Genomic DNA, 144,179 nt, shown 5'->3' on the forward strand with positions numbered 1-144,179 from the left:
TTTATCAAGGTAATGGCCGAAATGTTGATACTCCTTCAAAAAAAGGGAGTTGTAATTATCCCGTACTTGGACAATCTCGTTATAAGGGCGAGGTCCAAGGAGCAGTTGGTAGTCGGGGTAGCACTATTTTGGAAAGTGCTACAACAGCATGGTTGGATTCTAAACAGTCCAAAGTCACAGCTGGTTCCTATGACACGTCTACTGTTCCTGGGGATGGTTCTGGACATAAACCAGAAATAGTGTTTCTCCCGGAGGAGAAAGCCAAGGAGTTGTCATCTCTAGTCAGAGACCTCCTGAAGCCAAAATAGGTAGCGGTGCATCATTGCACGCGAGTCCTGGGAAAAATGGTAGCTTCCTACGAAGCAATCCCATTAGGCAGGTTCCATACAAGAACTTTTCAGAGGGACCTGTTGGACAAGTGGTCCGGATCGCATCTTCCGATGCATAGGCTGATAACCCTGTCTCCAAGGACCAGGGTATCTCTACTGTGGTGGCTGCAGAGTGCCCATCTTCAAGGTTCGGCATACAGGACTAGGTCCTAGTGACCATGGATTCCAGCCTTCGAGGCTGGGAGGCAGTCACACAGGGAAGAAATTTCCAGGGACTTTGGTCAAGTCAGGTTATTTCCCTACACATAAATATTCTGGACCTGAGGGCCATTTACAATGCCCTGAGGCCGGCAAGGCCTCTGCTTCAAAACCAGCCGGTACTGATCCAATCAGACAACATCACGGCAGTCGCCCATGTAAACCAACAGGGCGGCACAAGAAGCAGGATGGCGATGGCAGAAGCCACAAGGATTCTCCGATAGGCGGAAAATCATGTGTTAGCACTGTCAGCAGTGTTCATTCCCGGAGTGGACAACTGGGAAGCAGATCTTCTCAACAGACACGACCTCCACCCGGGAGAATGGGGACTTCCTCCAGAAGTCTTCCAATAGGATTGTACACCATTGGGAAAGGCCACTGGTGGACATGATGGCGTCCCGCCTCAACAAAAAGCTATAAAAGATATTGCACCGGGTCAAGGGACCCTCAGGCGATAGCTATGGACGCTCTGGTAACACCGTGGGTGTACCAGTCAGTTTATGTGTTCTCCCCTCTGCCTCTCATACCAAAGGTACTGAGAATAATAAGAAGGCGAGGAGTAAGAACGATACTCGTGGATGGCCAAGAAGAGCTTGGTACCCAGAACTTCAAGAATTTATATCAGAGGACCCATGGCCTCTGCCACTCAGACAGGACCTGCGGCAGCAGGGGCCCTGTCTGTTCCAAGACTTACCGCGGCTGCGTTTGTCGGCATGGCGGTTGAACGCCGGATCCTGAAGGAAAAGGGCATTCCGGAGGAAGTCATTCCTACGCTTACTAAAGCCAGGAAAGAGGTTACAGCAACTCATTATCACCGCATATGGCGAAAATATGTTGCATGGTGTGAGGCCGAAAGGGCCCCAACAGAGGAATTTCAACTAGGTCGATTTCTGCATTTCCTGCAAGCAGGAGTGACTATGGGCCTTAAATTGGGTTCCATTAAGGTACAGATCTTGGCTCTGTCGATTTTCTTTCAAAAAGAACTAGCTTCAGTACCTGAAGTTCAGACATTTAAAAAAGGAGTGCTGCAGAGTCAGCCCCCGTTTGTGCCTCCTGTGGCACCTTGGGATCTCAACGTGGTGTTGAGTTTCTTAAAATCACATTGGTTTGAACCACTAAAAACCGTGGATCTGAAATATCTCACGTGGAAGGTGGTTATGTTATTGGCCTTGGCTTCTGCCAGGCGAGTATCAAAGTTGGCGGCTTTGTCTTGTAAAAGCCCTTATTTGATTTTCCATATGGATAGGGCAGAATTGAGGACTCGTCCCCAGTTTCTCCCAAAGGTGGTGTCAGCGTTTCACCTGAACTAGCCTATTGTGGTGCCTAGGCTACTAGTGACTTGGAGGACTCCAAGTTGCTAGACGTTGTCAGGGCACTGAAAATATATGTTTCCAGAACGGCTAGAGTCAGAAAATCTGACTCGCTGTTTATCCTATATGCACCTAACAAGCTGGGTGCTCCTGCTTCTAAGCAGACTATTGCTCGTTGGATTTGTAGTACAATTCAGCTTGCACATACTGTGGCAGGCCTGCCACAGCCAAAATCTGTCAATGCCCATTCCACAAGGAAGGTGGGCTCATCTTGGGCGGCTGCCCGAGAGGTCTCGGCTTTACAACTTTGCCGAGCAGCTACTTGGTCAGGGGCAAACATGTTTGCAAAATTCTACAAATTTGATACCCTGGCTGAGGAGGACCTGGAGTTCTCTCATTCAGTGCTGCAGAGTCATCCGCACTCTCCCGCCCGTTTGGGAGCTTTGGTATAATCCCCATGGTCCTTACGGAGTTCCCAGCATCCACTAGGACGTTAGAGAAAATAAGAATTTACTCACCGGTAATTCTATTTCTCGTAGTCCGTAGTGGATGCTGGGCGCCCATCCCAAGTGCGGTTTATCTGCAATACTTGTACATAGTTATTGTTAACTAAATCGGGTTATTGTTGAGCCATCTGTTGAGAGGTTCTATTGTTTCATACTGTTAACTGTGTTTCATATCACGAGTTGTACGGTGTGATTGGTGTGGCTGGTATGAGTCTTACCCGGGATTCAAAATCCTTCCTTATTGTGTACGCTCGTCCGGGCACAGTACCTAACTGAGGCTTGGAGGAGGGTCATAGTGGGAGGAGCCAGTGCACACCAGGTAGTCTAAGATCTTTCTAGAGTGCCCAGCCTCCTTCGGAGCCCGCTATTCCCCATGGTCCTTACGGAGTTCCCAGCATCCACTACGGACTACGAGAAATAGAATTACCGGTGAGTAAATTCTTATTTTTCCCGAACAGAATTAAGAACAATTCTGTCTGAATTTCCTGATCCCAGGAAAGACTTAGTTGCTTGTCAAAGATACATTAGAGTGCTAGGACATACTGCAGAGCCAAATAACAAAGATTGGAGGACAGTTTTGAGGGCATGTTTACCCCCCGATGTTGATTCATTGAAATTTATCGCTGATTGTAAGCTAGATGAGGAAGTGCCACTAACAAACGAGTATAACCAAGATAATGTAAAAAGAATCAATCTACAGTTGAAAGAATATTTTCCCACAGTAGTAAAATGGAATAAAATCTTTACAATAAAACAAAAAGGTGAATCCGCATCAGAGTATTTTCACCGGGCTCTGCAGGATATAGCTAGGTACACGGGTATAGATGACATTGACACTAACGTACACCACAGAGAGGTAGCTGTGTCTGTATTAATGGACAGCTTAAAAGACACACTAAAAATCAGGGTACAAACCTCCATACCTCACTGGAGAGGCATCTCGGTGGCTGCATTAAGAGAGTCCGCTATCGAGCATGACCGCAATATCCAAAGAACCAGGGAAGCGCAGGGAGAACGGTTGATGGCGATGAACATCCGAGCGTTTGAGGAGGCATCAAATCAACCAAGACCTCAGGTCATTGACACTTGGAGGAAACCAAGGATTTGTTATAATTGTAGAAGAGAAGGGCATTATGCCAGCAACTGTAATAACCCACATAAAGTCAGACCCCCTAGACCAAGAAATGAGCAAAATTATAACACACACCATTATAATCAGAGATCAGACAGGAAGAATTTTGGCCCACACCCATGAGATATAGTCAGGAAAGGTGATTATTAGGACTGATGGTAAGCCTGAGGTTATAGTTAATAAATTGGGAGGTCATTCCCTGAAAACACAGGAATGACCGGGTGAAACGTTGTAAATGTATCTGTGAAATGTTTCGTTTTCTCTCTCCCCATCTCTGACGATTATTGGTAGGATTCAAACATTGCATACATACTTGGTCTTTGCAGAGGTCTACCAAACCCCAGCATGACCTATCCGCACCAATGTATTCTGGCCAGATACAGACAATGGAATATGGAAGTGCTGGGGGGAGGGACTGCGCAAGGAAACCATTGGACATGTAGATATGACAGCCTGATGATCTGACAGTGTTTTGAAATGTTTGAAAAATGTTTTTTTTTTTTCTCTTTTCCTATTGATGGTTATTGTCGAGTTATGTAAAATATATATGCATATGAATTGTTCTCTATCTCTTTTGTTTTTTTTTTTTTCGTTTTCTCTCTCTTCTCACTCATGTTTTCATGGTTTAAAGATGGTATGTCACCCCTCAGTTGGACCAATGGTAATGCCAGATTTTTGCTCCTTACAGAAAGATCGCTGGTTTGGAGGGAATATTGCATCACCAGAATGTTCGTTTGGAAGACTGAGAGACAGCACCTTTGAGAAGACAGCAGAACAAGAAGAACAACAAGACGAGAGAACTAATTATCGTAACAAGTTTCTCTCCCCCTCAAACTGATTTTCTGTACCCCCATTACAAATTTCTTCTTTTCTCCTCCTGTAAGATGGACTTGCCCCAAGAGACTGTGATATGGATTTTCATGTTGACCCTGATGTTGACCAGAGCAGTCTGTTTCGGTGAGAGTACCAGTGAGGTCGAGAAAGGATCCAGAAAGGTTCTGATGACTGAGACGGAGGTGTAAATTTCCAATAGCAACCCAATCACCAAGCAAAGGCGAGTACCGGAAACGATCCAGCAGCCATGTTATCTGTAAACATTTTTCTTTTAAGGATTGTTGGCTGAAGAAAACTGTATCTGTAGGCTCTGTAACAATGTCATTGAGGATGGGTGCATTAAGAAATGCCAATCCAGTTTTAATATCCATATGGACCGGCATCCATTGAGTGACTATCACTCCTTAGTGGGTAATGTGTTAAACAAAACAGATTGTTGGGTATGCTCTCAAGTACCTCAGGGTCATAGCAAATCAGGGCTAGTACCATTTCCTTTAACGATAGAGGAGGTACTTGAGTTAAATGGTGGGAGACCGGTGGACCGGAGGTTTAATATCTCCAGTCCTCCTAGTTTAAAGCTCCACCAATACCACGTGGATAGGTCCCTATTATGTTTCAACATCTCCAATCCCCGAAAACCGGGAAATTGGGAAGTGTCATGGAGTAATCACACCATGACCTTTTCGCATAGAGCAGATAGAATGCCTACAGATACAGAACTTGTACGCCACATAGCCAGTAGAGGAAAATCTTTCCGGTATAGGTATACCTTAGGAAATAGGATTACTAAAGTTGGAGAGGTATCACCAGGATACTGTGCACATATCATACAACCTGATACGTGTACTAAGCAGATGGAAGAATTAGGGTTAGGAGATTTCACATGGAAGGTGTGTAATATGGTTATGTCCTACTCCGTCCCATATGTTCTCCCCGATGATGCATATTTCATATGCGGGAGAAAGGCGTACAAGTGGCTTGCCCCAAACTCTGAAGGATTGTGTTATATTGGAAAAGTATTGCCTGAAGTAATGACTGTGTCACATGACAAAATGAAAGACATACACCGTGGTGCCCAAGCTCCTTATACTCACACCCATTACGAGCACGTTGTTAAAAGGCACCTGATAGAGAAGACAGAGCATCCGGCCTCTGATCTGATAAGTGAATCCACCGGGATTCAATTCTTAATCGCGTTAGATTTCACCCGCACCGCTAGAGGAGTGCTGAATTATAAATACATATCGGCGCTCGCAAATTTGTTAGATAATATCACTGAAATGTATGATGACACGTTTAGATATACTGGAAGGGAACTTCAAGCTTATAAAACAGAACTGGTGCAGCATAGAATGGTTCTTAATTACCTCACAGCAGTGACAGGTGGATATTGTGTTACATTGGCAACACAGTACGGCGTGAAGTGTTGCACGTATATCACGAATAACACAGAGGATCCGGTCGAGGTCATAGACCAAAAGATGGACGATATTCTCCAATTGAAGTGGGAAGTTCGCAGGAGACACAATCTCACTCTTGCTGCTGTAGGTAATGAGCTGACTGGTTGGGTGTCATGGTTGAACCCGCGAAATTGGTTTTCTGGTTTAGGAGAATGGGCTCAAGGAGTCATAATGGATGTTGGGAAGTTTCTCCTATGTATCTTAGGTGTTGTCATATCGATTGGATTGATATTTAAATGCGGTCAGGCTTTAACGAAGTGCAAACACCGTACAAGGGTAATGAGTTTAAGGAGTGAGGAAACTGTAATTAACCTGGACTTGATTTATGACCCAAATGTAGAAACAATGATGTGATGAAAATGCGATTTCTACGGTCCGTTTCTTTCACCTGTTTTTCCGTTTTCTCCAAGGTAACAAGACCCACTTGGACAAGGAAGTTGACGAGACGCTATACAGACAACGGATTGACCAAAGAAGAAGTTTTGACCACTGTAGATACGGACATTTGATGAACTTTGCCATGGATCCCCAGTTTCCCTAGAATTCTTAAACTTACGCTAGCCCAACATTTTTTTTGTAAATCTAATGGCATTGACAAAGCTTTTTGCTCGCACCTAATGGGCAAAACAGCGCAAAGAAGACGACTTTCAACAGACACCAAACAAGACCTCAATCGACGACTGTACATTTACCTGACATAGAATACCACCGCATTTACCGTAATTATGTCTTTTCTTCATTTCTACAACCCTCAGGTAATGACACACATAGTCGATAGGGAATACAGGCACAGATATCAGCAATCACATATCTCCCCCATTCATGTATCATCAACTAAAATGTGCTCCCCCATTTTGTTACAACCAAAGCCGAAAAGAGCTCGGTAAAGTTTGACAGCCCATCCACAGACCCGTACCACGGGATAAGAAGGAATTCACATGTATACTTCGCAATACCTCGAAGCTTGATTTAAAACACGTACGGCACGATGATACATGACCCCCAAGCACGGATTCATACACACATGCTTCTGCTATCTCACTAGGTCATACCCTTTTCCTACCATCTCCTCTCCTCCCTTACCCAACCATGGAAATGAATTAACCCCTGACATATATTTTTCTCCTTTTGAAATGTTTTAGAAGGTGGCAGTTATTATTGACTGCCAAAGGGTGGACTGTCAAAGTCAGAAAAATATCTCTACACACACTGCCATATTTGCACCTCATACTGGTCCATGCTGCGCATGCGTACGCTCTCCCGTACGTGCGCATACTCACAGTCGCGGGCACCCGCAGGCGCATGGTATGCGTATTTACGGTAGAGTTTATGCGATCGTAGCGTGCGACTCAATCATTACATATTTTCACTAATAATGTATTTTGTAGATCATGGTCCCTTTGATAGATTCTGAAAGTTTGGTTAATATAGAATGTTCATGAACAGAGAAATCCCTCTTTGTTTGATACGAAGGGTCAGACAGGAGTAATACAGTGGTGTTTAGTATCCATCGGAAGAATATTTAATTAGAAATATTCCGGTGTTGGTTTGAAGCAGATCAATCGCTCGTGCGAATAGTTATGGACATAAGAAGTTTATGAACATTTACTTTATTTGCACTTTATTACCCATGCGGCGGGAAACCCAGTTTCCCTCCCACCTGAGCAGTTGGAAATAGTCACAGCCCACCTGTATGAATCAACCTATGACCTTTTGTTATAATGCGAAGCCGAATTCCTGTGTCCAATGAACAATGAGATTGTAGGGACCATTGAATTGTATTGTGTGTGGGGCATAAATAGGCAGGCCGACCATATCCAGTTCACTCTCTTCAACGGTTCTCATTGCTGATAATCGGGAGCTGGATATCGAGGCGCATGCGATCGTTTCCCCTTGTGCGTAAGTTTTCTCCGCAGTCATATTGTCTTGATGTTATTATGAGCCATCTCTCTCTCCTCTCTTTTTCCCTTATTTTCCCTTGATTGTATTGTATTGTATTGTATGGTATTTCCTGTGTAATTATCTGGTTAGTTAGTCTATGTTATATTGTAGTGTATGCTTTGTACTGTGATTCTTTTGCAAGTATAATAGTCATAATACATAGAATAGGTTTTGGACCCTAAGCCCAGGTATCTGTGTATTTCTTATAGTGTTAAGTATTCCCTGAGCGTCGGTGACGCCCAAGCAGCTTTGTAGTTAATCAGGTTACACCAGGTTGCATTTACACTCTATCACCACACTAAGGTTTACTGTATATTTCGTTGTTAATGGTATAGATATAAAGGTTTAACGTCGTAAGCGTCTGCACCGCTGGAGATCTCCTCGTGGTCCCAAGCGTCCGCTACGCTATAGCGAATCATTACGTTAGTCGGCAGCCAATAGCGTGCCTGCCTGTGATCTCTGGGCCGTAAGCGAACGTGACGCTTGAGCGTCTCGACTACGGTTGAGCGATCGTTACGCAACTGGCGTACCCTTACGGTATTTCTTACGTAGATAGCGTACAGTGTTCTTAGACCTCTTAAAGTGTTTTATATACGATAAATATTTAGCTTTATCATTAGGAATGGGAGAGAGCAGCATGCAGCAAGGTCCCAGAGTGCAGGGACAGTTCACAGGGCAAATGAGAATCCCAACAGGTAGCTTTACATATGTCCAGGCGCGGGCAGCAGCCTATATAAGCAGCTTCTAAGATGGCCGCCGTGCCCCTTCCCCTTCCCCAGGAGTACCTGTATCTTCTCCGGCTACCAGGGCCCCAGATCACAGCCCGACAGGCAGAGGAGATGTTATCCCCTGTTTCCAGTCTCTCCGTGGCATCCGGCGGCAGCAGCAACCCGCCGTTCGAGCTCCGGGCGACTCGCGGTCGGGGTCGCCGAAATCGAGGCCGGGGATCCGGAGGAGGTGCAGGCCGCAGGGCCGGAAGTCGGGAAATGCCGCTCCACGAGTCCCGGAGAGTGCGTGATAAGGTGCCCGCCGGTGCCCACAGCCTGTGGTGAAGATTCCGGCCGGGCAGAGACACCAGAGGGGGTCAGGATTAATTGCAGGAGTTTGGTGGCCGGGGAGCTCCCGAGCTCTGCTGCTTACTCCTCAGCCGTCGTAGCCACGCCCCGCCACCAATGTTGTATTTGATAGTATCGGAGCCTCTCAGAGTCAGGTAAGGCAAAGCGTTCTTGAATGTCAGAAAAAGAGCTAAGCACGGACCCATTAAACAGATCTCCCAGGAGACCAATCCCTCTAGAACGCCAACTTGCCAGACTAAGGAACTAGGGTGGCTACAGTGCGTAAGGAGATTCGAGACAGATTATGAAAGGAGGGGGATAATCCCATGGCCAGTCTGTCCCAGACCTGTAGCGTGGCTCGGGTTGAAGGGAGAAGGCGTAGGTCCGATGGTCGCATAGATTTAGGTAGCCAAAAGATATCCCTCAAGGGAAACCTGGGGCAGGCTAGTCCCTCCAGACACGTCCACCCCGGTTGTATATCACTACAGAGAGATTTAATTTGGGCTAAGAGGCAGGCTTCTTGGTATAGGGAAAGATTAGGCATGTCCAGGCCACCAACTCTCCTGGGTAATGACATCCTCGCGCGGACCAATTTAGGCGGACGTGAAGACCAGATATAATTGGTGAGAATAATAGTAGCCTTATCTAAATACTTCTTGGGGAAAACAAAGGGAATTGTACGAAACAGAAACATTAATTTGGGAAGCAACGACATTTCAAAAGCGGCCAGACGCCCCAGCCAAGATATCTCATAGATAAGCCACGATTTGGTGAACAAAATCAAGGAGGGAGATTAACTTCAAATACAGAAGAGGAAGATGGGGGGATAGAGATACCCAAATACCGTATTGAGGTCGTTTGCCAATTGTAGGGATATTTAGCACATAGAGGGGCCACGGAGTGGATGAGATTAATAGGCAGGGCATCAGTTTTAGTTGCGTTTAATTTGTAATAGGATGCTGCAGAGTACCCATCTAAAATATTGTGTAAATGAGGGAGTGTGGTGGAAGGGTCGGTTACAAATAAAAGAACATCGTCCGCGAAAAGACAGAGTTTATGGGGGGTGTCACCGAAGTGGAGTCCTGGGAACTGTGGGTCCGCTCGAATCTTAGCTGCTAAAGGCTCGATTGCCAGGACAAAAATGAGAGGGGAGAGAGGACAGCCCTGACGGGTGCCATTGTAAATTGGGAAGGGAGAAAATAGAAAACCATTACTAAAGACCCGGGCCGAGGGAGAGCTATACAAGGCTAGTATGGACGACAGGATTTGGTCGCGGAAGCCAAATTTCAATAAAACTTCCCGTATGTAAGTCCAGTTTATGTGGTCAAAAGCCTTCTCCGCATCTAGAGATAACAGAAGAAGACCTTGATCACGGGCTAAGGAGTCTACTAGATTAAATACCCTACGGGTATTGTCAGATGCTTGCCTTCCAGGGATAAATCCGACCTGGTCAGGGTGTATGAGGGAGGGGAGAAGGGTATTCAATTGGTAAGCTATTAATTTGGCATATATTTTAATGTCCCCGTTTAATAGCGCAATGGGGCGGTAGTTTTGGCAAGAAGTCAAGTCCTTACCTGGTTTGGGGATCGTAACAATGCGAGCCTCCAGCATCTCCCTCGGGAGAGTGCCCTGAGAGGTGATTTCATTATACACTACTACTAGAGAGGGAGCCAGAAGGTCCTGGAGTGAGGCATAAAAATCATTAATAAAACCATCAGGGCCTGGTGCTTTATCTTTAGGGAGGGACTTAATCACCCTTAGGGTTTCCGTGGTGGACATGGGAGCATTCAGCATCTCTAATTGATCGTCGGCAATGGAAGGGAGTCTCAAATCAGTGAGGAAGGAGTTAATAGAGGAAAGAGTAGGCTGCGGAGTAGAAGGGTCAGCCGAAAGATTATAAAGTTGGGAATAGAAGTCAGCAAACTGATTCGATATCTCCACAGGGTTAGATATTTTGGCACCCGATGGGGACACAATAAGCTTGATTTTATTCCTAGCCTGTTGCGCTCTAAGCTTACGGGCAAGCAATTTCCCCGGACTATTCCCCGCCAGGTAAAATTTCTGACGCATCCTGTTTAATGATGTCTGGGTGCGGCACGCATAAGCAATGTCTGGAGTTGGGACCTAGTGTCAGCTAACTCTTTCTGGAGGGATCTCGAGGGTTGAGCTTGATTTCTTTCCTCCAATTCCTTTAGTCTATGCTCCAAATCATTCAGACATTGTTGATGGAGTTTTTTAAGCTGTGCTCCTGCCTGTATTGCCGCCCCTCTAGCAACAGCTTTCAGTGCGCACCAGAAATTCAGGGTGGACGTGTCCGAAGGGGAATTAAATTCCAAATAAGACGTGATACTGTCTACTATAATTTTTTTAGATACGGGGTTGGCCAATAAGTAAGGAGAGAGTCTCCAAGGTCGGGGCGGGGCATGTTGACTAGTAATATCCCATTTAAGAATCAGCGGGGCATGGTCTGAGCAGGTTATTGGAAGAATATCTACGGATCTGGCAAACTGAAGGGTCCATTTATCTGAAAACAAAAAATCAATACGAGAATAGGAGTTGTGGACAGGAGAATAGTAGGTGTACTCACGTCCAGTAGGTGTTATGAGCCACGGCTGTGGCTCATTTCCATTTTGGTTATGTATTTTATGTTATACTTCTGTTCATGTTCCCCGTGGGTGTCATGGGGTGCTCGGAGCTCACCCTTAAGGAGGGGATACTGTTATGAACCACAGGTAGTGGTTCATTCCTATTTTATGTTTATAAAGTTGTCTTGCATGCCAGGATTTCCTGTTGCTCTGTTTTAGAATACTCTTGTCTGCTGCCGCTGGTGAGTCTGTGTAATTGCAGCTTGTTCCCATGTGTTCAGCCTCACCTGGCTGCTAATTGCATCTTGTCAGTTTGGAGTCATGCAACAGGGCAGCTGCATGAGATTATTAATTAGGCCTCTCTGTTATATGCTGGCTGACTGCAATTCACAGACGCTGGTGATATTTCTGGGTATCCAGTCTGCTTGAGTTCTGAGCTTGGTTCCTGCTAGTTCCTGTGTCGATTCCTGTGTCAGTCCCTGTGTCGATTCCTATGTCTGATCCCGTGTCCTGCCGTGAGGCGTTCCTGTCCTGAGGTCCAGTGCTTTTGCCTGTGCCTGGTCAAGTTTCTGGCTTCTTGGTGTCCACCGGTCTTTCGTTTGGGATTCTGCCTATCCTCCAGTTCTTAGAGTCTGTGTCAGCAGCATTGGGAATTCCTGTCCGTTTGCCAGTATTCGTACCGGTTCCATGAGTAGCGGCTCTGCCGCGTCCGTCGGCCTAGGCCGCTGTATTCCATTATTATTTCTGTCACTGGTGTTTTGCAGAGGGTTCTGCTTATGCTGTCACCGCCGGTACACAAAAGTATTGTGTGGGCGTGTGGTCAGCATTTCCTTTGTTGTTCTTTTCCTTTGGCGGCAAACCGCACATACATTTAGTTTTAGGCTAGTTAGTAGCCCCTGGCTTTTGGTTGTTTCAGTAAGAGGGCCCCTTGTTATCACCCTGTCTCGGTACACTCTTTGTCTCTCATTAAGACCTGAGGGGGCATCGAAGTTGGGCAGACGTAATCCGCCCTTCAAACGTGGCTGCCATGGGCTCAAGCAACCATAGTCTCGCAAGAGTGTACTGACAGCACGGGCGAGACAACGGAGATAGGGCGCCAGGGGCTATTCCCTTTCCATTCCCCTTTCCCAGCATTACGTTCCAGTGCTCCGGTCCTTGCAATAAGATCTCCTCAGACCAGAGTGCTGGAATCATAACAGTAGGGTTTTGCACTCACCAAATATCATACTGGTCAAATTCAACCAAGAGATTACGGAAGGCAAGGCATGGGGCATTAGAGGAAGCTAAAGAGGAGGAAGAGGGTCTGGGAGATCTGTCCAACCTTGGATCAAGGACCAAATTAAAGTCCCCCGTGAGGAGAAGCGAGCCTGTACGGATCTTCTGGATAGCCAAACAGAGTTTACATAAAAAAGCTACTTGGTTTGAGTTAGGGGCATAAGCTGAGACCAGGGTAACCGGTTTGTCGTTTAAAAGGCCACTCAGGATAAGATAGCAGCCATTTTTATCAGCAACCTGGGAATGTAAAGTGAAGGAGATGGAGTTCTTAAACAATATAGCCACACCGTTCCTCTTAAAAGGGCCGTTTGCAAAATACCCCAAAGGGAACCTACGATCCTTAAACATAGGGGGCGCTAAAGATGAAAAGTGTGTCTCCTGCAGTGTAACAATATCTGCCTTGTGCCTAGCAAAATAGCCCAATGCCAACCTTCGCTTATTAGGGGAGTTTAACCACTTAACGTTCATAGACAGAACCTGAAGCATCGAAGCAGCCTTGAGTGGAAAGATATTTTGATATACATATATGAAATTTTTTTGTCTCACACAGTTAGTTACAGTGTTGTGAGGGGGGGGGGGGAGGGGGAGGGAGGGAATAATGGGAGAAAAAAGGGAAAGAACAAGCCAAAACGACCCAGTATATCGGTTCGGTATAACTACTGCAAGGAATGCAAAAAAATGCAGTAGTACATTAACACGGGGGAACATGTGGCCTAACGCCACCACCATCCATGAACCTAGATATAGAAAAAGAGAGACATGGACAAATATGCTTACCAACCATGTAAAGAAAACAGAAAACATATACGTATGAACTAAACCATAAACACAGAGTCGGGACTCCTGCAACATAACTACTAACAGGATAACTCACGTGACCACATCAGAGAGAATAACTGAGTCCCAACTGTGATAACGGTACAGAATAAAGTCCATATTCAAAGCCCGAACCCAAAAAGTCGACTTCAGGCGATGTACCAGTCCGAACGGAGAGTTGACTGTTTCTTGGATCCAGGAGGCATCGTGACAGAGATATCCCACTCCGAGAGCAACTTGACTCCAGCTTCCAGTGAAGCAACTGTATAAGGCTTATTTTCATATGAGATGATGAGCTTTACCGGGAAGCCCCACCGGTAGGGGATTTCTTGATCACGGAGTGCCAGAGTAACAGGGATAAACGATCGTCTTCTAGCCAAAGTCACAGCGGAGAAATCCGGAAAAAGCTGTAATCCGCCAAGCACATCAGAATCAGAATCTCTGGCCGCTTTCAGGATGCGTTCTTTCGTCGTGAAGAAATGCACTCTCATGAGCGTGTCTCGTGGGAGCGAGGGGGCAATCAAACGCGGTTTAGGGAGTCTATGAATCCTGTCTATGAGCAGCTCCCTGGGGTCAGCTCTGGGCAAAAGCTTCCTGAATAACGCGTAATCTTCCAACTCAGAATTCTGCACGGAATCGGGAATGCCTCCAATTTTGATATTATTACGCCGAGATCGGTCCTCGATATCTACGATCTTGTTTTTAAACACCTCAAGGTCACTTTGCTGTTGATCGTGGGCCGTGATAAGGTCATTATGAGATGAGACCAATTCCTCTACTTTCCGTTCCAGATGGTCTGTGCGTTTTCCAACAGCGAGCAATTTCGTCTTAACCTCTTGAACAGCCACTGTGAGATCTTGAGTCAACTCTGTTTTAAACGCTGAGAGGGCCTGATACAGAGTTTTGACCGTGAGAGGAGCATCGGAGTCAGGGTCAAACCCCAGCACAGAAGCAGGGCTGCAGGGAGTGTCTTGGGCAGAAGTGGCTGCAGGGGACTTCCGTACAGAAGAGGAGGTGGGAGACGCTTTTCTAGGAGGCAACACCTCTTTAACCTTTTTTGGAGGCATTCTGAAGAAGTGTGATTCCGTAGGCGAGGCGGCAATGCTGGAGGCCAAGGATCCCGCAGAATGTACAGCGGAGAGTTAGGTAAGCATAAAGGTCAAGGGTGGTGGCGCGTAAACGAACCGGACTACATCAGGAGGTCGGTGTCACATAAGGCCCGGTAGTCGACTATCACTTGCTTGCAGTGCCGAGCGAGCAGGCTCCCAGTAGGCAGAGAGGAGGGAGAAGTCAGAGACTCAGCCAGCAGCACAGCGTCACCGGGGTCAGATAGACAGTGCCCCACCGGGTGACCACACTCCCCACCAAATACTCTCCCGCAGCATCGTGCAGGGGCCAACCGGTGTGAGAGGAGCACAGAGGGGAGTCAGGCCTTCCACAATAGCAGGTGCAGTGAGAGAGACTGTTTGCAGGCCTCCGCGCTGACAGAGCTCTCCTGGAGGGGCCTCACAGCTAATTTAGACCGCAGTCCCTGGTACTGAGGTAGGCCTCAACTTGCAAAGGCACTAAGGGAGGCAGCGGACCCCACTATTCCACCGGGGGGTCTATTTTGACAGGAGGGCTTAGGGGGGGTATCTGGCGCTCGTGTGAGCAGTACGGTGCGGCTGACAGGCAGGCCGGATGCAGCAAGATGGCCGCCGCCGGAGAAGCAGGGGCTGGGAGGCCGCAGCCGCGGCTCCTCAGGGCAGAGCACGGGAGCACAATCCCCGCCGCCACTCCCGATGGTCCGGAGCAGGCAAGGAGCAGCAAGAGAGCTGTCCCAGAGGCAGATGGGAGCTGCCAGGAGTCCCGGTGCGGCCACGTTCCGGTCCCGGAGCCCGCGTCCGGGCAGGCCCCAAACTCGAGGTCCCGGCTGCGGACCGGAGTGAAGGCCTCAGTGCTGAATAAACGGCCGGGGGCCCCTCTCCAGCCTCCGTGGGTCCCGGAGGTGGTGCACAGTCGATGGGAGGCACAATCAGGGAGGTAAGCTGGGGTATTATATAATAAATGTAGGGCCAGCAGGAGCACCCAGAAAAGACGTCCAGACAGCTAGCTGGTTAGGCCACGCCCCTCGATTTATTATATTTTTAACTGCAAATGAGTTTCTTTTCCCAATATAAGGATGTCCTAAAAATCAAAACTAAAGCGTCAGCTGGGAATTCTTATGCCCTGAACTCGGTTTCCAAGTTAAGCGATACTAACATGAATATAATCACAGATGTACAGTATGCAGGGCCTTGCAATAGGGTTCAGACCCCTGTGAAGTTGTCAGATGTTGCTTCATACCAAATAGCATATTCTGACCAGGCGTGAGGCATGGCTTCTTCTCCGTTACCCTGGGAGAATTCCTGGAACTTTCTCATGTGCAAAGGCAATAATTAGTGACTTTATAATTATTTGCAAGTTGTGTGTATATTCTCAGTGCAGTTGAAGATTAAAGCCCACAGCATCTCTGTAGATGTAAACAGATTTTATTTAGCACTGCCTATAATTATCCCTATCCATACGCTTTTTTTCCCGTGGGCGTAAGATGAAGACCTGAATTTGACTTTAGTAAAAAAAAAATGCCTTTAGATGTTTTTTTTTTTATTCTTTAAGGTGAATTAAGGAGCTTGTTTAGGCATTTTTGATATGCCAAAACATTTTGCATAATGTATAGTGCAAGTACAGCAACTGCTCAGTTTGTTTCTGCCCATACAATAATTATTGGGCTCCCTCTTGTGGAGATACATGGGATAAGCATGTTGGAAACAGTTGCTGGAACACTAGGCGTGATTAGCCCTCATTTTGTAAACTGTACCAAAACGCTTGATTTGAATGAAGGGTCTCAAACTGAATAAAAGGAAGTACATATTGCAGCTCATTTATTCAAAGTGTTTCCAGGAATTTTGGGACCATACACATACAGCCTGAAACTGACACAGTTTTAAAATGCTCCTGTTAACATTATGGGTGTATATATGATGTATCAATCTTTGGAGAAATAAAAAGTACTTAACAGTCAGTTTCTGGCATGTTACAGGCTGTTCTTTAAATATGACAGGAGCTGATTGGTTGGTACTTTATCTCTCTCCAAACTTTGATAATTCTGCCCCAAATAATTTGTTAAAACTTTGTCTCTCTATACGTTATCTCTCCTTGAGGCTTGATACAGGTCACTGTGTATACTCTGCAATATTAAAAAACAAAACACATGTTCAAGTTATTAAGCAGCGTGAATGCAATCAATGTTAATTTGTTAACAAAGTATCTGTTGGTTTCTAATGTAATTAAAAAGACTTCTAGACTGGTATTTGTATCCCCTCTGTTAATTAAGTTAACACAGAATCAGTAAGATTATTATAGAACAGGGGTCAGGGAACCTTTTTACCTTTTACCGCAAAATATATTTAGATATGCCCACGTTACCCCCTGGATTTGAAAGGAAGGAAATCATATATTATTCTGCATATATACAGGTTATCACTGTTTATGTGGCATTTCTGAGATACTCTGTGTGTGTGTGTGTGTGTGTGTGTGTGTGTATATATATATATATGTGTGTGTGTGTGTGTGTATATATGTATGTGTGTGTGTGTGTGTGTGTGTGTGTGTGTGTAATTATTTCTTTTAATTTATTTTTTATTATTTTTGCCAATTATTTTTTGCCAATGAATGGGTTAATTAACACTTTCTCCCCAAAACACCAGAATGAATGTAAGAAAGATGGCTGAGGGGGGGGACAGATGGTCACATCCTCACCTCAGTAATGTCAGTGGGAATTTCCCACTGTTATGTGGGTCACTGTCTGATCCTGCGGAACTCCGTCAGCTGTCAGCCACAGAACACTTCAAGTTCTGTGTGTGGGTTGGCGGGAGGACAGCGCAGGACAGGCGGGCGCAAAGGAGTGCGGTGTGATGTCAGCACGTCACACCGTGGCCAGGAACACAGCACAGGGCGGCCAGGAGCACAGCGCAGGGTGGGCAGGAGGGAGGGCGGTGTGACATCAGCACGTCACATCGCAAGCTGGATGGGGCCGTGTCTCGGCAGCGCGACCGTCCATGGGCCCTCATTCCGAGTTGATTGCTCGCTAGCTATTTTTTGCAGAGCAGCGATCAGATAGTTGCCGCCCACGGAGGAGTGTATTTTCGCTTTGAAAGTGTGCGAACGCATGTGCAGCCAAGCGGGACAAAAACGTTTTTTGCAGTTTCTGAGTAGCTCTGGACTTACGTAGCCCTTGCCATCACTTCAGCCTGTCCGGTCCCAGAATTGACGTGACACCCCCCCTGCAAACGCCTGGACACGCCTGCATTTTCCCTACTACTCCCAGAACACAGTCAGTCGACACCCATAAACGCCCTCTTCCTGTCAATCTCCTTGCGATCGGCTGTGCGAATGGATTCGTCACTAGAAGCATTACACAGCAACAATGCTGTTTGTACCCGTACGACACGTGTGCGCATTGCGGTGCATGCGCAGTAGTAACCTGATCGCTGCACCGCAAAAAACGGCAGCGAGTGATCAACTCGGAATGGGGGCTATTACCCCCAGGAATTTCATTTTTACCCCATTTGGGGTAATTTACCCGTTCCCTGACCACTGTTATAGAACATGAAAACATTCTCTGCAGAAGTAATGGAATAGTTCAACATCCTATTTTGCAAACAAATGAGACCCTTGTTCAAACCTTTTTGGCAGCATCTACGATAGGTACTTTCCAGTCTCATTTCCATAAAGTAAGTAAGGTTAGAGTGAGTGTTTCAATGAGTGTTTGGGAAAAAGGCCAGGCTATGTTTTTTGTTTTTATTCTGTTGTTTTTGCAAACTGGATTGGTTCGGGGTTGGAATTAGAACATAGGCATAACCAAAACTTTGTGGGCCTCATATCAACATTCTCCAGCTCGGTCCTCAGGTCCCCAAACAGTTCATGTTTGCCAGGTCACCATTTTAATGAATTAGCATCCTCATCTCTCTTTATCATACATCTCCTCATATCACCATCATCTTATTCCATCATGGTTATTACCCCATAGTATAATATCCAACAACCATTTGAGGATATTAATCACAGTAGAGCCCCAGTCCATAGTAAGACCCATAGCAGTGCCATATTCTGTTGTATGCACTCTGAGGCCCCCGGCTGCTGCCTGTTTGTTTTAGCCTCCCTTATGGTGTCTCATCCATGGTGCTGATATACTTACATCAGTGGAGACACACAAAAAGTTTGCCACATGAGCTTTTGCCATGGATGACAGAGAGGTTCTGCGATGGTACACAGGATGGCACCTATTTTTCTTCACCCTCAGCATATAGGAGTACAGAGCTTTGCTGCGCTCCCTAATGTGTCCCACATAGCCCTGCCTCCTTCCTCGATTGGCCTGCACTGTGGGCGATTGTCATTGATGGTCCAAACCATCTATGTTTCACCGTCAATGGTTTCCTGCCATAAAAGCAAGACACCTATGATACCAGGGATGTTAGACCCTTCAATGGCTGACCCTACAGCAAATGTGATTCTAGGTCACACCCATTGCAGACTGGGAGCATATCTCTCAGCAGCATTGCCACAGTACTTATTTTGGCACAGGTGCCAAGTGTGACTTGAGTGAAGCTGGGCCTCAGAGCAATGGTAGCCCCTGCCTCTACTGTAGTTATACCAGAGTTTGAGTAAAGTTTTGGTTAGATTAGGTATAAATATTATTAGGCAAAGCATATAAGGAGGGGGGAAAAAAAAAAAAGAGACCAAGGGTTTAAAGAATTGAAGCTTTTTATATAAACTTCTTAGTAATATATACTGTTTCATTCATCTACAGAATATACATGTCATCAGGTGTTGTCATCTGTGCTTCCTGTAGGGCTTATGGTCATGAAGTAAAACAATTATATTGAATTCCTTGTTAAATTAGGGGTTTACCAAGCAGAGCTCAACATCACAGGACACTGTGTATATAACGCAATATAACATTGACAATGCCAAGCTTTGCGAAAATAAATATTAAATAAACATTCTTGTTCTGCATTCCAAGATAAATGATCTAAAGGAAAGGCACCAGACTTAGGGGGAGATGTATCAATTCTTCTAATAAACACAAGTAGAGAAATAGCCTATAGCTACGAAAACCAATCCGGACGTCCCAGAAATACCTGTGATTATAATCATTAAATCCCAGGTATTGGGGAATTCAGAACACACTGTGGATTGGGCCGGGGGGAGTGGGATAATACTTACCTTCTTGATTCCGAATACGTTATCCGGTCCTCTAAGACTCTGGGGGTTATCTTTGTAAAATTTAAGATTTTTCAAATTCTGGAATCCAGGTTTACAAAAATGGGGTGGGATTGGCTTCCCTACCTCTAGCAACCAATCAGATTCTAGCTATCAAAAGAATAGCTACAATCCTATTGGCTATTATGGGCAGCGCCTCCACTTTTTCTCTTTAGAAAGTTTTAATAGATCTGCCCCAGTGAGCAAGTTGCCTGCTGCCATTTTCTATATTCCCCAGGAAGTCCAAAAGGAAAGCCTTGCTCGCACATCATCTAGAGCAGGGCTGGCCAAACCGGTCCTCGAGATCTACCAACAGTTCGCATTTTCCAGACCACCTAGATGGTGCACAGGTGTAGTCATTACTAATTAAGATGTGATGCATTCATTCCAAACTGACAATTCTACAGATCTCCAGGAGACCTGGAAAACATGAACTGTTGGTAGATCTCGAGGACTAGTTTGTCCAGCCGTGATCTAGAAGGTTGGGTGTGCATGACCGGCGGTCACCATACAGACACCGGAATCCTGGCTTGCAGATCCCTGGGGGGGAGGGCGAGCAGGGCGAAGGGCACCCACAAGTGGGAATAGTCCCTGTTAATCGACTGTTGGGACTGTAAGGGGGCGGGATTCTGGCATCGATATTGTGACCGGAGGTCAGAACGTAACTGCCTCCCGCTCTAGATATGTTACATTGCAGTTTGCATTTTCAACAGCTAAAACTACATTTCTTTTACTACAAACTCGTTACTTTTCGCACTCTATATAAACATACTGTACGAAAACATCGGGAAAGATTTTTATTTAAATGTCAAAAAGATATAACACAAGATATATCAGTCTGTATACAAAGAAAAAATATTAATGTAAGGTACAATAATATTAATCAATAGCTACATTTTCTAAAGTCCAAACTGTGAAAACATCATGCAATTTTTTTGCATTTTTACAACTAAAATGTAAGCTGTATACAGCTGCACATGGTAATTCCACAAAGTTTTTATTTTTATTTTCCCCATGGACCAGTAATTCCAAAATAGGCAGTGCATACAATTCACCCCTTACATATTCTAGCCACTTCCATTCGCTGTTCACTCTGAACAAAAAAAAAAAAAATACTGTTAAAAGTTCTCAGGAGCTATCTATGCTGCAGAGTTGCACTGAACAGCAAGACGAGATACTCCTAAAAGGGGGGGGTGGGGGGGGGTGTTGCACTCAACTGTTCCACACGCCAGCTGCCACTTTTGACAGAGGTTAGTCCTGAGAGGATTGGAAGACGCTTGTTGCATTGGAGGATGGATTGTGTACGACTCACGGCCAATCATACGCTGCCTTCCAGAGCATAGAATGCTTCATCCTCTTTTCATACATATACCAGCTACATTTTGCCATTAGTAGTGGTCAGTATTTACAGGACACCTCCTTACACCCATTATAGCTTTCATATCTAGCCGATTTGATTTACAGGGATCATTCATGTGAGCGTGGCCCTTTTCCCCTCACTCACTTACTGAATGCAGTAACCTGTACAGAATACGTTAATATTATACAAATCATTAAACATCAATTACTTCAAAACAATTGAAAGTTAAGTGATAAAATGAACAAATCATTTTGTACTACGTTGGAAGGTAAATGATGATGTAGAGTATTGAAATTGGCTATATTTAAAGAGCAGTCCAGAGTTATACTCCATTAGGCACATTTACATGTAGTTTTAAAAGTTTTATATTACTTTTTATAGTAAAGTAACAGACGGATATAAGAGAGATTCAAAATGTTTACACAGACACATAACAATCGGTATCCGGTTGATAGATCTACAGTAAAACAATAAGACAGTCAAATAGGTTGACACTATGTGGTCTATAGGTTCAAAAGGTCGACACGATCAAAAAAGTGTACATGTAAAAGGTTGGCAGGTTAAAATGGTCGACACAAGATTTTTTTTGTCATACTTTACCATCCATGTGGACGACGATTGGGAGTAGTAACCTGTGCAAAGCGCAGTAGTAACAGAGTGAGTCATGCAAGGAGCAACGATAGACTAATTGGGGGTCACATGTAATTAAACATACACGACACCCAAAAATGCAGAAAAACACGTGTCTATCTTTTGACCTTGTCAACATTTTCACTGTCGACCATTTAGGGTCGAACTATTGACTGACTGAGTCTACTGTAGATCTAATTAATCGAACCCTAGCAATAAAAGTATTTTCAAGCAAAAGATCAGAGTTACAATGTCAGAGAGGGCATGAAATTACAATTACTAACACCTAAAGCAGAACATTTAAAAAACCCGATGCCATACTTTTAAAATGTACATACATTAAAACTATAGGGGGGAATTCAATTGTTTGAAAAGTCAGTTGGGTTTCTGTTTTTTCCTATTAGATAGGAAAAAACAGACACCCAACTGACTTTTCAAACAATTGAATACCACCCCAGGTATACATATTTTAGAGCAAGTTCTGGATCTAAACTATTTCCAATATGAGCCCCTAATAGTGCTGCTGACACAACTCCTAACATGTGACCTAGCTCCCATCACCAAGGTCATATTTGCCTCCACTTTGAACTAAGTGGCAGGTGCAGGGGGTGGCATAGCGTGTTTTCCCTCACCAGACACGCCAAGTGCTGTGCAGAGCTGTGAATCACATCCTTGTCTAATTCAACGACTGAGCCTACTTCGCAAGAAAGACATCCAGGATCACGGAGAGGGGGAGGCCTACGCCCTCCGCGGTCTGTAAGTACTCCCTGAAATTTGGTTGTCCCAGATATTCCAGGAGAGTAAGTGAATAAGTCTAACAGTTGAGGTGGTTATTTTAGGGCCTGAACGAACGTCTAACTCAGTGGTTCTCAAACTGGGTGCCTTGGGACACTTGCAGGGGTGCCTTGGATTGGTGGTCCAGGACCAATTCATAGTATTTATGGTCAAAGTAATAGGCAAAACTAGTGCTGGTGGATGTCAATCATAAAATATGTGGACAAACAGACTCAAATTGTCCCTCATCAAACAAACAATTGAACCTAAGGATAAACACAATTTACTTAATTTAATATTTATTTCTAAATTTCTCAATAATGAACCTTTGCCTAGGGGTGCCATGAAAGAAATTCTGATACTCTAGGGCGCCATGATTCAAAAAAGTTTGGGAACCACTAACTCATTTCAGAAATCCAGGCCAGCGAGCTGCTAGGATAAGGTAGGAATATCTACCAAGTGCAGATTGCTGGCTTTGAACAGACTGGAATGTGCAATCTGCACAATAATAAACCTTGATAAAAATCAGATTACTTTAATGGATTTAAATATTTTATACCTACAGTGGCTCTTTTTTAAAGGGACCCAAAACAAATACAGTCTTACATAAGGGAACTACAAATAACATATACATAAAAACTTCAAAAGATAATCAGAACTGTTTTATCAGCCTTCCCACATTTCCACACAATGCTTACTTACCGGACATTAGCCGGGTAGCAGCCTCACATGTTATAGGATCCATAGAAGTCTTTACTAGTCAACAAATTTCAACTTGTCTTGTGTTCATGGACTATTACAGTCAGTAATCATAGAAGTATCGGTTCTTACTACAATATCAAATTCGTCAGCAGTACTATTTTGATATGATGCCACCAGCACTTTAATACACTGGTTTTGTATTGTGATCATGAGCTACTTTTAGTAAAATATCAATATCACTGTTAATGTGCAATGATCATGTTGTAGTCTTAACTACCCATAGTTGTGTATGTATGTATGTATACAAACACATGAATGTTATTTTATATAAAGAAACATAAGTTAGCCAAACAAAAGCTCATCCTGCCACTCACTGCTCATGTAAAGCTGTGGGATCATGGTCGGCTTACATTGCGACTTTTCAAGCTTGAGATAAGCGCACACATAGGCCGACAGAAGGATCACTGGAGGGGGAGCGCTAACAGGCCTGATAATTATCTAAGCAGGATGGATCAGGTTATTTTCATGCATCGTGTGCATTTTGGGACCACGCATAGAGACGTTGGGAATACCCAATGGAGGTATTGCAGAGCCATAGAGTTAAATAGTCAGCTTAACTTTGTCATGCACTGTACATTTAAACGGCATCTTATATGATGGCTAGCTGGGCACACCGGTGGCTGGCTCTTCCATCACTGTAAGAAGTGTGAATTCCTCGGGAACGCTCTTTATTACACCAGATCATTAATACAGTTTTAACATAGAAATAATAAACAAAAGGAAAGAAAACAAAAACAAGTCATAATACTTTAAACACTTCTGGCCATTAATTAGACCAAAGGACAAAGATATAAAATGGCGAAAGGTTGAAATGGTAAGGAAAACAAACTCAAGTCATCATTCATATGGAACCATTGTAATTTCATTTGATGAAAGAACCAAGACCCTCGCCTTCATTGGCAGGTCAAGACAATGAATCTCTTTGCGCTGAGTGGCTACTACTCTGCTCGTACATAAGATATCAGCGGCAAATAGTAGCTATAAGGCCTTCCTTCAACTTCACGCTAGAAAGTGTCCAGGTCCATCCTTTCCAACGTCCCTTAGGGTGGTGCAAGAACCTTTCCATACGCCATCTGGGAATACGCAGTTAGTCCCTAGGAATGAGGATGGGGCGATGAAGAGTGATTCAGTCTAGACGAGCAGCACCCACAAATGGCGCTGCGGTTAAAAGGAACAACAGCTGATTGGACAAGCTGGCTTAGCCTTCGTCTTAATGGACTAATTCAGGCTGATTCTCCACAAATGGCAGCACCCCACTGACATAGTATGCTATGCCTAGAGAAAGCAGAGCAATAACGATAAGGAGGAGGAGGACCCGCCAAAACCCTAGATCCTCCACAAATTCCTGCCAAGTGGTGCGGAAGCTGGAGAGGACCCCTTCCCCCTGCTGTAGGTTTGGATTCAGGAGAGAATGACTTTCCATAGCACTGCAAGACAAAGAAATGCGTCAATACACTCAGAGCAGACGAGCATCACCTATCCACTGTGCATCCTGAGATTTGTGTTAAGGCTACACTGGTATGAAGCCAATCAGGTCAGATGTGTACTCCTGCCTCAAAGATTGAATTCTCCAGTTAAACTACGTTTTAAGAGATGTGAGCAGACTAATTCTCCACCATGTACTATATTGCATAAGGGTATTTCTTTAATGGCAATGCTCTACCTATACTTACAACAAGGACATAATTAGCAATTAGCCATGGCTTACTAAGCCCTAAAAACTTTTATAAATCTAAAGTCACAATAAAAAAAATAGAAATAAAAAAAATATAAAATCGAATTTTCTATTTTTGCCATTCAGCTGTAAATTTGCTGGCTTGTTTAGAAACATTGTCCCGTTGCATGATCCAGCTTTGGCCAAGCTTCAGTTGTTGGACAGATGCCCTCACAATTCCCTTTTGACTCAATGATTGTGAGACGGCCAGGTCCTGTGGCTGTAAAACAACCCCAAACCATCTACCCTCCACCACTGTCCCTGACTAATCGTATTTGGTACTGGAGGTGACATGTTGATTTCACGAAAAGAAGCACTGCATAATGTCCAAACAAATATAAATTGGTCTTGCATGTTGAGCGGACACTGCTCCATAAATCTTGCATTTCCATCACAATTATTTTACAGATCTATGCTCCTGTGCTAGGTGATTTTTTGGACTGAGGGGTAGATCTCATAGCTAATCAGTCGTGAAAATGATACTTGTACAACCTCTTTCCGATTATGGCGTCATGGGTTTTAACATTCGCTATGTTGCCAGATACCTGGAGGTAGCCATTTAGAATGGTTTCTCACTTTGGGCATGGACTATCCTGACTGAAGGGGAGTAACTATGGCTTCTCTGAGATCATAGCAGATGCCTTTTCTCCTTGGCTTGGCATTAATGCAATCTGAATGCTTCAGACTGAAAGGCCAAAGGTCCTGCTTTTACACAGCTGCAGTATTACTTCCTGCGCTCAGATAGGTCTATTTAATTAGCACATGGCTCAAATGAGCTTATTATATGGGAGCAGCTAAGATCTACTTACTTATTACATTTCAACTGAATAAATAATGAGAAAAGTAAAAACCTGTTAAGAAGATATTTACCGAATGAAATTACATTTATCACTGTAGGACTAGAGCCTTATATCCCATGTACAAACACAAATCTGAAAGCAAGATTGACCCCCCTCCCCAAATAGGGCTGTAAATAATCAACAATACAAGAAAACAGAGATAGAACCCTGTACATTTGAGGAGCGCTAAACATTCTGTGACAATTGTCAAGATAAAACATTTGCATATAATTGTTTTCCATTAAGTCAACATCCAGCCATCTGTGAAAACAAATATCTGCAAATATGGCATCCGGGAAATAGAAGATCTCATTTTGCATCACATTAAATGCAAGTGTGAGGCTGATTCATGAAGTTATACTCTTTTTCCTACAAACTTTTAACCTGGGTTATTGTCGGGGCAAGGTCACATCAAAATAATCTGGGTTGTGTTACCTGGGAAACCGACCGTAGAAGCTACCAGGTTTGAACCAGGCACCGACCTGGGTAACAGTGTAACTGGTTGACTGGGGGTTGGGAGATGTCATCTTCAAAAGCTGGCAAAGTGAAGACCTGGCAATAACGCAGGTTCAGCCTGCGGTGTGAACAGGGTTTCACGCCGCTGTGTAAAAGTTCTGTAGCCCTGTATAAGAAGAGTGGGGAATACAGGGAGACTTTCTTCTGGAATGGGGCAACCTATGTGGTTAATTCTTTCTTCATTTAATAGTAAATCTGCTGCCACAATTCCTGTTAATTAACTACGTCTATAATCCTCCTTATGATACCACCCCCTGTCAAGTGAGGTTTTAATAATAATACGCCGCTAAGCAGCCCGTCACTTGAAATCTCGAAGCATGATTGGCACATGACTTGGAGTGTGTAGTACACGATGTTCCCAGCCGTACTGGGGCTTCTGTACTGACATTTTAATCATAAGCAAGACTGGATTGGAACTGTCAAACATCTCACTTTAAAACAAAGCAAAGCTCCAGGCTGATGCCAAATTATCAGCAACACTTTAGCGCTGGTTTGAAAAAAACTCGCCTTAATCTTTGCTGCTGAATCTAAAAAATGCTAATTAAGTCACCACGGGCTCTATTCAGGACGTTTATTTTCACAATAAAAATGCAGAAATGAGTGTTTCCGCATTTTTGACATAACCCTTTGCAGAAGAGCAGGGTTAACGGAGAATAGAATGCAATTATCTTCTCCGTTCATACCCATCTCGCCGATTATTAAAGTAAGGATCTATTGATCTCTCTTGTGGTTTAACGTTGCATGATATTCAGCAAACGTCAAAACGTTCAACTTCCCGATAACATTTTTTCAGAATGGCATTATACATTGCTCAAAAAAATAAAGGGAACACTAAAATAACACATCCTAGATCTGAATGAATGAAATATTCTTATTAAATACTTTGTTCTTTACATAGTTGAATGTGCTGACAACAAAATCACACAAAAATTATCAATGGAAATCAAATTTATTAACCCATGGAGGTCTGGATTTGGAGTCACCCTCAAAATGAAAGTGGAAAAACACACTACAGGCTGATCCAACTTTGATGTAATGTCCTTAAAACAAGTCAAAATGAGGCTCAGTAGTGTGTGTGGCCTCCACGTGCCTGTATGACCTCCCTACAACGTCTGGGCATGCTCCTGATGAGGTGGCGGATGGTCTCCTGAGGGATCTCCTCCCAGACCTGGACTAAAGCATCCGCCAACTCCTGGACAGTCTGTGGTGCATTTGGTGGTTGGAGCGAGACATGATGTCCCAGATGTGCTCAGTTGGATTCAGGTCTGGGGAACGGGCGGGCCAGTCCATAGCATCAATGCCTTCGTCTTGCAGGAACTGCTGACACACTCCAGCCACATGAGGTCTAGCATTGTCTTGCATTAGGAGGAACCCAGGGCCAACCGCACCAGCATATGGTCTCACAAGGGGCCTGAGGAACTCATCTCAGTACCTAATGGCAGTCAGGCTACCTCTGGCGAGCACATGGAGGGCTGTGCGGCCCCCCAAAGAAATGCCACCCCACACCATTACTGACCCACCGCCAAACCGGTCATGCTGGAGGATGTTGCAGGCAGCAGAACGTTCTCCTTGGCGTCTCCAGACTCTGTCACGTCTGTCACATGTGCTCAGTGAGAACCTGTTTCATCTGTGAAGAGCACAGGGCGCCAGTGGCGAATTTGCCAATCTTGGTGTTCTCTGGCAAATGCCAAATGTCCTGCACGGTGTTGGGCTGTAAGCACAACCCCCACCTGTGGATGTCGGGCCCTCATACCACCCTCATGGAGTCTGTTTCTGATCGTTTGAGTAGACACATGCACATTTGTGGCTTGCTGGAGGTCATTTTGCAGGGCTCTGGCAGTGCTCCTCCTGTTCCTCCTTGCACAAAGGCAGAGGTAGCGGTCCTGCTGCTGGGTTGTTGCCCTCCTACGGCCTTCTCCACGTCTCCTGATGTACTGGCCTGTCTCCTGGTAGCGCCTCCATGCTCTGGACACTACGCTGACAGACACAGCAAACCTTCTTGCCACAGCTCGCATTGATGTGCCATCCTGGATGAGCTGCACTACCTGAGCCTCTTGTGTGGGTTGTAGGGAGGTCATACAGGCACGTGGAGGCCACACACACTACTGAGCCTCATTATGACTTGTTTTAAGGACATTACATCAAAGTTGGATAAGCCTGTAGTGTGTTTTTCCACTTTAATTTTGAGGGTGACTCCAAATCCAGACCTTCATGGGTTAATAAATTTGATTTCCATTGATAATTTTTGTGTGATTTTGTTGTCAGCACATTCAACTATGTAAAGAACAAAGTATTTAATAAGAATATTTCATTCATTCAGATCTAGGATGAGTTATTTTAGTGTTCCCTTTATTTTTTTGAGCAGTGTATAAAGAAAATCCCTAAATTGCCAGGACAGAGGGAAATTTCCCCATCAGTCTCTCCAGGATCTTGAAATGAGCGGCAAGTGTATGTCCCAAAATGTGTATATAGGCTTTATAATTATCTGTATACATTTATATTTATGTAGTTTATATATAAAATGTATACATAATCCACAGAAATGTGTACAGACTAATATATAGTCTATATACACATTTTAATCAATTTAGAAGCTTTCGGGAAGCTGGAACATGGCATACACGTGCCGCCCGTCATACTGCAGACTTGAGACCCCATTCAGGTTGGATTGCAGATTCTGCTAAAAAGCAGAATCTGCAACGGTTTCTATCGCAAGCTAGGGGACGCCCAGTGACTGTGACCGATTGAGGACGATCCCCTGCGCGAAGGCAGGTGCACTTTAGCCATGTTTTTAATCAGTGCGGTTCCCCAGCAACGGCGAAACACCCACACCCCTCTCCCGGCCGCAGCACATGCGCAGTGTACCAAATATAACTCAATTGCGATTTTGGCTACACTGTGATCCAAGGTGAATAACCCCGTTAATGCGAATAGGAGATTACTGGTGTTAATTAAGAGTATGACTGAGCTTGCGCAGGATCAAAAATAGAAAGTTTTGTTTTCGAATTTCCGCAGGAGCAGCGTGTTACCGCAACCGCTGTTCCGCTGAAGTTTAATGCTGAATAGCTGTGAAAATAAAAATGAAAAAAAAAAATAAAGTTGGGACAATATTAAGATTTTTTTCTGACTAGAACCTCCTAATGTCGAATGTTTATAGGCCCTCATTCCGAGTTGATCGCTCGCTAGCTATTTTTAGCAGCCGTGCAAACGTATAGTCGTCGCCCACAGGGGAGTGTATTTTCGCTTTGCAAGTGTGCGATCGCCTGTGCAGCCGAGCGGTACAAAAATATTTTGTGCAAAACAAGACCAGCCCTGTAGTGCGATGATTCCAGCGACGGAGGTCCCGGAATTGACGTCAGATACCCGCCCTGCAAACGCCTGCGTTTTCCCTACCACTCCCAGAAAATGCTCAGTTGACACCCATAAATGCCTTCTTCTTGTCAATCTCCTTGCGATCGGCTGTGCAAATGGAATCGTCGCTAGAAGCAGTGTACAGCAACGATGCTCTTTGTACCCTTACGACGCGCGTGCGCATTACGGTGCATACGCATGCGCAGTTTTTTTACCTAATCGCTGCGCAAATCGCCAGTGAGAGATCAACTTAGAATGACCCCCATAGTACTAAGTATTACACATAAGGAAGTAAACCTCTCAAAATTGTCAGTGTCAGTAGCAAATGATTACATTTATAGTATGTCCTGTATCTCAGAGTTGGATCTTATCTTAAATGTTAAGCAGATCACACATTATGCAATTATCTCACCAATCCACAGATTATTGGATAGTGCATAGTGTATGGCTGTGATCGATTGGATATGCTCTTATCTTCCAACATGGCAGACTGATCCGATCACTGATTGGCTGCATCGGGCAGTGTATGCGCTACCACGGCACACTGACACCCTGTTCCTTCCCAGGAGAGGAATGGGGAAATGTCCCCTCCCCAGGGGAGGAACGCAGATATCCTCTGGTTATACACTGATATATCTCACAATATATGCCCATTACATCTGCTGGGTGTCAGGCTGTCAGAGAGACATAATGGGTTTTTCCCGCTAATTGGGCTGTTATATACCAGGTTGTCACAAAACTTCAGTTTACTTTTAGGCTTTAATAACAAGAGTTATTGCTCGTAGATACAATTACACAAACGTTTCCACAATAGTGTATTATGAATGGAACAACTGTAAGTTGTAGATATTCTTACTGTAGCTCACCCCAAACCCACCAGCCGCAATAGCTTGTTAACACTGCACAGTGCTGTACAGAAACAGATTGCTGAATTATCTCCAACGCTGGCTGCACGCACTGCGCCCACCACAACGGTATCAGGCTTGCGATCTAATATCGCAGCACGTGGTTCCGAAACAATCACACTTCCTATAACCGTCCAACTGAACAGATCTTTATTAGCTATGCGCCTGATTCAGAGATGTAAGCAAATGTGATTTCGCTCCTTGTGCAATTGTGAAAATATGCTAATGACTCAGACGCCATCTTGTGCATAGACACACCCACTGTCATTAAACGCCTGAGTAAGTCTGTGCTGTCTCAGACGCAGAGACCTCCCCAGGAGTGAGTGAATTTGCAGTGGATGACGCAAAAAAAAAAAAAAAAAACGGTCCCCACGCACCTGCGTTTCTCTAGCCACCCCTTTTACCTCCCTCACACATTATCGCAAATCAATCACAGTGTATACGCAGTGCGACTTCAGAGAGCGCGCAGTGGCAAATCATCGCTTTACTGTGTACAACCTATACAGTGCCTGCACTGCTGAACCAGGCCCTACGTTGATAAACGCAGCTGGGAGATTTGCATGTGGCCAAACTAGACAAGCCAGAGAACTGTGCAATGTCAATTATGTTTACATCCTCTATTCTTAACCCTGTCCTTTGGTCTATACAGCAGAGCAGGTTTTATGGATCCCCTCTCCAGCAAATGGAGCAAAGGTGTAAGTGATGATGGCTAAACGCAGCAATCCTGTTCTGTTTTCCGTTGCTGACCACAGATGCTGGTTTGCCAACACATCTGGAAGGAAAACAAATGTAATAGGTTCAGTGGTTGAAGGGTTGGGTTAAAACAACTGCATTTCGGGTCTAATTCAGAAGTTGTTGGAGGGTGCATCTCTGCTGCTTCCTTGGACACACCAATATGGGAATGCAGCAGGAGGCGTCTGATATAAGTAGACACCTCATGCATGCATCAGTAATCCGTGCTGTGTCCTAGGACGCATTAAATCAGATCAACTGTGATACCATCGGCCAAACCCCATGGGGTCTCGCATGTCGGTGGCCGCAGTTCCTACAAAAGAGGCCAGGAAATCAGTCTTCTGTCAGAGATCCTGCCATTGGCACTCTCCCAAAACGGAGGCTTGCCGTCCCCTCCCCACCCCGTCCCCAAACAGCTGCAGGCTGTCACACCAATGACGTCTGCAGTTGTAGTGTGTCCAACAATCCAGGACCCATACTGCACTTGCACAAAGTACCGGACATCGGTAACTCAGATCTGACTGGACATAAAATTAGGCCCTGCAAACCCAATCTTATCTGTACAATCGGATCTAAAATTACCCAACTAGTCCTTATCATGAACTCATAAATTGAGCCTCAAGGTGTCCCATGCATGGCCCATCATGGCTGCTCAGCCAAAGCACCGGATTCCATATCCAACTTGGGCATTCAAGTGTGTAGCCAAAACGGGAGGTTAATCGATCAGCTTTAGTTCTGGGCCCACACACTGTTATTTGAGACCACTTAGATCTAACACTGTCCGAGTCTCAGCAAGTCTGGGCATCTTTAGCGGCTGCTCGGGCTTCTCCAAGAGATCCAGCAATCCTGAGCAGATTGCCACTATTCTATTACAGAAAAGAATGGGTCTGGAAGCATTTCCCATTTTAAGCTGTAGTATTGCTTTAACCCCCTTCTAAAAAGGTTTACATGATGGAGTAAACATGGAGGAGAGTGAGGAATACACATAAATGAGATCTGGCAGCTAGCTTATATCATGGCTGAGGATCACAGCCTAATACCTGACACTGCTATATATTACTGCTGTAGCATGCCCTTGGGTAGATGACGCATACAGTTTCATATAAAAATACAGACACACACACGGGGCTGGAAAACACAGCATCAATAACCACACAGAACAAGGTACACAAGTGTAGCAGCCACAAACACTAAGTCAGGAAGCGGGTGCCTCTTTGGAAATTGAATAGATGTCATTTATGAACTGGTAGAACGTGGAGAACCTTCTGAAATGTGTCCACACAATGGTTTCAAGGACTGTGGTCCGTCACAAGTCTACAAATACCAGCAAATGTAAAAACCGCACTACAAAATACTGCCTACCACCAGTTTTGTGCCCCCTCCTCAGCTGCTCTGATAACTGACTGGATGCCGCGTCTTTGTACGAAGCATTTGTATATTTTGTACACATTCGCAGCTGCGGCGACATTAGCGCAGATCTCTGAATCAGGCCATAAGTCAAGATAGTAATAGGACATCAGGGCTCTTAATCAGAATAACGGCCATTGCCCAATTCACATGACACCATGCAGAAGTCCCATTGTTTTCTCCAGTGGTCACATGATAAGCTGAGAATCCCTCCACCACCACCCCCAACAATTACAAGCACCCTCAAACACTGATGTTTATTAGAGTAGCTCATCCTTCCAAATGGCCAGAGTGTTGGGAACACTACAACTAGAATGACATGATCCTAATAATTTCATTCCTCTTCCCCCGATGTCACAACTAAGTACCCAAGATAACTTACAAGCAGATGGCTATAAACCGTGGACAGGAACAGGGGCACGGGGTAACTGAGGAAGAAGAGTCAGCATCTGTACTGCCCACCCGAGTGTTCCCTATATGTAACACGTGTGGCCCGCATACAGGAACGGGGGTATGGGGTAACTGAGGAAGAGTCAGCATCTGTACTGCTTTCCCTGTACATAGCAAGTGTGGCCCGCATACAGGAACAGAGGCACGGGGTAACTGAGGAAGGGACAGCATCTGTACTGCCCACCAGAGCCTTCCCTGTACATAGCATGTGTGGCCCACACACAGGAACAGGAGTTTTCTTATCGATACACAGCGCACTGACACCAGCGAGAAACCTTCCAGATATATTGGGGCATATGTAATAGGGTTAGAGTTTGCCGGAGATGCAGGATGTTGGATGATCTCAGACTTTTTTTCAAAGCGGCAATCATTTACAAGGCAAAACCATGCCTTTTACATGAATGCCGCTTTAAAAAAAAACGTCCGAGATCGGCCGGCATCCCGCACAACCGGCAAACTCTAACCCCATTACATATGCCCCATTGTGTCTTCATACTGCAAATGTTTATGTGTGATCTGTATACAGTTAACAGAGTATACTCAGAGATGAAGGGGAAGGGTACAATAAATGCACAAGGTGCTGGAACTGGGATCATATAGCATATTTCCAGCCATGAGCTAATGTGTAACTGTACTCAGAGGAGATACAAAGGTCACTGTCACTGTGTACACCAGGGGAGATCAGTGAGGCTGCAGATGAGGATGTATAATAAGTAGCAGCGCAGATTCCATATTATTATTATTATTATTATCATCCTTTATTTATATGGCGCCACAAGGGTTCCACAGCGCCCAATTACATAGTACATAAATACTCAAACAGGAAAACAGCAACTTACAGTTGATGACAATATAGGACAAGTACAGGGTAAATAAACATAGTTACATCAGCAGATGACACTGGAATAAGTATCAGGTGGCAGAAGACTGCTGGATGTGGTACAGTTGAAGATTACTAAAGTAAGAAAGGATAAGCACAGGAGGGAAGTGGGCCCTGCTCGTGAGAGCTTACATTCTAAAGGGGAGGGGTAGACAGACAGGGGTGACATAGATGGGGTACATAGAGAGCGTAGAACAGAGGGTTAGGATGAGATTTGGCTGGGTTTGGTGAAGAAGTGGGTCTTGAGAGCACGTTTTAAGTTTTGTAGAGAGGTGGAGAGTCTGAGGGGGAGAGGTAGGGAATTCCAAAGAAGTGGTGCAGCACGTGAAAAGTCTTGGAGGTAGGAGTGGGAGGAAGTAATCCGTAGGCAGGAGAGTCGGCGTGCATTAGCAGAGCGAAGAGGACGGGTGGGAGTGTAAAGGGAGATAAGGTCAGAGATGTAGATGAGAAACACAAGATGCGGACAGTCTTGTAGGAAGAGAAACACAATAGGGGTCATTCCGAGTTGTTCGCTAGCAGATTTCGGTCGCAGCGATCAGGTAAAAAAACGGCACTTCTGCGTATGCGGACGCGCGTCATACTATTACGACGAACGATGTAGTTTCACACAAGGTCTAGCGAAGCTTTTCAGTCGCACTACTGGCCGCAGAGTGATTGATAGGAAGTGGGCGTTTCTGGGTGTCAACTGACCGTTTTCAGGGAGTGAGCGGAAAAACGCAGGCGTGCTAGATAAAAACGCAGGCGTGGCTAGGGAAACGTAGATGTGGCTGGCCGAACGCAGGGCGTGTTCGTGATGTCAAAACAGGAACTGAATAGTCTGAATTGATCGCAAGCGCTGAGTAGGTCTGGACAGGGTTGCCATTAGTAACAATACCCCCAATTTACTAAATACCCACCTTCCCCATTATACCTGCCCCACCTTCCCCATGCGCACTATATACATGGACCCCCCTTCCCCATGCGTAGCATATACATGGCACCCCCTTCCCCATGCGCAGCATACACAAGGCGCCCCCTTCCCCATGCGCAGCATACACACGGCGCCCCCTTCCCCATGCGCAGCATACACACGGCGCCCCCTTCCCCATGCGCAGCATACACACGGCGCCCCATGCGCAGCATACACACGGCGCCCCATGCGCAGCATACACACGGCGCCCCATGCGCAGCATCCACACGGCGCCCCATGCGCAGCATACACACGGCGCCCCATGCGCAGCATACACACGGCGCCCCATGCGCAGCATACACACGGCGCCCCATGCGCAGCATACACACGGCGCCCCATGCGCAGCATACACACGGCGCCCCATGCGCAGCATACACACGGCGCCCCATGTGCAGCATACACACAGCGCCCCCTTCCCCATGCGCAGCATACACACAGCGCCCCATGCGCAGCATACACACAGCGCCCCATGCCCCATGTGCAGCATATACATGGCGCCCCTTCTCAATGTATAGTATAAATTAATCTAGTAACCTCCAATGCAATTACTGTTCCTGCTGCTCAGTGTGGAGGAAGAGGAGGAGAAGGAACACAGGCTGTAAATGCTGGGAAGATAACAGACGCACAGAAGCATGCAATGATTGCAGCACCCAAAGAAGCAGGTCCATGGGGGAGGAGATACTGCTGCTTATCAGGTACAGGTGTGGGGTACTGGGGAATCTACACAAAATAAATCTATGAAGGGCCAGGAAACCAGCATCTAGAAGTAACATGTCTGTAGTGTAGGAACTTCCAGCAATACCATGTGCATTCCCCATCCCACCTCTCTCTGTATAACAGCTTATTGTAAGATAAGGCACTCTGTACACTTTCCTTACCACACACAGGGGTAATTCCAAGTTGATCGCAGCAGGATTTTTGTTAGCAATTGGGCAAAACCATGTGCACTGCAAGGGAGGCAGATATAACATGTGCAGAGAGAGTTAGATTGGGGGGGGGGGGGGGGGGGGGGGTGTTCAATCTGCAATCTAATTTGCAGTGTAAAAATAAAGCAGCCAGTATTTACCCTGCACAGAAACAAAATAACCAACCCAAATCTAACTCTCTCTGCACATGTTATATCTGCCTCCCCTGCAGTGCACATGGTTTTGCCCAATTGCTAAAAAAAATCCTGCTGCGATCAACTTGGAATTACCCCCACTGACCACTTACAGTCTAGACAGAGCTCCCATGAAGTCTGCAGCTGGACATAATGTGCTAGAACATGATAGCATATCTGAGTACGGCTCATATTATAAAGGTATGTTACAGTATAACACATTATAATCAGCTGTAACTGGCAAGAGCGGGGATCTGGAAACACAGACTGAGGCAGGAAGCCTAACAGATCACAACCAATGATTTGCATTTATGAAACTGGTTTCCACGGTAACTGTGCGAAAAGCGAGGCGTTACCAATCACCTACCAGATTCTAGTAACATCTGAAAAAATAAAACAAAGTCTTACTGATTGCTAAGGGCTACACTAAATATACTGCAGTGTTACCTGCGGGACAGCTTTCCTAAATGCCCATCCGTATATTTATTATGATCGGACGGTTGTCCCCTTTTTCCAACTTACAAAGAAATCTCTCTCTGGAAACTAAGGACATACTCCATTACACTATTTATAATAAGCCATGAAGTTATATATCCGAGGCGCCATAAGTCCAACGTTTTCCTGTCAGCCACAGAATGCCCTAGCTATATTATTTCAGAAAATTAAGTGAAAACAACCCGTATATGTACCGTTTATCGAAAGAAAAACTGATTTCAAATCATTTACCTGTACACCGTGCCTCACTGACCTCACTGGCTCTTAGTACATTGGCCCTCATTCAGAGTTGATCACTCGCTAGCTACTTTTAGCAGCCATGCAAACGCACAGTCGCGCACGGGGGCGTGTATTTTCGCTTTGTAAGAGTGCGAACGCCTGTGCAGTGGAGCGCAGCAAAAACATTTTGTGCAAAACAAGACCAGCCCTGTAATTACTTATCCTGTGCGATGAATGCTGCAACAAAGGTGCCGTTATTGACGTCAGACACCCGCCCTGCAAACGCCTGGACACGCGTGCGTTTTTCCAAACACACCTAGAAAACGGTCAGTTGACACCCATAAACGCCCTCTTCCTGTCAATCTCCTTGCGATCGGCTGTGCGAATGGAATCGTCGCTAGAAGCAGTGCAAAACAACGATGGTCTTTGTACCCGTACGCCACGTGTGCGCATTGCGGCCCGTACGCATGCGTAGGTTTGCCATTTTTTTAAATGATCGCTACGCAGCGAACAACGGCAACTAGCGATCAACTCGGAATGAGGGCCATTGATAGGCTGTATTCTTTTGGGTATTTGTTTGATGGGTGTCTACAGGACGTGCGGTCTAATCTTTGTGCTTTCTGTCCTATACCAGAACTCGTATGTCAAGTATCTAATAGCTGGCTCTTGTATCTAGCACTTTCTGATATAAAGTGAGGAAATACTCCATGACACTAGTTTGTGATGGAACTGTAGAACAAAATGTTACCAAAAATATAAATATGGATGTGTTAATGTTTGGATTACTGAGCGCTCATTCACATTGAAAATGCATAAAGATTAATTCAAAAGAATGCTGGCTTTAGTGATGTATTTTAGTACATTTTCCCAAACGCAATTCATTGTACGGGCTTACCTGTGCTTAGCATGATGATAGGTTGTAAAGCATACTACAATCTTCAACACAGAGGTCGTCACTCAGATGTGGCTGGAGATGCAATCGCTGCTGCTTACATAGGGCAGTATCCTATCGGCAGTGGTACTTTACGGCTGCTGACAGGATCGCTGGGGGCTATCCTATTAGCCCCAAAGCTGGCGCCCCCCCCCCCCCCCCCGAAGCATAATCAGCGATAAGGGGCCACCAGAGCGGCGATAACACGTGGGATTGGGGACTTGTGTGTTTTCGTGCAATCACAGGTCCAATTTCAACCAATCAAAACAGCCTCTAATTGGTTACCACAATAATGACCAACGGTCTATAATCACGATATTCAATCATTTTGATCAACTGAAATCGCATCTGGGTAACAGGACACCGCCCATAGAAACAGCAGCAATAGCACCAATATGGTAATGCAGCAGCAATCGTTATGCCTCCCGCTGCATTACCAAGCCGTACTGCGTCCAAGGACGCATTATCCAAGGACGCAGTATTGGATCTTCCCCGACACCACTGGGCAGTAGCAGCCATGGAGACACATAAGCCGCCCGTCACAGAGGCCCATAAATCTCTGTGCAACAAGGGATATTCCTGGCCTCTTTCCCTTAAATGGCGATGACACACCTCCGTTTTCACAAACGGAACCCGTCATTTGCGCCCCCCCTCCCCCCCCCCCCCCAAACTATCAATCACGGACAAGTTTTATACGTCCTGCGTTGCATGCGCAAAGTACAAAACATCAGCACTTTGCACTTCAGGGCGCACAGACAACTACATCTGAATCAGACCAGTGTTAAAAATGTACAATGCGCATAGGTGTGAACCAGCCCAAAAGAGACAGTTCTAGTGACACATAAGCAAAGACGTAGAAGATAGGGAGACAACACAGCTAAACTATGAAATAATATAAGGTGCTCCCAACATACCAATCTTCCTCAGTGGATCCTTCGGACATAGTACTGTGTCCCTTTTCCATTAGCAGCTCGGAGCACTGGACGTACCTTTCGCTCTCAGCCGTCTGCATGGCCTCCATTTTAGAGTGAGTGCCCCTGTTAAAGCCCTTGACCTCTTGTTCCTCCAAGGACTCTAACATGCGGATGACCTCCTTATTCACTCCCCTGCGTTTTGCTAGGACGAGTGGGGTGGCACCTTGGTGATTACTGGAATTTATATAGGAGAACATCTTTAATACAGGGAGATGCATCACACCTTCTATAGAGGACAGTTGGAGATGTCGCCTGTAGTAACCAATCAGATTCTAGGTAGGATTTCAGAGAATGTACTAGAAAAATGATAACTGGAATTTGATTGGTTGATAAGAGCAACAAGTCCACTTGTCCTCTTTAGAAGGTTTGTGTTAAATGACAGATTATGGGAGAGATTTATCAAAGAGTGGTCTGGTGGAATGTTGAAACGGAGAGATGTACTGTAATTACCCTCACTCCCCTCCCTACAACTATAAAAGCAGAAGCCATCTTTCTCTCTCTCTTAAAGTTTTCTTATTCCCAACACGCAGTGACGGCAGCCAGTTTGTGGGCTGAACTGACATTCACAATACAATTCTAGTCTATCAATTCATTAGTAACATCACTGAGGCACCAGTGCCTCATACCTCAGTGGTATGACAGTTCCCAGTAAATTGGAAGGCTGCATGATCATAAATACTGGTTTAGCCCACATGGCAGAGCCACTGTGTTTACATGTTAAGAAACTGGTTCAGTGGCTTATTTCAAAATGAGACCTAATCTCTGAGCGGGATGCAGTTAATTTACCGGCTGCCGGAATCCTGGCGGTCAGGAGAGACAGACGCCGGAATTCCGACAGCCGTCGAAATGCCGATGGTCGGAATCCCGACCAAAGCCCCGAGTTCCCACTCAGGTGGTGGTCCTGACCGCCAGGATCCCGAACGCCGATATTACATACCGTACCCCTCTAAGCATGAACAGAATCCAAAACAGTAAGTGCTCGTAACTAGGATGTTGTTGGTCAAACCCACATTTAATCAGTAATAGGACACAAGACACTCACCAAATGTCAATTTTAAGACCATTGGAGACAAGGAACTGAATGGTATCAACGTGCCCACACAAGTGCAGGGCTGTGTTTCCCTGGTAATCTGTAGCCAGAAGATCAGCTCCAAACTTGTGCAAGAGCTGGCAGATGTCTACATTCCCTCTGGCTGCAGCCAGGTGGAGGCCGGTGCGGCCACGGCTGTCCCGTATGTTGGGGTCAAAGCCGCTTTCCAGCAGGCGCTTGGAGTAATTGAAGTCTCCGTCAATGCACGCCTGCAGCAGGGGCACATTCGTCTGGGAGGAATCATTCACAAACACATAGGACATGGCCGTATCTTGAAGATCTACAATTTACAAGAATGCAGATATCAATAACAGAACAATATCCAGATATACAATGATATTCTCCTCCTACATAGAGATTAAAGTAGGTGCTTCTATTACACAGTTATCAAGGCAACTCAGAAACAACCCTACTCCCACCTATACTACCCACACTAATGCTCCCTTACACCTTCCCTACATCCACCTATACTATCAACCTCTAACGCCCCCTCGCACCTACCCTACTCCCACCTATACTACCCACACTAATGCCCCCTCACACATACCCTACTCCCACCTATGCTACCCACCCTAATGCTCCCTCACATCTACCCTACTCCCCCATCTATACTACAAACACTACTGCACCCTCACACCTAACCTACTCCCACCTATAGTATCCAAACTAATGCCTCCTCACACCTATCCTATTCCCACCTATTCTACCCACACTAATGCTCCCTTGAAACGTAACCTACTCCCACACCCACCTATAATAGTCACACTAATGCTCTCTCACACCTGTCCTACTCCCACCTACACTACTCCCACTAATGCTCCCTCACACCTATCCTACCCACACTAATGCTCCCTTGAAGCCTAACCTACTCCCACCTAAACTACCCACACTAATGTACGCTCAGACCTATCCTACTCCCACCTATCCTACCCACACTAATGCTCCCTCGAAACCTACGCTACTCCCACCTATACTACCCACACTAAATGTACCCTCACACCTATCCTACTCCCACCTATACTAATCACACTAATGCTCCCTCACACCTACCCTACTCCTACCTATACTACCCACACTAATGCTCCCTCACACCTATCCTACTCCCACCTATAATAGTCACACTAATGCTCTCTCACACCTATCCTACTCCCACCTATCATACCCACACTAATGCTACTTCACACCTATCCTACTCCTACCTATCCTACCCACACTAATGCTCCCTCACACCTATCCTACACCCACCTATACTACCCACACTACTGCCCCCTCACACCTACCCTACTCCCATCTATACTACCCACACTACTGCCCCCTCACACCTATACTATCCAAACTAATGCTTCCTCACACCTGTCCTACTCCCACCTATACTACCCACACTAATTGCTCCCTCACACCTATCCTACTCCCATTAGTACCCCCCCTCACATTTACCCTACTCGCACCTATACTACTAACACTACTGCCCCCTCACACCCACCCTACTCCCACCTTTACTACCCACACTAATGCTCCCTCACACCTACCCTACTTCCACTGGTTCTCCTTACACCTACTCTACTCCCACCAATAGTACTCACGGGTGTGGTATGTTAGGTAGATTAGACTTAGGTGGACAGCGTCTAGGAAGACCACTATTGGTCAACAGTATGTAGGTCGACATGGTTTCTAGGTTGACAGGGACTTTAGGTCGACATGAACTAGGTCGACATGAGAAAAGGTCGACATTAGTTGTTTTTTTAAAAACTTTTTTTGGTGTCGTTTTCTCCGTACAGTGACCAGGAACCCCAATTAGTGCACCGTGTCCCCTCGCATGAGCGAGCTTCGGGCAAGGTGCCTCACTCCACTACCGCTGTGCTCGGCACAGGTTACCGTTCCCAATTGTAATCCACGTGGATCGTAAAGTATGAAAAAGTATAAAATAAAAAAAAAAAGGTGAAAAACTCATGTTGACCTTTTGTCATGTCTACCTAGAGTCCCTGTCAACCTACTTGGTGTCGACCTAAAGACCGGATCCCAGTACTCATACGAGAAGCCCGGCACAACAGAAATGCTCTGAGAGGAGTAGTGTACTGTATATTTCTTTACATTTTTCAAAGTATACTCTCTGCAGAATCAGCGTAAAGTCCCTTACAGTACTAGAGACGGTGGATTGCAACTTTAAACACAGGAATTGGTTTCACACACATACAAAGAAGCAGATTAAAGCTTGATGTGAGGAAAGCTGCATCAGTACTCTTTTTTGCAAATTCAGACTCCGTCGCACACTAATGTACAAATGTTGCAGATCAAAATTGTCTGCGTACAATGGGCCTAATTCAGACCTGGTCGCATGCAGGCTGTTTGCACTGCTGTGACCAGGTAATCGCTTTGCAGGGGTGTGATCGGCTATGCAGTGGGCTGCACAAATAAAAGTTTGTGCAGTTTCTGCACGGGCCAGGACTTACTCACCCGCTGCGACGATCCTGGACGGAGCAGACGTCAGGATCCCTCCCTGGAAACGGCCAGGTGCGCCTGCGTTTTCCTGGACACTCCCAGAAAACGGTGAGTTGCCGCCCATGAACGCCTTCTGCCTGTCAATATTCTTGTGATCGCCGGTGCGATAACTTTCTTCGTTAAATTTGTCGCTGCCCGGGCTTGGCCACGGCAGCACAGGAGTAGGCAGCAGGTCACGGGAGCTCCCTGGCTGATTTATCCTGCACAATAATCCTGACCCCCCTCTGGTGTGCCTAACTAGCCTGCTTCTTCTCCTCACACTGCGGGGCACCGGCAGGCGTCCTTCTCCGCTCTCTCTGCGGTCCGTACGGCTGCGGCGGCACACTTCCGGTCCTGCGGCCTGTGCCTCCTCCGGATCCCCGGCCTCAATTTTGGCAGCTCTCGGCCGCGTTGCGCCCGGAGCTCGAGCGGCGGGCCGCCATCACCGCCGGACGCTGCGGCTAACCCTGCTCCCCCTGCCAGGCTGCGGATCGGGGCCCTGACACCCGGAGGGAACACAGGTACTCCTGGGGAAGGGGAGAGGGCACTGAGAGCCCGGTGGCCATTTTAACAGCAGCTGCACAGACGGCCCCACTGCTCTGGACTGTCATCCTAGCCTGGAAGGGCTATATGCATTCAAGGGCTGCCTGGCCTGCTTTTCTGTGTCCTGTGAGTTGATTCTGCCTTCTTGGACCACACTGCAGACCGACTTCACCTGCTCTCATTTTACATACTAATTGTTACATTGCTCCTGCTTTCACCTATTTTCTGGGACGCTGACTGCACATTCCTTTCCATTTGCCTATTACTCCGACGGCCAGCTGCGGCTGCATTTATACACACTGAAAGCTTACGACTCCACTGCTGTCGACTCCTTTTTACGCTTCTGACCTGTGAATCTGCTGGAGTTGTTTATCACTACCTTTTGTCTGTCATGGTTTGGAATGGCCAGCGCACAGCTGCGGCTAAGCTGGAGAGGTTTGCCAGACAACCTAACCCACCTAACCCCCGGGCCTTGCCGGCTCCTTCTCAGGGGGCCTCTCCGTCTCACTCCTGTTCCCCGTCTGCGACAGCTGCTGACCTCCCTACCACACCCTCAGCTCCGTCCCTTCAACAAGTGTTGGAGGCCATTGCAGGGTCTGAACAGCGTCTTTCGGATAAGATGGAAAAAGTGCAGTGTGATCTTTCCTTGCTTCGACAGGATGTCCAGCGCATCCGAGAGAGAGTGGGTGAGGCGGAAACTCGTGTCTCGAATCTAGAGGATATGTGCGGCCCTATAAAACAATCCGTATCCACGGTGACCCAGCAAGTTTCCTCCCTTCAATCCAAGCTATTAGATATGGAGGGTCGGCTACGTAGAAATAATGTGCGGTTTGTGGGCCTGCCGGAGAAGGAGGAGGGCTCTCAACCTGAGGACTTCCTTGAATCGTGGCTAAAGGAGATGTACAGAGCTGAATCCTTCACGGCACAGTTTACGGTGGAGCGTGCTCACCGGATACCATCCCGTCCTTTACCTCCTGGCGCTCCTCCGTGCACCTTCATTGCCAAATTTCTGCATTATAAAGACCGTGACTCGGTCCTCCGTCTGGGACGCACGAAAGGCCCCCTTGTCAGGAATGGGGTTACAGTGTCGGCTTTCCCTGATTTTGCTGCGGACGTCCAGAAAGACCGAGCCCAGTTTATGCCTATTAAGAGGCGCCTTAGAGACCTGAACCTCTCCTACTCCATGCTGTTCCCATCTCGACTCCGGGTGGTGGCGGACGGGGAAACCAAGTTCTTTAATTCCCCTAGAGAGGCGGCCCCAATGGCTGGACAGATATGCACCGGGTGCTCGTCAACTGGCCCCGGACTGATGTCCTGCATTGATTATGCTCTGATTTGGCTTACCGGAGGAGTTCACACATCCAGGGAGCCCCCCTTGGCTTTTGTGGCTCAGGACTTTTCTTTTTCTTGCTCACTTGATTTTGGTTAAGGGTTTTGCTGAGAATTTAGCCCTTGGTAGTTAGGGTTGGTTGTTTGGGATATAAGTATGCCGAAGTTAGAGGTGGTGTACGGGGAGGGGTGGGGGGGGGGGGGGGGGAATACACTTCGGAAATATGACCCGGATGTTGCATGTCTCTGCGAGACTCACTTGGAGGGGAATAGGTTGTTGTCACTTAGAAGACCCTGGGTGGGATGGGCCTATCATGCTTCTCATTCCTCCTTTTCCAGGGGTGTGTCGGTTCTGATAAGAAAGTCGGTACACTTTGAGTTAGTGACGGTCAAGACTGACCAGTATGGTCGTTTTGTGTTTCTTGACTGTAAGCCGAGTTCCCAGACCTACTACATTCTGGCGGTTCATGTCCCCCCCCCCCTTTTTCATATGATGGGTTACAACAGGCCGCTTCGTTCATAGCCTCCTCTCCTTGTACCCCGGTGATCTGCTTGGGTGATTTTAATAATATTATGAATTTGGCTTTAGACAGGTGGCGCTCTCCGCAGGCTGCTGGGGTGGGTACTGGTCCTACTAAATTTGCTGATTTTTTTAATAACTTGCAGTGGGTGGATGTGTGGAGGTCTCGGCACCCTACAGCTAGCCAGTTTTCATGCTTCTCCGGCACGCATGGCTCGTTTTCCAGAATCGACCTGATCCTACTGTCTCCCGTTCTTCTCCCCAGGGTAGTTGGCGTCCAGTACGAGGCCCGGGGTATCTCTGACCACTCCCCTCTGATGTTGACTCTTGCTATGGAGAGCCAGAGGGGACAATCTTATTGGAAACTGCATCCTTCCTGGCTGACACAACTGGGCGACTGCGGTGAACAGGTGGCTCAGTGGGAGGGTTATTTTAATGATAATGTAGGGTCGGCCCCGGGGACAGTGGTCTGGGATTCATTTAAGGCCTTTTTAAGGGGTACGTATATTAGACGAATATCTGCTCATAAGTTATCCTGCAGAGAGAGGGAGCGAGCCCTTGAGAATGACGCCAGAGACCTGGAGTCCCGCTACCTGGTAGATGGTAGCCCGGCACTGAAAGCACGCTGGTTGGCGGCTCAGTCAGCATGGTTGGCTCATCTGTCTGATAAAAATTTGCGCTCACTTCTATTTCAGGCTACTAATATTTATATGCAGGTTGACAGGCATAGTAGCCTGCTGGCTCGACTGATACACTGTAACCGCCCTGGCTCTCCGATTACCCAGATGTCCGGTAGTGATGGTTCCCTTGTAGACACCACGCCGGACATTGCGCAGTTATTTCATTCTTACTATGCTGGGGTCTATAGTTCACAGTTAGTGTGTTCGGCATTAGATCTCTCCAGTTATTTGGGAAATATTCCCTTACCCACACTCTCCTCTGAGGCCTCTGAAGTGTTGGAGGCACCTTTGACACTGGAGGAGGTGACGGCAGCTATTGGTCTGTCTCCCAATGGCAAGGCACTGGGGTGTGAAGGCATCCCCTCTGAAGTATATAAGACCCATATTGATTTTTTTGGTCCCAGGCTTCACGCCTTGTATTCTGATATATTTGTTAATAATGAACTCCCCCCCCTCTATGTCGGAGGCGATTATTATAGTGATCCCAAAGCCCGGAAAGGACCCTAGGTTCCCGGAATCCTATAGACCGATCTCTTTGATTCCCACCGATGCTAAGATCCTGGCAAAAATTTTAGCAGTTTGGCTTAACACTGTAATTACCTCCATTATCCACCCTGACCAGACCGGCTTTATGCCGAGGATGTCCACTTCTATTAACTTGCGTAGATTATATACCATGTTACAAGTCGCACATGATTTTCCCTCCGACTCGGCAGTGGTCTCGCTGGATGCCGCCAAGGCATTTGACAGTATTGAATGGGCTTATCTATGGGAAGTCATGACTGGTATGGGCTTCGGGCCTAATTTTATAAAATGGACTAAACTACTCTACCAGCACCCGACTGCCAGGATCTCAGTAAACGGCTATATCTCTCGCTCATTCCGCCTATCTCGCGGAACCAGACAGGGCTGCCCTCTATCCCCCACTTTGTTTGCCCTGGCCATCGAGCCCTTGGCCTATCTGATAAAGTCGCACCCGGGTATCGTGGGAATCCATACCGGCCCTCGGGAGGATAAGATTGCTCTTTACGCTGACGACATGCTGTTTTTGCAGGATTACACTAGGTCTATGCCTACTTTGTTGCAATTGATCGAGGAGTTCGGTGCGTATTCAGGCCTTCATATCAACTGGTCTAAATCCTACATTATGCCTGAGATAGCCTCCCCCTGTTGTTCCTAAAATCCCCCTGCCGCTATGTTGGACGGCGAAATTTAAATATCTCGGGATTCAGGTAACCAATGACCCCTCTGACTTTACACCTTTGAATCTTGATCCGATCATGCAACAGGTTGCTCGTAAATCTAGGACTTGGTGTAAGCTTCCATTGACTGTATCTGGCAGGGTCAGCCTTGTTAAAATGATAATATTACCTAAGATTCTGTATATTATTCTTCAATCCCGTGTACATTCGTCCATCCTTCTTTAGGAAACTGAATAGTGTTTTGTCTTCTTTAATATGGGCTAACAAACGTCCAAGAATACAGCGGAATACTCTCACCAGGCTGCGCTGCGACGGTGGTCTGGCTTTACCTAATTTACAAATGTACTATTATGCCGCTCAGCTGACTCATATTAGTGCATGGGTGCAGGATACTGGCGTCACTTCTCTACACTGGGTGTTCATTCAATGTTACTTCCCTGACCTATCTCCCCTGCAGGTGTTGTTGAGTGGGAGCATGGCCCGGTTTCTTCCCCCAATTATATTTCAGGCTGTGAAGGTTTGGCAGGCCGTAAGGGACCTTTTGAAATTTGACGGATTGGACCCAGACACACCCCTCTGGTACTCTAAATGGCTCCCTGAACTGCATGCGCTCGAGGGGAGGGAGGTTTGGGCCCCTAAATCAGTGGTTTCCATAACTCGCCTCTATACGGATACTATACTAAAATCCTTCCAACAATTGAAGGATGAGTTTGACTTACCTAACTCCTATTTTTTTTAGATACCTTCAACTTAGACATGCTCTACAGTCCCAATTCGCTAGTTCTCCCTCTAAGATCCTTCCATTTCCCATTTAGACCTTTGTAAGTACGTTGGGTCAAGTTAAGATGATTTCCCTTGCATATGGTTATCTTCTCGCTAAACTCCATATAGACCCTTTGACACGTCTCCGTGGCAAATGGGAGGAGGATCTGGGCCCCATAACTGAAGAGAACTGGACCCTTGCTTTAGAAAATCCGAGCACGTTTACCAAATCCATTAGGTATCAACAAATACATTACTTCCTTTTGCATAGAACATATATGACCCCGGTTAGACTGGCTAGATTCGGGGGTGGTCGATCGGGTGACTGCCCTAAATGTGGGGTGGCTGTGGGTACTTTTTGGCACCTCAATTGGGACTGCCCGTTGCTGCGGGCCTTCTGGTCGGGGGTCAGGTCGGTTCTGGGGAATACGGGAGTGGCGGACGCCATGCTTAACCCACAATTTTGTATTCTGGGGATGGGATGCTCTCGTTTTGTATCCAGTCCAGAAGGCCTATATGCTCGCAATATATGTGCCTTGGCGAAGGTGTGCATCGCAAGGCTGTGGATGGCCCCCAGTGGCCCTTTCATATCTGCTCTTAAAGTCCTAGTAAACGACACTGTTTTTAAGGAACGATACATTTATATGAAACAATGCCTCTGCTAAATTTGAAAGAATTTGGTCTCCATGGATGGAATCCACATACTCCTTCCTAGACCCTGCGACTCAATGGTTGTAGGGATGTTATCAGGCCCCTGATTCGCCAATTTGCAATTTTGTGTTATATGCTTCATTCTCATCCGATGTGCCTTGAGTAGGAGTCTAGATTTGTGCGCTGTTAGACAGGGTAAGGCTCAGAGAGATAGTTTTCCTTTGTGTCTTTTCTTCCCTTTTTTCTTTGTGGTCTTCTTTCTTTTCGGTTGGTTGTTAGTAAATATTCTAATGGTAAAAAGTCTAATGAGGTTTTTGTTTACATAAATGTACGGATTATGCAAGTTTATTTGATATAAATAACTGTGTGTACATACACGCTCCTTTGACATTGGCATGGTATGATATTATGCCGAAAGTGAATGTTGTTTTACCAGAGCTGCCCTGTCATACTGTACATGATATGTTCCTGTTATGCATTTTCTGTGTACAAACTGTTCTCCTTCGAAATAAAAAATACTCTATTAAAAAAAAAAAAAAATTGTCACTGCCCGGCGACCCCCTTCGCGCCTGCGCATTGCAGACCGCACGCATGCGCTGTTCAGACCTGATCGCACGGCTGCGAAAAAAAGGCAGCATGCGATTTGGTCTGAATGACCCCCAATAGCAAAACAACTTTGTTGCTTCAATAGAATTGTTTTTAAATATTTGCATCAACTAAGCCTCACTTTACAAACTGTACTTATTAACATGTTTACATTAGCGTATCTAAGCGATTCTGACTTTATCGAGGTGATGTGGCACAGTCTCTATAGTCACTTATCTCATACAGCTGAAGTGGTCTTAAAATTTTCCCAGGACTTGTGTTCGGCATTATACATAGTAATTAGTAACTGCACAGTGCTGGACTGGGCTATCAAGGGATCTGACTAGTATATGAGGTGGGAATAAATGGTCATCACTAGCCATACATTGTTTGAATGGTCTGCTCACATTAGGCTTTATTTATGAAGCGGCAGGTTGAAGTTTGTTTAAGATACCAGCGCTCCTGTCTTCCTCTATTCCCCCACCCCCACATTCTAGCCTGAAGGATACTCAGATGACCGATGGTCCCGCAGTGTGATTCGTTGGTGTGCCTTAGGAGGCAGCAATGGAACTTGGAAACAAGCAGGAGGCGTCTATTTACACCAGGTGCCTCCAGCTGCATTAACATATTAGTTGGACGGTATTGCACAGCTGCTTCCCTGTAAACAAAAGTCTGCGAGACCGGCGGTACGGCAAGCGCAGCATACAGCCGCACTTACTTACGCAGCTATGAACTGGCAGGTAATTGGATCGACCCCATTGTATAAAACTAGGGCTGCCGGAGTTTTGGGCCTCCACAACCTAAAGTTATACAATGCTTCACAAATTTGTGTACCTGCTGGAATGGATGGTGGGCCCTGGGCACACCTTGCAAAATTACTTGGTTAAGGGGATGGGGTCTGGCCACACCACACTATAGGTCCTCTGAAAACTGCACGTCAGGCTGTAATCATCTAAGACATGGCCTACAAACTCACAGGAAGAATGGGTATTGATCTGGATGCCCTTTCCTGGAACAATGGAGAAACTCATGGCCCTATCCCAAGTGACAGATGGGGAAGCTCCATGGAACAGATACTATTATCAGGAAGACACACTGTATATGAGATAACAGCGGGTCCAACTCTAAATCCTTCACAGAACGTACCTCACCCACCTTAAGGTAATTTGGGAGGGAAGCTGGGCCAAATTGCTCCAAATGTGAATGGGGGGGGGGTTGGGGGGGGGGGGGGGTTGGGGGGGGGGGGGTCTAAAAGCAAAACATTCCTGGCTCCTTGTTCTCTTTCCTATGTCATTGTCTCTGAAGAGGCTTATAGGGGCCGATTTAATTGTTTTGTAGGCACCCAGATGTATCTAGGCTCCCACCGGGGCTATTCACTTGATGCTCCTGTTGGGCATGTACATTAGAGTTGGGTTTAGCCGTGCAAAGCACCTAAACCTGTCTAGAGTACAGGTTAGGGCGCTGAAATTCCCATTTGAGTGCCCAAATCTCAGAGTTTACACACATTTCAGCTCGCGCCTCAAAAAGCTGCGACCTTAAACGTATGTCCCTGGCTGCATGCACACCTAAACAGAGCAACAATTGAATTGCTCTGTTGGGCGCCATCTAGTGGCAGCTGGGGAGGGGGAACAACTGAATTCCCCCATAGATGGGCCAGTCTGGCACTCTGTAATAAACGTATTTGCACTGACCAAGGTTAACATATCCAGGTCATGGACAGCCTTGAAATCAATAGACATGAGTGGCTTGTATATCTAGGAGCTACAGCTCAGAAGTAGATGGTTTGCTATAGCTCAAAAGTAGATGGTTTGAACAGTGTAAGGAAGTTAAAATTATTTTCCACCTGAAGATACCAGAAAAATTAATAAAATAACATTGTTATTAAATAGAGAATTTCAATAATAAAGAAGCATAGGGGGAATATTTTTTAAATTTTGTAGAGATAGCACCAACCAATTATCTTATGTCATTTCACAGACTGACTAATACTTTAGCTCTCTCCAAGATCTGAGAAATCTCTTCCTTCTTAAAATTTGTAATACAACTAAACGGACTGTACACAGAAAGGAATAACTTACCCTCCCTTGAAGCTGAGGGAAACTGATCCAGACTGTTCTGATAAGACAGATTGGGATCTAAAAGGTTTCTTTCCTTCCAGATCTGAAAGTAAAGGTTGAGTTTAACGTTACTGGTCACCACAAAAACGTTGTAAAATAATAAAAATATATATAAAATGTGTATATATATTTTAGACTACAGCACATACATACAGTAGGGCACATTTACACTTGGAGGTACAAAGGTTAAGAATAAAGTGTATATGAGGAGTCAGATGCAGCTCAATGGTTTCTGTAAGTGCTAACGTCCCATTGCTCCAGCTCTGGCTACTGCTCTGTTCCGCTCTCTGCTGGTCCATCCCACCTGCTGCTTCTTCCAAGTGGTTCTTATCTGCTGTCTAATTCTAGGTTTCTAATAGGTAAACGTATTATAGCGGCACGCATCGTTCCGCTATAACATTTCCTGCTTCGCCTCACTACCGAGGCGAAGCACGAAGGGACATTGACAAGATGTACTAACATTTTGTCTGCCGAAGCGGGAGAGCAAAAGCTCCCCCCTCTGGCGATGTCCCTCTGAGTGCACAGCGCTTCCGCTCAGTGTTGAAGCACTGCGTATCTCCTCCGGCCGCTCCTCTGCGCATGTGCGGGATCTCAGACGCAGTCAGGACAGCTCTGTCTCTGATGTGGTCTATGGGCATCGCCACCTGCAGCTGTCGATATCGAAAGCTGCAGGTGTCGGAATGGTCAGCATTGCATTGCCCGCGCATATCTGCCTGCTATCCTACAGATAGCAGCACAGATATGGATAGGGGCGACTGTGCACACTCCGCAGCTATCATACATGGGGGAGATGCAGTATAGTGCACATAACCTTCCCATACTTACACTACCGTTCAAAAGTTTGGGGTCACACAGACAATTTCCATTTTTTAAAGAAAAGCATTGTTTTTTTCAATGAAGATAACATTAAATTAATCAGAAATACACTCTATACATTGTTAATGTGGTAAATGACTATACTAGCTGCAAACGTCTGGTTTTTAAAGGAATATCTACATAGGTGTATAGAGACCCATTTCCAGCAACCATCACTCCAGTGTTCTAATGGTACATTGTGTTTGCTAATCCCGTTAGAAGACTAATGGATGATTTGAAAACCCTTGTGCAATTAAGTTAGCACAGCTGAAAACGGGTTTGCTCGTTAGAGAAGCTATAAAACTGGCCTTCCTTTGAGCTAGTTGAATATCTGGAGCATCACATTTGTGGGTTCGATTATACTCGAAAAATGGCCACAAAAAGAGAACTTTCATGTGAAACTCGACAGTCTATTCTTGTTCTTCGAAATGACGGCTATTCCATGCGAGAAATTGCCAAGAAACTGAACATTTCCTACAACGATGTGTACTACACCCTTCAGAGAACAGCACAAACAGGCTCTAACCAGAGTAGAAAGAGAAGTGGGAGGCCCCAGTGCACAACTGAGCAAGAAGACCAGTACATTAGAGTCTCTAGTTTGAGAAATAGACGCCTCACAGGTCCTCAACTGGCAGCTTCATTAAATGATACCTGCAAAACGACAGTGTCAGCATCTACAGTGAAGAGAGGACTCCGGGATGCTGGTCTTCTAGGCAGAGTGGCAAAGAAAAAGCCATATCTGAGACTGGACAATAAAAGGAAAAGATTAATATGGGCAAAAGAACACAGACATTGGACAGAGGAAGATAGTAAAAAAAAATTATGGACAGACAAATCGAAGTTTGAGGTGTTTGGATCACACAAAAGAACATTTGTGAGACGCAGAAGAAGTGAAAAGATGCTGGAAGAGTGCCTGACGCCATCTGTCAAGCATGGTGGAGGTAATATGATGGTCTGGGGATGCTTTGGTGCTGGTAAAGTGGGAGATTTGTACAAGGTAAAAGGGATTTTGAATAAGGAAGGCTATCACTCCATTTTGCAACGCCATGCCATACCCTGTGGACAGCGCTTGATTGAAGCTAATTTCCTCCTCCAACAGGACAATGACCCAAAGCACACCTCCAAATTATGCAAGAACTATTTAGGGAAGAAGCAGGCAGCTGGTATTCTGTCTGTAATGGAGTGGCCAGCGCAGTCACCAGATTTCAACCCCATTGAGCTGTTGTGGGAGCAGCTTGACCGTATGGTATGCAAGAAGTGCCCATCAAGCCAATCCAACTTCTGGGAGGTGCTTCAGGAAGCGTGGGGTGACATTTCTTCAGATTACCTCAACAAATTAACAGCTAGAATGCCAAAGGTAATGCTGAAATTGCTGCAAAAGGAGCATTCTTTGACGAAGGCAAAGTTTGAAGGACAAAATTATTTCAAATAAAAATCATTATTTCTAACCTTGCCAATGTCTTGACTATATGTTCTATTCACTTTGCAACTCATTTGATAAATAAAAGTCAGTTTTCATGTAAAACACAAAATTGTCTGGGTGACCCCAAACTTTGAAAAGGGCCCCAGAGGGCCCAGATGGCCCTCTATATCTCCATCTAGGTCTGACCTGTGTCCCTAGCAGTGGGAGCAGTTGGGGGTGAGGAACGCACATTGCTTTTCTTTACATTAGGCTGCTATTAATGATTTATGATTCTCTATTACCATGTCAACCAAATAATGTAGTGAGAAGAGAGGCTTTAGAGTGCCCCTCTGAGCTCTGCATGCACTATGACCTCCTTTTCTCTCTTCCACCATCACCTGACATGCAGAGACCCTGGGTCTGACGCAGAGGCACACAGGTGTATGCTCGGCGGCTAATTTTAGCAGAGCCGCAGCAGGAGTAATACGCAAACGGTAGTTTCAGCAGCCTTCCCTTTGTGCACTAGTGTGCGCTGGACATTGAGACGCCCACTTCCAAAACTCATTTATAATGCAACATCACTTTCTCCATCGATACTTGCCATAGCCTATAGCTGGCCTAATGTTTCCTCCTTAACTTCGGGTAAACATGGCCTCTGTGGCAGAGAGTGCAGCTGCATTTACTGACACACCCTCCGGCACTCCCATGACATGCCTATCAGATTACCTTTTTTTTTTTTTTTTTTTGCACACACTTCAGGCCACCTCCCAATCACCACCCAGATACGCCTTCATGTTTGCCTCACCGGTTCTAATGCCAGCACCTTCGTACAGAACGCGCTCATTCATAGTTGGTCCCGACTCGTTTAAACATGCAAGCCAATATGGACAATCTCGTCCATATTAGCTTGCACTGCTATGGAGCCGGGTGACGGGTGGGAGGGACTAAAGAAACTTCACGCACCCCCGCCGCCGAGTTGCCCGTCGGCCGTTGGGCACCTCGGCGGCACATCGCCATGTGTGTAGGGCCCTTTAGACACCCATATGCGACACTCCATAAAATGAGTGTTATCACAAATAATGTAAAATGTATTTAGAAACATACTAAGTGTACAAAATAAATGCCGCACTCGGTCTTACCCATACTGAACATGGTAAAAGCTGCACCTCCATGTTAATGATATAAACAAGGGGTGTGCAGTAAGTTTCCAGATGTGAGGTGCATAGGTAGACACAATCTGACTGTTTGGTTGTGAATCTCTGACTAAAGTTCTTGTGAAATGTCAGGGCACAGAGCAGTATATAAGCCTCACTGCACACCGAAGGAGTCTGCATGTTCACTTCCTTCACCAAGTTGCTATAAAGCGCTTTTGAGTAGGAAATACCTCCAGAAACACTGTGTTTAAGTGTTTTGGGGAAATTTGGCGTGAGAGACAGGTCCTGGGGTGTTTCAGCAGACCTTTGTCCGCCATCACTGAGGACAATGTTGCTGCCATGCAGGCCATAGCTGAGGTGTAGGCCAGGGTGACCATGGCTCAGTAAGAGAAGGAGATCTCATCAGGATTCATCCACTTGATACTCCACAAAAAGCTTGGCCTGAGCAACGTTTCTGCATGCTGGGTGCTGACTTGGTGCCGCAACGTGCTGGCCAGGTTTGATAGCAGTGGCCCAAACTCTGTCTGGGAGATCATCAGCGGCCATGAATCCTTGATCTACAGTTCCGACCGTAATAACAAACAACAGTCGGCCCAGTGGACCCCAGTTAGATATGTGCTGCTACAGAAGTTCTGACATGAGTGCAGCGTGGCCAAGCAGATGGTGGATATTTTTGTGGCTGACTGGTCATGCAGCTGCACATTGTCACTGGTGCCTTCTTAGAACTTGCTCATGGTGCCCACAAGTGCAGGGAAGTGGTGGCTTTTCTGGCCCATGAACGCATCCAGGAGCTTGGTCATTCACCATACAGTCCAGACCCCCTGCAATTTTTTTGTGTTCCCACAAATCAAGCGCAAGATGCAGGGGATTTGTTTTGAGTCACTGGAAGATGTAGTGGAGACCTTCATCCAGTATGTGGAATACCTGCTCGGTACTGGTCCAGCTGCTTCACCAAGTGGTTTGAGCACATGCAAATTTTATGTTCACTTTGTTTGTAAATAAAAATAAGATTTTACTCACCGGTAAATCTATTTCTCGTAGTCCGTAGTGGATGCTGGGGACTCCGTAAGGACCATGGGGATTAGTGGCTCCGCAGGAGACTGGGCACAACTAAAGAAAGCTTTAGGACTACCTGGTGTGCACTGGCTCCTCCCACTAAGACCCTCCTCCAGACCTCAGTTAGGATACTGTGCCCGGAAGAGCTGACACAATAAGGAAGGATTTTGAATCCCGGGTAAGACTCATAGCAGCCACACCATATAACTCGTGATACTATACCCAGTTAACAGCATGATAACGGCGTGGCCTGGCTAGCAGTGAGGACAGAAGCACCTCTCATGAGCTCCTGCTACCTAAGGGCTCAAATTCCAAATTTACCCCCATAAAAGTACCCTGCTCCCACCTCCACATACCTTATTGCCTCTGCCCTCAGTAGCCCCCAACAGGGAAGCGAGCTGCGGAGTCGGGAGGCGGCCTTGGCTGTCTCTGCGGACTGCGGCCTTCCCCTCCGGGTGAAGCCGGGGCCTCGATTTTGGCGCCTAACGGGGCCGGGCTCCGGAGCCCTCAGCGGGAGCCGAGAAACCTCCTCCAGCCCTCCTAGATGTACTGCGCTGGGCTGTGGTGACCTCGTCTACCCCCCGTGGTCCTGCACAGCGGAGTTGTGTGGCCGACGAACCGGGCCTGCGTCCTCCGGCTACCTCCGGCCGCCGAGGCCTACTACGCGACCTGCAGCCGGGGCCTGGAGTTTGGGGATACCCCGGCCGGGAGCTCCGGGACCGGAGCGCGGCCGCACCGGAACCCCCAGGACATCGGACCTTCCCCCCCTGGCTTGGCTGAGCACCCCCTGGCACCTGGAGAGAGCCTCAGCACCTCCACCAGCCCCACAGGAGATTTCTGAGGAGGGTGGACTGCCCTGTGTGAGCTGCGGCGGCCATCTTGGATTCCCGGGCCATAAGCTGGAGAGAGCTGTGCACACCTAAGGGAAGCCCTGAAAAGCTGTAAAACATATTCAGCAGGCTGATCTACCTTCAATGCCTGGTCCACTTGGAGGGTGGTGAGTACCTGCTGTTGCCACAGCAATCATCCCCGATCTGCACCCCTGCCCCATAGAATCCTGTGACACGAACCCGGAACCTCCATTTTGCTTTCTGGCATTTAGCCAGGGTGAAGATAAATTGCATTATACCACACACCTCTCACCCGTGCAGGCCCACAGATTCTGCCCGCACTACCGCCCGCAGTGGCGACAACCATGAAAGAGCTTTAATATCCACGGGGTAAGCCGGGGCCACGGGATGTAGGGTTAAGCCGCAACCTACCTCGACACCGGAGCTGACGCCTGGGAAAGCCCAGCCCCCGACGTCATGACACTCGGATCTAAATGTTCCCGACCCACTCTTAAGATGAGTTAACGCAGGATAATAAAGTGCCATAACTAAGTAATACAAATCTATCTATAACGTTCAGGCACACTATCCCCAACTCAAAGGTTAGGACACCTGAAGAAGACAAATCTATCCTCCTCGGGTGAGCTACTTGATCTACAATAACAGAAATCAGGAACACGAAATAATTTTGAACACCGACCAACTCCTACGAACCTGACAAGACACCCTCCTCCGCCCCCCGACCCTCCTGGGGCTTCCACCATTCACCCCACCAGCTGCAAAGGAGACCGGTGCAAACCTAAAACGGAAAGCAATCCGACCTCCCCGGACTAATATACGGACCCTGAACTGTGTCCCCCCGTTAACAATTTTTTCATTCCCTTTTTTCTTTTTTTCTCACCTCCACCTTCACCCCCCCCCCCCCCCCCCTTTTTTTTGGTACATACATGCCACTATGTCTAAAAATAAAAAAGCAACACAAGTCCCGACTAACTTCTTTGGCTCAAAACCTAAGGACCCACAGAACCCCAACATGTCCGCAGGCTCCCCCCCCTCTCCGTGCTCATCGGAAACAGGTATCGACCCTCAGATACAGGCGGTCATGTCGAGCCTACTGGAGGGGGTACAATCTGCGTTCAAACAGGAACTCTCGAACGCCATAGCCGACTTTAAATCAGACCTTACAGCCCTTGGCAATCGAACGGACACATTGGAAACCAAGACAGACGATCTCTGTCGCTCCCAACACCGACTTGACAGTGAGCTCACTAGATTGCACGAAGAAATGGAGACCCTCAAAGAGCGACAAGAGGACCAAGAAAATCGCTCGCGTAGAAACAACCTACGCATACGCGGCATCCCGGAATCGGTCCTCGGAACATCGCTGCCGGCATTTCTGAGAGATTTCTTCACGCACATAACACCAGACCTCACAGACGAAGAATGCCTCTGCGACAGGGCACACAGAGCACTCCGTCCAAAACCGTCTCCTGCCCAACCACCCAGGGATGTTATTATCCGTTTCCATTATTTCCGTTCGAAAGAGAAAATCTTGTCCTCCGTTCGAGACTCACCGGAGACTCTGTTTAAGGGTATGCAACTACAGATTTATCAGGACCTAGCCCCCTCCACGATCCAGAAACGGCGGGACCTCCAGCCGGTCACCCGGATCCTGCGTCAGCATCAGATCAGATACAGATGGGGATTCCCCTTTCAACTCCATGTCTCGGTCAACAACCTTGTCCACTCAGTCAAGACCCTAAACCAGGGACAGGAACTACTGGCAAAGTTAGATCTCCTCCCAGCATCACCCGTAGCAGAGTCGGCGACTTCCTCATCGAAAACACCGCACCCTCCGCCACCCCTTCCCGACTGGACAAGGGTGACCCGACAGCGTAACACGGACAAAGACCCTCCCTGACTTGGGGATCCCCCCACTGTGGATCATACACGTCATGCTGGCGCAACACTCGCGCGCATTGAACTGAGCCAAAGTCGTGGATGATCCGACCTCCATCCTTCTGCCAGTATCGTAATTATTTTCTGTTATTGCTGTTATAACTAAGCCATACTTGCTTGCACCCCTGTGGTTTATCCTCCCCCCCCCCCCCCCCCCACCCCTGTTTATATCCTTTTTTTTTTTTTTTTTTTTTTTGTGCGAGTCCCTCCCTCCCTCCTTTCTCCCCCTTCCCCAATCCCCTCCTTCTCCCCCCTTCCCCCTCCCCATTTCGAATTTACGTTTAAATTTCTTGTTGTCTGGACACAGTTCTCACTGTCCTATACTGTAATATGTCCGATATAGTTAAAAAGGCTGACCCCGACCCTTGTGGCCCGGGCACCCTAGGCCCTCTCACATGGTACCCTGGTTACCCCTCCATAATCCCTCACTGATGCTTACAATGTTATTGATGCAATGCTTTCTCCCTGGCGATCCCCGAATGGGACCCACAACTTTAGGGATGTTTCCCCGTTTGGGGTGTTTCTTTTTCTTCTCTATTTTCCTCTTTCTTTCCCTCTTCTGGCGACCTCTGCCTGACCTCCCCGTTCCTTTTCTTGCTAGGCCCGGAGGGGTGGCCCTCTCCTGGCGCGAGCGGTACGCTACTGGACCTTTAGGGCAATATGTCATACTCCCCCATGCAAACAGCCATGTCCCTTAAAATATTCTCGGCCAATGTAAATGGCCTAAACTCCCCTAGGAAACGCACTGTGTTCCTGAGCGCCTGCAGACGTGAGAAAATCGACATAGCATTTCTCCAGGAAACACATCTCACCGGTCCCCATACCCAGCTTATGGGCAAATGGTTCTCCCAGTCCTACTTTGCTTCGGCAGACTGTAAAAAACGGGGTGTGGCCATATTAGTTCGCCGTAACATCCCGTTTATCCACTCTAGGACAGTGACAGACCCAGAAGGTCGCTTCCTTATGGTAATGGGCACCCTCCGCTCAACGGCTCTCACACTGGTCTCCACCTATGCCCCCAACCAAGACCAGTCTCTGTTTTTCGACTCTCTTTCTAAACGCTTATCACGGGAAGCACAAGGAAGCATTATTATGGGTGGCGACTTCAACACCATAATCGACCCCTTACTAGACAGATCTGCCCCCCCTCCGCATGCTTCTATATCAACCCTCCCTCGGGCCTCCCGCACACTTACCGCCATCATGAAACATCACGGCCTCTGTGACACTTGGCGTTCTCAACACCCTCACATCAAAGATTTCACACATTTTTCAGCCCCACACCAACACTACTCCAGGATCGATATGATCCACATCTCCTCTGCTCTCATGCCACTGATCTCGGACACGGGCATTACACCTCTGTCATGGACGGACCACGCTGGGGTCTATCTCCTCATAGATATACACCGCGTGCCGCGTAAGAGATACAAATGGCGTCTGGACGACTCGCTTTTACAACACCCCTCAGCATTAGAGGAAACCAGACTAGCAATCACACACTACTTCACCGAAAACACATCTCCCGATATCTCGCTCAATGTTCTCTGGGAAGCCCACAAAGCTACGATTCGCGGAGCCTTATTAGCAAAATCGTCAGCTCTTAAGAAAAAAGCCGCGCAAGAGATATCCTCCCTTGAAACAGAAATAGCCACCCTTCTATCCAAACATAAAGCATCCCCCAATCCCTCCCTGCTCACTCAGATAGATTCCCTCCGGGGACAACTTAATACCCTCCTCTCCAACCGCGCGGCATTGATCCTCCGGAAGCTGCAACAACGCTTCTATGATAAAATGGATAAAATAGATTCCCTACTGGCCAACAAACTACGCCGCAAGCAAGCGTTGGGTGCAATAGATAAATTGTATTCGTCACGAAGGGGAACCTATACATATGACCCTGAAGTGATGGCCGAAGAATTCCGTTTGTTTTATAGCTCCCTTTATAACCTACCCGACCCACCCCAGCAGTCTCCAGAAGAGACGGGGGGAGTGCGCTCATACTTGTCTGATACTCCAATCCCAACCCTGTCGGATTCTCAGTCGGAAGCCCTTAATTGTCGAATCACGGAGGAGGAGACATTAGCCGCCATACGATCAATGCGCTCGTCGGCCGCCCCAGGCCCGGATGGTTTCACAGCCCAATATTATAAACTCTTCGCGAAGGAGCTGACCCCACACCTAACCTCCCTATTTAACGGTGTTTTTAAGGGAGCCCCCTTCCTGCCAGAGTCCACCCGAGCCGATATAGTGGTAATCCCAAAGCCCGACAAAGACCCGACTAGCTGCCTGAACTACAGACCGATTTCACTATTGAATGTCGACCTGAAGATATACGCGAAAATATTAGCTAATCGCCTGGGGCCTTTGATGCCCGGTCTGGTCCACCCGGACCAGGTCGGCTTCATCCCTGGACGCCAGGCACCTGATAACACCAGAAGGGCCATAGACCTAATATATTCGATCCAAAAAAGGAAATCTCCCTCCCTCATCCTGGCCCTCGATGCGGAAAAGGCCTTCGACCGTATATCGTGGTCTTTTGCCTTTGCAGTCCTTGGCAAACTGGGATTCTCCGGAGAATTTTTGGAAGGGATCAAAGCACTTTACCGCTCCCCATTGGCCCAAGTTATGGTTAATGGTGTCTCCTCCTCCAGTTTTGAGATTGCCAACGGCACCAGACAGGGTTGCCCCCTTTCCCCGTTAATTTTCGCACTAGTCATGGAGCCCCTAGCAGCAAGAATTCGCAACAACAATTCTATTCGTGGAATATCCACAGGCCTATCCGAACATAAGATAGCGTTATATGCCGACGATGTCCTGATCTCCCTCACAGACCCAGCCCAATCCCTCCCCGCCCTCTTATCCGAGATCACCTCATACTCCCAGTTCTCTGGATATAAAATAAACGTTAATAAAACAGAGGTCCTAAACTTTTATATCCCAGCAGATCTCAAACAGGACCTCCAGAACATCCTTCCATGTAACTGGTACACAAAGAAAATCAAATACCTCGGTGTGTACCTGACCCACCATCACCACCAACTTTTCCAAGCAAATTATCCCAGTCTATTGCAGGCAATCAAGGAGGATTTGGTGGAATGGTCCAGCTATTTTATATCATGGATAGGCAGAATTAACTCCGTCAAGATGAGCGTACTCCCCCGGCTTTTGTATTTATTTCAGACCCTCCCAATTTACGTCCCTACCTACGTGTTCAAGACCCTGCAACGCCAATCCTCCCTTTTTATCTGGAACCATAAGCGCCCCCGCGTTAGACTTAAATTGCTTCAACGCCCCTCCAGAGGCGGAGGCCTGGGTATCCCGGACTTTAAGAAATATTTCTATGCTGCACAACTTGCTCAGTGCGCACAATGGTGCAACGAGGGAGGGTCACGAAAGGTCTGGGTGGGAATCGAAGCAGAGGAAACGGGCCTAGCTACATTATCCTCCCTACTTTGGCTTCACCGAAACCAGCGTCCACGCGCGGCCCTCTCGCACCCTGTAGTAAGCCGTTCATTAGCGACATGGGATCTAACAAATAGACGGTTCAATTTAGCCCCATACCCATCTCCGCTAATTCCATTATTTCACAACCCAGCCTTTCCTCCGGGCATGGGTAAAGCCTCGCATACATGTTGGCGCTCGAGTGGTATATTATACTTTAACGATATTACCTCCAATGCCACTTTCCCACAATTCGCGGATATCCGTGAAGGAACAGCAATCCCCTCTTCGGATTTCTTCCGCTACCTACAAATCAGACACTTCCACTCCACCACTACCACCACCCTCCTCCACAGACACTTATCTCCCTTCGAATACATTTGCTGGAAACGCACCAACACCAAGGGCCTCATATCAGATATTCACATCTTATTTGACGACTACCCCAACACATCCCAAGCCCCCCACGAAGCGGCATGGGAAAAGGAACTGGGAGTAACTATAGACAATGAAGACTGGGTAGATATTTGGGACAATGCTGCCTCCAGCTCTATCTGTGTGAAAATTAAAGAAAACACATATAAACTACTCTACCGCTGGTACTATGTCCCAGCCCACCTACACACTATGTTCCCCAACACCCCAGATGGTTGCTGGAGGGGGTGCATGGACAGTGGCTCTTTCTTACACATATGGTGGACCTGCCCCAAAATTCACAAAATATGGGGTGAACTCATTATATTGCTTTCGCGCTTATTTGATATCTCTATCCCCCCAGACCCCCAATACTTCTTGCTCCCCATGTCCCTCCCAATCCTCAATAGACACCAAAACAAACTATTTCGACATGTAGTTTCGGCAATGACATGCCAAATTGCTACAGACTGGAAGAGCCTGACCCCTTCACCAATGCCGGTGATAATCTCCCGAATATGGTATGTCCACAAAATGGAATATATGACCGCAGTCATACGTAACACCTCGAAACAATTTGACAAAGTATGGTCCCCGTGGCTAAACCTACAGCAAGCCTCCTCCCCATTTGTGGCCTGACGCGTACCTCGCGGTTCGACCCGCCTCCTGCCCTGGAGGGCCCCCCCTCCCCCCCTCTCTACTCCCCCTCCTTCTCTCTCCGACTGGAGGCTCTCAGCCTCACCTGCTTTTCTATCCCCTTTTTTACTCGATTTCTGAGTACTCTTTTCTTCTCATTGACTCCGCTGACTCTCTATGACGGAAGGCCAATCCGTCGCCGAGAGTGCCCCACCGCATACATCTTAACTTTACTCTCTTAAAATAAGGGGAAAACAAAAACAAAAAAGGATCAATTATTCTGTTGTTGTAACAATTCAATGTAACTATATTTGTTCTTTAAACACCCAAATTGTCCGGGTGCTCTGTTACCAATGTAATCTTATTTTGATCCACCCAATAAATCGTGTTTAAAAAAAAAATAATAATAATAGGCTAACAGCATGATAACAACTGAGCCTCTCAACAGATGGCTCAACAATAACCCTTTAGTTAGGCAATAACTATATACAAGTATTGCAGACAATCAGCACTTGGGATGAGCGCCCAGCATCCACTACAGACTACGAGAAATAGATTTACCGGTGAGTAAAATCTTATTTTCTCTAACGTCCTAAGTGGATGCTGGGGACTCCGTAAGGACCATGGGGATTATACCAAAGCTCCCAAACCGGCGGGAGAGTGCGGATGACTCTGCAGCACCGAATGAGCAAACTCTAGGTCAGGGGTGGTAATTATTTCAGCTGAGGGGCCACTTGACACTTTCTTGTCACTATCCGTGGGCCACGCATAAAATAGCAGCTCCCAGCTCCCCCCCGCCCCCCCCCTCCCACATGCCAAAAATATAGGGACGTGGCTTTGTGTGGAAGGGGCATGGCCAACAAATAATACAGATTCATATTAGGCTGCTCCATTATTCAAATTGGTCCACACAGTAGCGCCACTTACACACACTACACCAGGTAGAGCCCCTTTTACACACATTATGGCAGGTAGAGCCTCTTTTACACACATTATGGCAGGTAGAGCTCCCTTATACACAGTATGGATGGTAGAGCCCCCTTTTACACATTACAGCAGGTACAGCCCCCTTTTACACATTACAGCAGGTACGGCCCCCTTTTACACATTACAGCAGGTAGAGCCCCCTTTTACACATTAACATTTTATTTGGGATAATCATTGCGCAGCAAGCAAATTATCCAGTGTTTTGTGGCCCCTGGGGAAAGGTGTGACACAGTGATAGAACTCGGGGGAGACGCAGTGACAGAACACGGGGGGAGGGGGGTGACAGTGACAGAACACGGTGGGTGACACAGTGACAGGACGCGGGGGTGACACAGTGACAGGACGCGGGGGTGACACAGTGACAGGACGCGGGGGTGACAGTGACAGGACGCGGGGGTGACACAGTGACAGAACACTGGGGTGACACAGTGACAGAACACGGTGGGTGTGACACAGTGACAGAGCACGGTGGGTGTGACACAGTGACAGAGCACGGTGGGTGTGACACAGTGACAGAGCACGGGGGGAGGGGGGTGACAGTGACAGAACACGGTGGGTGACACAGTGACAGGACGCGGGGGTGACACAGTGACAGGACGCGGGGGTGACACAGTGACAGGACGCGGGGGTGACACAGTGACAGGACGCGGGGGTGACACAGTGACAGGACGCGGGGGTGACACAGTGACAGGACACTGGGGTGACAGTGACAGAACACGGTGGGTGTGACACAGTGACAGAACACGGTGGGTGTGACACAGTGACAGAACACGGTGGGTGTGACACAGTGACAGAACACGGTGGGTGTGACACAGTGACAGAACACGGTGGGTGTGACACAGTGACAGAACACGGTGGGTGTGACACAGTGACAGAACACGGTGGGTGTGACACAGTGACAGAACACGGTGGGTGTGACACAGTGACAGAACACGGTGGGTGTGACACAGTGACAGAACACGGGGGTGTGACACAGTGACAGAACACAGGGGGGTGACAGAACCTCTGGGGTGACACGGTGACAGAACACGGTGGGGGTGACACAGTGACAGAACACGGGAGTGACACGGTGACAGAACACTGGGGTGACAGTGACGGAACACGGTGGAGGTGACACAGTGACAGAACACGGGGGTGTGACACAGTGACAGAACACGGGGGTGTGACACAGTGACAGAACACGGTGGGGGTGACACAGTGACAGAACACGGTGGGGGTGACACAGTGACAGAACACGGTGGGGGTGACACAGTGACAGAACACGGTGGGGGTGACACAGTGACAGAACACGGTGGGGGTGACACAGTGACAGAACACGGTGGGGGTGACACAGTGACAGAACACGGTGGGGGTGACAGTGACAGAACACGGTGGGGGTGACACAGTGACAGAACACGGTGGGGGTGACACAGTGACAGAACACGGTGGGGGTGACACAGTGACAGAACACGGTGGGGGTGACACAGTGACAGAACACGGTGGGGGTGACACAGTGACAGAACACGGTGGGGGTGACACAGTGACAGAACACGGTGGGGGTGACACAGTGACAGAACACGGTGGGGGTGACACAGTGACAGAACACGGTGGGGGTGACACAGTGACAGAACACGGTGGGGGTGACACAGTGACAGAACACGGTGGGGGTGACACGGTGACAGAACACGGTGGGGGTGACACGGTGACAGAACACGGGGGGGTGACACGGTGACAGAACACGGGGGGGTGACACGGTGACAGAACACGGGGGGGGTGACATGGTGACAGAACACGGGGGGGGTGACATGGTGACAGAACACGGGGGGGGGGGGGGGTGTCACGGTGACAGAACACGGGGGGGGGGGGGGTGTCACGGTGACAGAACACGGGGGGGGGGGGGGGTGTCACGGTGACAGAACACAGGGGGGGTGACATGGTGACAGAACACGGGGGGGTGTCACGGTGACAGAACACGGGGGGGTGACATGGTGACAGAACATGGGAGGGGTTGGTACAGCGAGAGCTAAAGATCTCTACCCCCAACCTAAAAACAGTCTGACGCCACTGCCCGCACACACAAATATATGCACACTATCACACACACACTTTATTTCTTTCACTCACTTTTTGCAGTAACTCACTGATCTGGCTGGCAGTGCAGGAAGGATTGATCTGCAGTAGTCTGCTCGTCCCTGTAGCCCCGCCCCCTGAGGTCCCATGTAGCCACGCCCCTTTCACCGGCCCATAGCCCCGCCCCTTTTTCGGCTGAACACAGCCGTTGTCACTGGGGACTCTGGAGGCGCCGTGCAGCAGCAGCAGGAGAGACTGCATCGGCAGCTTGAAGGTACTGCAGAGCAATGACAAGCAGTCGGGCCGCTTGTCATTGCTCGCTGGTGGGAGGCAGTGGGCCGGGCAGGATCGGTTTGCGGGCCGCATCCGGCCCGCGGGCCGTATTTTGCCCACCCCTACTCTAGGTCCTCCTCAGCCAGGGTATCAAACTTGTAGACTCTTGCAAGAGAGTTTGACCCCGACCAAGTAACAGCTCGGCAAATTTGTAAAGCCGAGACCCCTCGGGCAGCTGCCCAAGAAGAGCCCACTTTCCTCGTGGAATGGGCTTTTACAGATTTAGGGTGCGGCAGTCCAGCCGCAGAATGTGCAAGTTGAATCGTGCTACAGATCCAGCGAGCAATAATCTGCTTAGAAGTAGGAGCACCCAGCTTGTTGGGTGCATACAGGATAAATAGCGAGTCAGTTTTCCTGACTCCAGCCGTCCTGGAAACATACTTTTCAGGGCCCTGACTACGTCCAGAAACTTGGAATCCTCCAAGTCCCAAGTAGCCGCAGGCACCACAATAGGTTGGTTCACATGAAAAATTGATACCACCTTAGGAAGGAATTGGGAACGAGTCCTCAATTCCGCCTTATCCATATAAGATACAGATAAGGCTTTTGCATGACAAAGCCACCAATTCTGATACACGCCTGGCCGACGCCAAGGCCCACAGCATGACCACTTTCCACGTGAGGTTATTGTAGCTCCACGGATTTAAGTGGCTCAACTCAATGCGACTTCAGGAAATCCAACACTACGTTGAGATCCCACGGTGCCACTGGAGGCACAAACGGGGGCTGACTATGCAGCACTCCCTTAACAAAAGTCTGAACTTCAGGCAGTGAAGCCAGTTCTATTTTGGAAGAAAATCGATAGAGCCGAAATCTGGACCTTAATGGAACCCAATTTTAGGCCCATAGTCACCTCTGACTTGCAGGAAGTGCAGAAATCGACCTAGCTGAAATTCCTCCTTTGGGGCCTTACTGGCCTCACAGCACGCAACATATTTCCGCCATATGCGGTGATAATGGTTTGCGTTCACTTCTTTCCTAGCTTTAAATAGCGTAGGGATAACTTCCTCCGGAATGCCCTTTTCCTTCAGGATCCGGCGTTCAACCGCCATGCCGTCAAACGCAGCCGCGGTACGTCTTGGAACAGACAGGCCCCCTGCTGCAGCAGGTCCTGTCTGAGCGGCAGAGGCCATGGGTCCTCTGAGATCATTTCTTGGAGTTCTGGGTACCAAGCTCTTCTTGGCCAACCTGGAACAATGAGTATAGTTCTTACTCCTCTCCTTCTTATTATTCTCATTACCCTGGGTATGAGAGGCAGAGAAGGGAACACATACACCGACTGGTACACCCACGGTGTTACCAGAGCGTCCACAGCTATCGCCTGAGGGTTCCTTGACCTGGCGCAATATCTTTGTAGCTTTTTGTTGAGGCGGCACGCCATCATGTCCACCTGTGGCCTTTCCCAACGGTGTACAATCATTTGGAAGACTTCTGGATGAAGTCCCCACTCTCCCGGGTGGAGGTCGTGTCTGCTGAGAAAGTCTGCTTCTCAGTTGTCCACTCCGGGAATGAACACTGCTGACAGTGCTAACACATGATTTTCTGCCCATCGGAGAATCCTTGTGGCTTCTGCCATCGCCATCCTGCTTCTTGTGCCGCCCTGTCGGTTTCCCTGAGCGACCGCCGTGATGTTGTCTGACTGGATCAGCACCGGCCGGTCTTGAAGCAGGGGTCTAGCCTGACTTAGGGCATTGTAAATGGCCCATAGTTCCAGAACATTTATGTGTAGGGAAGTCTCCTGACTTTTCATAGGCCTTGGAAGTTTCTTCCCTGTGTGACTGCCCCCCAGCCTTGAAGGCTGGCATCCGTGGTCACCAGGACCCAGTCCTGTATGCCGAATCTGCGGCCCCCTAGAAGATGAGCACTCTGCAGTCACCACCACAGCGACACCCTGGCCCTTGAAGACAGGGTTATCCACCGATGCACCTGAAGATGCGACCCGGACCACTTGTCCAACAGATCCCACTGGAAGATCCTTGCATGGGACCTGGCGAATGGAATTTCTTCGTAAGAAGCTACCATCTTTCCCAAGGCTCGCGTGCATTGATGCACCGACACCTGTATTTGTATTAGGAGGTCTCCGTCTAGAGACGCCAACTCCTTGGACTTCTCCTCCGGGAGAAACCCTTTTTATCCTGTTCTGTGTCCAGAACCATACCCAGGAACAGTAGACGCGTCGTAGGAACCAGCTGCAACTTTGGAATATTCAGGATCCAGCCGTGCTGTTGTAGCACTTCCCGAGATAGTGCTAATCCGACGAACAACTGCTCCCTGGACCTCGCCTTTATAAGGAGATCGTCCAAGTACGGGATAAGTACTTCGGCCATTACCTTGGTAAATACCTCGGTGCCGGGGACAGATCAACGGCAACGTCTGGAATTGGTAATGACAATCCTGTACCACAATTTTGAGGTACACCTGGTGAAGAGGGTAAATAGGGACATGCAGGTAAGCATCCTTGATGTCCAGTGATACCCTGAAAGTCTCCAGGCTTGCAATAATCGCCCTGAGCGATTCCATTTTGAACTTGAACCTTCGTATATAAGTGTTCAAGGATTTCAATTTTAGAATGGGTCTCACCGAACCGTCTGGTTTCGGTACCACAACATTTTGGAATAGTAACCCCGGCCTTGTTGAAGGAGGGGTACCTTGATTTCACCTGCTGGAAGTACAGCTTGTGAATTGCCGCCAGTACTACCTTTCTCCGAGGGCAGCAGGCAAGGCTGATGTGAGGTAACGGCGAGGGGGAGTCGCCTCGAACTCCAGCCTGTATCCCTGTGATACTACTTGCAGAACCTAGGGATCCACCTGTGGGCAAGCCCACTGGTCCCTGAAGTTCCCGAGACGCGCCCCCACCGCACCTGTCTCCACCTGTGGAGCCCCAGCGTCATGCGGTGGACTCAGAGGAAGCAAGGGAAGATTTTTGATCCTGGGAACTGGCTGTCTGGTGCAGCTTTTTCCTTCTTCCCTTGTCTCTGTGCAGAAAGGAAGCTCCTTTGACCCGCTTGCTTTTCTGAAGCCGAAAGGACTATACCTGAAAATACGGTGCTTTCTTAGGCTTTTGTGAGGAAACCTGAGGTAAAAAATTTTCTTCCCAGCTGTTGCTGTGGATACGAGGTCCCAGAGACCATCCCCAAACAATTCCTCACCCTTATAAGGCAGAATCTCCATGCGCCTTTTAAAGGCAGCATCACCTGTCCACTGCCGGGTTTCTAATACCCTCCTGGCAGAATGGACATTGCATTAATTCTGGATGCCAGCCGGTAAATATCCCTCTGTGCATCCTTCCTATATAAGACGACATCTTTAAAATGCTCTATGTTAGCAAAATATTATCCCTGTCTAGGGTATTAATATCATCTGACAGGGTATCAGACCACGCTGCAGCAGCACTATTTTGCTGAGGCAATTGCAGGTCTCAGTATAGAACCTGAGTGTGTGTATATACAGACTTCAGGATAGCCTCCTGCTTTTTATCAGCAGGCTCCTTCAAGGTGGCCGTATCCTAAGACGGCAGTGCCACCTTTTTTGACAAACGTGTGAGCGCCTTCTCCACCCTAGGGGATATCTCCCAGCGTGACCTATCCTCTGGCGGGAAAGGGTACGCCATCAGTAACTGTTTAGAAATTACCAGTTTCTTATCGGGGGAACCCACGCTTCTTTACACACTTCATTCATTCATCTGATGGGGGAACAAAACACTGGCTGCTTTTTCTCCCCAAAAATAAAACCCCTTTTATGTGGTACTTGGGTTCATGTCAGAAATGCGTAACACATTTTTCATTGCCGAGATCATGTAACGGATGTTTCTAGTGGATTGTGTATATGTCTCAACCTCGTCGACACTGGAGTCAGACTCCGTGTCGACATCTGTGTCTGCCATCTGAGGTAACGGGCGTTTTTTGAGCCCCTGATGGCCTTTGAGACGCCTGGGCAGGCGCGGGCTGAGAAGCCGGCTGTCCCACAGCTGCTACGTCATCCAGCCTTTTATGTAAGGAGTTGACATTGTCGGTTAATACCTTCCACCTATCCATCCACTCTGGTGTCGGCCCCACAGGGTGCGACATCTTATTTATCGGCCTCTGCTCCGCCTCCACGTAACCTTCCTCATCCAACATGTCGACACAGCCGTACCGACACACCGCACACACACAGGGAATGCTCTGACTGAGGACAGGACCCCACAAAGTCCTTTGGGGAGACAGAGAGAGAGTATGCCAGCACACACCAGAGCGCTATATAATGCAGGGATTAACACTATAACTGAGTGATTTTTCCCCCAATAGCTGCTTGTATACATATATTGCGCCTAAATTTAGTGCCCCCCCTCTCTTTTTAACCCTTTGAGCCTGAAAACTACAGGGGAGAGCCTGGGGAGCTGTCTTCCAGCTGCACTGTGAAGAAAAAATGGCGCCAGTGTGCTGAGGGAGAAGCCCCGCCCCTTTTTCGGCTGACTTTTCTCCCGCTTTTTTATGGATTCTGGCAGGGGTAATTTATCACATATATAGCCCTGGGACTATATATTGTGATAATTTGCCAGCCAAGGTGTCTTATATTGCCCTCAGGGCGCCCCCCCCCCAGCGCCCTGCACCCATCAGTGACCGGAGTGTGAGGTGTACATGAGGAGCAATGGCGCACAGCTGCAGTGCTGTGCGCTACCTTGGTGAAGACCGAAGTCTTCTGCCGCCGATTTTCCGGACCTCTTTTTGCTTCTGGCTCTGTAAGGGGGACGGCGGCGCGGCTCCGGGAACGAACACCAAGGTCGGGTCCTGCGGTCGATCCCTCTGGAGCTAATGGTGTCCAGTAGCCTAAGAAGCCCAAACTACCACCTGTTAGGTAGGTTCGCTTCTTCTCCCCTTAGTCCCTCGCTGCAGTGAGTCTGTTGCCAGCAGATCTCACTGTAAAATAAAAAACCTAAATATACTTTCTTTCTAGGAGCTCAGGAAAGCCCCTAGTGTGCATCCAGCTCAGCCGGGCACAAGAATCTAACTGAGGTCTGGAGGAGGGTCTTAGTGGGAGGAGCCAGTGCACACCAGGTAGTCCTAAAGCTTTCTTTAGTTGTGCCCAGTCTCCTGCGGAGCCGCTAATCCCCACGGTCCTTACGGAGTCCCCAGCATCCACTTAGGACGTTAGAGAAATACATTTTGTGCATCCGGAAATATATTGCACACCCCTCGTATGTATAAACGTCAGAAAGACAATAATTGTCTGTGCTATCACCACAGCAGCAAACCTATGTAAAAGCATGGGCATTTTGTTCATATACTGATCAAAACATTTAAGATTGCAGCCCAATGTCAAGAGACCCCAATCTATGCAAAATAAGAATTTACTTACCGATAATTCTATTTCTCGGAGTCCGTAGTGGATGCTGGGGTTCCTGAAAGGACCATGGGGAATAGCGGCTCCGCAGGAGACAGGGCACAAAAAGTAAAGCTTTAGGATCAGGTGGTGTGCACTGGCTCCTCCCCCTATGACCCTCCTCCAAGCCTCAGTTAGGATACTGTGCCCGGACGAGCGTACACAATAAGGAAGGATTTTGAATCCCGGGTAAGACTCATACCAGCCACACCAATCACACTGTACAACCTGTGATCTGAACCCAGTTAACAGTATGATAACAGCGGAGCCTCTGAAAAGATGGCTCACAACAATAATAACCCGATTTTTGTAACTATGTACAAGTATTGCAGATAATCCGCACTTGGGATGGGCGCCCAGCATCCACTACGGACTCCGAGAAATAGAATTATCGGTAAGTAAATTCTTATTTTCTCTATCGTCCTAGTGGATGCTGGGGTTCCTGAAAGGACCATGGGGATTATACCAAAGCTCCCAAACGGGCGGGAGAGTGCGGATGACTCTGAGCACCGAATGAGAGAACTCCAGGTCCTCCTCAGCCAGGGTATCAAATTTGTAGGATTTTACAAACGTGTTTGCCCCTGACTAAGTAGCCGCTCGGCAAAATTGTAAAGCCGAGACCCCTCGGGCAGCCGCCCAAGATGAGCCCACCTTCCTTGTGGAATGGGCATTTACATATTTTGGCTGTGGCAGGCCTGCCACAGAATGTGCAAGCTGAATTGTATTACACATCCAACTAGCAATAGTCTGCTTAGAAGCAAGAGCACCCAGTTTGTTGGGTGCATACAGGATAACAGCAAGTCAGTTTTCCTGACTCCAGCCGTCCTGGAACCTATATTTTCAGGGCCCTGACAACATCTAGCAACTTGGAGTCCTCCAAGTCCCTAGTAGGCGCAAGGCACCACAATAAGCTGGTTCAGGTGAAACACTGACACCACCTTAGGGAGAGAACTGGGGACGAGTCCGCAGCTCTGCCCTGTCCGAATGGACAAACAGATATGGGCTTTTTTGAGAAAAAAACCACCAATTTGACACTCGCCTGGCCCAGGCCAGGGCCAAGAGCATGGTCACTTTTCATGTGAGATGCTTCAAATCCACAGATTTGACTGGTTTTAAACCAATGTGATTTGAGGAATCCCAGAACTACGTTGAGATCCCACAGTGCCACTGGAGGCACAAAAGGGGGTTGTATATGCAATACTCCCTTGACAAACTTCTGGACTTCAGGAACTGAAGCCAATTCTTTCTGGAAGAAAATCGACAGGGCCGAAATTTGAACCTTAATGGACCCCAATTTGAGGCCCATAGACACTCCTGTTTGCAGGAAATGCAGGAATCGACCGAGTTGAAATTTCTTCGTGGGGCCTTCCTGGCCTCACACCACGCAACATATTTTCGCCACATGTGGTGATAATGTTGTGCGGTCACCTCCTTCCTGGTTTTGACCAGGGTAGGAATGACCTCTTCCTGAATGCCTTTTTCCCTTAGGATCCAGCGTTCCACCGCCATGCCGTCAAACGCAGCTGCGGTAAGTCTTGGAACAGACATGGTACTTGCTGAAGCAAGTCCCTTCTTAGCGGCAGAGGCCATAAGTCCTCTGTGAGCATCTCTTGAAGTTCCGGGTACCAAGTCCTTCTTGGCCAATCCGGAGCCATGAGTATAGTTCTTACTCCTCTACGTCTTATAATTCTCAGTACCTTAGGTATGAGAAGCAGAGGAGGGAACACATACACCGACTGGTACACCCACGGTGTTACCAGAACGTCCACAGCTATTGCCCGAGGGTCTCTTGACCTGGCGCAATACCTGTCCCGTTTTTTGTTCAGACGGGACGCCATCATGTCCACCTTTGGTATTTCCCAACGGTTCACAGTCATGTGGAAAAACTTCCCGATGAAGTTTCCACTCTCCCGGGTGGAGGTCGTGCCTGCTGAGGAAGTCTGCTTCCCAGTTTCCATTCCCGGAATGAAACACTGCTGACAGTGCTATCACATGATTTTCCGCCCAGCGAAAAGTCCTTGCAGTTTTTGCCATTGCCCTCCTGCTTCTTGTGCCGCCCTGTCTGTTTACGTGGGCGACTGCCGTGATGTTTTTCCCACGGGATCAATACCGGCTGACCTTGAAGCAGAGGTCTTGCTAAGCTTAGAGCATTATAAAATTACCCTTAGCTCCAGTATATTTATGTGGAGAAAAGTCTCCAGACTTGATCACACTCCCTGGAAATTTTTTCCTTGTGTGACTGCTCCCCAGCCTCTCGGGCTGGCCTCCGTGGTCACCAGCATCCAATCCTGAATGCCGAATCTGCGGCCCTCTAGAAGATGAGCACTCTGTAACCACCACAGGAGAGACACCCTTGTCCTTGGATATAGGGTTATCCGCTGATGCATCTGAAGATGCGATCCGGACCATTTGTCCAGCAGATCCCACTGAAAAGTTCTTGCGTGAAATCTGCCGAATGGAATTGCTTCGTAGGAAGCCACCATTTTTACCAGGACCCTTGTGCAATGATGCACTGACACTTTTCCTGGTTTTAGGAGGTTCCTGACTAGCTTGGATAACTCCCTGGCTTTCTCTTCCGGGAGAAACACCTTTTTCTGGACTGTGTCCAGAATCATCCCTAGGCACAGCAGACGTGTCGTCGGGATCAGCTGCGATTTTGGAATATTTAGAATCCACCCGTGCTGTTGTAGCAGTATCCGAGATAGTGCTACTCCGACCTCCAACTGTTCCCTGGACTTTGCCCTTATCAGGAGATCGTCCAAGTAAGGGATAATTAAGACGCCTTTTCTTCGAAGAAGAATCATCATTTCGGCCATTACCTTGGTAAAGACCCGGGGTGCCGTGGACAATCCAACGGCAGCGTCTGAAACTGATAGTGACAGTTCTGTACCACGAACCTGAAGTACCCTTAGTGAGAAGGGCAAATTTGGGACATGGAGGTAAGCATCCCTGATGTCCCGGAACACTATATAGTCCCCTTCTTCCTGGTTCGTTATCACTGCTCTGAGTGACTCCATCTTGATTTGAACCTTTGTAAGTGTTCAAATTTTTTAGATTTAGAATAGGTCTCACCTAGCCTTCTGGCTTCAGTACCACAATATAGTGTGGAATAATACCCCTTTCCTTGGTGTAGGAGGGGTAATTTGATTATCACCTGCTGGGAATACAGCTTGTGAATTGTTTCCCATACTGCCTCCTTGTCGGAGGGAGACCTTGGTAAAGCAGACTTCAGGAGCCTGCGAGGGGGAAACGTCTCGACATTCCAATCTGTACCCCTGGGATACTACTTGTAGGATCCAGGGGTCCTGTACGGTCCCAGCGTCATGCTGAGAGCTTGGCAGAAGCGGTGGAAGGCTTCTGTTCCTGGGAATGGGCTGCCTGCTGCAGTCTTCTTCCCTTTCCTCTATCCCTGGGCAGATATGACTCTTATAGGGACGAAAGGACTGAGGCTGAAAAGACGGTGTCTTTTTCTGCAGAGATGTGACTTAGGGTAAAAACGGTGGATTTTCCAGCAGTTGCCGTGGCCACCAGGTCCGATGGACCGACCCCAAATAACTCCTCTTCCTTTATACGGCAATACACCTTTGTGCCGTTTGGAATCTGCATCACCTGACCACTGTCGTGTCCATAAACATCTTCTGGCAGATATGGACATCGCACTTACTCTTGATGCCAGAGTGCAAATATCCCTCTGTGCATCTCGTATATATAGAAATGCATCCTTTAAATGCTCTATAGTCAATAAAATACTGTCCCTGTCAAGGGTATCAATATTTTTAGTCAGGGAATCCGACCAAGCCACCCCAGCTCTGCACATCCAGGCTGAGGCGATCGCTGGTCGCAGTATAACACCAGTATGTGTGTATATACTTTTTATGATATTTTCCAGCCTCCTGTCAGCTGGCTCCTTGAGGACGGCCCTATCTATAGACGGTACCGCCACTTGTTTTGATAAGCGTGTGAGCGCCTTATCCACCCTAAGGGGTGTTTCCCACCGCGCCCTAACTTCTGGCGGGAAAGGGTATACCGCCAATAATTTTCTAACGGGGGGAACCCACGCATCATCACACTTCATTTAATTTATCTGATTCAGGAAAAACTACAGGTAGTTTTTTCACATCCCACATAATACCCTCTTTTGTGGTACTTGTAGTATCAGAAATATGTAACACCTCCTTCATTGCCCTTAACAAGTAACGTGTGGCCCTAAAGGGAAATACGTTTGTTTCTTCACCGTCGACACTGAAATCAGTGTCCGTGTCTGTGTCTGTCGACCGACTGAGGTAAAAGGACGTTTTAACGCCCCTGACGGTGTTTGAGACGCCTGGACAGGTACTAATTTGTTTGCCAGCCGTCTCATGTCGCCAACCGACCTTGCAGCGTGTTGACATTATCACGTAATTCCATAAATAAGCCATCCATTCCGGTGTCGACTCCCTAGAGAGTGACATCACCATTACAGGCAATTTGCTCCGCCTCCTCACCAACATCGTCCTCATACATGTCGACACACACGTACCGACATATAGCACACACACACAGGGAATGCTCTGATAGAGGACAGGACCCCACTAGCCCTTTGGGGAGACAGAGGGAGAGTTTGCCAGCACACACCAAAGCGCTATATTTTACAGGGATAGCCTTATAATAAGTGCTCCCTTATAGCTGCTTTTATAAAATCACAATTTCGCCAAATTTTGCCCCCCCTCTCTTGATTTAACCCTGTTTCTGTAGTGCAGTGCAGGGGAGAGCCTGGGAGCCTTCCTGACCAGCGGAACTGTGTGAGGAAATGGCGCTGTGTGCTGAGGAGATAGGCCCCGCCCCCTTTTCGGCGGGCTCGTCTCCCGCTTAAAAATGGATTCTGGCAGGGGTTAAATATCTCCATATAGCCCCGGAGGCTATATGTGAGGTATTTTTTGCCAAAAAAAGGATTTTCATTGCTGCCCAGGGCGCCCCCCCCCCAGCGCCCTGCACCCTCAGTGACTGCCGTGTGAAGTGTGCTGAGAGCAATGGCGCACAGCTGCAGTGCTGTGCGCTACCTTAAGAAGACTGAGGAGTCTTCTGCCGCCGATTCTGGACCTTCTTCTCTTTTCAGCATCTGCAAGGGGGCCGGCGGCGAGGCTCCGGTGACCATCCAGGCTGTACCTGTGATCGTCCCTCTGGAGCTAATGTCCAGTAGCCAAAGAAGCCAATCCATCCTGCACGCAGGTGAGTTCACTTCTTCTCCCCTAAGTCCCTCGATGCAGTGATCCTGTTGCCAGCAGGACTCACTGTAAAATAAAAAACCTAAGCTAAACTTTTCTAAGCAGCTCTTTAGGAGAGCCACCTAGATTGCACCCTTCTCGGCCGGGCACAAAAACCTAACTGAGGCTTGGAGGAGGGTCATAGGGGGAGGAGCCAGTGCACACCACCTGATCCTAAAGCTTTACTTTTTGTGCCCTGTCTCCTGCGGAGCCGCTATTCCCCATGGTCCTTTCAGGAACCCCAGCATCCACTAGGACGATAGAGAAATATATAATACTAGGTGATTCATCGCGCCCTACGGGCGCTCTTCACACCGTCGCGACGGGCTACGCCCCCTTAACCCTTGCACACCCTTGTGGCGTGCAATATTTTTATTATATGGAGTATTACCTCCAATCATAATTGTGTGAGTGGTTAAATATTGTACGGACAAAGGGCGTGCAATGGTTAAGGGGTCGAAGCCCCTTGCAATGGCGTGAACAGCGCACGCAGGGCCTGATGAATTACAAAGTAGGTGCTGTGGTTGGGGGAGTGGCGGGTGCGGGAAAGAAACGGATGGGATCCAGGGGTGCCGCAGGAGGGGCGGTTGCGGTGGTGCTGCAGGTGGGGGAGGGGCTGGTGCGGTGGTGCCACAGATGGTGTTCCGAAGCCACCGCGGGTGGGGGAGGAGCAGTTTCAGGGGTGCCCCGGGTGGGGGATGGGCGAATGCGGTGGTGCGGGGTTGCTGCAGGTGGGGGAGGGGGTCCGGAGCTACCGCAAGTGCTGGAGGGTGTGTGTGCGGGTGCCGCAGATGGGGCTCGGAGGTACTGTGAGTGAAGGAGGGGCGGGTAATCCTTATCCTGCTTTTCCTCCTGTCAGCAGCTAAGCTGCTGTCCTCCCTTTGGCAGTGGATCTCTCGGAGACTCGCACAGCAGCCAGTCACTATTGTTAGCGCCGGTGTCCCAACGCACTGCATTACAGTGAAGAAGATGCACTCTATAAACTACAGCTCCCAGCAGCCCTAAGGGCCGAAATGCTTCGGCGCTAAGGGCTGCTGGGAGCTGTAGTTTAGGGGGTGTTATGTGTGTACGCATCACTGGTACAGGGGGGCGTTACGTGTGTAAGCATCACTGGTACAGAGGGCATTACGTGTCTAAGCGGCACTGGTACAGAGGGTGTTACGTGTGTAAGCGACACTGCTACGGGGGGCATTACGTGTGTAAGCGTCACTGGTACAGGCGCGTTACGTGTGTAAGCGTCACTGGTACAGAGGAGCGTTACGTGTGTAAGCATCACTGGTACAGGGGGCATTACATGTGTAAGCATCACTTGTACATGGGGCGTTACGTGTGTAAGCATCACTGGTACAGGGGGCGTTACGTGTGTAAGCGTCACTGGTACAGAGGGCGTTACGTGTGTAAGCGTCACTGGTACAGGGGGCGTTACTTGTGTAAGCGTCACTGCTACAGGGGGTGTTACTTGTGTAAGCATCACTGGTACAGGGGGGCGTTACATGTGTAAGCGGCACTGGTACAGGGAGCGTTACGTGTATAAGCATTACTGGTACAGGGGGGGCGTTACGTGTGTAAGCATTACTGGTACAGGGGGGCGTTACGTGTGTAAGCGGCACAGATACAGGGTGTTACGTGTGTAAGCGTCACTGGTACAGAGGGCGTTACGCGTCTAAGCGTCACTGGTACAGAGGGCATTACGTGTGTAAGCGTCACTGCTACAGAGGGCGTTACGTGTGTAAGCGTCACTGGTACAGAGGGCGTTACGTGTGTAAGCGTCACTGGTACAGAGGGCGTTACGTGTGTAAGCGTCACTGGTACAGAGGGCGTTACGTGTGTAAGCGTCACTGGTACAGGGGGCGTTACTTGTGTAAGCGTCACTGCTACAGGGGGTGTTACTTGTGTAAGCGTCACTGGTACAGGGGGTGTTACGTGTGTAAGCATCACTGGTACAGGGGCCGTTACGTGTCTAAGCGGCACAGATACAGGGGTGTTACGTGTGTAAGCGTCACTGGTACAGAGGGCGTTACGCGTCTAAGCGTCACTGGTACAGAGGGCATTACGTGTGTAAGCGTCACTGCTACAGGGGGCGTTACGTGTGTAAGCGTCACTGGTACAGAGGGCGTTACGCGTCTAAGCGTCACTGGTACAGAGGGCATTACGTGTGTAAGCGTCACTGCTACAGGGGGCGTTACGTGTGTAAGCGTCACTGGTACAGGGAGCGTTACGTGTGTAAGCATCACTGGTACAGGGGCCGTTACGTGTCTAAGCGGCACAGATACAGGGGTGTTACGTGTGTAAGCGTCACTGGTACAGAGGGCGTTACGCGTCTAAGCGTCACTGGTACAGAGGGCATTACGTGTGTAAGCGTCACTGCTACAGGGGGCGTTACGTGTGTAAGCGTCACTGGTACAGAGGGCGTTACGCGTCTAAGCGTCACTGGTACAGAGGGCATTACGTGTGTAAGCGTCACTGCTACAGGGGGCGTTACGTGTGTAAGCGTCACTGGTACAGAGGGCGTTACGTGTGTAAGCGTCACTGGTATAGGGTGACGTTACGCGTGTAAGCGTCACTGGTACAGGGGGGGGGGGGCGTTACATGTTTAAGCGTCACTGGTACAGGGGGCGTTACGTGTGTAAGCATCACTGGTACAGGGGGCGTTACGTGTGTAAGCGTCACTGGTACAGTGGGCGTTACGTGTGTAAGCGTCACTGGTACAGGGGGCGTTACGTGTGTAAGCGTCACTGGTACAGTGGGCGTTACGTGTGTAAGCGCCACTGCTACAGGGGGTGTTACTTGTGTATGGTCACTGGTACAGGGGGGCGTTACATGTGTAAGCGTCACTGGTACAGGGGGCATTACATGTGTAAGCGTCTCTGGTACAGGGGGCGTTACATGTGTAAGTGTCTCTACTACAGGGGGTATTATGTGCGCTGTGCCTTTGTAAAGTATGCGAGGTTGCCAATTTATAGTTTGCAGGGGGGTGCTGAACACTCTAGCACCGGCCCTGACTGCACACCCACTGCACTGCACAGCACTGTCACCTTTTACATTGATTCAGCGTCCAGACATTACCCTCCGCGGTATCACCCACTCTATACGTTACATTAGCTATCTCGGGGCTTCCAGGCCTGCAGCCCAGGTGCTGTGTACCGGAGTCAGCCCCTCTGGGGATCTGGGTACGGCTGTTGCTGGGAGGCACTTCTGTGACATCATACGCAGAGGAGGCTCTGGGGTTCAGAGAGTATGCGATGCAGGGAGGGCTATGAAAGTCTTCTGCTGCGCCGCTTTCATACACATCTATGCCGGTGGCCGCAGCAGCTTTTGTTCCACGTGCGCCGCGGCAAGGGAGTGGGGATTGTTGATACTGGTGGGGGCAGGCGGACTGGCAGCAGGACATAGGACGCTGCAGTAAAAGGATGTTTTTTCCCCTATCTGCAGCGCAGAGACTTGCTGCACATGCAGTGGCATACCCTACAGCTGTACCTTTTTGGCAGGTACAGTCCCTTTTTTTTATGGTCTGTACCGATTTTTGACTCTCCAAGCTTCCATTGAAAGTATAGGAAAAGGGGCGTGGCCACGCGGGTGTACCCGTGGCCACGCCCCCTTTTCGAATTTGGATCAATTTTAATGTGTAAGTTGTTGGAGGGTATGTTGCTGCAGATGCAGTGGGCCCAGTGTCGGACTGGGGCATGAAAGGCCCTCCGTGGGAATGCAGTGATAGGGGCCCATACTTAGGGGTGTGGTCAGCCTACAAAGGAGGTGTGTCCAACCCCCACAGAGGCTTGAAATACACAATAGACTTGTGCAGTGTAATGCAACATATCTACCATGCATAATACAAGTGCACAGTCTGGAACCTGATCCCTAGAGGAAGGAGTGGGGCCCAAGGCAGTGGGGCCCACCGGTGGTTTCCCCTGTACCCCTGTGGGCCAGTCCGACCCTGAGTGGGCCTATTTTGGGGTGTGGGGCTGGAGCTGCAGCTCCATCAGTCCCATTGCTGATCCTGCTCTGTGTGAACACACAGCAGCCAAATGGCAGAGCCTCCCATTGGATGTAACCTGTGTGGGAGGGCGTTTCTCGTCCAATCAGCTGTGGACTGGGTGTGATAGACCTGCCACTAACCAAATGAGAGATGCGTTATACACACAGGCACAAAGTCACAGAGCTGGGCTATTATATAGGAGACAAGTGCCTTAAATTCCAGATTAGTGATGTTTTTAAATCATTTACAGAATACCATAGATGGCTGGGTACTGCACAGACTTACACCACTGGGCCACTGTCCATGATCCTAAACATCGGGCTATCAGTGTCGGTGGTGCAGCATTGGTGGCCCGCCATCAATCATAGACCACCAACGCCATCACTATACTAGATAAATGATAAGGCTTCCAGCAAGAAAGAACAGCACTATTCAGGATGAGCAGGGACCCAGGACCTCTCTTCCTCATTAGCTGCACCCAGTGACCTGGTATATAACACACGCCTGCTACACAATAATGCACCTCCGCCCCTGGTGCACAATAACGCACCTCCGCCCCTGGTATATAACATACCTCTGGCCCCTGGTGTACAACGCACCTCTGGCCCCTGGTGTACAACGCACCTCTGGCCCCTGGTGTACAACGCACCTCTGGCCCCTGGTGTACAACGCACCTCTGGCCCCTGGTGTACAACGCACCTCTGGCCCCTGGTGTACAACGCACCTCTGGCCCCTGGTGTACAACGCACCTCTGGCCCCTGGTGTACAACGCACCTCTGGCCCCTGGTGTACAACGCACCTCTGGCCCCTGGTGTACAACGCACCTCTGGCCCCTGGTGTACAACGCACCTCTGGCCCCTGGTGTACAACGCACCTCAGGCCCCTGGTGTACAACGCACCTCTGGCCCCTGGTGTACAACGCACCTCTGGCCCCTGGTGTACAACGCACCTCTGGCCCCTGGTGTACAACGCACCTCTGGCCCCTGGTGTACAACGCACCTCTGGCCCCTGGTGTACAACGCACCTCTGGCCCCTGGTGTACAACGCACCTCTGGCCCCTGGTGTACAACGCACCTCTGGCCCCTGGTGTACAACGCACCTCTGGCCCCTGGTGTACAACGCACCTCTGGCCCCTGGTGTACAACGCACCTCTGGCCCCTGGTGTACAACGCACCTCGGCCCCTGGTGTACAATGCACCTCTGGCCCCTGGTGTACAACGCACCTCGGCCCCTGGTGTACAATGCACCTCGGCCCCTGGTATAACGTGCCCCTGGAATATAACGCACCTCCGCCCCTGGTATATAACATACCTCTCCCCTGGTATACCTTGGCCCCTGGTGTACAACGCACCTCGGCCCCTGGTATAACGTGCCCCTGGAATATAACGCACCTCTGACCCTGGTATATAACATACCTCTCCCCTGGTATACCTTGGCCCCTGGTATACAACGCACCTCGGCCCCTGGTATACAACGCACCTCGGCCCCTGGTATACAACGCACCTCGGCCCCTGGTATTACATGCCCATGGTATATAACGCACCTCTGCCCCTGGTATATAATGCTCCTCGGCCCCTGGTATATAACGCACCTCTGCCCCTGGTATTACATGCCCATGGTATATAACGCACCTCTGCCCCTGGTATTACATGCCCATGGTATATAACGCACCTCTGCCCCTGGTATATAATGCTCCTCGGCCCCTGGTATACAACGCACCTCGGCCCCTGGTATACAACGCACCTCGGCCCCTGGTATACAACGCACCTCTGACCCTGGTATATAACATACCTCTGACCCTGGTATATAACATACCTCTCCCCGGGTATACCTTGGCCCCTGGTATACAACACACCTCGGCCCCTGGTATACAACGCACCTCGGCCCCTGGTACACAACGCAACTCGGCCCCTGGTATACAACGCAACTCGGCCCCTGGTATACAACGCAACTCGGCCCCTGGTATAACATGCCCATGGTATATAACATACCGCTGCCCCTGGTATATAACGCACCTCTGCCCCTGGTACATAACATACCTCTCCTCTGGTATACAAAATACCTTGGCCCCTGGTAGATGACGCACCTCTGCCCCTGGTAGATGACGCATCTCTGCCCCTGGTATATAACATACTTCTGCCCCTGGTAGATGACGCTCCTCTGCCCCTGGTAGATGACGCACCTCCTGCCCCTGGTAGATGACGCACCTCCTGCCCCTGGTAGATGACGCACCTCCTGCCCCTGGTAGATGACGCACCTCCTGCCCCTGGTAGATGACGCACCTCCTGCCCATGGTATATAACATACTTCTGCACCTGGTAGATGACGCATCTCTGCCCATGGTATATAACATACATCTGCACCTGGTAGATGACGCATCTCTGCCCATGGTATATAACATACTTCTGCACCTGGTAGATGACGCATCTCTGCCCATGGTATATAACATACTTCTGCACCTGGTAGATGACGCATCTCTGCCCATGGTATATAACATACTTCTGCACCTGGTAGATGACGCATCTCTGCCCATGGTATATAACATACTTCTGCACCTGGTAGATGACGCATCTCTGCCCATGGTATATAACATACTTCTGCACCTGGTATATAACGCTCCTCTGCACCTGGTAGATGACACATCTCTGTCCATGGTATATAACATACTTCTGCACCTGGTAGATGACGCATCTCTGCCCATGGTATATAACATACTTCTGCCCCTGGTAGATGACGCATCTCTACCCATGGTATATAACATACTTCTGGCCCTTGTATATAACACACCTCTGCCCCTGGTTTATAACGCTCCTCTGCCCCTGGTATATAACGCACCTCTGCAGTCACTCTGCTTAGCACTGCTGCAGGACGTGTCACTGGGAATACATGTTACAGGCTGCACCCCCCGGATCCCCGTATACCTGATCTTTCTGCAACATGTCAGGGCTCCCGTCTCCTCTGCAGACATCCAGGCCTAGGCAGGCCGCTATCACAGCCTTTCACCGATCAGCGACAGTTGGGGGCGGGTCTGCCGTCACCGTACCCGGCGACAGGCCACACAAGTCCGGCTCAGTGATAAGCGCTGCTACACAATTACAATGGCAGAGACGTACCTGCAGCAGCCCCGGGGTAACACAACACTAAACCCTTCTGGTAACTGGATCCTCTGACGTCACGTGGTGACTCGCCAGGTCATGTGACTGCCGAGTTCCCCTGCTGCAGCATTATAGGAAAGGGAGAACTTAGGGAATGGGTAAGGCAGGGGTCTTCAACCGGGTGTGGTTCATAGGGTTGACCACACTCTATGAACGAGTGTCTAGGTTGACCACTATTTGCCAACAGTAACTAAATCGACACCCAAAATAGGTCGACGTGAGCAAGGTCGACGTGACAAAATGTTGACTTGCGTTTTTTTTTAAATTCTTTTAGTGTCGTTTTCTTCATAGAGTGACCACGAACCCCAATTAGCGCACTGTGTCTCCTCGCATGGTGAGCAAACAGGTTACATAGTCCACGTGGATCGAAGAAGTTGAAATTTTTTAAAAAAATTGTGAAAAACTCATGTGGACCTTTTGTCATGTCGACCTAGAACATGTCGACCTAGTGACCATGTCAACCTAGAGACCCTGTCGACTTAATGCATGTTGACTTAATGACTGTCGACCTAAGTGTGGTCGACCTAGAGACTGGATACCCTTCAACCTTGACCCTGCAGCTGTTGTGGAACAACAGTTTCCAGCATGCCCTGTCACATTTTAGATAGTAGCCCATGCTAAAACAGTGGCAGAACATGCTGGGAAGTTGCAGGACCAAGGTTGAAGACCCCTGGGATACGGGAAGGGAATTGATTGTATGTAACTTTGTAAACAACTGAATCTCGCCCAATTGTCCCCCAAACATCGATTTCACAGGTCTTAGAATATCGATGTATGCTTGTACGAGCTACGGAATCCAGACCTGAGGTGCACGCAAAGCCAGTTCCTATGCAGCTGGTGATGGTGTTAGTACTACGCATGCATCCCAGTACCACTGCGCATTCGCTGGGATGGCCTTGCGATGGTGGTCACAGACAGCAGCCGTTCGGTGGGAGGTAACGGGAGTGGTGACAAAAATTCAGGTGTGTCGCGCCTGCTTTAGGGGCATGTATCTGCCAGCGGCTGCATCTCCCAGTGCAGATTCACCGGTTCTGGTGTCTTCGTTCAATCTCCTGAACTATAAGGACTAGGAACTTGAGGGGATTCTGTACTGGAGGGTATTCTGTACTGAAAGGGGATTCTGTACTGGAGGGTATTCTGTACTGAAAGGGGATTCTGTACTGGAAAAGGACTTAGGTGTTCACATAGATAGCAAACTAAGCAGCAGTACGCAAAGTAGGATTGCAGCAAAGAAGGCTAATAAGATATTAGCGTGCATAAAAGGGGGGAATTGATGCAAGGGACGAGAGTGTTATACTCCCATTATGTAAATCACTAGTGAGGCCACATCTTGAATACTGTGTGCAATTTTGGGCACCATACTACAAAAAGGATATCCTGGAGATAGAAAAGGTTTAGAGGCGGGCGACCAAACTAATTAAGGGCATGGAGACGCTGGAAAACGAGGAAAGGCTTGTTTACACTGTAAAGAGGAGACTGATGCTGCATTCAGATCGCAAATGCCGGATCCTACCCGGTAAGAGAAACGTGTACTTACCGGGTGGGATCCGGCATTTGCGCTCCGTTGCTGGCTTTCCGACCCGGCAATGTACCGGGTCGGTTGCCATAGCAGCGGAGGGCGCAGCAGCAGCAGGGGCGGGGGTGGAGGCGGCGCCGGGAGATGAGCTCATCTCCTGCGCCGCCTCTGCCTATGCTGTGAATGGGAGCCGTGTCGCATCGGAATGGCTCCCATTCACACTGCGCCTGACCCGGTAATCAACCCGGTAATAACCCTTCTTTTTTACCGGGTTGAATTACCGGGTCAGGCGACACGCTAATTCACCAAAGGACCTTTCACATCGCACACGGACCCGTTTCGACACGGCAATATGCCGTGTCGATACCGGGTTTTTAGTGCGATGTGAAAGGGGTATAAGAGGAGACATGATCAACATCTACAAATATATAAGGGGACAATACACAGAGCTTGCGCGGGACCTGTTTTTGGTAAGATCAGCACAGAGGACACGTGAACACTCACTTAGGTTAGAGGAGAGGAGATTCCGCACAATGCGGCGTAAAGGTTTTTTCTCAGTAAGGACAATACGTGTTTGGAATTCCCTGCCTGAGGGAGTTGTAATGGCGGACTCAGTCAACACCTTGAAGAATGGGTTAGATAAATTCCTAATGGATAAGGATATCCAGGGTTATGGTGCGTAGTCGTGCACTATAGTTACTATGAAAAGAGGAATAAAACACAACGGCTGACATCAGCATCAGACAAAATTTAGACCAAAATAATCCTGCATAGGAGACAACAAATAGGTTGGACTTGATGGACAAATTGTCTTTTCAACCTTAGATACTATGTTACTATGACATTTGGACAGTAGCTTACTTTTGTGACGTAGACACCCGCTATGAAGGAATTTTTCAAAATTCCACACACAAAGGGGTTAGAATGGGTGAGATAATTCCCCCCTCACAGAGGAGAGTTAAGACAGCCCACCCAGCCGGAGCTATAAAGAATGCATGGTGCCGGTGATACCAAGTCGCAGAGACTTGGGGACACAATGCTCTGTTTCTGGACTTCCTTGCAGTAGCACTTGCAGAGCAGTCCATTATTCAAATAGGGGAGCAACACCAACTGCCACACTGTCAAACATTGCTGGATGTGGCTCCCATACTTGAATAATGGACTGCTCTAAAACTGCCATTGGCAAGGAAGTGCAGCCTTATGGTTCAGGAGATTTTGTGATGAGCCAGTAGTATTTGCCTTTATCTATCTATCTATCTATCTATCTATCTATCTATCTATCTATCTATCTATCTATCTATCTATCTATCTATCTATCTTTTTATAAGTACTTAACCAATCTATTTCCAGTCAGGAGAGGATAATGTTACCCTCTTCTCTAACCCGCAGAAATATTAACGCTATTAATTTTCAACAACTATCTACCTCACTGCAACCACTACTCTCACCAATTTCTACATTCACCTCTCCTGAGACTTCTGTATCACAGCTTAACCTAACTCTAGAAACAGCACTCGAAGTAGCTCCGGCTACCCATCACACTCCACGTAAACTTAGATGTCAACCGTGGCACTCTAAATACACTAGACACCTACAAAAACTCTCACATAAAGTAGAACGCCAGTGGCGTAAATCTCGTTCAAGTGACTTTCTAATACTGTATATAAGACAGTGTACAACTCTTATCGGAATGCTCTGTACACTGCCAACAAACATATTTCCAATCTCTCATCTCTACCTCAAGCCTCTAACCCCAAGCGACTTTTTAATACATTTAAATAACTTCTTGTCCCTCCCTCACCCAACCCACCAGCCACTGTCAGTGCGCCAGATCTTGCTTCCTATTTCAAGGACAAGATTGATAAGATCCGAAATGAAATGGTATGCTCTAACTCAGCCAGTGACCTGCTCAATTCCCTGCCTGAACCCTCTGGAACCTTCTCTTTCTTTGATCCTACAACTGAAGATGAAGAATCTGCTCTCTTCTCGTCTGCCTACTCTACTACTTCTCCCCTTGACTCCTGTCTATACCCTCATAAATTAGTAAAGCTCTGTCTGCTGTGCTCGTCCAAACCTTAACTAAAATCTGTAATCTCTCTCTGTCTGCTGGTATCTTTCTTTCTCTGTACAAGCATGCAGTGATTACTCCTATTCTGAAAACAAAACAAAACCTGTGACCCTAACTCTCTCTCAAACTACCGTCCCTTTTCTCAGCTCCCATGCCCCTCCAAGCTACTTGAGAGACTTGCCTACAGTCGCCTCACACACTTTATTAACTCACACAGCTTATTGGACCCACTTCAGTCAGGATTTCGTGGCCAACACTCCACAGAGACAGCACGGACTGAGGTAGTGAATGATTTGGTCACTGCTAAATCTAAAGGCCATTACTCACTACTTATTCTCCTTGATCTCTGTCAGGTCTCTGGATTTGTCTGTCCCCGGCGGGGGCGCTAGTGGGTCAGTGTTGGTGCGATGTATAAAGCGGGGAGGCAATATAAAAGTCCTGCGCATAAGCGCTGATATTTATTAATGTAAAGCAGATGGAACAATACTGAATATGATGGAAACCGGTAATGTAGAAAACTTATGACTGATAACCAAATCCAAATAACATAACAGTCTTTGCAGCAGAACGTAAATAACTTGATAATAAAATGCAGATGAGATAACAGAACTCCGGTAGTATTTGGAAATACACAGTCTCAGAATAACACAGGATAAACGGATACTGGTAATGAAAGCAGAACTCCGGTATTTGAGTAACTCACAGTCTCAGTTAAAGCACAAGTCCATATAGCCACACTTAGGCTAAAGCAGGAGACAGTCTCTAAGCCAATAGATGTTATGCGGCTGAGTTGCACAGATGGTATGCTGACAATTAGTGCACAGGTAAGTAATAAAGAAAAACACCTGAGGAGAGTCTCTTACTGCTGATGGGTTTTGAAGCTGGATGTAGCTGAAGTCCGGAGTAACAGGAGAGCTGTGGAAACGGAATCTGGAACAAGTGAGATATCCACAAAGGATCGCTGGAAACAGGAACGCAGGAACTGGGAGAACTCGACACAGGGTATGTGACTCGTTGTCCGAGGCGATGAGAGTGAGCCCTGGACAGGAACTTATACCCCTTGCTCTGCAGTGATTGGTCGCGGTGTTCTGGCTGGAAACTCAGGGCTGGATTGGAAGCAGGAATCACAGCAGCATCCACACGGACCGGATGCCGGCACACAGCAGGACACAAACGCAGGACCAGACTCAGGGGCACTCAGCGTCACGGTAAATGACGCTCGCGGTCAGCGCATTCATACAGCCGCGACTGGGGCCATGACCTCCGGAGGCCTGCACACCAGCGCGCCGGTAGGTGAGACGCAGCTGACCGCCGATTCCTGACAGTACCCCCTCCTTTATGGGTGGACTCCGAACACCCACGAGGCTTGGCAGGGAAGAGTCTGTGGAAGGCTTGCACTAACCGTGGAGCGTGCACATCCGTAGCGTTGACCCAACTCCTCTCTCAGGACCATATCCAGACCAGTCAATTAGGTATTGTAAATGACTGTAGCGATGACGAGAGTGCAAGATCTTTTCCACCTCGTATTCCACGCCCCGATGAGTTTGTACCTTTGGGCCTACTGGAAGCGCTCTCTGGAAATGATTGAGAATTAGTGGTCTGAGGAGAGAAATATGGAATGAGTTGGGAATTTTCAAATAGGAAGGCAGTTTTAATTTATAAGCCACCGGATTAATAACACTTTCTACTGGGAATGGTCCAATAAACCGTGGGGCAAATTTCATCGAAGGAACTCTGAGACGGAGATTCCGAGTAGATAACCAGACTTTGTCGCCTGGCTTTAAACTGGGAACTGCTCGTCTCTTTCGATCAGCAAACATTTTATACCGCTGAGAAACCTTTTTGAGAGACAGATGAATCTTCTTCCAAATTTGAGAGAACCGCTGAAGAGCAGAAGCAGCTGCGGGCACGTCTATGACGGGTAAATCTTGGAAATCTGGTACTCTAGGATGTTGACCATAAACTGCGAAAAAAGGAGTTGTATCTGTGGAAGTATGATATCGGAAATTATGAGCAAATTCCGCCCAAGGCAATAAATCTACCCAATTATCCTGTGAAGAGGAAATATACAGTCTTAAATAGGTCTCAAGCTCTTGATTTACCCTCTCCGTCTGCCCATTTGTTTGAGGGTGATAGGCCGTAGAGAACTTAAGTTTGACCTGTAGCGCAGAACACAGAGCCCTCCAAAACTTTGCCACAAACTGTACACCACGGTCGGATATTATTTCTGTTGGAAGTCCATGTAATCTAAAGATTTCACGAATAAATAACTGTGCCAGCTTTGGAGCAGAGGGTAATCCCATGAGTGGGATGAAATGTGCCATTTTTGAAAACCTATCAACCACTACCCAGATGGTATCATATCCATTAGAGAGAGGAAGATCGGAAATGAAGTCCATTGATAAATGAGACCAGGGGCGCTTGGGAATGGAATTTGGTAGCAATTGGCCGGCAGGAGCCTGATGAGGAACTTTGTGCTGAGCACATTTGGGACATGAAGCTATGAATTCCTGAACATCTTTCATATGAGGCCACCAATAAGTTTGGGACAGAAACTTGAAAGTTTTTAAGACTCCAGGGTGACCAGTAAATTTAGATGTATGAGCCCAGGACAGTAGATTTGGACGAAGCTCAGGAGAGATAAACATCTTGCCTGGAGGTGGAACTTGGGACACTCCTGTAGCTGCGAACACCACAGGATTTAATATGGGTCGAGCAGCTTGTTCTGATGATTCCTCAGCTGAGCTCATAGAGCGAGATAATGCATCTGCCTTAACATTTTGTGAGACAGGTCTAAACATCAACTTAAAATCAAAACGAGAAAAGAATAGGGCCCACCTTGCTTGTCGGGGATTCAGACACTGCGCTGCCTTCAAATAAAGAAGGTTCTTGTGATCCGTGTAGATGGCAATAGGGAATCTCGCACCCTCCAGCAGATATCTCCATTCTTCAAGGGCCAATTTGATTGCCAACAGCTCCTGGTCACCGATGGTATAGTTCATTTCTGCGGGCAGGAATCTACGAGAGAAAAATCCGCAAGGGTGAGTCTTACCATCAACGCCCACCTGTGACAGGACTGCGCCCACGCCAACCGTTGAGGCATCTACTTCCAAGATGAAGGCCTTGTTGACATCTGGCTGTTGTAACACGGGAGCTGAAATAAAAGCCTGTTTTATTTTGTGAAAAGCAGACAGTGCTTCATCAGACCATTGGGAAGGATTTCCCCCTTTTCGGGTTAGGCAGGTAATTGGGGCTATTAATGTGGAAAAGCCCTTAATAAACTTCCTGTAGTAGTTAGCGAAGCTAATAAAACGTTGAACTGACTTGAGTGTTGTTGGAAGAGACCAATTTTCTATGGCTTCTAGTTTAGCTGGATCCATTTGAAGGTCTGTTCCGGAAATAATGTATCCCAGGAAGGATATTGAAGAAGCTTCAAACGTACATTTAGATAGTTTGCCGTACAGATGATTCTGCCGAAGACGTCGAAGAACCTCTTTTACCTGTTGGCGATGAGTAACTAAGTCACGGGAAAATATCAGGATGTCATCGAAGTAAACAACCACACACTTATACAGGAGATCTCTAAATACTTCGTTGACTAAGTTTTGGAACACAGCCGGGGCATTACTCAAGCCGAAGGGCATCACTAGATATTCGTAGTGGCCGTCACGAGTATTGAAGGCGGTTTTCCACTCATCACCACTTCGAATCCTGATTAAATTGTAAGCCCCGCGAAGATCCAGTTTTGTGAAGATAGAGGCACCTCTGACTCTGTCAAACAGCTCTGTGATGAGAGGTAACAGGTAGCTGTTTTTAATCGTGATGTCATTTAAACCCCGATAATCAATACAGGGGGCATAGACCTCCATCCTTTTTCTTATCAAAGAAGAATCCCGCACCGGCTGGAGAAGAAGATGGACGGATAAACCCTTTTTGTAAATTCTCCTTAATATATTCGCTCATTGCTTGAGTCTCTGGAACTGAAAGAGGATATGTTCGCCCTCTAGGTGGCTTGCTCCCAGGGACCAAATCAATGGGACAGTCCCATTCTCGATGAGGCGGTAAGATATCAGCAGCTTTCTCACTGAAGACGTCAGTGAATTCCTGATAGGCCTCTGGAAGGCCAGACTGAGGCTTTACACTTGTGGATTTTATTAGACATACTTGAGCTAAGCATGAATGGAGACAGGAGGAACTCCACGCCGTCAACTGTAAGGTAGACCAGTCAAATTGTGGATTGTGCAATTGAAGCCAAGGCATACCCAGTACAATCTCATAGGTAGCTTTTGGTATGACCAGGAATTTGATGAGCTCAGAATGCAGGAAGCCCACTCCCAGAACTACCGACTTGGTCTGCTGAGTGATGGATCCTTCAGCAATACGGCTTCCGTCTACGGCAGTAAGCTAAACCGGATGAGACAGCTTTGACACTGGGAGAGAAAGTCTATCCACTGCAGCTTGTGTGATGAAATTCCCAGCAGCACCACAATCCACTAAAGCGGACAAGGACTGGAGTCCATCTGGCATTTCCAAAGTGACAGGCAATATTAAATCTTGAGATGAAGTAGCTTTATTCAAGGTCCCTAACTTGACTCCTCCTTTGCAAGTTAGGACCTGGCGTTTCCCGACCGAGCAGGGCAGGAACCAATCAGATGACCATCCGCAGCACAGTAGAGATACAGTCTTCCTTTTAATCTTCTGGACCGCTCCTCAGGTGTTAAACGAAATTTGTTTACCTGCATAGGTTCGTCAGCAATGATAGGTGGAGATTGTACAGGAGGCATAACTCGGTGCTTGCGAAGATCACCTCGAGAACGTTCACAGGCTCCTCGCGTAAACGTAGATCTAACTTGACACATAGAGAGATCAGGGCCTCCAGTTGCTCTGGTAGATCTCGAGTAGTCAATTCATCCTTTATGCGGTCAGACAGACCATGCCAGAAGGCGGCAACCAATGCCTGGTTGTTCCACTTCACCTCTGATGCCAATGTCTGGAACTGGATGACGTACTGACCCACAGTACGTGTTCCCTGGCGGATCTGAAGGAGGTCTGAAGAAGCAGAAGTCGTACGCCCAGGCTCGTCAAAGATGCGTTGGAATGCGGCAACAAACTCTGTATAATTATTCAGTAGTGCATCTGCTCGCTCCCACAGCGGAGAGACCCAATTCAGAGCAGAACCAGCTAACAGAGAGACAATATATGCAACCTTTGCTCTAGGTGTTGGAAAGTTCTGTGGTTGCAATTCAAAGTGAACTTCGCATTGATTCAAAAATCCACGACACATTTTAGGATTACCATCAAATTTACTTGGTGTAGGAAGATGGATGCGAGACATTGGAATAGGAGCAACTGGAGAGGTAGAAACCATGGAACTAGGAACAAGAGCAGTAACAGATGAGGACACTGGAGGAGCTGAGGTTGGAAATGACTGTTGCAGAGTGTCTAAACGAGAAGACATTTCCTGCAGGTATTGTATAATCTGCTGCTGCGCAGCCTCTTGACCATCTAGTTGTGACACTAAGCCTTGGAGTGTCCCTGACCCCACACTCTGACCACCGCCCGGGTCCATGGGCCTCGGACAAACTGTCAGGTCTCTGGATTTGTCTGTCCCCGGCGGGGGCGCTAGTGGGTCAGTGTTGGTGCGATGTATAAAGCGGGGAGGCAATATAAAAGTCCTGCGCATAAGCGCTGATATTTATTAATGTAAAGCAGATGGTACAATACTGAATATGATGGAAACCGGTAATGTAGAAAACTTATGACTGATAACCAAATCCAAATAACATAACAGTCTTTGCAGCAGAACGTAAATAACTTGATAATGAAATGCAGATGAGATAACAGAACTCCGGTAGTATTTGGAAATACACAGTCTCAGAATAACACAGGATAAACGGATAATGGTAATGAAAGCAGAACTCCGGTATTTGAGTAACTCACAGTCTCAGTTAAAGCACAAGTCCATATAGCCACACTTAGGCTAAAGCAGGAGACAGTCTCTAAGCCAATAGATGTGATGCGGCTGAGTTGCACAGATGGTATGCTGACAATTAGTGCACAGGTAAGTAATAAAGAAAAACACCTGAGGAGGGTCTCTTACTGCTGATGGGTTTTGAAGCTGGATGTAGCTGAAGTCCGGAGTAACAGGATAGCTGTGGAAACGGAATCTGGAACAAGTGAGATATCCACAAAGGATCGCTGGAAACAGGAACGCAGGAACTGGGAGAACTCGACACAGGGTATGTGACTCGTTGTCCGAGGCGATGAGAGTGAGCCCTGGACAGGAACTTATACCCCTTGCTCTGCAGTGATTGGTCGCGGTGTTCTGGCTGGAAACTCAGGGCTGGATTGGAAGCAGGAATCACAGCAGCATCCACACGGACCGGATGCCGGCACACAGCAGGACACAAACGCAGGACCAGACTCAGGGGCACTCAGCGTCACGGGAAATGACGCTCGCGGTCAGCGCATTCATACAGCCGCGACTGGGGCCATGACCTCCGGAGGCCTGCACACCAGCACGCCGGTAGGTGAGACGCAGCTGACCGCCGATTCCTGACAGTACCCCCTCCTTTATGGGTGGACTCCGAACACCCACGAGGCTTGGCAGGGAAGAGTCTGTGGAAGGCTTGCACTAACCGTGGAGCGTGCACATCCGTAGCGTTGACCCAACTCCTCTCTCAGGACCATATGCAGACCAGTCAATTAGGTATTGTAAATGACCGTAGCGATGACGAGAGTCCAAGATCTTTTCCACCTCGTATTTCACGCCCCGATGAGTTTGTACCTTTGGGCCTACTGGAAGCGCTCTCTGGAAATGATTGAGAATTAGTGGTCTGAGGAGAGAAATATGGAATGAGTTGGTAATTTTCAAATAGGAAGGCAGTTTTAATTTATAAGCCACCGGATTAATAACACTTTCTACTGGGAATGCTCCAATAAACCGTGGGGCAAATTTCATCGAAGGAACTCTGAGACGGAGATTCCGAGTAGATAACCAGACTTTGTCGCCTGGCTTTAAACTGGGAACTGCTCGTCTCTTTCGATCAGCAAACATTTTATACCGCTGAGAAACCTTTTTGAGAGACAGATGAATCTTCTTCCAAATTTGAGAGAACCGCTGAAGAGCAGAAGCAGCTGCGGGCACGTCTATGACGGGTAAATCTTGGAAATCTGGTACTCTAGGATGTTGACCATAAACTGCGAAAAAAGGAGTTGTATCTGTGGAAGTATGATATCGGAAATTATGAGCAAATTCCGCCCAAGGCAATAAATCTACCCAATTATCCTGTGAAGAGGAAATATACAGTCTTAAATAGGTCTCAAGCTCTTGATTTACCCTCTCCGTCTGCCCATTTGTTTGAGGGTGATAGGCCGTAGAGAACTTAAGTTTGACCTGTAGCGCAGAACACAGAGCCCTCCAAAACTTTGCCACAAACTGTACTCCATGGTCGGATATTATTTCTGTTGGAAGTCCATGTAATCTAAAGATTTCACGAATAAATAACTGTGCCAGCTTTGGAGCAGAGGGTAATCCCATGAGTGGGATGAAATGTGCCATTTTTGAAAACCTATCAACCACTACCCAGATGGTATCATATCCATTAGAGAGAGGAAGATCGGAAATGAAGTCCATTGATAAATGAGACCAGGGGCGCTTGGGAATGGAATTTGGTAGCAATTGGCCGGCAGGAGCCTGATGAGGAACTTTGTGCTGAGCACATTTGGGACATGAAGCTATGAATTCCTGAACATCTTTCATATGAGGCCACCAATAAGTTTGGGACAGAAACTTGAAAGTTTTTAAGACTCCAGGGTGACCAGTAAATTTAGATGTATGAGCCCAGGACAGTAGATTTGGACGAAGCTCAGGAGAGATAAACATCTTGCCTGGAGGTGGAACTTGGGACACTCCTGTAGCTGCGAACACCACAGGATTTAATATGGGTCGAGCAGCTTGTTCTGATGATTCCTCAGCTGAGCTCATAGAGCGAGATAATGCATCTGCCTTAACATTTTGTGAGACAGGTCTAAACATCAACTTAAAATCAAAACGAGAAAAGAATAGGGCCCACCTTGCTTGTCGGGGATTCAGACACTGCGCTGCCTTCAAATAAAGAAGGTTCTTGTGATCCGTGTAGATGGCAATAGGGAATCTCGCACCCTCCAGCAGATATCTCCATTCTTCAAGGGCCAATTTGATTGCCAACAGCTCCTGGTCACCGATGGTATAGTTCATTTCTGCGGGCAGGAATCTACGAGAGAAAAATCCGCAAGGGTGAGTCTTACCATCAACGCCCACCTGTGACAGGACTGCGCCCACGCCAACCGTTGAGGCATCTACTTCCAAGATGAAGGCCTTGTTGACATCTGGCTGTTGTAACACGGGAGCTGAAATAAAAGCCTGTTTTATTTTGTGAAAAGCAGACAGTGCTTCATCAGACCATTGGGAAGGATTTCCCCCTTTTCGGGTTAGGCAGGTAATTGGGGCTATTAATGTGGAAAAGCCCTTAATAAACTTCCTGTAGTAGTTAGCGAAGCTAATAAAACGTTGAACTGACTTGAGTGTTGTTGGAAGAGACCAATTTTCTATGGCTTCTAGTTTAGCTGGATCCATTTGAAGGTCTGTTCCGGAAATAATGTATCCCAGGAAGGATATTGAAGAAGCTTCAAACGTACATTTAGATAGTTTGCCGTACAGATGATTCTGCCGAAGACGTCGAAGAACCTCTTTTACCTGTTGGCGATGAGTAACTAAGTCACGGGAAAATATCAGGATGTCATCGAAGTAAACAACCACACACTTATACAGGAGATCTCTAAATACTTCGTTGACTAAGTTTTGGAACACAGCCGGGGCATTACTCAAGCCGAAGGGCATCACTAGATATTCGTAGTGGCCGTCACGAGTATTGAAGGCGGTTTTCCACTCATCACCACTTCGAATCCTGATTAAATTGTAAGCCCCGCGAAGATCCAGTTTTGTGAAGATAGAGGCACCTCTGACTCTGTCAAACAGCTCTGTGATGAGAGGTAACAGGTAGCTGTTTTTAATCGTGATGTCATTTAAACCCCGATAATCAATACAGGGGGCATAGACCTCCATCCTTTTTCTTATCAAAGAAGAATCCCGCACCGGCTGGAGAAGAAGATGGACGGATAAACCCTTTTTGTAAATTCTCCTTAATATATTCGCTCATTGCTTGAGTCTCTGGAACTGAAAGAGGATATGTTCGCCCTCTAGGTGGCTTGCTCCCAGGGACCAAATCAATGGGACAGTCCCATTCTCGATGAGGCGGTAAGATATCAGCAGCTTTCTCACTGAAGACGTCAGTGAATTCCTGATAGGCCTCTGGAAGGCCAGACTGAGGCTTTACACTTGTGGATTTTATTAGACATACTTGAGCTAAGCATGAATGGAGACAGGAGGAACTCCACGCCGTCAACTGTAAGGTAGACCAGTCAAATTGTGGATTGTGCAATTGAAGCCAAGGCATACCCAGTACAATCTCATAGGTAGCTTTTGGTATGACCAGGAATTTGATGAGCTCAGAATGCAGGAAGCCCACTCCCAGAACTACCGACTTGGTCTGCTGAGTGATGGATCCTTCAGCAATACGGCTTCCGTCTACGGCAGTAAGCTAAACCGGATGAGACAGCTTTGACACTGGGAGAGAAAGTCTATCCACTGCAGCTTGTGTGATGAAATTCCCAGCAGCACCACAATCCACTAAAGCGGACAAGGACTGGAGTCCATCTGGCATTTCCAAAGTGACAGGCAATATTAAATCTTGAGATGAAGTAGCTTTATTCAAGGTCCCTAACTTGACTCCTCCTTTGCAAGTTAGGACCTGGCGTTTCCCGACCGAGCAGGGCAGGAACCAATCAGATGACCATCCGCAGCACAGTAGAGATACAGTCTTCCTTTTAATCTTCTGGACCGCTCCTCAGGTGTTAAACGAAATTTGTTTACCTGCATAGGTTCGTCAGCAATGATAGGTGGAGATTGTACAGGAGGCATAACTCGGTGCTTGCGAAGATCACCTCGAGAACGTTCACAGGCTCCTCGCGTAAACGTAGATCTAACTTGACACATAGAGAGATCAGGGCCTCCAGTTGCTCTGGTAGATCTCGAGTAGTCAATTCATCCTTTATGCGGTCAGACAGACCATGCCAGAAGGCGGCAACCAATGCCTGGTTGTTCCACTTCACCTCTGATGCCAATGTCTGGAACTGGATGACGTACTGACCCACAGTACGTGTTCCCTGGCGGATCTGAAGGAGGTCTGAAGAAGCAGAAGTCGTACGCCCAGGCTCGTCAAAGATGCGTTGGAATGCGGCAACAAACTCTGTATAATTATTCAGTAGTGCATCTGCTCGCTCCCACAGCGGAGAGACCCAATTCAGAGCAGAACCAGCTAACAGAGAGACAATATATGCAACCTTTGCTCTAGGTGTTGGAAAGTTCTGTGGTTGCAATTCAAAGTGAACTTCGCATTGATTCAAAAATCCACGACACATTTTAGGATTACCATCAAATTTACTTGGTGTAGGAAGATGGATGCGAGACATTGGAATAGGAGCAACTGGAGAGGTAGAAACCATGGAACTAGGAACAAGAGCAGTAACAGATGAGGACACTGGAGGAGCTGAGGTTGGAAATGACTGTTGCAGAGTGTCTAAACGAGAAGACATTTCCTGCAGGTATTGTATAATCTGCTGCTGCGCAGCCTCTTGACCATCTAGTTGTGACACTAAGCCTTGGAGTGTCCCTGACCCCACACTCTGACCACCGCCCGGGTCCATGGGCCTCGGACAAACTGTCAGGTCTCTGGATTTGTCTGTCCCCGGCGGGGGCGCTAGTGGGTCAGTGTTGGTGCGATGTATAAAGCGGGGAGGCAATATAAAAGTCCTGCGCATAAGCGCTGATATTTATTAATGTAAAGCAGATGGTACAATACTGAATATGATGGAAACCGGTAATGTAGAAAACTTATGACTGATAACCAAATCCAAATAACATAACAGTCTTTGCAGCAGAACGTAAATAACTTGATAATGAAATGCAGATGAGATAACAGAACTCCGGTAGTATTTGGAAATACACAGTCTCAGAATAACACAGGATAAACGGATAATGGTAATGAAAGCAGAACTCCGGTATTTGAGTAACTCACAGTCTCAGTTAAAGCACAAGTCCATATAGCCACACTTAGGCTAAAGCAGGAGACAGTCTCTAAGCCAATAGATGTGATGCGGCTGAGTTGCACAGATGGTATGCTGACAATTAGTGCACAGGTAAGTAATAAAGAAAAACACCTGAGGAGGGTCTCTTACTGCTGATGGGTTTTGAAGCTGGATGTAGCTGAAGTCCGGAGTAACAGGATAGCTGTGGAAACGGAATCTGGAACAAGTGAGATATCCACAAAGGATCGCTGGAAACAGGAACGCAGGAACTGGGAGAACTCGACACAGGGTATGTGACTCGTTGTCCGAGGCGATGAGAGTGAGCCCTGGACAGGAACTTATACCCCTTGCTCTGCAGTGATTGGTCGCGGTGTTCTGGCTAGAAACTCAGGGCTGGATTGGAAGCAGGAATCACAGCAGCATCCACACGGACCGGATGCCGGCACACAGCAGGACACAAACGCAGGACCAGATTCAGGGGCACTCAGCGTCACGGGAAATGACGCTCGCGGTCAGCGCATTCATACAGCCGCGACTGGGGCCATGACCTCCGGAGGCGTGCACACCAGCGCGCCGGTAGGTGAGACGCAGCTGACCGCCGATTCCTGACAGTACCCCCTCCTTTATGGGTGGACTCCGAACACCCACGAGGCTTGGCAGGGAAGAGTCTGTGGAAGGCTTGCACTAACCGTGGAGCGTGCACATCTGTAGCGTTGACCCAACTCCTCTCTCAGGACCATATCCAGACCAGTCAATTAGGTATTGTAAATGACCGTAGCGATGACGAGAGTCCAAGATCTTTTCCACCTCGTATTCCACGCCCCGATGAGTTTGTACCTTTGGGCCTACTGGAAGCGCTCTCTGGAAATGATTGAGAATTAGTGGTCTGAGGAGAGAAATATGGAATGAGTTGGGAATTTTCAAATAGGAAGGCAGTTTTAATTTATAAGCCACCGGATTAATAACACTTTCTACGGGGAATGCTCCAATAAACCGTGGGGCAAATTTCATCGAAGGCACTCTGAGACGGAGATTCCGAGTAGATAACCAGACTTTGTCGCCTGGCTTTAAACTGGGAACTGCTCGTCTCTTTCGATCAGCAAACATTTTATACCGCTGAGAAACCTTTTTGAGAGACAGATGAATCTTCTTCCAAATTTGAGAGAACCGCTGAAGAGCAGAAGCAGCTGCGGGCACGTCTATGACGGGTAAATCTTGGAAATCTGGTACTCTAGGATGTTGACCATAAACTGCGAAAAAAGGAGTTGTATCTGTGGAAGTATGATATCGGAAATTATGAGCAAATTCCGCCCAAGGCAATAAATCTACCCAATTATCCTGTGAAGAGGAAATATACAGTCTTAAATAGGTCTCAAGCTCTTGATTTACCCTCTCCGTCTGCCCATTTGTTTGAGGGTGATAGGCCGTAGAGAACTTAAGTTTGACCTGTAGCGCAGAACACAGAGCCCTCCAAAACTTTGCCACAAACTGTACACCACGGTCGGATATTATTTCTGTTGGAAGTCCATGTAATCTAAAGATTTCACGAATAAATAACTGTGCCAGCTTTGGAGCAGAGGGTAATCCCATGAGTGGGATGAAATGTGCCATTTTTGAAAACCTATCAACCACTACCCAGATGGTATCATATCCATTAGAGAGAGGAAGATCGGAAATGAAGTCCATTGATAAATGAGACCAGGGGCGCTTGGGAATGGAATTTGGTAGCAATTGGCCTGCAGGAGCCTGATGAGGAACTTTGTGCTGAGCACATTTGGGACATGAAGCTATGAATTCCTGAACATCTTTCATATGAGGCCACCAATAAGTTTGGGACAGAAACTTGAAAGTTTTTAAGGCTCCAGGGTGACCAGTAAATTTAGATGTATGAGCCCAGGACAGGAGATTTGGACGAAGCTCAGGAGAGATAAACATCTTGCCTGGAGGTGGAACTTGGGACACTCCTGTAGCTGCGAACACCACAGGATTTAATATGGGTCGAGCAGCTTGTTCTGATGATTCCTCAGCTGAGCTCATAGAGCGAGATAATGCATCTGCCTTAACATTTTGTGAGACAGGTCTAAACATCAACTTAAAATCAAAACGAGAAAAGAATAGGGCCCACCTTGCTTGTCGGTGATTCAGACACTGCGCAGCCTTCAAATAAAGAAGGTTCTTGTGATCCGTGTAGATGGCAATAGGGAATCTCGCACCCTCCAGCAGATATCTCCATTCTTCAAGGGCCAATTTGATTGCCAACAGCTCCTGGTCACCGATGGTATAGTTCATTTCTGCGGGCAGGAATCTACGAGAGAAAAACCCGCAAGGGTGAGTCTTACCATCAACGCCCACCTGTGACAGGACTGCGCCCACGCCAACCGTTGAGGCATCTACTTCCAAGATGAAGGCCTTGTTGACATCTGGCTGTTGTAACACGGGAGCTGAAATAAAAGCCTGTTTTATTTTGTGAAAAGCAGACAGTGCTTCATCAGACCATTGGGAAGGATTTCCCCCTTTTCGGGTTAGGCAGGTAATTGGGGCTATTAATGTGGAAAAGCCCTTAATAAACTTCCTGTAGTAGTTAGCGAAGCCAATAAAACGTTGAACTGACTTGAGTGTTGTTGGAAGAGACCAATTTTCTATGGCTTCTAGTTTAGCTGGATCCATTTGAAGGTCTGTTCCGGAAATAATGTATCCCAGGAAGGATATTGAAGAAGCTTCAAACGTACATTTAGATAGTTTGCCATACAGATGATTCTGCCGAAGACGTCGAAGAACCTCTTGTACCTGTTGGCGATGAGTAACTAAGTCACGGGAAAATATCAGGATGTCATCGAAGTAAACAACCACACACTTATACAGGAGATCTCTAAATACTTCGTTGACTAAGTTTTGGAACACAGCCGGGGCATTACTCAAGCCGAAGGGCATCACTAGATATTCGTAGTGGCCGTCACGAGTATTGAAGGCGGTTTTCCACTCATCACCACTTCGAATCCTGATTAAATTGTAAGCCCCGCGAAGATCCAGTTTTGTGAAGATAGAGGCACCTCTGACTCTGTCAAACAGCTCTGTGATGAGAGGTAACAGGTAGCTGTTTTTAATCGTGATGTCATTTAAACCCCGATAATCAATACAGGGGGCATAGACCTCCATCCTTTTTCTTATCAAAGAAGAATCCCGCACCGGCTGGAGAAGAAGATGGACGGATAAACCCTTTTTGTAAATTCTCCTTAATATATTCGCTCATTGCTTGAGTCTCTGGAACTGAAAGAGGATATGTTCGCCCTCTAGGTGGCTTGCTCCCAGGGACCAAATCAATGGGACAGTCCCATTCTCGATGAGGCGGTAAGATTTCAGCAGCTTTCTCACTGAAGACGTCAGTGAATTCCTGATAGGCCTCTGGAAGGCCAGACTGAGGCTTTACACTTGTGGATTTTATTAGACATACTTGAGCTAAGCATGAATGGAGACAGGAGGAACTCCACGCCGTCAACTGTAAGGTAGACCAGTCAAATTGTGGATTGTGCAATTGAAGCCAAGGCATACCCAGTACAATCTCATAGGTAGCTTTTGGTATGACCAGGAATTTGATGAGCTCAGAATGCAGGAAGCCCACTCCCAGAACTACCGACTTGGTCTGCTGAGTGATGGATCCTTCAGCAATACGGCTTCCGTCTACGGCAGTAAGATAAACCGGATGAGACAGCTTTGACACTGGGAGAGAAAGTCTATCCACTGCACAGCGGACAAGGACTGGAGTCCATCTGGCATTTCCAAAGTGACAGGCAATATTAAATCTTGAGATGAAGTAGCTTTATTCAAGGTCCCTAACTTGACTCCTCCTTTGCAAGTTAGGACCTGGCGTTTCCCGACCGAGCAGGGCAGGAACCAATCAGATGACCATCCGCAGCACAGTAGAGATACAGTCTTCCTTTTAATCTTCTGGACCGCTCCTCAGGTGTTAAACGAAATTTGTTTACCTGCATAGGTTCGTCAGCAATGATAGGTGGAGATTGTACAGGAGGCATAACTCGGTGCTTGCGAAGATCACCTCGAGAACGTTCACAGGCTCCTCGTGTAAACGTAGATCTAACTTGACACATAGAGAGATCAGGGCCTCCAGTTGCTCTGGTAGATCTCGAGTAGTCAATTCATCCTTTATGCGGTCAGACAGACCATGCCAGAAGGTGGCAACCAATGCCTGGTTGTTCCACTTCACCTCTGATGCCAATGTCTGGAACTGGATGACGTACTGACCCACAGTACGTGTTCCCTGGCGGATCTGAAGGAGGTCTGAAGAAGCAGAAGTCGTACGCCCAGGCTCGTCAAAGATGCGTTGGAATGCGGCAACAAACTCTGTATAATTATTCAGTAGTGCATCTGCTCGCTCCCACAGCGGAGAGACCCAATTCAGAGCAGAACCAGCTAACAGAGAGACAATATATGCAACCTTTGCTCTAGGTGTTGGAAAGTTCTGTGGTTGCAATTCAAAGTGAACTTCGCATTGATTCAAAAATCCACTTTAGGATTACCATCAAATTTACTTGGTGTAGGAAGATGGATGCGAGACATTGGAATAGGAGCTACTGGAGAGGTAGAAACCATGGAACTAGGAACAAGAGCAGTAACAGATGAGGACACTGGAGGAGCTGAGGTTGGAAATGACTGTTGCAGAGTGTCTAAACGAGAAGACATTTCCTGCAGGTATTGTATAATCTGCTGCTGCGCAGCCTCTTGACCATCTAGTTGTGACACTAAGCCTTGGAGTGTCCCTGACCCCACACTCTGACCACCGCCCGGGTCCATGGGCCTCGGACAAACTGTCAGGTCTCTGGATTTGTCTGTCCCCGGCGGGGGCGCTAGTGGGTCAGTGTTGGTGCGATGTATAAAGCGGGGAGGCAATATAAAAGTCCTGCGCATAAGCGCTGATATTTATTAATGTAAAGCAGATGGTACAATACTGAATATGATGGAAACCGGTAATGTAGAAAACTTATGACTGATAACCAAATCCAAATAACATAACAGTCTTTGCAGCAGAACGTAAATAACTTGATAATGAAATGCAGATGAGATAACAGAACTCCGGTAGTATTTGGAAATACACAGTCTCAGAATAACACAGGATAAACGGATAATGGTAATGAAAGCAGAACTCCGGTATTTGAGTAACTCACAGTCTCAGTTAAAGCACAAGTCCATATAGCCACACTTAGGCTAAAGCAGGAGACAGTCTCTAAGCCAATAGATGTTAAGCGGCTGAGTTGCACAGATGGTATGCTGACAATTAGTGCACAGGTAAGTAATAAAGAAAAACACCCGAGGAGAGTCTCTTACTGCTGATGGGTTTTGAAGCTGGATGTAGCTGAAGTCCGGAGTAACAGGAGAGCTGTGGAAACGGAATCTGGAACAAGTGAGATATCCACAAAGGATCGCTGGAAACAGGAACGCAGGAACTGGGAGAACTCGACACAGGGTATGTGACTCGTTGTCCGAGGCGATGAGAGTGAGCCCCGGACAGGAACTTATACCCCTTGCTCTGCAGTGATTGGTCGCGGTGTTCTGGCTGGAAACTCAGGGCTGGATTGGAAGCAGGAATCACAGCAGCATCCACACGGACCGGATGCCGCCGATTCCTGACAATCTCTCTGCTGTTTTTGACACTGTTGACCACTCTCTTCTCATACAAACACTACAATCCCTAGGTCTTCAGGACACAGCCCTTTCTTGGTTCTCCTCCTACTTATCTAATCGCTCCTTCAGTGTTCGTTTCTCTGATTCCACCTCCTCTTCGCTACCTCTCTCAGTTGGAGTACCACAAGGCTCAGTCTTAGGTCCTCTGCTTTTCTCTATCTATACCACATCTCTTGGCAAACTAATCAACTCTTTCGGATTTCAGCACCATCTGTATGCAGATGACACTCAAATCTACCTATCCTCCCCAGATTTGTCACCATCTGTATTGGGCCGTGTCACTGAATGCTTTTCCGCCATTTCATCTTGGATGACATCTCGCCACCTCCAACTTAATATTCCCGAAACAGAATTAATGATATTTCCACCGGCCAATAGTAGTTACCAACCTGATATCTCTATCACTGTTGATAACTCAGCAATCATCCCTACCCCACAAGCTCGCTGCCTAGATGTCATTCTTGATTTTGAACTGTCCTTTGTTCCCCACATTCAATCTGTCTCAAGAACATGTTACATACATCTAATAAAAATATACAAAATACGACCATATCTTACACAAGACACAGCAAAAACTCTAATCCATGCTCTCATTATCTCCCGCATTGATAGGCTTTCACCACTACAATCCATTTTGAATGCAGCTGTGAGGCTAATCTTCCTGCTAGACGGTCATTGTCTGCAGAGTCACTCTGTCAGTCCCTCCATTGGCTACCGGTATTCTACCGTATTAAATCTAAAATACTTTTACTTACATACAAGGCTATTAACCAAACTGCACCAACATACATCTCATCACTCATCTCAAAATATCTCCCTACCCGACCTCTCCGCTATGCACAAGATCTACATCTCTCATCCACACGCATTACTTGTTCACACTCAAAATTACAGGACTTTATCCGGCCTTCACCCACTCTGTGGAATGCCCTCCCACGCACAATAACACTCACCTCTAGTCTCCAAACCTTTAAACGTTTCCTGAAAACTCACCTCTTCAGACAAGCCTATCCAATTCCAGACCCACCCACATAATCTTCATTGCTTCCCTATCTAATTACATCCTCTCTATACAGTACGCATAACATCACATATCTTGTCTTTCTTTACTCTCACACCCTCCTGACCCTTGGCCAACATTGCTGAGTGATCATATCATACAACCCATTAAGAACCTAGCAATCTGGTGGACCTTTATGCAATAGATAGCATCTATCCTTGTGTATCAATGCCTATTTCCCTATAGATTGTAAGCTTGTGAGCAGGGCCTTCCTACCTCTATGTCTGTCTGTTTTTACCCAGTGTTGTTCTATTACTGTTGTTCTAATTGTAAAGCGCAACGGAATATGCTGAGCTATATAAGAAACTGTTAATAAATAAATAATAAATACTAATGTCTCGAATATCAGAGGTTAAACTGTCACTTGAAATTAACATTGCCGAACCTCTCAGAGAGCAATAGGAGGAAAGGAGAGATAGATATTTTGACTCTTAAATGCATTAAAGGAAAGCTTGATAGTCAGCAACTGCTTATCGGCTGTGTAAAGGCTACCGACAGCTCTCCCAGTGACCTTACGTGTTGTGGGAAAATCTTCGTTTTTACCTCAAAGGAGGAGCTCTAACAGCGAGATGCTAAGCAAGGAGACCTAGGGCCCTTTGGAAAAGAAAATCACAAAAAATAAAAGCGCTGGTATGTAGCAAAAAGTTTTTTGTTTCTTTTCAAAATCAATTATTAAAACCAATTGAAAAATCTTGGGGCCGGCTTCAAATCTAAAGTGACGGGGGATAGAGGGGTGATATTCAAATGTGCCCCGCTACCGCGCTGATTGCGCTTATTACAGTCAAGCGCCTAAACCCGACTAAAGTAATGGACGCAATCGTGAACAGACCCGATTGGGCACCCAAGCGGGTCTCTTTACATGCATTTCAGCTGGCTACCTCCAGAGGTAGCCAGCTGAAATTAAGTTCTCAGGCAGTAATATTAGAATACCGCTAGCGGGCGCAATAGGGGGCGGGAGGAAGGGGGGAATATTTGAATCCTGCCCCATGAGTTTTACAATTTATATTAAAACAGTAAATTACATAAATTATTGCTGCAGCAATGACAGCATGAAAACACAAAAAAATAAGAATTTACTTACCGATAATTCTATTTCTCGTAGTCCGTAGTGGATGCTGGGGACTCCGTAAGGACCATGGGGAATAGCGGCTCCGCAGGAGTCTGGGCACAAAAGTAAAGCTTTAGGACTACCTGGTGTGCACTGGCTCCTCCCCCTATGACCCTCCTCCAAGCCTCAGTTAGGATACTGTGCCCGGACGAGCGTACACAATAAGGAAGGATTTTGAATCCCGGGTAAGACTCATACCAGCCACACCAATCACAGCTTATAACTTGTGATCTAAACCCAGTTAACAGCATGATAACAGAGGAGCCTCTAGAAAAGATGGCTCACTACAGCAATAACCCGATTTTTGGTAACAATAACTATGTACCAGTATTGCAGACAATCCGCACTTGGGATGGGCGCCCAGCATCCACTACGGACTACGAGAAATAGAATTATCGGTAAGTAAATTCTTATTTTCTCTGACGTCCTAGTGGATGCTGGGGACTCCGTAAGGACCATGGGGATTATACCTAAGCTCCCAAATGGGCGGGAGAGTGCGGATGACTCTGCAGCACCAAATGAGAGAACTCCAGGTCCTCCTCAGCCAGGGTATCAAATTTGTAGAATTTTACAAACGTATTTGCTCCTGACCAAGTAGCTGCTCGGCAAAGTTGTAAAGCCGAGACCCCTCGGGCAGCCGCCCAAGATGAGCCCACCTCCCTTGTGGAGTGGGCATTTACAGATTTTTGGCTGTGGCAGGCCTGCCACAGAATGTGCAAGCTGAATTGTACTACAAATCCAACGAGCAATAGTCTGCTTAGAAGCAGGAGCACCCAGCTTGTTGGGTGCATACAGGATAAACAGCGAGTCAGATTTTCTGACTCCAGCCGTCCTGGAAACATATATTTTCAGGGCCCTGACAACGTCTAGCAACTTGGAGTCCTCCAAGTCCCTAGTAGCTGCAGGCACCACCATAGGTTGGTTCAGGTGAAACGCTGAAACCACCTTAGGGAGAAACTGAGGACGAGTCCTCAATTCCGCCCTGTCCGAATGGAAAATTTACAGATTTTTGGCTGTGGCAGGCCTGCCACAGAATGTGCAAGCTGAATTGTACTACAAATCCAACGAGCAATAGTCTGCTTAGAAGCAGGAGCACCCAGCTTGTTGGGTGCATACAGGATAAACAGCGAGTCAGATTTTCTGACTCCAGCCGTCCTGGAAACATATATTTTCAGGGCCCTGACAACGTCTAGCAACTTGGAGTCCTCCAAGTCCCTAGTAGCTGCAGGCACCACCATAGGTTGGTTCAGGTGAAACGCTGAAACCACCTTAGGGAGAAACTGAGGACGAGTCCTCAATTCCGCCCTGTCCGAATGGAAAATCAGATAAGGGCTTTTACAGGATAAAGCCGCCAATTCTGACACGCGCCTGGCCCAGGCCAGGGCCAACAGCATGACCACCTTCCATGTGAGATATTTTAACTCCACAGATTTAAGTGGTTCAAACCAATGTGACTTTTGGAACCCAAAAACTACATTGAGATCCCAAGGTGCCACTGGAGGCACCAAAGGAGGCTGTATATACAGTACCCCTTTTACAAACGTCTGAACTTCAGGGACTGAAGCTAGTTCTTTTTGGAAGAAAATTGACAGGGCAGAAATTTGAACCTTAATGGACCCCAATTTCAGGCCCATAGACACTCCTGTTTGCAGGAAATGTAGGAATCGACCCAGTTGAAATTCCTCCGTCGGGCCTTACTGGCCTCGCACCACGCAACATATTTTCGCCAAATGCGGTGATAATGTTTTGCAGGTTACATCCTTCCTGGCTTTGATCAGGATAGGGATGACTTCATCCGGAATGCCTTTTTCCTTCAGGATCTGGCGTTCAACCGCCATGCCGTCAAACGCAGCCGCGGTAAGTCTTGGAACAGACAGGGTCCTTGCTGGAGCAGGTCCCTTCTTAGAGGTAGAGGCCACGGATCCTCCGTGAGCATCTCTTGAAGTTCCGGTTACCAAGTCCTTCTTGGCCAATCCGGAGCCACGAATATAGTGCTTACTCCTCTCCATCTTATAATTCTCAGTACCTTGTGTATGAGAGGCAGAGGATGGAACACATACACTGACCGGTACACCCACGGTGTTACCAGAGCGTCTGCTGAGGAAGTCTGATTCCCAGTTGTCCATTCCCGGAATGAACACTGCTGACAGTGCTATCACATGATTTTCCGCCCAGCGAAGAATCCTTGCAGCTTCTGCCATTGCCCTCCTGCTTCTTGTGCCACCCTGTCTGTTTACGTGGGTGACTGCCGTGATGTTGTCCGACTGGATCAACACCGGCTGACCTTGAAGCAGAGGTCTTGCTAAGCTTAGAGCATTGTAAATGGCCCTTAGCTTCAGGATATTTATGTGAAGTGATGTCTCCAGGCTTGACCATAAGCCCTGGAAATTCCTTCCCTGTGTGACTGCTCCCCAGCCTCGCAGGCTGGCATCCGTGGTCACCAGGACCCAGTCCTGAATGCCGAATCTGCGGCCCTCTAGAAGATGAGCACTCTGCAACCACCACAGGAGGGACACCCTTGTCCTTGGTGACAGGGTTATCCGCTTATGCATCTGAAGATGCGACCCGGACCATTTGTCCAGCAGGTCCCACTGGAAAGTTCTTGCGTGGAATCTGCCGAATGGGATTGCTTCGTAGGAAGCCACCATTTTTCCCAGAACCCTTGTGCATTGATGCACTGAGACTTGGCTCGGTTTTAGGAGGTTCCTGACTAGCTCGGATAACTCCCTGGCTTTCTCCTCCGGGAGAAACACCTTTTTCTGGACTGTGTCCAGGATCATCCCTAGGAACAGAAGACGAGTCGTCGGAACCAGCTGCGATTTTGGAATATTGAGAATCCAACCGTGCTGCCGCAACACTACCTGAGATAGTGCTACACCGACCTCCAACTGTTCTCTGGATCTTACCCTTATCAGGAGATCGTCCAAGTAAGGGATAACTAAAAACTCCCTTCCTTCGAAGGAGTATCATCATTTCGGCCGTTACCTTGGTAAAGACCCGGGGTACCGTGGACCATCCAAACGGCAGCGTCTGAAACTGATAGTGACAGTTCTGTACCACAAACCTGAGGTACCCTTGGTGAGAAGGGTGAATTGGGACATGAAGGTAAGCATCCTTGATGTCCCGAGACATCATGTAGTCCCCTTCTTCCAGGTTCGCAATCACTGCTCTGAGTGACTCCATCTTGAATTTGAACCTCCGTATGTAAGTGTTCAAAGATTTTAGATTTAGAATCGGTCTCACCGAGCCGTCCGGCTTCGGTACCACAACAGTGTGGAATAATACCCCGTTCCCTGTTGCAGGAGGGGTACCTTGATTATCACCTGCTGGGAATACAGCTTGTGAATGGCTTCCAAAACTGCCTCCCTGTCAGAGGGAGACGTCGGTAAAGCCGACTTTAGGAAAACGGCGAGGGGGAGACGTCTCGAATTCCAATTTGTACCCCTGAGATATCACCTGAAGGATCCATGGGTCTACTTGCGAGTGAGCCCACTGCGCGCTGAAATTCATTGAGACGGGCCCCCACCGTGCCTGAGTCTGCTTGTAAAGCCCCAGCGTCATGCTGAGGGCTTGGCAGAGGCGGGAGAGGGCTTCTGTTCCTGGGAACTGGCTGATTTCTGCAGCCTTTTTCCTCTCCCTCTGTCACGGGGCAGAAATGAGGAACCTTTTGCCCGCTTGCCCTTCTGGGAACGAAAGGACTGCGCCTGATAATACGGCGTCTTCTTATGTTGAGAGGCGACCTGGGGTACAAACGTGGATTTCCCAGCTGTTGCCGTGGCCACCAGGTCTGAAAGACCGACCCCAAATAACTCCTCCCCTTTATAAGGCAATACTTCCAAATGCCGTTTGGAATCCGCATCACCTGACCACTGTCGTGTCCATAACCCTCTTCTGGCAGAAATGGACAACGCACTTACACTTGATGCCAGTCGGCAAATATTCCACTGTGCATCACGCATATATAGAAATGCATCTTTTAAATGCTCTATAGGCAATAATATACTGTCCCTATATAGGGTATCAATATTTTCAGTCAGGGAATCCGACCACGCCAACCCAGCACTGCACATCCAGGCTGAGGCGATTGCTGGTCGCAGTATAACACCAGTATGTGTGTAAATACATTTTAGGATACCCTCCTGCTTTCTATCAGCAGGATCCTTAAGGGCGGCCATCTCAGGAGAGGGTAGAGCCCTTGTTCTTACAAGCGTGTGAGGGCTTTACCCACCCTAGGGGGTGTTTCCCAACGCACCCTTACCTCTGGCGGGAAAGGATATAATGCCAATAACATTTTAGAAATTATCAGTTGAATTATCAGTTGTTATCGGGGGAAACCCACGCATCATCACACACCTCATTTAATTTCTCAGATTCAGGAAAACTACAGGTAGTTTTTCCTCACCGAACATAATACCCCTTTTTGGTGGTATTCGTATTATCAGAAATGTGTAAAACATTTTTCATTGCCTCAATCATGTAACGTGTGGCCCTACTGGAAGTCACATTTGTCTCTTCACCGTCGACACTGGAGTCAGTATCCGTGTCGGCGTCTGTATCTGCCATCTGAGGTAACGGGCGCTTTAGAGCCCCTGACGGCCTATGAGACGTCTGGACAGGCACAAGCTGAGTAGCCGGCTGTCTCATGTCAACCACTGTCTTTTATACAGAGCTGACACTGTCACGTAATTCCTTCCAACAGTTCATCCACTCAGGTGTCGACCCCCTAGGGGGTGACATCACTATTACAGGCAATTTGCTCCGTCTCCACATCATTTTCCTCCTCATACATGTCGACACAAACGTACCGACACACAGCACACACACAGGGAATGCTCTGATAGAGGACAGGACCCCACTAGCCCTTTGGGGAGACAGAGGGAGAGTTTGCCAGCACACACCAGAGCGCTATATATATACAGGGATAACCTTATATAAGTGTTTCTCCCCTTATAGCTGCTGTATTTTTAATACTGCGCCTAATTAGTGCCCCCCTCTCTTTTTAAACCCTTTCTGTAGTGTAGTGACTGCAGGGGAGAGCCAGGGAGCTTCCCTCCAACGAGCTGTGAGGGAAAATGGCGCCAGTGTGCTGAGGAGATAGGCTCCGCCCCCTTCTCGGCGGCCTTATCTCCCGTTTTTCTGTGTATTCTGGCAGGGGTTAAAATTCATCCATATAGCCCTGGGGGCTATATGTGATGTATTTTCGCCAGCCAAGGTGTTTTTATTGCTGCTCAGGGCGCCCCCCCCTAGCGCCCTGCACCCTCAGTGACCGAAGTGTGAAGTGTGCTGAGGAGCAATGGCGCACAGCTGCAGTGCTGTGCGCTACCTTGGTGAAGACAGGATGTCTTCTGCCGCCGATTTTCCGGACCTCTTCTTGCTTCTGGCTCTGTAAGGGGGCCGGCGGCGCGGCTCTGGGACCGGACTCCATGGCTGGGCCTGTGTTCGATCCCTCTGGAGCTAATGGTGTCCAGTAGCCTAAAAAGCCCAATCCACTCTGCACGCAGGTGAGTTCGCTTCTTCTCCCCTTAGTCCCTCGATGCAGTGAGCCTGTTGCCAGCAGGTCTCACTGAAAATAAAAAACCTAAAACTAAACTTTTCACTAAGCAGCTCAGGAGAGCCACCTAGTGTGCACCCTTCTCGTTCGGGCACAAAAACCTAACTGAGGCTTGGAGGAGGGTCATAGGGGGAGGAGCCAGTGCACACCAGGTAGTCCTAAAGCTTTACTTTTGTGCCCAGACTCCTGCGGAGCCGCTATTCCCCATGGTCCTTACGGAGTCCCCAGCATCCACTAGGACGTCAGAGAAACACATAATATAAATGAATATATGTGTATTCTGTGGTTCCGAAGCTTCACACAGCCCACCGCAATAACAAGAAACGGTGTGGGGGAACAAACCAAAGGTTCTGTTAATCAATATCCAGTATAGAAGCGGCAATGGTTAGCATAAAAGCTACTGGCAAGCAATTAAAACAGTGGACATTGGGGGTCATTCCGAGTTGTTCGCTCGTTATTTTTTTGTCGCAACGGAGCGAATAGTCGCTAATGCGCATGCGCAATGTCCACAGTGCGACTGCGCCAAGTAAATTTGCTATGCAGTTAGGAATTTTACTCACGGCATTACAAGGTTTTTTCTTCGTTCTGGTGATCGTAATGTGATTGACAGGAAGTGGGTGTTTCTGGGCGGAAACTGGCCGTTTTATGTGAGTGTGTGAAAAAACGCTACCGTTTCTGGGAAAAACGCGGGAGTGGCTGGAGAAACGGAGGAGTGTCTGGGCGAACACTGGGTGTGTTTACTGTTTGTGACGTCAAACCAGGAACGACAAGCACTGAACTGATCGCAGATGCCGAGTAAGTCTGGAGCTACTCAGAAACTGCTAAGAAGTGTCTATTCGCAATTCTGCTAATCGTTCGTTCGCAATTTTGATAAGCTAAGATTCACTCCCAGTAGGCGGTGGCTTAGCGTGTGCAAAGCTGCTAAAAGCAGCTTGCGAGCGAACAACTCGGAATGACCCCCATTATCCAGAAACATTGCGGTTGCGGATTCCTGGGGGTTAATTGAAAGCAATTAAAAGCATGCATATGGACAGCACCAGCGGCCGGGAGGTTCTCATTTGTGATGGACTAAAAAAAGTGGTGACACATTTACTACTCTCTATATGCATGCTTTTAATTGCTTTCAATTAGAGATAAGCGGGTTCAGTTCTCGGAGACCAGAACCCACCCGAACATTGAGATCCGAGCCCGGCTCGGGTTTTCCTGCCAGCCTCGCATCCGAAAGCGAGGCAAAACGTCATCATCCCGTTGTCGGATTCTCGCAGGATATGGATTCTATATAAGTCCCCGTGCATTGGCGCCATCTTCACTCCGGCATTGGAGAGTATACTGCATGGACGTGTCCATGCTGGCTTGTGCTCTGTGTTCTCCCATGTGCTTTGTGTCCTCCCATGTTCTCTGTCCTCCACAGGCTTGCGGGGGTGATTCAGAAGCTTTGCTGATCTGTCAGGGGGCTGCTGCCCCCCCAAAAATATATTTTTAAAAAAAAAACACATTGTGGCCTGTGTCCTCCCATGTGCTGCTGTTGTAGGGATGATTCAGGGGCTCAGTGCTGATCTGTCAGGGGGCTCTGCTCGCTGCCCCCCCAAAATAATATATTTAAAAAAAAAACATTGTGCTCTCCTCTCATTTGTGTTCTGTCCTCCATAGCCCTGCTGTATTTCAAGGGTAACTTAGGGGCTCAGTGCTGATATGTCAGGGGGCTCTGCTCACTGCCCCCCCAAAATTATATATTTTAAATAAATATTTAGCTATGTATCATCATCTTAGGCCAGTACACATCCAGGGGCTGCTGCTGTGTGCATCCATCTAGGCCCTAGGGGTGTTTTGCTTTCTGTCCATACACGGGCTTTGGCCCAGTGTTAAAAAAAAATTGAAAGTAAACTAATAAAACAAAACACTGTAGCTGAAAGTGATCCTTAGTGCGTCATTCTCTGTGACTTATACACATATTGTTGTGTGACGTTGTCGGTGAAAGTTAACCGCAGTGCATCATTCTCTGTGACTTATACAGGGCGGTCGGAAAGTCACTGTGCACTTATGTATATTTATTACAGCTGAGCGGGTTCGGTTCTCAGAGAACTGAACTCTACCGAACTTCACTACCCGATCCCTGGATCCCAGCCCGGCTCGGGTTTTCCCACCTGACTCGGAAACCAGAACGAGGCAAAACGTCATCATCCCGCTGTCCGGATTCTCGCGGGGTTTGGATTCCATATAAGGAGCCCCGCGCCCCCGCCATTTTCACTCCGGCATTGGAGAGTGTAGAGAGAGGACGTGTCTCCATCCTTAGTGTCCTCAGTGTCTGTGTCTTGTGCTGCATCAGTCCAGTCACAGTGGTGGTGTCCTCTGCTGTTATATGTCCAGTGCTGCTGTATAAGTCCAGTCCAGTGGTGCTGTGTTGTCCTGCATCAGTCCAGTGGTGGTGTCCATGTGCTACCGTATATGTCCAGTGGTACTGCCGTATATGTCCAGTGATACTGCCGTATATGTCCATTGATACTGCCGTATATGTCCAGCGGTACTGCTGTATAAATCCAGTGATACTGCCGTATAATTCCAGTGGTACTGGCGTATAATTCCAGTGGTACTGGCGTATAATTCCAGCGGTACTGGCGTTTAAATCCAGTCCAATGATACTACCGTATGTGTCCAGTGATACTGCCGTATATGTCCAGTGGTGCTGCCGTATAAATCCAGTGATACTGCCGTATAATTCCAGTGGTACTGGCGTATAATTCCAGTGGTACTGGCGTATAAATCCAGTCCAGTGATACTGCCGTATATGTCCAGTGGTACTGCCGTACAATTCCAGTGATACTGCCGTACAATTCCAGTGGTACTGTCGTATAATTCCAGGGGTACTGGCGTATAAATCCAGTCCAGTGATACTGCCGTATATGTCCAGTGGTACTGCCATATAATTCCAGTGATACTGCTGTATAATTCCAGTGGTACTGGAGTATAATTCCAGTGATACTGGCGTATAATTCCAGCGGTACTGGCGTATAAATCCAGTCCAGTGATACTACCGTATATGTCCAGTGATACTGCCGTATATGTCCAGCGGTACTGCCGTATAAATCCAGTGCTACTGCCGTATAATTCTAGTGGTACTGGCGTATAATTCCAGCGGTACTGGCGTATAAATCCAGTCCAGTGATACTGCCGTATATGTCCTGTGATACTGCCGTATATGTCCAGCGGCACTGCTGTATAAATCCAGTGATACTGCCGTATAACTCCAGTGGTACTGGCGTATAATTCCAGTGGTACTGGCGTATAAATCCAGTCCAGTGATACTGCCGTATATGTCCAGTGGTACTGCCGTACAATTCCAGTGATACTGCCGCACAATTCCAGTGGTACTGTCGTATAATTCCAGGGGTACTGGTGTATAAATCCAGTCCAGTGATACTGCCGTATATGTCCAGTGGTACTGCCATATAATTCCAGTGATACTGCTGTATAATTCCAGTGGTACTGGCGTATAATTCCAGTGGTACTGGCGTATAATTCCAGCGGTACTGGTGTATAAATCCAGTCCAGTGATACTGCCGTATATGTCCAGTGGTACTGCCATATAAGCCCAGTGGTACTGCCGTATTATTCCAGTGATACTGCCGTATAATTCCAGTGATCCTGCCATATAATTCAAGTGGTACTGGCATATAAATCCATTGATACTGCCATATAATTCCAGTGGTACTGGCGTATAATTCCAGCGGTACTGGCGTATAAATCCAGTCCAGTGATACTGCCGTATATGTCCAGTGATACTGCCGTATATGTCCAGCGGTACTGCCTTATAAATCCAGTAATACTGCCGTATAATTCCAGTGGTACTGGCATATAATTCCAGTGGTACTGACGTATAAATCCAGTCCAGTGATACTGCCGTATATGTCCAGTGGTACTGCCGTATAATTCCAGTGGTTCTGCCGTATAATTCCAGTGGTACTGGCGTATAAATCCAGTTCAGTGATACTGCCGTATATGTCCAGCAGTACAGCTGTATAAATCCAGTGATTCTGCCGTATAATTCCAGTGGCACTGTCGTATAATTCCAACGGTACTGGCGTATAAATCCAGTCCAGTGATACTGCCGTATATGTCCAGTGGTAATGCCGTATAATTCCAGTGATACTGCCGTATAATTCCAGTGATCCTGCCATATAATTCCAGAGGTACTGGCATATAAATCCAGTGATACTGCCGTATAATTCCAGTGGTATTGGCGTATAATTCCAGCGGTACTGACATATAAATCAAGTCCAGTGATACTGCCGTATATGTCCAGTGGTACTGCAGTATAAATCCAGTGATACTGCCGTATATGTCCAGTGGTACTACCGTATAATTCCAGTGGTACTGCCGTATAATTCCAGTGGTACTGGCATATATATCTAGTCCAGTGATACTGCCATATAAATCCGGAGGTACTGCCGTATAATTCCAGTGATACCGCCGTATAATTCCAGTGATCCTGCCGTATAATTCCAGTGGTACTGGCATATAAATCCAGTGATGCTGCCGTATAATTCCAGTGGTACTGGCGTATAATTCCAGCGGTACTGGCGTATAAATCCAGTCCAGTGATACTGCTGTATAAGTCCAGTGGTACTGCTGTATAAGTCCAGTGGTACTGACGTTTAGTTTCAGTGGTACTGGCGTATAATTCCAGTGGTACTGGCGTATAATTCCAGTCCAGTGATACTGCAGTATATGTCCAGTGGTACCGCCGTATATTTCCAGTGATACTGCCGTATAATTCCAGTGATCCTGCCGTATAATTCCAGTGGTACTGCCATATAATTCCAGTGATATTGGCGTATAATTACAGTGATACTGCTGTATAAATCCAGTCCAGTGGTGCTACCATATAAGTTCAGTTGTGCTGTCCTATGCTGTATATTATTTACTCCAAATAAAGGGGTTATTAATATTTAATCCAAATAATTTTCACAGGGTTTGCCCTGTGTGGTGTAGAGGTACGCTCTCCTGTACCGCATATTGGCCCTCATTGCGAGTTGTTCGCTCGCAAGCTGCTTTTAGCAGCATTGCACACGCTAAGCCGCCGCCTACTGGGAGTGAATCTTAGCTTAGCAGAATTGCGAACGAAAGATTCTCAAAATTGCGAATAGAAATTTCTAAGCAGTTTCTGAGTAGCTTGACACTTACTCTGCCACTGCGATCAGTTCAGTCAGTTTCGTTCCTGGATTGACGTCACAAACACACCCAGCGTTCGCCCAGACACTCCCCCGTTTCTCCAGCCACTCCCGCGTTTTTCCCAGAAACGGCAGCGTTTTTTCACACACTCCCATAAAACGGCCAGTTTCCGCCCAGAAACACCCACTTCCTGTCAATCACACTACGATCACCAGAACGAAGAAAAAACCTCGTAATGCCGTGAGTAAAATACCAAACTTCTTAGCAAATTTACTTGGTGCAGCCGCAGTGCGAACATTGCGCATACGCAGTTAGCGGAAAATCGCACCGATGCGAAGGAAAAGAACAAGCGAACAACTCGGAATGAGGGCCATTGTTATATAACTCCAGAAAAATAATTGAGAACAAAAATTTGGAGGATAAAATAGGGAAAGATCAAGAACTACTTCCTCCTAGTGCTGAAGCTGCTGCCACTAGTCATGACATAGACGATGAAATACCATCAGCGTCATCTGCCAAGGCCGATGCCCAATGTCATAGTAGAGGGCATGTCAAATCCAAAAAGCACAAATTCAGTAAAATGACCCCAAAAATAAATGTAAATGGTCTGAGGAAAAACGTAAACTTGCCAATATACCGTTTACGACACGGGCCTATGTACATGACTAGTGGTTCACCTTCACATGACGATGGAAGCCCTCATACTCCCGCAAGAAAAATGAAAAGAGTTAAGCTGGCAAAAGCACAGCAAAGAACTGTGCGTTCTAAGATGGTATCACAAATCCCCAAGGAGAGTCCAAGTGTATCGGCGGTTGTGATGCCTGACCTTCCCAACACTGGACGGGAAGAGGTAGCTCCTTCCACCCTTTGCACGTCCTCTGCAAGTGCTGGAGGGAGCACCCATAGTCCAGTTTCTGATATTCAAATTGAAGATGTCACTGTTGAAGTAAACCAGGATGAGGATATGGGTGTTGCTGGTGCTGAGGAGGAAGTTGACAAGGAGGATTCTGATGGTGATGTGGTTTGTTTAAATGAGGCACCGGGGGAGACACCTGTTGTCCGTGGGATGAATAAGCCCATTGTGATGCCTGGGCAAAATACCAAAAAAGCCACCTCTTTGGTGTGGAATTAGTTCTCTACAAATCCGGACAACAGGTGTCAAGCCGTGTGTTGCCTCTGTCAATCTGTAATAAGTAGGAGTAAGGACATTAACCATCTAGGAACATCCTCCCTTACACGTCACCTGCAGCGCATTCATGAGAAGTCAGTGTCAAGTTGTGAAACTTTGGGTAAGAGCGTAAGCAGCCCACTGACACCTGAATTGCTTCTATCTTGCTCCTGCAAGCCACACCACCAACTCCCTTAACATCAACTTCCTGCGAGGGGACACAGTGCACTAATTGGGGTTCCCAGTCACTTTACGCAAAAAACGACACCAAAAAAGTAAAAAAACTCATGACGACCTTTTCATGTGTCGACAATTTTCATCTGTCGACCATGTGTCCATGTCGACCATGTCAATGTCGACCTAATGACTGTCGACCATAACATGGTCGACCATTCATACCGGAACCGTTTTAATTGCTTGCAAGTAACTTTTATGCTAACCATTGCCGCTTCTGTACTGGATATTGATTAACAGAACTTTTGGTTTGTTCCCCCACACGGTGGAGTCACAAGGGAGGTGCGGGAGGTGCGGCCCGCTCCCGGGTGTCACCCGCCGAGGGGTGACACCAAAATGCCGGCTCCTGCACAGTGACAGGAGCCGAGTGCTGCACTGTGTAGGAGCCAGCACTGCAGGGACAGCACTCCCGAGGAGTCAGCCCTCACCTCCCACACCCCCCCAATGACAAAAAAAGGGTATCGGGACGGGAAGCCCTACCCCTTCCCGCAAAGCCCCGCCCCCTTTTGGTCCTTCAATGGACTAAAAATGTGTGCCACCCATGAAGCCCCGCCCCTCTAATTAAGCCCCACCCATTCCCACAAAGCCCCACCCCCTTTTTCTGCCACCGCACCGGGTGTTAAGGAGGTGAGTGACGCCTCTACCCCCACACACCGTTTCTTGTTATTGCAGTGGACTGTGGGAAGCTCTGGAGCAACAGATTACACATATATTAATTTATATTGTGTGTTTTTGGTGTTTTAATTTAGCAATTTCTGCAGCAATACTTTATGTGAGGTGCCAGCCGGCTACTGCTTTAATATAAATTGTAAAACTCATAGATTTTTCACATTGGTTTTAATAATTGATTTTTAAAAAGAAAAAAACCTTTTTGCTACATACCAGCGCTTTCCTTATTTTTCTTGAATTTCTTTTTTTTTATACGGGCTGAGTATACCTGTTGAAAAGCAGCAGGTATTTGGCTTCTAATAGGCGCCAGGTTATCTTTTTTTCTCTTTTGCTATTCCCTTTGGAATAGAGTTAGCCTATCCCTGCAAACCTTACATATTTAGCATACAGCGGGCGGAGCTTGGACTGTCATCCCAGCATTTACAGCACTAAGCAGGCAGCATCAGAGACGGGACAGGGCAGAGAAGGAGGCAGATTATTCTCCTCAGCTCCAGCCTTTTGACAGCATCAAACCAAGGAAAGCCCAGCCGGAGGTGCGGCCTGACAAAGGGGCCTATTTATCATAATCCGCATCCACGATGCGGATGACAGGTGATAAAATCGCCCAAACTCGCACTGCGATAATTGATTACATTGCAGGGATGTATCAATTATCGCATGCAGGGACAGAGCTTGACACTCCGCAGCATCATCGGGGTATTTTTCGTAAAAAATACCCCGATGTCCTGCTGCGCATGCACTGACATAGCCGCTACCGCCGCCGCCCGGTCGGCCCTCCCGTCACGACTACCCCCACGCTGCGGAACCCCCCACAGCGGATCAATATACTTACCAGTCCAGGGAGCCGGTCCGCGCTGCTTCTACTGGGCTGCCCGGCACCGGATCCTGTGCACTGAGGTGACCCCCGGTGCTGTAAAGTGCGCTGCCGCTTTGCAGTGTCACTTTATTGCACCAGGGATCTGGTGCCCGGCAGCGCTCAGCGGATCAGCGGACACCGGCTCCCTGGACAGGTGAGTATGTTTTTTTGTTTTTGTTTTACTTTTTTTATTTACTTTTTACACTTTGATCAGCTTGTGTGTCCATCGGACACACATAGCTGATCACTGTAGCTGGGTCCCGCTCAGCTTTCTTTGCCAGGGGTATATTCCTGATAAGGAATCAGAGGACGTGGAGGAAACTTATTTTAATGTGAAAAAGAAATCCTCAGCTACTTTCCCTGCATCTAAGGAATTAAATTTCCAGTTTGAAGCAACTCGGGTAAATCATGACAAGAAGTTTCAGTTTCCAAAACTGTTACTCACATTCTTCCCATTCCCTCAGGATGATAGGAAAAAATGGGAAAACCCACCGAGAGTTGACGCATCGGTTTCTAGGCTGTCTCGTAAGATAGTTTGACCTGTTCCTGGGCATCTTCTTTGAAGGATGCTGCAGACTGCAAGATTAAGACCACTCTCAAATCTCTGTACACAGCTGCGGGGGTGGCCCAGAGACCCACTATAGCTTGTGCATGGATCTCTAGGCCATTGCAAAATGGTCAGGTAATGTAATTGACGGGTTAGATTCCTTAACCAGGGGGGAGATAATTTTACTCCTACATGGTGGAGGCCATAATGGAAATTGGTTTACTCAATGCACGCACCACTGCCATTGGCAGTGTCAGCACACAGGGGCTTGTAGCTACATCAGTGGACTGCGGAAGCAGATTCCAGGAAAGGCGTGGAAATACAGGTGAAGCCCTTTTTGGAGATGAACTGGATACGTGGATATACAAGGCTATGGCGGGTAAGTCTACATAGCTTCCTTCCGCAGCTCCCCCGGCTAGAAAATCCTACACTCCTCCAACTCTGCAGTCCTTTCGGACAGCAAAGTTTAAAACCAAAACCAAAGGTTCTTCTACGGCCTTCAAAGGCAATAGAGGTAAACCCAGAAAACCAGCAACTGCAGGTTCACAGGAACAGAACCCCGGTTCTGCTTCCTCTAAGCCTTCAGCAGAACCAGACGGTTCAGTAAGACCCATTTTAAATCTCAAGTCGTTGAACCCGTACTTACGGGTGTTCAAGTTCAAGATGGAGTCTCTGAGAGCGGTGATTGGGCCTCTCTACGGCACAGAGGGTGTTCACCAAGGTAATGGCAGAAATTATGTTTCTTCTCCGCAAACAGGGAGTAAACATAATAATGTACCTGGACAATCTGCTGAAAAAAGCACCATCCAGGGAGAGGTTGTTAGTCAACATTGCCCTCTCAACCCGACTACTCCAGGATCATGGATGGATTCTAAACCTACCAAAATCTCATCTGGAGCCAACGCGGAGTCTTCCGTTCCTTGGGATGATACTGGATACGGAGGCACAGAAAGTGTTCCTTCCGTTGGAAAAGACATTGGTGTTCCGGTTGATGGTGCGGGATGTTCTAGGACAAACCCGGATATCGGTGCATCTATGCATTCACCTTCTGGGAAAGATGGTAGCCGCTTATGAGGCGCTGCAGTATGGAAGGTTTCACGCAAGGCCCTTCCAGCTGGATCTGTTGGACATTTAGTCCATATCACATCTTCACATGCGCCAGAGGATCCATCTGTCTCCAAAAGCCAGGATTTCTCTTCTGTGGTGGCTTCAGACTTCTCACCTGACCAAAGGACGGAGGTTCGGGATTCAAAATTGGATTCTGCTAACCACAGACGCAAGCCTCAGAGGTTGGGGAGCAGTCACCCAGGGGGAACAGTTCCAAGGAAAACGGTCAAGTCAGGAAGCCATTCTTCCGATCAACATTCTGTAACTAAGGGCCATATACAACGCCCTTCTACAGGCATCGCATCTTCTTCAAGATCGAGCCATTCAGGTTCAGTCAGACAATGTGACGGCGGTAACATACATAAACTGACAAGGCGGAACGAAGAGCAGAGCAGCAATGTCAGAGATAACAAGGATTCTCCTCTGGGCAGAAAGACACACTGTGGCGTTGTCCGCGATCGTCATTCCGGGAGTAGACAACTGGGAAGCAGACTTCCTCAGCAGACACGATTTACACCCAGGAGAGTGGGGCCTTCACCCGGAAGTGTTCGGGTGCTTGACACGTCGGTGGAGAATTCCACAAGTCGACATGATGGCCTCTCGTCTCAACAAGAAGCTCAAGCGGTATAATTCATGGTCAAGGGACACACGAGCAGTGGCGGTGGACGCTCTGGTGACTCCATGGGTCTACCAGATGGTGTACTTGTTTCCACCACTTCCATTGATCCCAAAGATTCTCAAAAGAATAAAAAGGGAAAAGGTTCAAGCAATTCTCATTGCTTCGGACTGGCTAAGAATGGCCTGGTATGCGGATCTACTGGAGATGCTCCTAGGGGATCCGTGGCCTCTACCTCTTCCCGAGGACCTTCTCCAACAGGGGCCATTCGTCTATCAAGACTTACCATGGCTACGTTTGACGGCATGGAGGTTAAGCATCAAATTCTAGCCCAGAAAGGGATCCTGGATAGGGTTATACCAACCCTGATCCAAGCCAGAAAGGGGGTTAAGTCTAAACATTACCACCGTATTTTGAAGAAAAAAAACGTCTCTTGGTGTAAGAACAGGAAATTTCCTGCAGTGGAATTTCATTTGGGACGTTTTTTCCTTTTTCTGCAGTCAGGTGTGGATGTGGGCCTACGTTTGGGCTCCATAAAAGTCCAGATTTCGGCCTTATCCATTTTCTTCCAGAAACGATTGTCTTCTCTACCTGTGGTTCAGACATTTTTGAAGTTCCAAGATTTTATGCACATCCAACCGCCCTTTGTGCCTCCTATGGCACCTTCGGATGTCAACGTGGTGTTGCAGCCCCTGCAATCGGATTAGTTTGAGCATTTACAGGACGTTGACGTCCGGTTTATTATGTGGAAGGCCGTCACGTTGTTGGCCTTGGCTACTGCGAGGCGTGTGTCGGAGCTGGGGGCGTTGACTCACAAAAGCCCCTATTTGATCTTTCATGAAGATAGGGCTGAACTGAGAACTCATCAGCAATTTCTTCCTAAAGTGTTGTCTGCGTTTCATATCAATCAACATATTGTGGTTCCCGACACCTCTGCTACTTCAAAGAACTTGGATGTTGTGAGGGCTTTGAAGATCTATGTGCAGCGGACAGCTCGCCACAGAAAATCTGACTCGCTATTTGTTCTCTATGATCCCAATAAAATTGGGTGTCCTGCTTCAAAGCAGACAATTGCACGCTGGATCAGGCTTCCTATCCAGCATGCTTATTCCACGGCAGGTTTGCCAAGTCCAAAATCTGTACAGGCCCACTCTACTAGGTCGGTGGGTTCTTCCTGGGTGGCTGCCCGGGGTGTCTCGACTTTACAGCTCTGCCAAGCAGCTACTTGGTCAGGTTCGAATATGTTTGCTAAGTTCTACAAGTTAGATACTTTGGCCTCTGAGGACCTACAGTTTGGTCAATCTGTTCTGCATGAACCTCAGTACTCTCCCACCCAGTTTGGGAGCTTTGGTACATCCCCATGGTACTAATATGGACCCTAGTATCCTCTAGGACGTAAGAGAAAATAGGATTTTAATTACCTACCGGTAAATACTTTTCTCGTAATCCGTAGAGGATACTGGACGCCGACCCAGTGCTTTGTTTATTCCTGCACTGTTGCTTGGTTAAGTATTGTTGGTTCAGCGGTTGCTGTTCCTGGTTTAAAGTTTGGTTAGCTTGGCTTTCTTGTAGTTTGTGTGCGCTGGTTCGGAATCTCACCACTATCCTTTTATATCCTTCTCTCAAAGTATGTCCGACTCCTTGGGCACAGTTTCCTAGACTGAGTCTGGTAGGAGGGGCATAGAGGGAGGAGCCAGCCCACACTATCAATTTCTTAAAGTGCCCATGGCTCCTAGTGGACCCATCTATACACCATGGTACTAATGTGGACCCCAGTATCCTCTACGGACTACGAGAAAAGGATTTACCGGTAGGTAATTAAAATCCTATTTTTTTTTGTAAATTTGGCCACATCACATTTCCCATTATAAGTATGGGGAATGCGATGTGGATTACTAATAAAAAAGTGAATTAAAGGGTTTGGAGCAGTTTTTCATGAAAACTGCTCCAAATGCCCTTTAATACATTCAGGTGAAACTAAAATAATGTGAAAAGGGTGTGAAAACACCCTTTTTCACATTATTTTAGTAAAAATAATGTTAATAAATAGACCCCAAAGATTGGCAGCGGCGGGCAGAGCATATCCTGTTGTAAGTCTAATTACTTTACCAGGAAGTCCTTCAAAATTAAAGTTATACGCATGGAAATATTTGAAATTCCGTAGCGAAGCGCAGGTATTCAGCTAGTATCTCTCTCTCTCTCTCTCTCTCTCTCTATATATATATATATATATATACGTAAAATGGTTGTCTGGGACTAGGTACTTTGTAAAAATCTACCTGACAGGATATGCATAGCCTACCAGGTCCCTATAAATACCGCTAGTAATCAGAATTGGTGCCAACTGCGTCATTTCGGCATTCCAATTTGGAATGCTGTGACCTCACTTCCGGGCCAGTAAAAAATACATCAAAGACTTGAAATTCACCTCAAGAATATAAGTATGTGAAGAGAACAACAGCTGCCCAGTGTCAGACCACACACCATGCACCAAGTGCAGCCAGTGTCGCAGACACACTGCCGTATAGCTGTCCGAAACAAAACACATTGAATCTCGTCTACATTCTAGCCGGAACGCATGATGTCACTTACGGTTCTGGCCTAGGCCAGATGGCTCAGTGTGTTCCATACTCGCTGCTTGACATCACTTCTGATCCTGACTAGTGCCGGTTAATTGGGAGATATTAATATTGGCTTCAAGCACAACGTAGGCAGGGCATATTACACCACCATTAAATCTAGAGCGGCCACAATGTTACTTAAACTATTATTATTAATATTAAATATCAGCTTAACTCAAAAACCAGGATTCATCAAATGTACTGGGTGTGTCACGTGTGGACATATGATCCCTGGGTCAACCTTTCCTCACCCACATAGTGGTTGTCCCATACCAATTCATTTCAAACTACACTGTTTGTTGGACTTTGGCCCAGATTTATCAAGCCTTGGAGAGTCATAAATTGCATGCTGATAAAGTACCAACCAATCAGCTCCTGTCATTTTTTAAACACAGCCTGTAACATAGCTGTTAGGAGCTGATTGGCTGGTACTTTATCACAGTGTAATTTATCACTCTCCAAGGCTTGATAAATCTGGACCTTTGTCATTTATCTTTTGACGTGCCCATGTGGGCTTGCATACGTTGGAATCACCAGCGGATTCCAAGTTCGGATGGATAATCATAGACAGGCTTGGACTGGCCCACAGGGGTATAGGGGAAACCACCGGGGGGCCCCACTGCCTGAAGGCCCACCTCCTGCTCTAAGAATCAGGTTCCAGACTGTGCACTTGAATTGTGCATCATACATATGTTACCTTATACTGTACTATGGTGTATTTTCTACAGTGCATTGCTGTTATTAATCTGTTATTAATCTGGTACATTATCATGAATGCAGCAGATTAATTTACTGTATATATTTATGAAGGGGCCCAGATGTTGCACTCTCTAATGCAGGGATGGGGAACCTTCGGCCCTCCAGCTGTTGTTGAACTACACATACCAGCATGCCTTGCTACAGTTTTGCTATTTAGCCATGCAAAAACTGTTGCAAGGCATGCTGGGATGTATAGTTCAACAACAGCTGGAGGGCCGAAGGTTCCCCATCCCTGCTCTAATGGTTAGTCAAACCAATGAGGTGGCAGGCCACACCCCCTCCATGAACTGGCCACACCCCTAAACATGGGCCCCTACCACTGCATTCCCCCGGTGGGCCTTACATTTTTACTGACTGGTCTGGGGGCTAATCAGAACCTGGGGGGCAAGGCTACGTGGGTGTTGGGGGCAGAGCTATGCTCCGTGTCCCAGCACATTGTAGTGAACCCCCCTAACAAACAAAAAACATTGGGTGTACAGATGCCATTGATGGCAGTAAACATCTGCTTCTCCCAATCAATGGCAAAAGTATTCGCCATCACCTATAAGCCATCAAATTTTTTTTTTTTTTAAGTTAGGATTTTTATTGAGAATGATCAACAACCATCGCCATGTTATACACATACAGGTACAGGTCAAAATAACGAACTAGCAAACAAAAAACTTGCATATATAGCAGCAGAGAGTTGTGACATAAAGAAACTATCAAATATTAGAAGAATGAGATACATAGTTCCATAAAAGTATAGACTATCAAAGTACAACAGCATATAACCTGTGTAAATTCAAGTAAGTGGGTGATCAATCTCATTTTGTTTTTCAATTAAAGTACATAGTCTATACCAAAACCGGGACAGAAATTGGTAAAAATAAAAAGGAGAAGGGAATAAAAAGAAAAAGTGTAAGGATAGGAAGAGGGAGTTGAGAAAGTTACAGATGAGGAATCGTGAGATTGATTGTGAGCCTAAGCAAGGGTTCTAGCAGAGTCCGGGTAGGAGTAAAGAGCGCGCAAGGTACCACGGGGACCAAATGTTATGGAATTGGGCTACCGTATTATTCCGTAGACTAGTAATATATTCCATATTAGCAATATAATTAATCTTAGACACAAGTGATAACTTGGAGGGTGGTTTTTGGTCCTTCCAACATTTAGCAATCAGAGATTTAGCCGCCATGCAGAATTGCATAATAAGCTTATCTTGTATTTTAGGTAGTGTCGGTATGGGGGCATGAAGTAAAGCAATTTCAGAAGAGAGATCAACGTTATGCCCGCAAGACTGAGCTATGAGCACCCCAACTGTATCCCAGAAGGGGCGAATAGAGGGACAGGTCCACCATATGTGGAAAAAGGTGCCCTCCTCTCCACAAAGTCTCCAGCATTGATTTGAGGTCGCGGGGAAAATGGAGTGGAGTCTGGAGGGGACTAAATACCATCGGGTATAAACTTTATAACATGTCTCCCTAAGTGCCACGCTAAGGGAAGCCCTAGCAGTGTGCAGTCTAATTTCGTCCCAGTGATCGTCTTCTAAAGGATGAGAGAGGTCTGATTCCCAGGCTAATTCATGGGGTTCACGAGGAGGAGGGTCTGGAGCTAAAATAGAGTTATAAATTGTCGAAATATTCCCCTTTCTGCCAATTGAAAGCAGACACATACGCTCAATAGGAGGTGGGCTGTCTCAAAAGAGTATTTTTAAGTTGTGATTTAAGAAAGCTAAGAATTTGGATATAATGGTAGTGACACGAGAATGGAACACCAAGGCGTTCTTGAAGCTCTCCAAAAGAGGTCGGCGCAGAGCGGCCCTTAACATGAATAAATCTCGTGACACCTCGAGATTGCCATGGGCCTGCCATATGTCGTTCGCAGCCTGGGGGGAAGGCAGGGTGACCCCAGATAGGTGCCAGAGGTGATGGGTATGAAGAAAGATTGTAGGTGATGCGGAGTTTGTCCCACAATCCGAGGGTGAATTTGATCGTGGGGACAGAATAGGCCGAGGCTGGTCTGCAGGACTTGGGAAGCCACAGTAGGGAGTCCAGGGGAATACCCTGAAATATAGAGTTCTCAATATCGACCCATTTTCTAATCCCTCGGAGGGAATGCCAGGACACTATGTGGTTAAGTTGACAGGCGTTAAAATAAGCTTGAAGATTAGGATAACCCAAACCGCCTGAGGTAACATTTTTGGTCAATATAGTACGCCTTAATCGAGGTTTACGGTGAGCCCAAATAAATTTGTGGCACAATGCTTGCAGGGAGGTCAACGTCATACGGGGCACCAGTGTCGGGACAGTTTGGAACAGGTATAGGATACGGGGGAGGAAGTTCATTTTCAGGGCGTTAATCTTTCCAATCCGCCATCAATTATTTTAAATCGTCAGTGGTCGATGGCCAACCCTACTATGACCCACAGAAAGTGGACTTCATTAGAATTTCCACAGGCCTTAAGAAGTTGGTGTAGCCGGGTTAATTAGGATGGAAATGGATTGGATATCAGCAGCCAAAGATACTGTCATGGCGTCATGTTCTGCTGATGCAGGTCTGGAATCTATTGCATGTGTAAGAGGAGCTATTATTTCTGGCGTACACGGAATTATCAGCATTTATTGATCTGCGGCTGGGCCCGCTCTGGATGCTGCTGTCCTTCAGTGCGGCATGTCCACGCAGCAGAAACTAACCCCTCTTTCCTAAATTGTTGAACCACCATGGGCCGCTGGGCAACAAATTCCATTGAATAATATTGAATTGTTAGCCCGATAAGATGAAACTCAATGGAAATTATTATTTCATTTCAAAAAGTGTCCGCCTTAATTTTATATTGATGGGATTCCACAGAAATTACATTATTCATTTGTAAAAAGAATAATTACAAAAAATGCATTGATGGCCATTGGTTAAGCCAGGGGTGGCCAACCAGTCAGAAACAAAGAGCCAAAAATTTTGTTAGGCACGTCAAAGAGCCGACATCGAGCCGCAGGCGCACATGCAAAAATGGGGTGTGGCCTTGTGCCTGCTAGGCCACGCTTCTGGTATAAAATACATTTCAAAAACCAGATCCACATATAATAAATTTTTAAAGCCAGATGCAAACTAAACAATACATTTAAAAAGCCACTTCCACATAAAACAATTGAGAAAGAAAGATCCACATAAAATATACTGAAAAAGCCAGATTCACATAATACACTTCAGCTCCCCCATGTGTCACTCCAGCCAGTACCCTACTGTGTCACTTCAGCCAGCTACCTCATGTGTCACGCCAGCCAGTACCCTGCTGTGTCACTTCAGCCAGCTACCTCATGTGTCACTCCTGCTAGCACACTCATACAGTATGTCACTTCAGCCAGCTACCTCATGAGTCACTCCTGCCAGCACTCTCCTGTGTCACTACTGTCAGTACCCTCATATGTCACTACATTCCCCCCCCCCCCCCCCCCCCCCCAAAAAAAAAAGTGCAGCAGTTTCCGGATCTGTTGTGGTCACATGACTTTGAGTGTCGGGAGCCACATTTGAATAAAGAAAGCCACATGAGGCTCAAGAGCCACATGTTGGCCACCGCTGGGTTAAGCAATAGGAAAAGGTCTATTTAATTCATTTAAACATTCAATGCATAATAATGATATCGGTGGAAATAATGAAAAATGTTCAATAACAGGTAATAAAATAATAATAAAACAATGTTATAGGTTGAAGTCCATTGCCTAAAACACATCACTTTGCTTTATGTATGATAAATAGGAATCTTTCTTCAGGGACCGCAGTCTGTGTAGAAAATTGGAAATAAATCAAAATAAACAAAAACATATTTCCTATCAACTAACACATTTACAGTGATTACAGAAGGCAGTTACCAGGATTTCCAGTGTCTCCCATGTTAAGTCACCTACTGGAAAATAAGAATTTACTTACCGATAATTCTATTTCTCGGAGTCCGTAGTGGATGCTGGGGTTCCTGAAAGGACCATGGGGAATAGCGGCTCCGCAGGAGACAGGGCACAAAAAGTAAAGCTTTAGGATCAGGTGGTGTGCACTGGCTCCTCCCCCTATGACCCTCCTCCAAGCCAGTTAGGTACTGTGCCCGGACGAGCGTACACAATAAGGGAGGAATTATGAATCCCGGGTAAGACTCATACCAGCCACACCAATCACACCGTACAACTTGTGATCTAAACCCAGTTAACAGTATGATAACAGCGGAGCCTCTGAAAAGATGGCTCACAACAATAATAACCCGATTTTTGTAACTATGTACAAGTATTGCAGATAATCCGCACTTGGGATGGGCGCCCAGCATCCACTACGGACTCCGAGAAATAGAATTATCGGTAAGTAAATTCTTATTTTCTCTATCGTCCTAGTGGATGCTGGGGTTCCTGAAAGGACCATGGGGATTATACCAAAGCTCCCAAACGGGCGGGAGAGTGCGGATGACTCTGCAGCACCGAATGAGAGAACTCCAGGTCCTCTTTTGCCAGGATATCAAATTTGTAGAATTTTACAAACGTGTTCTCCCCTGACCACGTAGCTGCTCGGCAGAGTTGTAATGCCGAGACCTCTCGGGCAGCCGCCCAAGATGAGCCCACCTTCCTTGTGGAATGGGCCTTAACCGATTTAGACTGTGGCAGGCCTGCCTCAGAATGTGCAAGTTGAATTGTGTTACAAATCCAACGAGCAATCGCCTGCTTAGAAGCAGGCGCACCCAACTTGTTGGGTGCATACAGTATAAACAGCGAGTCAGATTTTCTGACTCCAGCTGTCCTGGAACATATTTTCAGGGCCCTGACAACTCCTAGCAACTTGGAGTCCTCCAAGTCCCTAGTAGGTGCAAGGCACCACAATAAGCTGGTTCAGGTGAAACACTGACACCACCTTAGGGAGAGAACTGGGGACGAGTCCGCAGCTCTGCCCTGTCCGAATGGACAAACAGATATGGGCTTTTTTGAGAAAAAACCACCAATTTGACACTCGCCTGGTCCAGGCCAGGGCCAAGAGCATGGTCACTTTTTATGTGAGATGCTTCAAATCCACATATTTGACTGGTTTTAAACCAATGTGATTTGAGGAATCCCAGAACTACGTTGAGATCCCACAGTGCCACTGGAGGCACAAAAAAGGGGTTTGTATATGCAATACTCCCTTGACAAACTTCTGGACTTCAGGAACTGAAGCCAATTCTTTCTGGAAGAAAATTTACAGGGCCGAATTTGAACCTTAATGGACCCCAATTTGAGGCCCATAGACACTCCTGTTTGCAGGAAATGCAGGAAACGACCGAGTTGAAATTTCTTTGTGGGGCCTTCCTGGCCTCACACCACGCAACATATTTTCGCCACACGTGGTGATAATGTTGTGCGGTCACCTCCTTTCTGGCTTTGACCAGGGTAGGAATGACCTCTTCCGGAATGCCTTTTTCCCCTTAGGATCCGGCTTTCCATCGCCATGCCGACAAACGCAGCTGCGGTAAGTCTTGGAACAGACATGGTACTTGCTGAAGCAAGTCCCTTCTTAGCGGCAGAGGCCATAAGACCTCTGTAAGCATCTCTTGAAGTTCCGGGTACCAAGTCCTTCTTGGCCAATCCGGAGCCATGAGTATAGTTCTTACTCCTCTACGTCTTATAATTCTCAGCACCTTAGGTATGAGAAGCAGAGGAGGGAACACATACACCGACTGGTACACCCACGGTGTTACCAGAACGTCCACATCTATTGCCTGAGGGTCTCTTGACCTGGCGCAATACCTGTCCCGTTTTTTGTTCAGACGGGACGCCATCATGTCCACCTTTGGTATTTCCCAACGGTTTACAATCATGTGGAAAAAACTTCTCAATGAAGTTTCCACTCTCCCGGGTGGAGGTCGTGCTGAGGAAGTCTGCTTCCCAGTTTCCATTCCCGGGATGAAAAACTGCTGACAGTGTTATCACATGATTTTCCGCCCAGCGAAAAGTCCTTGCAGTTTCTGCCATTGCCCTCCTGCTTCTTGTGTCGCCCTGTCTGTTTACGTGGGCGACTGCCGTGATGTTTTTCCCACTGGATCAATACCGGCTGACCTTGAAGCAGAGGTCTTGCTAAGCTTAGAGCATTATAAATTTACCCTTAGCTCCAGTATATTTATGTGGAGAAAAGTCTCCATACTTGATCACACTCCCTGGAAATTTTTTCCTTGTGTGACTGCTCCCCAGCCTCTCAGGCTGGGCTCCGTGGTTACCAGCATCCAATCCTGAATGCCGAATCTGCTGCCCTCTAGAAGATGAGCACTCTATAACCACCACAGGAGAGACACCCTTGTCCTTGGATATTGGGTTATCCGCTGATGCATCTGAAGATGCGATCCGGACCATTTGTCCAGCAGATCCCACTGAAAAGTTCTTACGTGAAATCTGCCGAATGGAATTGCTTCGTAGGAAGCCACCATTTTTACCAGGACCCTTGTGCAATGATGCACTGTTTTTAGGAGGTTCCTGACTTGCTCGGATAACTCCCTGGCTTTCTCTTCCGGGAGAAACACCTTTTTCTGGACTGTGTCCAGAATCATCCCTAGGCACAGCAGACGTGTCGTCGGGATCAGCTGCGATTTTGGAATATTTAGAATCCACCCGTGCTGATTGTAGCAGTATCCGAGATAGTGCTACTCCGACCTCCAACTGTTCCCTGGACTATGCCCCTATCAGGAGATCGTCCAAGTAAGGGATAATTAAGACGCCTTTTCTTCGAAGAAGAATCATCAATTCGGCCATTACCTTGGTAAAGACCCCAGGGTGCCGTGGACAATCCAAACGGCAGCGTCTGAAACTGATAGTGACAGTTCTGCACCACGAACCTGAGGTACCCTTAGTGAGAAGGGCAAATTTGGGACATAGAGGTAAGCATCCCTGATGTCCCGGGACACTATATAGTCCCCTTATTCCTGGTTCGTTATCACTGCTCTGAGTGACTTCATCTTAATTTGAACCTTTGTAAGTGTTCAAAAACAAATTTTTAGAATAAGTCTCACCTAGCCTTCTGGCTTCAGTACCACAATATAGTGTGGAATAATACCCCTTTTCTGTAGTAGGAGGGGTAATTTAATTATCACCTGCTGGGAATACAGCTTGTGAATTTTTTCCCATACTACCTCCTTGTCGGAGGGAGACTTGGTAAAGCAGACTTCAGGAGCCTGCGAAGGGGAAACGTCTCGACATTCCCATCTGTACCCCCGGGATACTACTTGTAGGATCCAGGGGTCCTGTACGGTCTCAGCGCCATGCTGAGAACTTGTCAGACGCGGTGGAACGCTTCTGTTCCTGGGAATGGGCTGCCTGCTGCAGTCTTCTTCCCTTTCCTCTATCCCTGGGCAGATATGATCTTATAGGGACGAGAGGACTGAGGCTGAAAAGACGGTGTCTTTTTCTGCAGAGATGTGACTTAGGGTAAAAAACGGTGGATTTTCCAGCAGTTGCCGTGACCACCAGGTCCGATGGACCGACCCCAAACAAGTCCTCTTCCTGTATACGGCCATACTGTGCCGTTTGGAATCTGCATCACCTGACCACTGTCGTGTCCATAACATCTTCTGGCAGTTATGGACATCGCGTTTATTCATGATGCCAGAGTGCAAATATCCCTCTGTGCATCTCGCATATATAGAAATGCTCTATAGTCAATAAAATACTGTCCCTGTCAAGGGTATCAATATTTTTAGTCAGGGAATCCGACCAAGCCACCCTAGCTCTGCACATCCAGGCTGAGGCGATCGCTGGCCGCAGTATAACACCAGTATGTGTGTATATACTTTTTATTATATTTTCCAGCCTTGTCAGCTGGTCCTTGAGGACGGCCCTATCTATAGACGGTACCGCCACTTGTTTTGATAAGCGTGTGAGCGCCTTATCCACCTTAAAGGGTGTTTCCCAACGCGCCCTAACTTCTGGCGGGAAAGGGTATACCGCCCATAATTTTCTATCGGGGGGAACCCACGCATCATCACACACTTTATTTAATTTATCTGATTCAGGAAAAACTATGGTAGTTTTTTCACATCCCACATAATACCCTCTTTTGTGGTACTTGTAGTATCAGAAATACGTAACACCTCCTTCATTGCCTTTAACGTGTGGCCCTAATAAGGAATACGTTTGTTTATTCACCGTCGACACTGGATTCAGTGTCCCTGTCTGTGTCTGTGTCGACCGACTAAAGTAAACGGGCGTTTTAAAACCCTTGACGGTGTTTTTGAGACGTCTGGACCGTACTAATTGTTTGTCGGCCGTCTCATGTCGTCAACCGACCTTGCAGCGTGTTGACATTATCACGTAATTTCCTAAATAAGCCATCCATTCCGGTGTCGACTCCCTAGAGAGTGACATCACCATTACAGGCAATTGCTCCGCCTCCTCACCAACATCGTCCTCCTACCTGTCGACACACACGTACCGACACACAGCACACACACAGGGAATGCTCTGATAGAGGACAGGACCCACTAGCCCTTTGGAGAGACAGAGGGAGAGTTTGCCAGCACACACCAAAAACGCTATAATTATATAGGGACAACCTTATATAAGTGTTTTCCCTTATAGCATCTTAATATATATATAAGCATATCGCCAAATTAGTGCCCCCCCTCTCTGTTTTAACCCTGTTTCTGTAGTGCAGGGGAGAGCCTGGGAGCCTTCCCTCCAGCCTTTCTGTGAGGGAAAATGGCGCTGTGTGCTGAGGAGATAGGCCCCGCCCCTTTTTCGGCGGCCTCGTCTCCCGCTCTTAACGGATTCTGGCAGGGGTTAAATATCTCCATATAGCCTCCGGAGGCTATATGTGAGGTATTTTTAGCCAAAATAGGTATTCATTTGCCTCCCAGGGCGCCCCCCTCCCAGCGCCCTGCACCCTCAGTGACTGCCGTGTGAAGTGTGCTGAGAGGAAAATGGCGCACAGCTGCAGTGCTGTGCGCTACCTTTAGAAGACTGAGGAGTCTTCTGCCGCCGATTCTGGACCTCTTCTTACTTCAGCATCTGCAAGGGGGCCGGCGGCAAGGCTCCGGTGACCATCCAGGCTGTACCTGTGATCGTCCCTCTGGAGCTGATGTCCAGTAGCCAAGAAGCCAATCCATCCTGCACGCAGGTGAGTTCACTTCTTCTCCCCTAAGTCCCTCGTTGCAGTGATCCTGTTGCCAGCAGGACTCACTGTAAAATAAAAAACCTAAGCTAAACTTTCCTAAGCAGCTCTTTAGGAGAGCCACCTAGATTGCACCCTTCTCGGCCGGGCACAAAAATCTAACTGGCTTGGAGGAGGGTCATAGGGGGAGGAGCCAGTGCACACCACCTGATCCTAAAGCTTTACTTTTTGTGCCCTGTCTCCTGCGGAGCCGCTATTCCCCATGGTCCTTTCAGGAACCCCAGCATCCACTAGGACGATAGAGAAATCACTTTCAGATACTCTCCCAATTATAGTGTCTCTGTTTATTTATAGATCGTCATCCTGGAACCATTAACCATACGAACTTTGGTAAGGATTTTAAATCCACCATATGTTTCCTTTTGGGAGATTCTAATTCCTCCAATTGTGTGTCTTAATTACAGGAAGAGACACATTACGAAATATACAGTATACATTACTTATCCATCCTTTCCACGTACAATATAGAAGACTTAGCGGGTCATTCAGATCTGATCGTAGATGTGCTAAATTCAGCACATCTACGTTCAGTTTCTCAGACATGCGAGGGGACGCCAGCACACGGCTAGTCCGCCCCGCATGTCTGGCCCTACCCCCCGCAAGGGTGCAAAAGCATTGCACCTGCTGAGTAGCTACCTGCCAGCGCAGCTCCTGCACGCTGACAGGCCACTACTAGCCGCATCCCAGATTGTCACACACCTCCGTTGTCTGGACCGCGTCCTGTCAATGGCGTTCTAATGCCGATGGCACACCCCCTCCTACCCCGCGACCGCGTCTGCCTGATAGAATGCCTTTAGCATCTCACTGGGCTCCTGGGGTGCGCATGAGCAGTGGGGCCGCTGCAGCGATGCAGTCTGAATTACCCCTTTAATTTAAAGTGAGAACTTGATAGAGCTCTTGCATAAAACACAGTTCAAATGGGGGTTGGCCTAGCAGGCAGCAAGAGCAGACGTGCTTAGCCTCAGCTCCCGGCCATCGCCTGTTTAAACCACCTGTAGGTAAATTTACATTTGGACCCAGAGGAGTGCTCCATAGGTGACAATGGCTTGGAATTTCATCTTCTCCACACCCCTGAACATCTGAAACCATTCGCCTTCACCAAGAGTAATACCCTGTATGCTGGAGACCCTCCACCCGGGTACCTCTGCTGGAGAAATAGCCGCTAAACACCCCCCCACCACCACTACCGATACTTGGAAGCACCACACCCGGAGATCGGTGGCTGCTACCTCTCCCTGGGAGGTCCTCCGCGGATGGCCCCTGCCTCCCCCATAGTTGCTGGTTGGCCCGCTCCTGCTGCTGCGCGCTGTGCCTCCCTGGTCCATACCCCTGACTAACACTGCACCTGGAATGCTGGGACAGGCTCCTGCTGACACGGTGTGTGTGTGTGTGTGTGTGTGTGTGTGTGTGTGTGTGACAGAGCTGAAGGGTTAGTCACAATGGCCGGCATCACGGTTCTACTTTAACCTGCCCATCTGCTCATCCTTCACTGCTGGAGCCCAACCCCCTCCATACCCAGCTCTACACTGGCCTGTTGTATTTATAGCTTCACTGGGTCCCCTACAGCCCTGGTGAGTTCCTCACTGGTCTCTCCTATATAAACACCACTCAAATGACCCTCTGCACTTTACTTTTGTGGAAGATACTGAGAATGTTGGGATACAGAAGGCTTTGATCTCTCAGCCTTAGGCATAATCACTGCTTCCGAGCTTCAACAATCCATTTATTATTTCTCAATGATACACTACAATTCTGCTACATCAGCACCATCTAGTGTATGCACTTATCTTTACACTTACTTTTACCTCTGATTTTGTTTTTACCCAGTTTGTGACTTTTATTTTGTCAACCATCTTCCTACACTGGTTGTTTATTGCCCGTTCATTATATGGGTTGCCGGCTAAAAAGTCTTACAAGAACTCAACTATGTTGCTGCCTGCTCTGTGATGGCTGTATAATACATGGCCAACAGGAGTCTTTGCTCAGCCACAGCCCTTTGATGTAACATCAACGCACTCACATCCAACCAGACTGACTGTCTACCGCTCTCCTTCACCTCCATTTCTTACTATGGTCAGGAATAAGAAATCCACACAGAAAGACAACAGCTCCCATCCCGGGGACCCTTTTTCTCAGTCGGACATGAGGCCTTTTATCCAACCTACCCCTACTAGACAAGGTTAGGATATGGACGCCTCAGGCGCTTCTCCTACTCCGTCTAATTCACCGAACTTGCCTTCTATGGAAGACCCTGTTCTTCCTCACTCCTCAAACCTTGGCAGCAAAATTAAGGAAAACTTGACCTACCTTAAGACGCTACCTACCAAACAGGACTTGCAAGACACCATTAGACAGGAGATGGCTTCTGTTAAGCATGACCATTCCCAGCTCTCAGACCGCCTTACTATCTTGGAGGAGAGTCAAGAATCTTTTGATGCTCTTTTTCATTCACTGAACGATATTATCTCTATCCAGTCTGCGGAGATACACTCTCTGAAATCCAGGATATCTGACCTTGATATTAGGGGCCACCAAAACAACATCTGCATTAGAGGCCTTCCACAGGACATCCCGCAATCCGACCTGATAGACGCTTTGACAAAGATTTCCAGTGAAGTTCTGTGTAATGACCAAAGTGATACTATAATCTTTGACAGAGAACAGCAAGCCCTCAGACCCCATGGCCTCCCTACTGATAGGCCCCGGGACGTAATTTGTACTATTTCTCACTGAGGGGGAGATGTACTAAGCCTTGAAAAGTGATAAATTTCATGGTGATAAAGTACCAGCCAATCAGCTCCTGTCATTTTTCAAACCAAGTCTGTAACATGGCAGTTAGGAGCTGATTGACTGGTACTTTATCACCATGAAATGTATCACTTTTCAAGGCTTAGTACATCTCCCCTAAAAGGTAGAGATCATGTATAAAGTTAGGCAATTGGACGGTGTTGATTTCAATGGGGACATTATTCATATCTACCAGGATTTATCCTGGCATACGCTTCAAGTACATAAAGCTTTGAAACCAGTGACGGATGAACTACAAAAACGTCAGCTGAAATACCGCTGGAGTTTTCCTTTTCATCTTCAAGTGTCCCCTTCTGGCAAATTACATTCTATACATGCCTCTTCTGACCTCATCTCCTTTTGCTCAACCTGGGCTTGGCAAAGATTGGCACGCCTGACTGGAAGGACCCTCTAATTCAGCTGAAATTACCTCAATGCCTGGTGAACACTGCCTCCTGGCAAAATGTGCAACGCTCCAAGAAGAGGTTTAACAATCCAATCAACCACCGCCTTTCGGAAAATACCTGATAGTGATGGTGAAAATTACATTTGCCTACCTTTTTCTTCTTTTCTTTTGGTATCTCTCCTGTATGACCTTTATTATCACCAGGGGCGTAACTAGAACTGTGTGGACCTCATAGCAAAATCTTGAAAGGGCCCACCCTGTCACTACAATGCCCCTTAGGGCTTAGCGGAGCAAGAGAAAGAGTACGAGTGAGAGAGATAGACAAAGAGGGTAGAGAGAGAGAGATAGAGGTGTGAGTGAGGAGAGTTTCATGGAAAAAGGGAGAACAAGAGAGGAGCAAGAGAGAGAGAGGTTGACAGGGAGAAAGAGAAAGAGGAGCAAGAGGGAGAGAGATAGGGTGTGAGAGAGAGAGGTGGGAGAAGTAAGGGCGGGATGTACTGAGGTGTTACACTGCGGTAACTGCCCTCTTACTGCAGGCTGATCAGCCATCGCTTCCTTTCAGTTTCTGCATCATGTGACCTTTTTCGTCAGGCTCCGTATGCACCAACCATGTACGAGTGACCGGAGCAAGGAGCTGTAACAAGCTGAGTTACTAGCCGGTACTGAGAAAAATGGGGGTTACAGCTCCGTTGGTGCATGCAGAGCCTTCGGAGGACCGATGGGCAGCTTATGGGGAGAGATGAGCTGACAAAAAAGGTCATATGATGCAGAAACTGAAAGGAAACGATGACAGTGCCGGGAGGGTGAAGATGATCAGAGTAGGAGAAGAGACATTGATGCGGTAAGAGTGCAGTTAGTGCAGCGTTACACATCATGCCCTAAGAGAGAAAGGGAGGGGGTCAAGCAGAAGTGAGAGACAGAGAGTGTGTCAGGGAGGGAGGGAAAGAGAAAGAGAGGGGAATGAGAGAGTCAGTGAGAGAGGAAGAGATAAAGGGTGTCAAGGAGAGAGAGAGAATGAGAGAGAGAGAGAGCGGGTGTCAGGGAGAGAGAAACAGTGTCAGGAAGAGAGACTGAGATACAGTGTCAGAAAGAGAGAGAGAAAGAGAGAGAGACCGACAGAAACAGTGCCAGGGAGAGTGAGATACAGTGTGTGTGTGTGTGTGTGTGTGTGTGAGAGAGAGAGAGAGAGAGAGAGAGAGAGAGAAAGAAATAGTGTCAGGGATAGATAATGAGATACAGTGTCAGAGAGAAAGAGAGAGATGAAATTACAGTTTCAGGGAGAGTGAGGGAGAGAGAGAGAGAGAGAGAGAGAGAAATAGTGCACGTGGGAGAGAAGTACAGTGTCAGGAGGAGACAGCGGTGCAAGCGGGAGAGAGAGACAGAGTGTTAGGGAGGGAAAGAGAGGGGAACAAGAGAGAGTGTCAGGGGGAGACAGAGATGGAGAGAGGTGTGTCAGGAAGAGAGAGAGAGAGAGTCAGAGAGAGAGAGGCAGCATCTGGGAGAGAGACAGAGAGAGGCAGTGTCAGAGAGAGATAGGGAGAGAGAGTGTGTGTCAGAAAGAGAGAGTGAGTGTTATGAACCACAAGCAGTGGTTCATTCCTGTTCATGTATTTTATGTTATAGTTCTCTTGCAGGCCAGGATTTCCTTTGCTCTGGTTTAGAAAGACTCTTGTGGGCCACCGATGGTGAGTCTGTGTAATTGCAGCCTGTTTCCATGTGTTTAGCCTCACCTGTTTGTTAATTGCACTTGTCAGTTTGGAGTCGTGCAACAGGGCAGCTGCATGACATAATTAATCAAGGTCCCTGCTGTGATTGGAAGAAATCCTTGTTATATTCTGTCTCAGTGCATTACACAGATGCCGGTGATAGTTTCTGTCTAGCTGCTTCCAGCATTGAAGTATTCTTGTCCAGGAGTCCAGTGTCTGATCCAGTATTCTGCCTTGAAGCATTCCTGTCCAGAAGTTCTGTGGCTTTGTCTGTGCCTGATCCAGAATCCGGCTTCTTGGTGTCCATCAGTCTGTCATTTGGGATTCTGCCTGTCCTCCGGTCCAGAGAGCCTGTGTCAGCTACTTTGGGGGTTCCTGTCCTTTTGCCAGTATTCGTACCGGTTTCGTGAGTAGCGGCTCTGCGCATCCCTCGGCCTAGGCCGCAGCGTCTTGTTATATTTGTTTTGGAGTTTCTGCAGAGGTTCTGCGTTGGCTGTCCTCGCCGGTATAGGACAGTGTCGTCTAGGCGTGTGGACAGCATTGCCTTTGTTGTTAGTCTTGGCGGCTGAGCCGCGCATACTTTCATTTAGTTCTGTAGCGCCCCTAACTCTGTATTTCTATCTTTAGTTAGAGGTTTCCCTTGTCATCATCCCGTCTCAGTTTACACCTTCTCTCCAACTAAGACCGGGGGGCATCGGAGTTGGGCAGACATAATCCGCCCTTCAAGCGCGGCTGCCGTGGGCCCAAGAAACCGTAGTCTCGCAGGCGTAAGCGGACAACGAGGGTGAGACAACGGAGTCAGGTTCTGTAGGGGTTGCTGCCGAGCTCTGTGTCTATTGTAACATTACGTTCCTGTACTTGGGGCTCATCCGCCCAGTTCCAGGAGTACCAAGTACAGTGAATGTAACAGTGAGTGTGTCGGGGAGAGAGAGAGGGGGGGGAGTGAGCAGGAGAGGGAGAGAGAGAAAGAGTGGGAGTGAGCAGGAGAGGGGGGAGAGAGGGAGGGAGAATGAGCAAGAGAAAGAGGTAGTGGGAGTGAGAGAGGGGGGAGTGAGTAGGTGTCACAATCCTGACTGTAGGTTTCTTATTTGGTGACTTACCCCTGTCATCTGCCCCGGATCCTGTGTCTTTTTCTCACTGAGTTAAACAGCTTGTCAGCACTATGAGTTTTCCTGTGTTCTCTGCCTGAAAGGTAATAGTTAATTAGCTCCACCTGTGGTGATCTCCTGTGTGAGGCTGAATTCAGTAATCTGAAGTTTGGGCCTAAAAGCCAGCATCCTATGTTTTGCGGAAGTTCAGGCTTCAGTGTTCTCTCGGCCTGCTAGGCCTCATTCTACATCACAGCCTTGGCTAGAGTAGTCACATGACAGTGACTGTTCACCTGACCCAGAGTTGTCCAATCCTCTGCCAGCCTGAGACTCTCTGCATCACCTAATCCTGCTCGCCAATCACCAAGAACCAGGAAGTATAAGTTTGGAGGCTGAGTTAGAAACTGGGCCAGTTCCTTGTGTCACACACAGCTATGTATGAGCATTCAAGCTGAGCTCCCTAAAGTTGTGATCTCCAGAGCTCCCGTATCTCCGTGCCTCAGTACCTCCGTGCCTCAGTACCTCCGTGCCTCGGTACCTCCGTGCCTCAGTACCTCCGTGCTTCCAGCACCTCCGTGCCTCAGCACCTCCGTGCTTCCAGTACCTCCGTGCTTCGGCACCTCCGTGCCTCGGTACCTCCGTGCCCCAGTACTTCCGTGCTTCCAGCACCTCCGTGCCTCAGTACCTCCGTGCCTCAGCACCTCCGTGCTTCCAGCATCTCCGTGCTTCCAGCACCTCCGTGCCTCAGTACCTCCGTGCCTCAGTACCTCCGTGCCTCCAGTACCTCCGTGCCTCGGCACCTCCGTGCCTCAGTACCTCCGTGCTTCCAGTACTTCCGTGCTTCCAGCACCTCCGTGCTTCTGGTACCTCCGTGCCTCAGTACCTCCGTGCTTCCAGCATCTCCGTGCCTCAGTATCTCCGTGCCTCAGTACCTCCGTGCCTCTCAGCACCTCCGTGCCTCAGCACCTCGTGCCTCCAGCATCTCCGTGCTTCCAGCATCTCCGTGTCTCAGCACCTCGTGCCTCCAGTATCTCCGTGCCTCAGCGCCTCCGTGCTTCAGCATCTCCGTGCTTCCAGCATCCCCGTGTATCAGCACCTCGTGCCTCCAGTACCTCCGTGCCTCAGTGCTTCCAGCACCTCTTGCCTCAGAACCTCGTGCCTCCAGCGTCTACGTGCTTCAGCATCTCCGTGCTTCCAGCATCTCAGTGCCTCCAAGCACCTCAGTGCCTCCAAGCACCTCAGTGTCTCTACGCACCCCAGTGTCTCTACGCACCCCAGTGTCTCTACGCACCCCAGTGTCTCTACGTACCCCAGTGTCTCTACGCACCCCAGTGTCTCCAAGCACTTCCGTGCCTCCTAGCACCTCAGTGTCTCCAAGCATCCAGTGCACTTTAGCGCAGTTGTACCTGGTATTCTTCACTGATTCATCAGTGCCTTTCCAGTTCTGTCTTTCAGGAGACCTTCAGCATCCACACGTGCCTCCTGTCTGCCGACCTAATCCTGCATGAGGAGAACCTAGATTCGGCCATCTCTGCTGCGGTTCCTCTTCCCAGTCGCCGGGGGAGGTCCCGAGTCCACAACACTCCCAAACCAGGTCAGTGGTAGTATTCGTATAATCCTCCAGTCGCCCGCACAGACTTCACTAACACCGGGTTCACAAAACCTCAGTCTTGACAGTAGGAACTGGCCACATGGACCCGGCCGAAAGTGTTTGTCTGACGCAGGACCTCCTAAGCAATATTGCAGGACGCTTGGAAGGTCTGGAGTCGACTCAGCATCAATTAGCACAGTGTCTGCAGCGGAATTCTTTCTCCAGAGATTCTCTGACCTTCTGCACTAAGACTCCTGACCAACTGCAGTTTTTCTACCAGATGTTATTACAGTTACAAGAACTTTTGTCTAGTATTCTTTCTGTGATGCCTGATCTCTTCAGGAATACTACCAACGTTGTTGATCCTGTTTTGTCCCATCCAGTTAATAGAGTCTCTTCCTCTGTGCAAGGAAAAGTTGTTCATCAGAGCTATCCACGGCCCAAACTCTCTGAAGCTGAACGTCAGCGGCGTAGGGAGCTACACCTCTGTCTTTACTGTGGAAATTCCAGTCACTTTGTTAAAGACTGCATTCTTCGTAAGCCAGGGAATGGTGACAAATCTCAGTATCACAGTGCTCATGTCTACAAGTCATCCACAGTAGCCGATCCTGCTACTGCTGATGGGGGTATCAAGATGGCTACTCTGAAAGAGACTCAAATTTATGACTGGGGTCCAGTGATTAAAAGACCTTATCCCAAGTTAGGTGTCCAGAGAAGAATGTTTAAGCCATTTAGAGTCACAGAGGAGTCCGTGTCTTTAGCCCAAGGAGGGGCGTCCGTGTCTTTAGCCCAAGGAGGGGCGTCTGTGTCTACAGCCCAAGGAGGGGCGTCCGTGTCTACAGCCCAAGGAGGGGCGTCTGTGTCTACAGCCCAAGGAGGGGCGTCCGTGTCTACAGCCCAAGGAGGGGCGTCCGTGTCTACAGCCCAAGGAGGGGCGTCCGTGTCTACAGCCCAAGGAGGGGCGTCCGTGTCTACAGCCCAAGGAGGGGCGTCCGTGTCTTCAGCCCCAGTGAGGGGTTCAGAGCGTCCAGCCCCAGTGAGGGGTTCAGAGGGTCCAGCCCCAGAGAGACTACAGAGTGCTGCCCAGCCAGAGAGTCTACAGAGTGCTGCCCAGCCAGAGAGTCTACAGAGTGCTGCCCAGCCAGAGAGTCTACAGAGTGCTGCCCAGCCAGAGAGTCTACAGAGTGCTGCCCAGCCAGAGAGTCTACAGAGTGCTGCCCAGCCAGAGAGTCTACAGAGTGCAGCCCAGCCCCGTGAAGTGGGGGCTCTTACCTCAGCCCAGCCCCGTGAAGTGGGGGCTCTTGCCTCAGCCCAGCCCCGTGAAGTGGGGGCTCTTGCCTCAGCCCAGCCCCGTGAAGAGGGGGCTCTTGCCTCAGCCCAGCCCCGTGAAGAGGGGGCTCTGGCCTCAGCCCAGCCCCGTGAAGAGGGGGCTCTTGCCTCAGCCCAGCCCTGTGAAGAGGGGGTCCTGCCTTAGTACAGCCCCGTGAAGAAAGGGCTCAGCCTGTCCCGGTTCCAGCCGGTCCAGCAATACTCCAGGCCCTGCCTGGTCAGTCCGTCCCGGTTCCAGCCGGTCCAGCAATACTCCAGGCCCAGCCTGGTCAGTCCGTCCCGGTTCCAGCCGGTCCAGCAATACTCCAGGCCCTGCCTGGTCAGTCCGTCCCGGTTCCAGCCGGTCCAGCAATACTCCAGGCCCAGCCTGGTCAGTCCGTCCCGGTTCCAGCCGGTCCAGCAATACTCCAGGCTCTGCCTGGTCAGTCCGTCCCGGTTCCAGCCGGTCCAGCAATACTCCAGGCTCCGCCTGGTCAGTCCGTCCCGGTTCCAGCCGGTCCAGCAATACTCCAGGCTCCGCCTGGTCAGTTCGTCCCGGTTCCAGCCGGTCCAGCGATACTCCAGGACCAGCCTGGTCCGTCTCCTTTGGTTCCAGCCAATTCAAGTATCCTCGGATC

General features: G+C 47.8%; 1 protein-coding gene across 2 annotated transcripts; it reads right to left on the bottom strand.

Annotated features, from left to right (window-relative positions):
• Nucleotides 1–20,567: 20,567 nt before the first annotated feature.
• On the bottom strand, nt 20,568–83,651 carry ANKRD46 (ankyrin repeat domain 46). 2 transcript variants are annotated; one of them, XM_063924205.1, is made up of 5 exons: nt 83,348–83,651; nt 50,689–50,770; nt 39,813–40,140; nt 38,711–38,944; nt 20,568–24,736 (listed from the first exon to the last, which is right to left on the bottom strand). In XM_063924205.1, the coding sequence occupies exons 1-5, from the start codon at nt 83,363–83,365 to the stop codon at nt 24,520–24,522; spliced, it is 879 nt and encodes a 292-aa protein (XP_063780275.1). In that variant the 5' UTR covers nt 83,366–83,651; the 3' UTR covers nt 20,568–24,519. The 2 variants fall into 2 exon arrangements, with proteins under 2 accessions (XP_063780275.1, XP_063780276.1); XM_063924206.1 differs by having other exon boundaries at nt 83,540–83,648.
• Between the last annotated feature and the right edge of the window lie 60,528 nt (nt 83,652–144,179).

Source organism: Pseudophryne corroboree, chromosome 5 (assembly GCF_028390025.1).
Source record: "Pseudophryne corroboree isolate aPseCor3 chromosome 5, aPseCor3.hap2, whole genome shotgun sequence".
NCBI classification, from domain to species: domain Eukaryota; kingdom Metazoa; phylum Chordata; class Amphibia; order Anura; family Myobatrachidae; genus Pseudophryne; species Pseudophryne corroboree.

What these genes read in the sequence shown, in the direction of transcription:
- ANKRD46 (XM_063924205.1), bottom strand. An exon ending in TCCCTCAGCTTCAAGGGAGG is followed by an intron (nt 40,141 to 50,688) that starts GTAAGTTATTCC and finishes TGTAAATTGTAG; the next exon opens with ATCTTCAAGATACGGCCATG. An exon ending in GGATCCACTGAGGAAGATTG is followed by an intron (nt 24,737 to 38,710) that starts GTATGTTGGGAG and finishes TTTGTCTTGCAG; the next exon opens with TGCTATGGAAAGTCATTCTC.